General features: G+C 38.5%; 1 protein-coding gene and 1 long non-coding RNA gene across 2 annotated transcripts; one reads left to right on the top strand and one right to left on the bottom strand.

Moving 5' to 3' along the window:
• Positions 1-17,285: 17,285 nt before the first annotated feature.
• Positions 17,286-86,570, bottom strand: HPSE2 (heparanase 2 (inactive)). Its single transcript, XM_039363976.1, is given in 12 exon segments — positions 17,286-21,240; positions 22,443-22,589; positions 24,710-24,855; positions 28,548-28,662; positions 32,804-32,910; positions 35,383-35,476; positions 45,431-45,478; positions 59,643-59,814; positions 60,656-60,829; positions 85,787-86,184; positions 86,186-86,508; positions 86,511-86,570. Coding segments are annotated over 12 exon segments (1,950 nt in total). The 3' UTR covers positions 17,286-21,074.
• On the top strand, positions 38,492-68,251 carry LOC120317393. The gene is made up of 3 exons (XR_005559224.1): positions 38,492-38,595; positions 51,256-51,447; positions 68,004-68,251. It is a non-coding gene; the product is annotated as an uncharacterized LOC120317393 (long non-coding RNA).
• Positions 86,571-137,872: the final 51,302 nt, after the last annotated feature.

The following is a 137,872-nucleotide window of genomic DNA, read 5'->3' as shown; positions in this document are numbered from 1 at the left end:
TGTGAATTCTAGTTCCACCTTGGAAACAAAGCCAATTGCGTGACTTTCGGTCAGTCATTGTTTCTCAGCTGTAGGAAGGCAGTAGCAAACCACTTTCAAGAAAATTGCAGGACACTTATTCTGGCAGTTGCCAGGAATCAACACTGACTTGAAAGGCACACACAAAAGAGAAAAGAAAAGATGCTAGCAACTTGTTATTTCATTATTTAATATAGTTTGAAAGAATTCCCCCCCCCCAAATGTTAGATTAGGCAGGAATATGGGTGGTGTAAAATAGAGGACAGTTTGAGCATCACTTTGCTCTATTTATATCCAAACCGATGCTGCTCTCTCTGCCTTCCTTGGTCCTAATTGCTCCCTTAACCCTACATCTCTGTGTCCTTTTCTTTGGGCTTCTTGATCTTTCTCACCTTCTGTATCAATCCTCTCATTTGACTTCTTTCATGCCCATCTTTTAGATATCTCATTTTACAATTCCCATCACTTCCCATCAGCCTGACTACTCAAGGGTGTAACCGAATATTGTTTTGTACTTGTTATTGTTCCACAAAGTGTCATGTCCACTGATTGTGCTATATAAATAATGTTAATTTTAAGCCTTGCCAGCGAGCTTGCTGCAGTCAGCAAGTTTGCTAATTGCTCTATAAGCAGCATGCTATGGCACAGAGTGAAGGATGTGCAGACAATTACTTTCAGCGAAGAGCTCCAGTTATAGGCTTCAAGAACATGAATTGAAAACAATTCCCCTTTTCTTTTGGGAATCCTTCCCTCCCTTGTCCTGGGAAGCCTTGTGATACTTGCTACATGTTTGAATTTTGACTACAGAACTGTGGACAGAAGATAGACTTGCCTTCCCCAGGTTGAGTGCCTTTCTCCCCAATGGCTAGGCTTCAAGGCAAGATTGCAGCAGCTAGTGAAAAAAATATGATGGCCACTCTTTTGGAGGTGACATAAAAGAGATTAAAGACACTATAAACACTAACTGCTAGATTATCTCCAGCTGAAAATAGAATCTCTAAATGAGAAGACTGTGGGAAGTCTGTGGATATGTCTGGAACTGATTTATTGAAAGCTGATAAAATCCTTCAGGGTAAAACAGTGTTGCTGGAATTCCACTCTCACTGGGCCAATTTATATATGACTGAAATTGCAAAAGAAGATTATTGTATTGGATCAGGAGCTATCTTATTTTTTTTTTGTTATCCTGTTTTATTGTGATACTGGTTTATGTTATAAATGATTTTGCTTTATCTGTTGCATGATGCAGGAGCCAAAGTCTACTGGATGGCACAGTGGCTAGGCTATTGGAGCAGGAGCTTAGAGAGCCAGGTTCTAATGATCCCTTAGGCCAGTGTTTCTCAACCTTGACAATTTTAAGGCATGTGGACTTCAACTCCCACAATGCTGGCTGTGGAATTCTGGGAGTTGAAGTCCACATGCCTTAAAATTGTCAAGGTTGAGAAACACTGCCTTAGGTACAGAAACCAGCTGATTGAGTGTGGGTCAGTTACTGTCTTTCAGACTAAATCAGCATCAAGTTCTGCCCCCCCTCTTGGGGAGGGAGGGGAGATCTTAAAAGTTTTCCATGTTCAACTAATGTGCCTGAGCATTGTTTTTTCAGTCTCATCCTAATTAAAATCTTGTTTAATCATGTCTGCCTACAAGGAAAGGTTAAACTTGAAATTTTATTTGCAGCTCTCCTTTTGTCTTCCTCCTTTACTCTTTTCCAATTCTTTAATAACTATGTATTTCAGCTAATAAATAAAACTTCTTTCTCTTCTTTCCTACTTATTGGTTCATATAATATTAACAATAATTTACTACAATTCTCTTATTACATCTTGTTTTTGTTTTTTTATATTTTATTTTTCCTTTTTCACTTTACAACAAACAAAAATAAAATACATTTTTTCTTAACAGTACTATGTTATATATCTCTTACATATTATTTACAATTATTTACATTAATTTTCATACATTTTTATTTCTCTGTTCTAACCAAACACAGCATTTATTCCATATCTTGTAAAATTCTGTTGTTTCCTTGTCTTTTATTTCTAGAGTAAGCTTGTATATCTCTGTGCATTCTAGTATCCTGTGAATAATCATCTCATTTGTTGGTATATTTTCACTTTTCCAACATTGCGCGTACACAATGCGTGCCGCTGTTATTATGTGTACAATGTTGTATTGGAGTTGTTTTTTTTATCTTTGAGTTAATTATAGCTAATAAAAATAATTCGGGTTTAAGTTCAATTTGTTCATTTGTTATCTCCTGTATCCATCTCCTTATCTGTTCCCAATAAATCCTTGCTTTGGGGCATTGCCACCACATATGGTAGAATGTTCCCTCCTTGTTTTTGCACTTCCAACAATCCAGATTCATATTTTTATACATCTTAGCCAATCTTGCCAGTGTTAAATGCCATCTATAAAACATTTTATATTGATTTTCCTTATATGCGGTTGACAATGTTAATTTACAATTTTTATTCCATACTCTTTCCCATTCTTCTAATTCTATATTTCGGCCCACATTTCATGCCCATGCTATCATTGGGCCTTTTACTATTTCTTCTTACAATTCTACCTCTAGTAAGTATTTATAGGTTTTTGTTAAAAAAATTTCCTTCCTTACCTGTTAATATTTTATCCAATTGCTGTGGTACCCAATTTATTCCATATTCTTCCATGTCTTTAATATATTTTGACTGTATCTGTAGGTATGGCCACCAATCTCTACTTATTCCCTGTTCTTTTAATTCTTCCCTTGATTTGAGATTTCCTTGGTTATCTAATAATTCTTTGTATCTTATCATCTTTTTTTTATCCAATGTATTTGGGTGAATCGTTGCCTCCATCGGTGAGACCCAATTTGGGATTTTCATATAGTGTCTCTTTTTAACCTTTTCCCACGTCCAAATCAGTGCATCTCTTATCTGGTGCCTGTAGAAATATGTATGTGTCTTCTTGTATTGTCCCCATAAGAAGGCATGTCAACCGGCCTGCAAATCATGTCCTTCAATCATTAGAACCCTTTTATTATCTAGGTTTATCCAATCCCTAATCCAAAGTAACCCAGCTGCTTGGTAATAAATTTCCCATTTTGGGAACCCAAAGCCGCCTCTACTTCTACTATCTTGTAATATTTTGATATTTATTCGTGCTTTTTTACCCAACCAAATAAATTTGTTAGTCATTTTGTCTAATTCTTCAAAAAAAATTCTCTAATTTTATTGGGACTGTCTGAAATAAATATAATAATTTTGGTAATATATTGATTTTAATCACAGAGATCCTTCCTAATAATGATAATTGTAATTTTCCCCAAACCTCTAAATCTTTTTTCATTTGTAATATCAATTTTTTGTAGTTGTCCTCTTTTATTGAAGAACATCTTATAGTAAGCCAAATTCCTAAGTATTTAATCTTTTTTACAATTTGCAGTCCCAAATCCTCTTCTAGTTTCCTTTTCTGTTTTCAGTTAGATTTTTTTACTAAGATTTTAGTCTTTTCCCTATTAATTTTTAGTCCTGCCACTGTTGCATATTTTTCTATTTTGTTCATTAGGATATTTCCTCTCTCTAGTGGTTCCTCTATAAAAAACCCATATCATCCGCAAATGCCTGCATCTTATATTCTTCTGTCTTGACCTGTAATCCTTTTATCTCTTTATTAATTCTAATTTGAGATAATAGCACTTCTAAAGTCAAAATAAAAAGTATAGGCAACATTGGACATCCCTGTCTTACTCCTTTATTTATTTCAAAACTCTTTGTATTATCTCCATTAATTATCACTCTAGCCTTTTGTATCTTATATATTGCCTTTATCATTTTCTCGAACTTCCCTCCAAATCTCATATCCTCAATCTGTTGGAACATAAAACTGCCAATTAAGATTGTCGAATGCTTTCTGGGCATCTAAAAATATTAGCGCCACCTGTTTTTCAGGGTGTGCTTCATAATATTCTAAGACATTTAACACTGTTCTTGTATTATTCCTAATTTGTCTTGTGGGTAAAAAACCATTTTGATCTGAATGTATTATATCACTTAATATTAATTTCAATCTTTCTGCAATTATAGTGGTAAAAATTTTGTAGTCCGTGTTCAACAATATTGGCCCATAATTTTTTATCTGTTTGGGGTCTGTATCTTCTTTTGGGATAAGGGATATATTAGCTTCTGTCCAGGAGTCTGATAATTTGGCTTTCTCCAACACGTCATTGTACACTTCTAATAATATCATTTCAAAATCCTCATAAAAAGTCTTATATACCTCCCCTGGAAGTCCATCTGGCTCCGGGGTTTTATTATTTTTTTGTTTTTGCACTGCGGTTCTTAATTCCAAAGCTGTTATTCCCTTATTCAATATTTCTCTCTGTCCTTCTTTTAATTCTGGCAAGCCATTAACCTTTAAGTATTGTTTTATATTCTCCACTTCTATTTCCTCTTTTTTATGTAATAACTCAGAATAATTCTGAATTATTTCTTTTTATATTGCAACTCTCCATTTTCGTCGTGTAGTTCCTGAATGAATCTTTTTTCCTTCTCTTTTTTTAATTTATAAGCGAGCCACCTCCCAGCCTTGTTTGCATGTTCAAAAAAATTTTGTTTTGCTATTTTCAATTCTCTTCCCATTTCCTCTTGATCTATCATGTTTAGTTTATGTTTAGCCAAAACCATTTCCATTTTAATCATTTCATCCTGGGGCTCCCTTTGTAATTTAGATTCTAATTTTTTAATCTCCTCCTGAAGTATGTTTTGCATTTGCCTTTTCACCTTATTCTTTTTTGCTGTATAAGCTATTGCTACCTCTCAAATATGCTTTAGCAGTATCCCAAATAATTTGTAATGATGTTTGTTGTTTTGTATTTTCTTTAAAAAATAATTCCATTTCTTTTCTAATCCTTATTGTTGAGTCCTTGGCGGGAAGCAGACACGAGAAGCAGTTGAAGTTCTCAGTTTCCTTTATTCAGCGTTCAGCTTACAAGTAGATGGCTTCAGCAGCTCCCAAAACCTCCCAGCTTCTTATATAGACGCTTCCCGGGTAAATGTGTTACTTTTCCCGCGCCAGCATCCGCGCATGCGCACGGCGCTGGCGACAGCCTGTCTGGTCCCGGGCAGCTTTGCACCTGCCCGGGACTGCCTGCAAACGCCCGAGCCGTTTGCAAGGCTCGGGACATAACACCCCTTTCCCCCGGGCTAAAACTACTACCAACATATAAACATTTATTTTATGCAGTGTTCTGCTTCTCAGTGCTCCTATCGTTACCTGGCTTTTGTTTAGCCAGCAATGTTATGTAATCCTCTAAGTATTTAGGAGACTTCTTTGCTCTCTGTGACCTTCTCAGCTCTGGGTTACTAGCATGAGTTCCCTGACTGGAGGGAGATGTGAGCCTGTTCTCCTTATTTTGCCTTGGTGCCTTCCAAGGACTGTGCCCCAATGCCTGGCCTGCTTGCTTGCCCACCGGGCTCGTCAGGCCAGGGCTTCTGTCACTTTGTGACCTGGTTGACCTGCCTAGCTGTAGACCCTCGGGCCCCTTGAAGTGATAGCCACTGCTGGGCATCTCTGTTGAACCTCCTAGGTCCGTCCAAGACCTGTCAGGAGGCTGACCATTCCCTGAACCCCGTTCTGTGTCCGGGCTTGTGTGGGTTCCTGTACTTTCCCAAAACTCAGTTACTCCCTGATTTGGGCTAGAGGTGTTGTAGTCGGGACTTGGTTCCTCGACCACCTCCCTGTATGTTTGACCCCCTGTAGAATTTGGGGTAAGGTCAGGCCAACCTTGGGGATTGTGTGCCAGCTCTCTTGCGGGGAATGATTTGTTGGGATGCCCCCGGGTATCCTCCGTGACTGGAGTGCTGTGTGATGTGTGTGGAAGGTGAGTATGCCCCCGGGGTGACTCCCTGGCTGGAGTAGGCGTGAGTGCCTGTTGTGTGGGTAAGCTCCATGAATTCCTTTTTGGAGCAATTGCGGAACCCTGGGATGGGCCGTTTGTGGCTCCATCCGTGGAGATGGGCAGCAGCTCGTGCCCTTCCCTTTGCTCCAAAGGGTCCCCCTCCCCCCCTGGAAAAGACCCAGGAGTCTCATCTGAAAAGTCCCACCTAGGGCGGAGTTGGTCGATGTGCCGACGCAGGATACGACTGTTGTCCAGGGCAACCTCGTAGGAGAGAGGACCTGTGACCCTGGAAATAGAAGCGGGTACCCAGGTATGACCAGGCCCGTAATTGCGAGCCCAAACCGGGGCACCCACAAGTAGTTGTCTAGGTGCCCTAGGATGTGAGGTAGATGAAGGCAGTCTATCCGGATGCAACCGGTCAAGTTTAGTAGTAAGTTGACGCCCCCAGAGAAGTTCAGCTGGGCTTCTCCCTGTAGAAGTGGACGGTGTGGTGCGATAAGAAAGGAGAAAGTCGGCCAACCTGTGATGCCAGTCCCCGTAGGTGAGTCTTTTCAAGGTGTCCTTTGTGATGCGCACCATACGTTCAGCCATACCGTTGGTGGACGGGTGGAAGGGTGCAGACGTGGCATGACGAATCATGTTAGCCTGTAAGAAAGCTTGGAATTCGGAGGAAGTGAATTGAGGGCCGTTGTCAGACACGATGACATCTGGAAGCCCGTGTGCAGCAAAAATCCCCCTCAGTACCTGAATAGTCTTTGCAGTGGTGGTGGAAGAGACAGGTACAACCTCAAGCCATTTTGAATGGCTGTCAACAAGGACCAAGAAGAACTGGCCCTGAAAGGGCCCAGCGTAGTCAATGTGCACCCTAGACCATGGGGACTGCGTTTCCTCCCATTTATGCACGGGAGCTTGGGGCATCTCTGGGCGAGATCGTTGGCACAGGTGGCATGCATGCACCTTAGCCTCAATATCCTTATCTAAAACAGGCCACCACAAGTGGCTGCGTGCAAGAGCCTTCATACGAACAATGCCAGGATGACTCTCGTGGAGGGATTCTAAGACCCTAGTCCTCATTGAGGAGGGAATGACAACTCTGTTTCCCCAAAGCAGACAACCCAGAGAAAGGGACAACTCGTTTCTTTTGGACCAGAAACTCTAAAACTCAGGACTAGGGCAGTGCTCAGGCCAACCGGACAAAACCCAGGAACGGACACGTGAAAGTGTGTGATCTGTACCTGTTTCAGCGGCAACATCCCTGGCACAAAGAGGGAGCTCGGGCAAGGCTTGGATTGATAGAATGTTGACAGCTGGCGCAGGGTCAGCTTCTACTACTGGCAGAGGCAATCTACTGAGGCCATCAGCATGGCCCATTTCTTTCCCAGGCTTGTGGAGTAAAGAAAAATCATATGCAGACAGAAAAATAGACCACCTAAGCATTCTAGGGGAAATGATTTGGGGAGTCTGCTTACGTGTGGTAAACAGTCCCAGCAGAGGCTTATGGTCAGTAAAGACCGTGAAATGCCTGCCATAGAGAAAATCGTGGAATTTTTTAATTCCAGCGACAACAGCCAGAGCCTCCCTGTCTATCTGAGCGTAGTTGCGCTCAGCAGAAGACAATGTTCTGGAGTAATATGCAACAGGAACCTGAGTTCCATCAGACCTGAGGTGGCTCAGGACAGCTCCTACCCCGTAAGGGGACGCATCACATGCGATGCACACAGGAAGAGATTCGTTGAAATGTGCAAGTACACTGTTAGAAGTGAGCAAGGCCTTGACTTTGTTAAAGCAAGCCTCATGTGTTTGTGACCACTGCCACACTGCTTGTTTGTCTAGTAGCCTGTGAAGAGGCTCAGCTACACTAGCTTTATGTGGAAGAAAAGAATTGTAGAAATTCAGGAGGCTCAGGAAGGCCTGAAGTTCGGCCTTGGACTTTGGCCTAGGTGCTTCTAAAATAGCTGTCAGTTTGGATTCAGCAGGGTGAATCCCAGCAGCATCAATTTTGAACCCCAGAAATTCAGTAGAAGGCACCCCAATCTTGCATTTGTCTTTTTGAGCTTGAGGCCTGACTTCCTGAATCTTAACAGAACAGCCCTTAGCCTTTCAGCTAGAATGTGTGTGGAGTCTCCTGCAATTAAGACATCATCAAAGTAGGGGCAAACCCCTGGTATACCCCGTAGTGTGTTTTCCATTACGCTTTGGAAAATCCCAGGAGCGACATTCACTCCAAACTGCAGCCTTTTTACCTTAAAGGCTCCCCTGTGGGTCACAATAGTCTGAGCTATAGCAGCATCATCATCAACAGGCAGCTGTTGATACGCTTGAGCTAGGTCAAGCTTTGCAAAAACGCGCCCCCCCTTGAGGGAGGCCAGAATATGACTGACCACAGGAACAGGATAGGCATGTTGCTGCAATGCCTTATTCAGAGTGCATTTGTAGTCAGCACAAATGCGAATGTCCCCATTTGCCTTTAGAGGCGTGACAATGGGGGTCTCCCAAGGACTGGAATCAACAGGTTCTAGGATTCCCTGTTGAATCAGTTTGTCTAACTCAGTGTCAATTTTACTCTTTAAAGCAAAAGGGACCCTTCTTGCTTTAATTCTAATGGGAGTGACAGTGGGGTCTAGCTTTAAGGACACAGGGGGTCCTTTGAATGTGCCCAGCTGGGGGCTGAAAACATCTGCAAATTCTTTGCAGACTTCCTGTAGGTCGAGTGTTTGTAAGCTGTTGAGTCCTGTGACGTGTATCCCCAGGGCCTCAAACCAATCGAGTCCTATGAGACTCGTTCGTTCACCCCCTACTACTAATAAGTCTAGTGGACCTTCAAAACTCTTGTATTGCACGTTAAGGGTGGCCTCCCCCTTAACACACACTCTTGAATTTTGAAAATCTGTTAACACAATGTCAGAAGGCCTTAACTTGGCCTGAGTTCCACTACCGGAACAAATCTTCCTAAATGTATGCAAGGAGATAATTGAAAAGGCAGACCCTGTGTCTAGTTCCATAGATAATGGAACCCCTTGTAGCTTCACCTTGAGTGACAGCTTTTTCTTAATTGGCTTGTGTGTGCCTGTCCTAAGGATGCTTCTTCGCGAAGCGCAAAACCCTACCCTATTCTGGCTGGGGAATCTGGTACCTTTCAGGCGCGGTTCTTCCTGAGGTTGTACCTTTCGTCGGCCCAGACACACAGCTGCAATGTGTCCTTGTTTGCCGCATGCCCGGCAGGTAGCGGAGCGGAACTTGCAGTCGGTTCTCCTGTGGCGACCTCCACAGCCGATGCACTTGAGTGGAGCTGAAGAGCTTCCCTTCTGTTTTTCTTCCGTCGTGGGGTGGAGACGGTCGACTTCCTCGTCCGGATCCTCCTCGGAGCTCCTTTGGGCGTCTTCCTGGTGCACGGATGCAACCTCTGGACTGTTTCTGATCGGCCGCATGTTCTTGATAGCGCCGCCTGCTGCTTCTCCTGCGGTGACTTCCCTTAAGGCATCTTGGTAGGACAGTTCTTCTTTAGCGAAAAGTCTCTGTTGTAGATCTCGATGCCTTAACCCGCACACGAATCGGTCCCTCAGTCGTTCTTCGAGGTCTTTGAACTCGCAGTGCTTGGCGGCCTTCCGTAATGCGGCGATGAATTCTTTGGCCGACTCGCCGGGCCGTTGATCCCTCTGCTCGAAGGTGTGGCGCCATGCGATGACGGACATCTTGGGGTGGAAGTGCTCTTTCAGTAGCTTCTTCAGATCTGCGTAGCTGACAGACTCTACTGGAACAGGTGCTGCAAGGTTTTCTGCGATGTCGAAGGCGTCTTGACCGCAAACACAAAGCAGGGTGGCAGCCTTCAAGCTCTCTTCCCTCACTTGGTTTGCCTTGAAGTAGTTCTCCACCCTGGCTACGTATGACTCCCACCGCTCTGGATGTGAGACGTCGAATTCCGAAAGCCTTCCGATTTTTGCCATCTTTAGATCTTCAGGAGACGGGTCTATCAGCCAGCCTACCCCCGAATGCGCACCGGATTGGCGGGCAGCTGCCGAGTCGACGCCGTTCCTTTCCGCCGCTCAGGACTCCTTGGGTAAGCTTACACTTCTTCCTTTCCAGGTAGTGCAAGGCATCCCACCTTCGTCGCCAGTGTTGAGTCCTTGGCGGGAAGCAGACACGAGAAGCAGTTGAAGTTCTCAGTTTCCTTTATTCAGCGTTCAGCTTACAAGTAGATGGCTTCAGCAGCTCCCCAAACCTCCCAGCTTCTTATATAGACGCTTCCCGGGTAAATGTGTTACTTTTCCCGCGCCAGCACCCGCGCATGCGCACGGTGCTGGCGACAGCCTGTCTGGTCCCGGGCAGCTTTGCACCTGCCCGGGACTGCCTGCAAACGCCCGAGCCGTTTGCAAGGCTCGGGACATAACACTTATAATGAATTCTTTTTCCCTTAAAATGTGGAAATTCAATGTCTACCTTCTCTTTACTTTTTTCTGCCCTTTCCAAACTATTTTCAGGGGATTATGGTGGGCCCATGTATTTGACATTATTTCTATATCTCGTCCTACCTCTTCATTCATTCATGCCATATCTAACCGAGACCAGGATTTATGTGGATTCGAGAAGAAAGTATATTCCTTTTTTGGGGGGGTTCCATTTCCTCCATTGATCAGATAAATTAAATTCATGTGCCATCTCAAAGAATGTCCTTGGTAATATTTTCCGTTTCTTTTTATTTTTCATATTACTAATATACGGTAGTCTTTTTTCACATTCACTACTGCATTATAATCCCCCACTATACAAACATTTCCCTGTCTGATTTCTATAAGTTTTTCGGGTAATTTATTATAGAATTCTTTTTGATTCTCATTTGGTGCATAAATTGTCACCAACAGCCATGGTTTCTGCTCAATTTGTAATTCTATTATTAGCACTCTTCCATCTGTATCTTGGTATTTCAGTTTAGCTTTAATTTCTTTCCTAATATAGACCACTATTCCCCTCTGTTTTTGTTCCGCTAGTGCTGTATATAATACTCCTAATTTCGGGAATTCCAAGTATTTCCTATGTTGCTCTTTTATGTGTACTTCTTGTAGACAAGCTATATCTATACCTTGTTTTACAAATTTTGTTAATATTTGGTTTCTTTTAGCGGGTGCATTTAATCCATTAACATTAATTGATAGTAGTCTAATCTCCTCTTCCATTATTCTACTTGTGTGTTCTACTTGTGTGTTTGTCTTGTTCTCAGGCCTACTCCTCTTTCTTTCCTTTGTCCTTTTTCTTCCTTACTTTCTATCTCTCGTTCTATTTCTTTTGGCTCCTTTTGTTGGTCTTCCTGGCTTTTGGATTTAGCTCTTCCTTACTACTATTCTCTTCTTCCTCCCCTTCCAACTGTTCATAGAATTACATTTTGTAAGGGATATCAGGGATATTTTATACAACAATTTGACAACTGTGTTCAGTTAATATAGATTTCATTTTTAATTTCATCATTTTATATGCCTCTGTTTTGTTGTATCTATAATATTAATTAAATTAAAGGTACTCACCATTGGAACAAGAGATCGCTGAAGGGCTGAATCCCCCAATTAAACCTACGTAGAATAGTGTTTGCCAAGTTAAAACAGATGTGGACTGAACATGTTTTTCTGCAGGAGGCTCCTAATAGAAGGCTTGAGAAGGAAAGTCTAGGTAACTGATCATTCTGTTTTCCAGTTGTAATTTTGATTGAATTACAATTTCTTAACCTTTTTAAAATCACACTCCCCCTCCCTCAAATTATATCCGTGGTTTTGTAAGATTTTTTTCAGTGTTATGTAAGAATTTTAGTGGATATTTGTAGTTCTGTTAATCCTTCTCAAACTGAATATGCTTCAGTTTTCTCTGTACCTAGAACTTTTTGTGTTGAGTGTAAGCCTATCCTGAAGGTGCATTGCTCCTATTCTAGGACAAAAAGAAAATATACTGATATAAAGACCGCTGCTCTTCTTCAGACTTTTACTATGCATGTCTCAGCAATGAGGCTGGAATGTAGCTGTCTTCACACAATTCAGTGTTGGTAATTTTAAGGTTAGACCTTTTCATCCTACTTCTTGCTGGCAGCTACATCTAGGGTTGCTCCTGCAATGACACTACATAAAGGAAGTGGGAGCAGCAGCAGCAGCAATCGAAGCACATCTCCAGGTACTCAACATACATAGATGCACACTTGAGTCTACACTTGCATCTAAGCACATTCATTTACACACAACATGTGTATGGCTCCTATTTGGATCTTGTAGCCTGCAACAGTAGCAGCACATTTGTTTGTTTGTTTGTTTGTCCATCCATATCTATCTATCTATCTATCTATCTATCTATCTATCTATCTATCTATCTATCTATCTATTTAAATTTTTATGCTACCCATCTCCCCTACAAGGTGGCTCTGGGTGGCTTAGAAATTATAAAAAACATACGAAAAATAGTTAAAGATTAAAAGATTAAAATGAATTGCCACTAAAATATTAAAGTCTCCACTAAAAACCACACCTACAAGAGTCAAGAGATCTGTGATGTGATAAATAGAAATAAGCATCTTTAAGTTTGCCTCTGGCAAAGAAAAATTGCATCAATGCTTCAACTGTTTTTTTGTGCTAGAGATGGCTGTTTGTGTCCCTGTTTGCTCAGGGTCTACATAAGTGTAGTGGTGCTTCAATTCTGCTTTCCTCTTTTGTGTGTGCCTTATGAAATATTTATCGGCAGGGAAAGCTAGAAACAGAAGATGACAAAGCCCAACATCAAAGCACTACAGGCCCATGATCCCTGGGCAAGGAGAAAGAAGGGCCATAAGAACTCCCTCATGGATCACACATAAGCCTATACACGCACAGGGTACAAAAATTGAATGGCAGCTCCTGAGCACAGTACTTGGTGATGCATTTGTACTCTGCAGCTTTTCTCCCCTGTGCCTCCCCCCCCCCAATTGAAAACAAAAATTATCAGATGAGGTGCTGCTGGGAATATTAACCTAATGGAGGACCAACATTCCTTTCCCAAAAGGGTACTATTCCCCTGATCCATACCATTATAACGTCCACTTGGCAGGCCTTCTCCTGCAGGAGTTGGGAAAGCACTGATTTAATGTTGGAATACCTTGAACCTTCAGTAACAGGTTGTCTACAGCCTAGACACTCCCTTCTGAGGCTGTATCTTCAGCAAATGCTATGTGAGGCCTCTTTGCATCATGATAAGCAGATGATGTTCTTAGCTCTTTCCTGCTTCACATTCCTTGGTAAAGTTAAGCCAGGATATATGATTTCAGATATACATCAGATAAAATTGATGTACAATTTCAGATTATGTTTTTGTGAAATTTATAACCTTATTTGACAATAAATTCACAGATCTTTTAAGTGGTCCTTAAGTGTAACTTTGTTAAAGTATTAGGGTTTATCTTAGGTAGAACAGAAGATAGTATATTTTCCCCATAGTAATAGGGACTAGATTACATCACTGTCTCTGATATGGGACATTGCCAAAGCATTTATTTGAACTGAATTACTGCATACTGTTCTTACAAAATTGAGCAACAATTAGTTAAAGTTAAGTCCCCTCAGAAAAAAGTTAAAGAATTATTCATTCTTTATGGATTTCATTCAACCCTGAGTAATGTAAATCCTTGGTGTCTGCTAAATGGGAATCTCACAAGCTTTACGTTTCTAAAACAGATTTTTTATTACATTGAACCAGGCAACAATATTGGGAAAGGAGAAAAATCAATAAGCTAATGGCCTTTAGACAGAAATTAAGCAATGTAGTATTGTAGCATTTATTCACATGGGAAACTATAAGGGTTCTAGATCAATCAACACTTCTAAAAATTATAAATTGTTTTGGTCCAATTCATCAACAAATGATGAAATAGATTTCTTTCAAAAAGCGCACACAATGTAAGATTACTGCAGTTATTATAGGGCCAGGTCATTAATTTTACTTTACCTCTTTTACTTCAGGAAATTGTCACTGCAGTTAAATCTGAAACCAGGAAAAGCTCCTGGCCATTGGCCTTAACTGTTTTCCCATTGACTGATATAAAATATATGAGTTTATATATTTTATTTTCTTGGAGATATATAGTAAAACTTTTTCAAATAAATTCCTGTACTTTTAATGAGTAAAATAATACAGATATTTCCAAGCAGGGAAGTATATACTATGTGTTCTATTTATAGACATATTTTCTTGACGAATGTGGATACTAAATTTTTAACAGCAATTAGTCTTGTAGATTGTTTTTCCAATTGTTATGCATGCAGATTTGATTGGATTTATACCAGATTGTCAAACCTTTGGCAGTTCTGGTGTTTTTCCTCTAACACAAAATGGGCAGATTTGGCTACTGAGAAAAGGAGAGAGGGAAGGTGGGAGATTTTTTGAGACCAATTTTGATTTATCTGGGGTTTCTCAGAGCTATAAAGTTTGGATTCATATGATTTATTAGACCTGTAATTTAACAAAATTTATGAAATGGTACAGATCAAATATGCCTTCTTTCTCATATTCTTTTTAATATGAGTTTTTGTCTGTGTTAATAGAAATTATGGAAATATTAAAAGAATACATACAAAGATGAGGGGCAAATGTACAATTGGGATGGTATGTTTTAAACCAGATATTATTACAATAAATGATATTGAATCCTAAAGTGGCTTTATTATGCCAAAATTTCAGGCTTATAATTTGACCTTTATTTTAGTTTTGGTTATTGTCTAGGACAGACATGTCAAATTCGCAACAACATGTGACGTCGTGTGATGTATTGTGACTTTTTCCTCATTGCTGGCAATGGGGTGGCGCGGTTTCAGTATGATGTATCTGGCCCATGAGCTGGCAGGTTGACATGCCAGGTCTAGGATAAGGAATATCAATTTTCATCTTTTCTTTGGGTTTAAGTTGACAGCTGCTTTTTTACCTAATTAAAATTCTGGCAGGTATTATGATCCTGTTTCATACAAGATCAGTTTCAATACCCACAAAATACCTCTATCTGTCTGTCCATCTGTCTATCTGTTTGTCTATCTCTCAAAATATTGAGTTGCAGATATAATTTTTACCCTTTCAACTATGAAAAGTTTTATGTCAATATTAAATATTGGAAATAACAGATCCTTTTGGATTTACATATCAATAAAAGATCGGTTATGGGAAAAAGAGATATTCCATGTATTCTTACAGGTGAAGAATTACTAAGTTTATACTTGTGATGAAGATCAGAAATCACTTCTTTAAATATGTCTTTTCTCCTTTTTTTGCACTTTTTATTCTGTATTTTTCTTTTAGTTTTATTTTTCACTATTTATTTTTTACTATTTTTGCTGTTTTTTACATTTTTCAATAAAATATTTTTAAAAGGGGATTCTTAGTTAAGTTATCCCAAATTATAAATTAAAATAATGTAATTTTAATTGTATATTGCATTTTATTTATTTTTCATGTGTTATAATTTGTATAACTTGAAATATACATTATTAGCAGTATGAAATAAAGCTGCTGTTATTACAACATGCTGGAATAACTGTTAACAAATAGTAGATAAATCAATTTTTGTGTTACATTGCAACTGCCTAGTTGTTGGATTACAGTTCAGGAACTGAAATGTTGATGTGTATAGTATTGTCTTCTATATATAAGTATATAGCTTTCTGTTGTCACATTTTGGGATGAAATTCACAGAATCGTTGAAACACATCAATCACTATGTATAATTATGCTTTTCTCCTTCTTGGCTATATTCCCAGTTTATTTGGAATTTGTCAAGACATAAGAAATGTCTTTAAACATAGAAAAAGGAAATCTATGCCTGTTCTGAATTAATATTGTGTCAGTATATGCTACTTATCAACATTTGCAAATGAACATGACTTCTGAGCTTGTATTTATTACATTATTTTCAAACTGTTGTTGCTTTCTCTTCATTTCTATTATTACCATATTATTATTACCATCATTTCTGTTATTACCATGTTGTATTTTTTTCTGTTGCTAGCTTAATATGCACACACACCAAGACATATACCTTGTTTCCTCGAAAGAAATCCCCCTCCGAAAGTAAGCTGTAATTTGGGGGCAAGGGTCGAGGTAGGGGGGGTGAAGCTGCCCCACGTGCCCCGCACCTGCTTACCTTACCGGTAGGACCTCCACAGCCAGACCTCCTACGCCTCGACACTTGTCAAGCCATGTGGCTTGTCACACCAGTGCTGCTGCTCGCGGCAGGAGGTTGCACAGTGCTTCAGGCCATTGCTATTGCTCGTGGCAGGATGCCACGTGGTGCTTCACGCCATCGCCATCGCTCAGAAATGGCCCGAAGCGCCATGTGACATCCTGCTGCAAGCGGTGGCAAGTGGCGGCAAGAAGGTGCTGAAGAAGTCAAGCAGGTGTCAGGGCTTGGGAGGCCTGGCTGTGGTGGTCCTAAGGTAATTCACCCCCCCCCAAAATAAGACCCAGTGCCTCTTTTGGTGGCAAAAAATATATAAGACCGGGTCTTATTTTCTGGGAAACATGGTGCCTATGTTATAATCTACCTATCTCCCTCAGGTTGGAGCTGCTATATACTACAGGTGGGGAATCATTTATCCAGAGGTTATTAAATTTCATCTCATCAGATTAGCTAGAATAATCACAGATTAGAAATAGTGGGAGCCGATGTTCAACAAAAATTAGAGGTGCAGAAGTTCTCCACTCTGTATTTAGGTAATGTTCATATACAAGTAACTTCTAGTTCACTATTGTTCCAATAGGACCTCTTGGTTGCAATAATTTGTATGTATAAATGATGCCCATGGGCACTGCTGTATCAAGAGACAACTCCCACTGCCCCTACAGACCATGTCTTTTTCACAGTGGCTAGGAGTGCTTCAGCCTGATGAATTGGCCTGTAGTCACTTGCTATTTTTATACTGGGGAATATCTCCAGGCTTGAAAAGGCTCCAAAATATTCTTATGAACTAAATATTTTGGTAGCTGGAAGCCATATTTTTGCTCTGATATACCTCTCCAATCACACAGACAAGTGGCCAGTATCATTGGTAAAGGGAGTATAATGTATAAGTGTCATCTGATCAATGGGAAGGAGAAGCAGTGCAGAGGGACAAAACTGAGCAAAAAATGAGCAATGAATGAGTGGAACCTAAATGGGATTCAGTTATGTGGGGGTGAGTGGATTATTTATGGGAGAAATAGATTTTGTATTATGAGTACTTAAAAGAGTAAGAAAATCCGAAAGATGTTTTTGAAAAAAATGAAGTTCAAGGAATTGTGTGTTTGTGATTCTGTCTCTTCACTGCCAACATATATAGGCTATGCTCATCACATTAACTATTGGGAATGGCAAATACTTCCAGACCACTACTTTGTGATGACATGTATGACATATTCCTCAGATATGAAATGTATTTAATTATATTTTAGGCCATATCATCTCGCAATTCTGGATGACATACACATTTCTAGATTTTCTTAGGAAAATCTTAGAATTGCTAGGACTGTAAGCAGTTGTGCTTTCTGGTACAAGATAATGGAAGCTTCTGATCAGGAAAATAATGCATCCTCCCAATTACAAACTGGAAAATAGTAAAAAATATTTCTGTTCATATATACTGAACTGGGATAGTCAACGTAAGACTTTTCATCTTTTACTTGGACACTTCTAAACTTTTTATACTCTTCTAGATTGGTTCGCACACACCATGGTTTGTTTAACTATGATTCATTGAATACAGCAAAATGGCTAAGTTCACATAATATTCTTCACTTTATAGAAATTTAGTCAAAATAAAATGCATTTCAACAGTAAGTGATCTGAAATGAAGTGGTAGGAACACTTTGTCTTGGGGAAAGAAACAAGGGTTTCTCCATATGTTAATTTTCTGTCATTGAACAATTTAAGGACACAGTTGTGATATCACAGGTGTGATATTTTACTCACACCTAAACCTTTAGACTGCTCAATCCAATTATATCATATTCAATCTTAAATTGAAATAAAGTGGATTTTTACAATAATTGAATATAAAAAAGTGATGTGGTTACCAAAGACTACTTTGTACTACTTTGGATACAAAACCTATATGGAGGAAGTAGTCCTGTTTATCTTTAGGGGGTACGGATTAACAAGCACATGCTGTCGATGGTTCCCACAGAGCTGAAACCTGGAAATGCCTGTAGAAAAATAATCTCTTGAGCAATGGAGCACAAGTCATGGAATTACTTTGATGCACTACTGCCAGTGCAGAAAAGGACCAAAAGAGCCACAGGAAGAATCCTGTAGAAAATATTGGCCCAACATTCACAAATTGCTATGACTTTATGTGACAAGGAACAGGCCACAACACAGTACTGTTTCATTTTGCTGTTCAACAATTCTATTTTGTTATTTTAGTATTTTTTTTTTAAAAAACTAAATTCTCCACAACTCTTTTTTTATAAAGTTGAATTAGAGAAGGAATATTGTGTACCTCTCATTTTTACTATTTTGGATTAAATATTTGCAGGTTATTTTTCTCAACTGTAAGTGACACTAAATTTTGCTTTTCTGTTTTGTTTCATTCTGAGAGTATTCCAATCCTTCCACACTATCATTTTCTATCCTTTACAAGTTTGTCAGTTTAGAGACAGGACAAGAAGGAGTTGAGTTTAAGTGGAGGATTTCATGTTATTTTGTGTGTAGCAATAGAGAAATGTTTTCTAGTTGCCTTTCTTGTGGAATGCATTTTCTTGTTCCCAGTCTGGCCTTTTTTTGGTGGCCTCACATCTAAATACCAGCCAGGTCCAACCCTACTCAGTAATTCTCAGAGAAGATGCAAAAAGGGAGAATATTTGCATTGATGGTTGGAGGTGGCATCTATTGTTGTTTTACAATTCATTTTTCATATTCCGTACATCTAATTCAGGCTACAATATATTTTACTGCAGAGCAGACAGAACAACAGAGTTGGGTGAGAGGACAGGGAGAAACAAAGTGGGGAATACAGCTTCTGCAATTATGTTCAGAAACTCAAGACTGTTTCACAAGTTATAGGCAAGCATAGCATCCCAGGCAATCCCAGTAAAAGGTACTAGGAGTTTTGGCAAATCAGTCATCAGTTTTTGCAAAAATGTTGTTCAGTTTTACACTGTGATGAGCAATGGTTTTGCTGGAAGCATAGCATTGCACTTGGAATATGTCACAAAGATCATTTAGTTCACCCTGTTAATACAGTAAATCATTACTACAACATTTATAAGCTAATCCATTAATCAAAACATTCGTTGTTCTTGCCTTTGCTGTGTATTTGCTCAGTTTCTTTCAAGGCAGGTTACTGCTTCTTCTATGCCCATCCTTCATTTGTCATATAGAACTAAAAATGCTGATCTATCTTCTACAGTTATTGTAATGAATAATAATAATAATAATAACAATAACAACAACAACAATAATACTATATCTAAAGTAATTGAAAACTCTAAAGCATTACATAAATAATATGATTCGGACTTAGTTTGCTTTATTCCTGGTCTTGCATGCCTAACAACAACAGTGGCACAATTTTTTCTGTAATTGGTTTGCTGTCCTAGAGGAAATTAAATCAATCATGCACATAACAAAATAATTATGAGCAAAAAGGATCAAGAAAACTAGTTTAGAAATTTTCATTCTATAATAAAATAAATCTATGTCAAAACTATTTTTGAACTTGAGAGGCCATTAAATAATTAGGCAAGTCGTTTGGTGAGGCCTCTACTTGATAACAAAACAATAAAGAATTAACTACTCTTATTAGACGGCACTTGTGAAAAGTTCTTTCTTTTGCACCTCTTCTAGTTTCTCATTCTTCTTCTTTTTCTTTTCCTATTGACAAGAAGTATATATTAACATAGTGGAAGTTTCATTTTTATTTTAAATGTCCTTATCGTTTACATTTAATGTCAACCCAAAAAACCCCCAAGACTTTATATATGAATTATCTTCCTCCCAGGCTAACTTAATTTAATCTTGGAGAATACTGTATAAATGCTTTGCTTCTTTTAGTAACATTTGAGTTAGATGAAATGAATAGAGATGAATAATGTGGAGTGGACTGTATCTAAAAGGCTAGATAATTATGCATGAGAGTGAAAAGAATAGGATGGATCCTCAGACTGGAAAAGTGTGCACGGTTATTGGTAACATAATAGATGTCTGGTTGCTCATAATTAGTTGTGACATCTAAATTAATATAAACACCACTTTTAGAAAGTGCAGGGATAGAGCTACTGGCTCTGGTTAGCAAAAAATCTGAAGGACCACCAAATGAAAGCAAAGAGACATAGTAGATTATAGTTCTTTGCTGCCATACAGAGTTTTGCAGCCCAGACTTAGTATGATGCAGAGGCTTCAGAATATTGAAACAGAAATATAATAGCTGTTTTTAAATATGTCATTCACGCACCATCTGATATAATTTATCTGTGCCCCAAGAAGTAGGAAACTTTTTAAAAGCCTCAATTTCTCTGTTCTTACAAGTATTTTTTTCAGCTTTTCAGAAAATATAATTTAATAGTTAACATTTACAGCAAATGCTCCCAGGAGGCAGCACTATTTACAGTGGCCAAGACCAATCCTCTTCTTTTCCATCCCACAATGCCATAGGCTCAAGCAGCTATAGATAATTTCATATCTGGGTTGTCTTTCTTCTGCAGCACCACTGGGTGCTTAATTCTTCAAGATACAATTCTGGCTCCTCTAGATGTGTTTTCCTGGCTACATTGCTTGTTCTGTTGCCACTTGCCAGTAGGGGGCACACCACCCACAGGGATAAAGTTGAAATAGCAGATTCTAAGCCTCTTTCTGCTGATACTGTTTTGGTAGCCTCTGGCTTGATGGATCGATGCATCTTGACTTTGCACTTGCTGAGCAGAGAAAACCAGAAATATTACAGCTTCATATTACAGCTTCTTCGTTGCCCACAAGGTGGCACAAAGTCCCCACTCTATAATAGTCTAAAGGGTTTAAAATACTGCTTATTTGGAAATCACCATAGCAGGTGGGGATGCTAGGACCATAAGAACATGTGAAACAGCTGTGGATAGCCAGTGTTTTCCTGGAGGCACTTCTGTCCTCATTTTCCTGTTTATGTCTGCACACCCCTGCCAAGAAGTGGCCCAAGAGGGTCTCAAGGTCTGCCCTTGGCAGTAGGGTTTGGTAGAGCTACCGGTACCGGCACGCCAGGGCATTAACATTCTTCACCACGTAGAAGCTCATAGTGAGAGGTGGAATAACAAGGGTTCGGCCAGGACGAAGAGGACGAGGCTTCAGATTTGGCAAGGTTCCATCATCCAGCATAGTGAGGAGCTGTCCATTAAGCTGCACAGACCTACACAGACCAGATGCAGTTTCAGTCAAAATATGGAGGAGAGAACTGTCCCTTTCCAGATAAAGGGGGAAAAGGTAGGACTTATAGATAGCATAGATGTTCTTCATGACAATGATAAAAGAAATACAGGAGACTTCAAGATTGATGGACACTAACTTTATATCTTTGCTATGGAACTTAAATATAAGCTTCTATGAAAGAACAAGGCTAGGAAAGTGACTGCATGGTCAGATAAATTATACCAATACTAGAATCACATGGCTGGTGAGAAGGACTGAGAGTGTAGAATTCAGGACAAATAATCTAGAGCCAGGGTCCCCAACCCCTGGGCCATGGCCCACGATCAGGCATTGAGCCATTCAGAACTGGGCCATGGAATTGACGGGCGAGCACGCATGCACATTCCCACTTGCACAGAACCATACCCTCTCCCCCTCACATGCCAGTCTGCAAAACCAGAAAGTTTGGGAAACTCTGATCTAGGGCATGCATGATAGCAAGATGTGGTGATTATCAATAGTCTGGAAGACTTTAAAAGCAGATTGGACAAATTTATAATATACCACTAACTGACACCTAGTTATGACTCAAGAAGACAGCAAGTGACTCAATACTACTTGCTGAGAACATGAGAGAGAGGCCTACTGTGTTTGCATTCCATTTGTGGATTTCCCACAGGCATTTCATTGGCCATTAGGAAAACAGAATGTTAGACCATATAAGCTTTCTTAGATTTGGTACAATATTGTACTTCTTATCTTTTTGATTTTATGTGGGGCACCATAATGGAGAATAAAGTAAGAAGGTATATTGAAATAGTTTACATTATGGGGGATGGAAACCTCTGGTCGGGAGTAGGTGGAATTTTTGGGAAAACAACATTGCTGGGTTCTCCATCAGTATTTTAAAGCTGGATGGAATTATACACAGTGACAAGTTCCAAAAAGGTAGCCTTTTCTGTTTAAAACACAAAAATATGTGCTTTCTTAAAAGTGAACATTATTCACATGATTTATTATAACATAAGTTTTTGGGACAGCAAAAAGATGGAAATTAAGGTATCTGAGTAGTTCATGGCAAGTAGCACATAATATGTATAGATGAATAAATGGAGCACAGTGCTTAATATCAATGCTTGGTCATTAAAATGTTCTTTAATGGGTTCTCATGATAGTAGCCTTGAACTGGACAATAGCACTCACCTTGACTGAAGTCCTTCCTGACCATCGGGTTGCAGCACATACTGATGGACAAGCTTGTCCCGAAGGGTCCCTACCAACTTAATTTTCTTTCGTGACCGATGCAAGTTGATAATGTAAATTGTGATAGAACCACGGACATAATTATGGCTGGGAGAGAGATAAGAGGTTGAAGGTGAACCATTTGAATGCTTTTTAATAACAATGTGTTAGCTCTAGAGTTAAAGATTTTCACCATTATTTTCCAATCGCAACATGAAATTCTAGTGATAGGAACCCCATTTTGGGACAAAGGCTGTGACCCTTTTTATCTAGCTTAACTGCCTAATAACAAGAAGTATTTCCTGCAGTTCAGTCCAGGATGTTCTTCTGTCAAATCAATTTTCCTATGTATCACTTTGCAAAGATACATCCTTTGTTTAAAGCAGTGGTTCTCAACCTTTCTAATGCCACGACCCCATAATACAGTTCCCCATGTTGTGGTGACCCCCAACCATTTATACATCACCGGGTGCCAGGGGCGTGGCCAAAGAAAAGAGGAAAAAATGGCAGACAGCCTTGTTTGGCGACCCCCGTGAAATGGTCGTTCGACCCCAAATGGGATCCAGACCCACAGGTTGAGAACCACTGGTCTAAAGGATACTCCCAACATTTTCTACAATAATTCCATGGTCTTAATGAAGCCACTATGGATTGGTGTTTTCAGAGCAGCTAAGGTCCTATATTTCCACTAAGCTCGGACAAGATAACATTTTTGCTTCAAGATCTAGCCTCGGTCATAGGAAATATCAAACTGAATAGCACAATTTGTTTGGGTTACATGGGAGAAGAACCCTATCATCTAGATGTAGAAGCATCAATATTTTCTCTTGAAAAAAGTTAGCACCTATTGGTGCAGTCAATGTAGCATTTCCTACTCTAGTTAAATGAATAGCCTTCCAATTCTATCATTGTTTATTTGCAAGTGGCTATTAAACTGAGTAGGAAACTGGCATGTGAGACAGGCGCAGTTACTTTATCTGTGATGGATGATTAGAGTAGGCTTCAGGTTTTAATGTATGTTGCAGGCAGCAATAGGATGATGACTAGGCCCTGACAATTTTAAGTAAAATCCTCCTATTTAGCTGTAATTTGCCAGTGAGTACATGTAGAAGAGCTGCCTAAAAAGCAATATTTTATAGGTCAGAAGAAAGCTATACCGTATGCTAAAAAAAAGTCCTTTGGGGGGAATACTTGAAAGCTAATAGAATCGTTAGACACATGTTGGGAGTCCCTGGCTGAAATCTCAGCTAAATCTCAGATGAATTTTTTTAGTGGCCTTTGGCAATCTTTCAATCTACATCTCTTGCCTGAAAGATGATGGTGTGGTTAACAGCACTATTTTATTATAGGATGTTTATACAGATGTGATAATACAAGGCATCTGAAGCCTTATACATATTATTTCCTTAGGTAGCATTTATAAGGTTTTCAATACTCCTGCTTTTGAGGTAAACTTAGGCAAGAGGAGAGAGTTAGCTTCTGCCCCCATTTACAGTATTTGCCCTGGGCATGAAAAGGAGCCAGGGGTCTGCTGGCCTGTGCCTACTTTCCCTTTCCCATCTCTCCCTGTTTCTGCTGCCAGTTACCTGTCAGTCGTTGGCCAAAGCTCCCTCTAGGAGGGGGAGGGGGAGCCTTGCTGAAAGCATCTGGATGATGTGAAGTAGCAACAATAGGGAGCTGTGTCTTTAGGAAAGTCCCAGGTCCTACACTCCTAAGATGCTTTGAAGGCTTATCGTAGAAATTCTAGCTAGGTTAGGCGCCCCAAATGGGAAGTGGGGGGAGAGAAGGAACTGAAACCAAACCATGGGGCCTTTGGGGAACTGTACTCCCTTGATGTCATCCACAAAGGCTCCCACCACAGTCCCAAAGATAGGTGAGCTTCCCTATCAACACCAATTCCCTATTCCTCCCCTCTCCTCAATCTGAAAAAGCCACGTTGCCAAGTTGTGCACAGAGAGGGGAAAAAAAGAGGAGACAAAATCTATGCTTGTATTTATATAAGATTTTTTCCCTAGTGCACTACTGTTCAAATAATGAATCTCATTCTTTAGCAGGTATAATGACACATAGATCTGGGAGCCTGGAACACAAAGATTCATCTGAATTGGATGACATTTTCTTCTTATGTGTGTAGCTCACTCTGATTAATCCCATTTGGATCTGTTGGTCTTCAGTGCCCAATCTCCATTTTTTATTTCAGTAGTTGCACCTGCTCTGAGATAACTCACTTGTAGTAACTGGTGCAGTGAGCATAGATGCGTAACTTATCACGAATCACCCTGCCAGGGCGAGGTTTTCTCTGCAGTCCAGCTACATGAACAGCAAGTACTCTGGGTCCAACAAGTTGCTTGTATAGCAGTGACAGCCAGTAGTCCTGTCAAAAAAGCCAGATTCATTATTCCTAGGATAGAGTTTATGGAGAGGCGGTATAAAGGATTATGAAGCATATTCTAGTTTGCTACAGCCCAAGAGTAATACTAAGCATAAAGAATTATGCTTCTCTATGTTCAGAAAATATAAGACAGAATTTTTCTACTTTTAATAGCTACACATATGGGAGAAGTTGGAATATATGTTTTTCTTCTGCTGAAAAGCAGTATTTTTACAAATTCTTCCTTTCAGAATAACTGTCAAAAACGTTTGAGCTCTAGCCAATACTGAACATGCTGCTATAGAATTTAAGTGTCCTTTTGCACTGAAAGTTTGTGACATGACCCCAGGGGTTTCTTATATAGGTGTGTTTAGAAAAGGAGGTACTGGGGAAAAAAAATAAATTAGATGACCTTTTATACAATCCTACTAAGTAGACACGGCTGTCTCCTAGCAGAGACTTACAGGATACATTCCCAGGGGCCCTGTAGACCTTTGCAACCAGATCTGAGCTCTAAAATTGTGCCCTAACCACATGGTGAAGAAATGCTGCTTGTAACCTGACAAATAATTGCAGTATAATAGACCTTCCACTCCCAGTTCTCTGAGAGTTATTGTTGTAAAAAACAGAACATAAAATGCCACTTGTGGTTCTGTTCTCTCGTCACTTCATGTTCTGTTCCTTCCAGTGACAAATGCACATGCGTTTGTCAAATGAGATGCAGCACAACAATAAGGGTGCCATTTACCACAAGTATGAGAACAATATACCCTTAGGACTCATGTGCAAAGCAGACATTTATTTTTAGCTAAGGTGTAAACACAATTTGGTGCTCCTTTACCACAATATTTTTACAGTACAACTTAGAGCTGTCATAGTCTTAGAGAAAAGGTTATGAAAATCTGAGAATAAGAAATTCTTTCTTAGTTATTTTTTATGAAGTCTCACATTTAGAATATCCTCTACAGCAGCTACTGAGTCTGAAAAATCTGGAAGCATCTCAAGATACACTATTATCATATGGAAGTTTTCTTACATGTTGTTTTGATGTTTGTAATCTCTGTTGGCCTGTGATAAGCAATAGGATTTTGGATAAATCTTTAATTTGCTCCAACTGAGAATTATTTCAAGTAATAGCAAGGACCAAAATTATCATCTAATAAAGTAAATAGCAGTACATGGTGAACTGAATACTCATATATACATATATGAATGATATTCCAGAACAGACAGAAGACATTCACTTTGGCAAATTGAATTAACCTAGACCTCGGAACTGTTTTCATGGGTGTCACAACAGCTCAATTGTCCCTCCTTCAGCAGAGAATCTCTGGAGTTAGGGCTAGATCTGCCATGGCATGGGAAGGAGAGCAATTGAGCTCTTGCAAGGCACCCAGCCAAAGCTTGTCGCCAGCTGATGGGTAGCCAGGCCAAGGCATTGATTGATGTCACGGCTTCTCTCAGCATTGGAGGTTTTGCACAAAAGGAAGATAGCAAGTCTTTGTCAATGAGTTAGTGGGAGGATTCAATTTCATGTCCCAGCAGTCATGCACAGCCCAAACAGCCACTTTCATCTCCCTGATAGCTCCCACGGGAAAAGAACAGGCACCACATCCCAGCCCAGTTTCAGAGTCTGCTGCGGCTGAGCAACGCCATTTTTGCCTGTTCAACAGACTCTACCTCTCCACCCAAAAAATCACCTGTTCTGGATAGGAAGAAAGATATTAGCACTGAGTGAGTTTTGCTCAAAAGAAGATGCATGCATAATATGAGCTTCTTTCTTAGCACTGTATGCTTAATTTAGAATGTTTGAAATCCTAGAGGAAGCTCTGCATAGGATTTTTATTTTTCTGAGTCCTCCAAACTGCCTTTTTGGTATAAATGCTTTGGAGAAAAGTATTTATATGTTGATACTTAGTTAACGGCAGATCCATTTTAATTTGGACTTGTAACACACGTCTGTGTCTCTGCTTGTCTTCTGCCTCTGTCTCTCAGTAGCCTGATAATTATCTGTACCATATTTTCACCCATCCCTACTCCCTCTCCCCTTTCCTCTTCTTATCAGTCTATTTATAAAGCAGTGGTTTTCTTTAAAAAAACTGAATCTTAACTTTATGAAAAAAGAAGCATTCAAGAAATATCATTTTTTCAAACTTTCTGTTTCATAAGAACTACGGACCATGCACGTCCTTTTCTTTTTCTACTATAGAATTATGTAAGTTATTTAAGTGACATTTTGTAAACATTTTTCTGGGGATGTGAGGCACAAGAACCCTGAATCAACAAATTTTTATCTAGGAGAAAATTTCAGCAACCGATGCTCTCCTAAAATTTAATTGCAGAAAATTTCCTCTTCATTATAGGATAATTCAGCTTTTGTGGCTGCTCTTCTGCTTCCCAAATCTTCATGCTGCACTCCAGGGTCTTGCAAACAGTGTGTCTCAGATGTTACCAGGCCTGTACATTCTGGCCATGGAGATTCAGAGCTTTTTGATGCTGCTAAGTTTCACTTATAAGGTGTAAAATTTACTAGACTGAAATGGAAGAAAAGAAAACCTTCTATTTTAAAAGATTAACATATGTTTTTCTTATTAGAACCCTATGCACTTTCAACAGTGAATACTTCTGTCCTTTTGAAGAACTGCAAATAAGAGGGTTTGCATTAAACTGCAAGGAACTAGCCTGCTGTGTGAAATTGTGAACTTCTTTCACCTTCATTCCTATAAATTTAAACTTTGTTCAGCTCCATTTTCCTGCCACTTTGCTCTTTCCCTAAGGACCTAGCTGCCTTGGGTTTGGTTGTTTTTATTGTATGTTTTCAGGAGCTATAACTCCCCTTTTGCCCCTCCTTCCTCCCTGTATTGGTTTAAATGCCCCTCCCATAAGAAATGCCCTGATTCTCTTGGTCTTGTGCAACCCACAAGGGTCCCATTGAGGCTCTCATAGTGGACAAAGTTATAGCTCCAGAGGTAACCCTGCCCCATCTGCTTTCAACATGTTGTACTTGACATTAACTAATGTCTCCTATTAGTACTGAAAGAAACAAATCTGGAAAAATGTATTTTCAAGCCGAGTTCAAACAGGCCACAAAGAGCAGTAGATTTTCAGCTGTATGTGCAAAATCTTTATGTGTGTGTGTGTGTGTGTGTGTATAAGTATATCTGTGTATGAGTGTCTGTCTGTCTGTGAAAGCCAAGAATTTAAGGAACAGGTCAAGGGTACAAAAGTCATGCACAAATCCTGTGATTTACTGACTGGCAACATGAAAAGAGAGAAACTCAGACTGATTCAGCAAAGATAATATAGAGCAAACAAGAAAGGAACAAGCAGAAAACTGAGCTGAGAAATGAATGGAATTACTGTTGAAGTATATACCTAATAAGAATGAAAAGAAGAGAGAATTCTGGCTGGAAATAACAAAAAGAAGTTGATGAAGATACAGCATGTGAATAAGGTTGCTACCATGCTATGTACCTCTGTTAGTAGGTTAAAAATGCTGCCTTGAAGTAACTCCTACAAAATAAGTAATTATGGAGAAACGGGTTGTATATATACAAGAATGTAAAATATGAGAAAGGCCATGTGTTACATTACACATTTAGAGGTGTATATAATATTTAGGACAGAGGACTAGCAAGAATAGAGGGATGTTAGTGCAAGTTCAGAAGATACAGAACACTGTATCATCCACCTACCGGCAATGGGTTGAAGTTCTGGTCCACAAGATGGTTGTGCCCATGATCAAAGAATGAGTGTCTCATTACCACATCAATGCCCTGGTTCGCTAGCATCCCAAGAGAGTTTAGCCACCTAGCAATTTAGAAGACAATCGATTAGCTTTTAACCAAGAATAGCAGGGCAAATTTCCCCAATCTAAGTTGTACCTTAGTTCCATGTATGAGAGCTGTCTTGTCTAACTGGTACCCCACAGTTCACCATAGTGGTCAGTGTCTTGTGATAACTGGAATTATATCCCAAAATATTTGGAGGCCACTAGTTTGGGAGAAGATGTCCCTGGTGCATTCTCTTCTTTTGCCATTCAAGTAAGATATGCTTATGAGTTAATTATTCTGCTACTTCACTGAGAAATAGAGTTAGCTTCAAATTAAGAGGTACTCAAGATCTTTTCCAAAAAAGACATATTTCAGAGGTAACTTATGGGAGCTTTTTGGAGTTGAAACCTAGCATTGTCAGATAATATATACTGCTATTGTGCAGTATGTTTTTAGCTAATTATGATGGGAGAAAAACCTCAGCACTAAAAGTCAAATATATTTTTACAGATTTTTGTTGTCCTCCAACAAGGGCAATGGACAAAATACTCTATATAGATAACTTTGTATATTAGCATGTGTGGGTTTTGAATAAACCAAAACAACAAATTTACTCTCATTCTCTCTCTCTCTCACACACACACACACACACAAACGAATAATAAAAATGTGCTAGCAAGTCTGCTTTCTCCCTCTGCCCAAGTCAATCTATTATTTGTCTATTATGAATAAAACTAAAATCTTTTTGAACTTAGACAGCCAGTTGATTGAAAGTGTGTCTTGGCAGCTCTCCTGCATGAAGGTGGATATGATATTACCAAGATTCTACAGGGAAAAGTTGGAGATTTATGTGAAAATATCCCACGAGAACGTGCATAAATTGTCCATGGAATAATTATAAGAACTAAGTGAAATATTGAGGGGAAATTGAATTTCTATTGTTGAGATATAAAGCACCACTAGACAAGAAAGAGATAGATATGATTCTCCCTTAATTATAATGAGATATTTAAGAGGAATGTGCAGTGATGAGATGAGTCCCCCACCACAACAGTGCATCGATGAGGTTATGAGTAATTTTAATATCTGCTCAATGAGCAGGTAGCAGCTATGGCTAGGAAGGCCTCTATACAGCTTCATCTGCTGCACCAATTGTGTGCCTTCTCCAAAATTGGGAGATCCTTCAAACAGTCATTTATACCCTGATCACTTCACAGCTTGACTACTACAACATGTCCTTGAAGACTACAGAAGCTTCAAACTGATCCAGAACACAGCGGTTTGGGCAATGATGGGCATGTCTTGGCATGCCTATGTAACAGCTCTGCTTTATAAGCCACACTGATTGCCAGTTTGTTTCTGTGATTCTGCTTATTATTTATGAAACTCTGTATGGCACAGACCTAGTTACTGAAAGACACATTCCCCTATAATCTCTTCCCATCTGATTTGATCTGACAGGGTTAATACTCTCTGGATTCTTGAACAATACCATCTATTGGAACAATGATTTCTTTTCTACTTTCTTTTTATCTTTTCTTAGGAATAGCTTCATAAGTATAACACAGCTGTCTTAATGTCCAAAATAAAAGTTGTCCAAATCATTCTTCTATAGTTGAAATCTATACATCCAACTCACTCTTCTGATTTACTATTTGTGTGTACATTTTAGAAATTAAAATATCAGCTGGTTTCATTTTTAAGTTCTGTATAACTTCTTTGTCAATATCACTCTTCTATTCTGTCAATTTTAAATCCATATCTAAAACAGCCTGATTCTTATACAGGTAGTCCTTGACTTATGACTATTTGTTAACAACAGTTCACAATTACTGTGGTGTTAAAAAAAATGACTTACAATGAGTCCTTACATTTACAACCATCACAGTGTTCCTGTGATCACGTGTTTAAAATTCAGGTGCTTGGCAAATGGCATATATTTATGAGGGTTGCAACATCCTGAGGTCATGTGATCATTGCTTGCTATCCCAGGGTACCTCTGACAAGCAAAATCAATGGGGAAGTGGATTTAGTAAAAGTATGTGGCAAAAATGTTCTAAAATCAGGCGTAACTCATTTAATGACCACTTTGCTTAGTGGTGGTAGTTCTGGTCCTAATTGTGCTTGTAAGTTGAAGACTAGTTGTAGTAACTGATAATCTTAAGAGAAAGTTCTGAGAACATTGCTGTCAAATATCCTTGAATTCTTCCAGAGTTAAAATCCTTTTCTCATTTTTCAACTCTTCATCTCCTCTCTAACACTTCTTTGCAAGTTTAGTACTTTCCTTCAACTTTAATACCATAGCCTATCACTTTCTCTAAAACCACAATAAAAGTTAAATATGTACTTGAAATAAATAAATAAACGTGTAGTGATTTGTTTTCACATTTGTGCAAATATGATATAAATTCTCATGGAATAATTTAAAACACAATTTGTAATCAAATAGTAAATGTTTAAGGAATCTTATCAGCAGTCTTCAACCATTAAGCTTACTTTATTTCCATCTGCTTTTTTTCCCCCAAGAAAAGCTTGAGGCTATCTCATTTTCTTTTGGACAGAGATTTTTATCTCCAGTGGGAAGAGGAAGAACCATGGAAGGGAAGTTGCCTAGCACAATTTTTAGCTTGGAATGCTAAGTCAGACAAAACATGTTGATCTCCTGCTGTCAGTGTAATATAAACAATTTCTTTTTTTAAGAAAGTGAACCCCTATACTAATTTCTGTTGATTAACCTAGTTTGACCATGTGGATCTCCATGGAGCACCTTCTATGAACTTAATAACTTGAACTTTCCCATGTGATTTCCTTGTTTTATTTTTATAAATGAGTTGAAAGGTTGCCAGGATTGTTCTTTCCACCACCACCTGGATGACCTATAACCTATGACATCACTTTCCCACACAGTAAGAGGAAAAATACTAATTTTAAAAATGGATTTTAATGACACCTATTACAAAATGATCAAACAGAGCTTCTAAGGGACTTGTGCTAAAATATGAAATTTTTATATTTTCATAACATAAAAATGAAGTAAAAATCATTAACTTAAAGCAAAGATAAATGGAAGATAAAGGGAGGGGAAAGGGGAACTTGAACTAATTAGCAATGTGCACAAGCTGCTGAAAAAGAAAGATGGATATAATAAATAAATCTGCTATAATAATGTGTTAAGGAGTTCTGGGAGGCATAGTATTCTTTTCCATTCTTGTTATTTTAATCAGTCACCTTTCTGGCATCTGAAAATTCAGCAGATACTACTTATTATCTACTGTTACCTATGGACTCATATCCTTTTTTTAAGCAAAGTGTCATGATATTTCCTCATTCTTACTTCCATATAAGAAGAAAATAAAGTTGAAACAAAAAGGAATTATGTTGGTGGACAAATCTTTTGATCTTTTAAAATCAGTTTGGTCTAGTGGTTAAGACACCAGGCTAGAAAGTGGGAGGTTTTAAGTTCAAGTCCCACCATAACCATGAAAGCCTGTTGGGTGATTTAAGGCCAGTTATTCTCCCTCAGCCCAACTCACCTCATAGTATTGTTGTGGGGAAAATAGGAGGAGGAAGATGTGGTGGGTATGTTCATTACCTTGAGTTATTTATAAAAATAATAAAGGCAGAAAATAAATAAATAAAATCTTTTAATCTCTAAGAAATTTGTCAATAACAAGTAAAGCTTAATAAATAATAGGTGAGGACAGAACCAAAAAGTCTTTTGCTAATACAATTTTTGCTCCTTTTCTAATACTTTCCCTTCCCTTCCCTTCCCTTCTCTTTAACAGCCATCACAACAGATTGAGGCACATAATTATTGTAAAAATTTTCCTGTGGCCCTAGGTCTTTTAGTTGGACAGTGGTATGATAAAACATTACAGCTAATCAAAAGTTCCATTTCTAATCAGCTTACAGTATGTTCAGCTTATATATAAATAAAAAATAGCAGTAGCTTTTCTACTTTTATTTATATGTTTTACCTTTACATGTCTTCTCCCATTGAAAAAGAAAAATGGATAAATAAAGTCTAATAATCATTAATCCAATGATGTACAGTATCCTTTATTTTTAGAGTTGAGCTTAGTGTGTCTTATAGAAAATAAAGAAGCCAATTAATCATTTTGTGCACTTACTGGTTTTCTCATAAACATATCACTACTTCCATCCTTAGATTAACTTACAGGAAACTGGCAGCATAGGAATCTGAGAGATTAGTGATGCCTCCTTCAGAAGCAGCCCCGATACCCTCTAACCAAATCCTTTTTCCAGGCATGTGTGCATTGACCACCTGTTGCCAAAAAAAGAAGGGGAAAGCAAAGGTGGTGGTAAGAACATAAGAATAGTCCTGCTATTCAACAATTATCTATAGCTGGTAACTTTAAAACATGTATTATCACAGGTTAGCATAAATAATACTGATTTTTCAGTGACTAGCAGGGCTGAAATAATGAGGAAAACAAAAGTAAGAAGTGGATGGAAAATATGTTAACTTTCTTCTACTTCTTTTATGGGCATTGATCTTGCTTTCCTGGAACATATGACTCTTCGCTGACTTCCTATTTGTTTGTGTGGGTTCTCTTAGTTTTGTTGTAAGTATACTATCCCTGCATGATTCCTTTCAGTTTGTTTGTCGTGTCTCATAGCAGGCAGACAGCAGGCTAATCAATAAAATACTTCACTCCTGCAAAATGAAATTGTCCATGCCTTCAAAGCTTCATTTCTTTATGAAAACAAAAATTACTCATACAACGTAAGATATTTCCATTATCCAGATCAGACCCTTATGTAAGGAAATAAATTTTTTTTTTACTTATAATTTTGCTTTCCAAGACATATATCACAGGCTGCTATACCATATGGCAACACCATTAAGCTTTTCTTATTCCCACTTATTTTGTATAATACCTCATTCTTAGTTTTTAAAATGAGTACAAATTGACATTCTCAGGTTTTAAAAAGTTAATATTTTTAAAATTTCCACAATGGTAATTCCCCCCCACACACATATATACACTTTGTAGTTTGACTATGGTTTGCCACTGCCTAGTTTTGAATAGTTTTATATACAGGTAGTCCTCAACTCATAACTACAATTAAGCCCAAAATTTATGTTAAGCGAGACATTTGTTAAGTGAATTTTGCCCCATTTTACGACCATTCTTGCCACAGTATAGTTAAGTGAATCACTACAGTTGCTAAGTTAGTAACACAGTTGTTAAGTGAATCTACCTTCCTCATTGACTTTGCTTATCAGAAGGTCACAAAAGGTGATCACATGACCCCAGGACACTGCAACCGTCATAAATATGAGTCAGTTACCAAGCGTTTGAATTTTGATCATGTGACCACGTTGCAATGGTCATAAGTGTGTAAAATGGTCATAAATCACTTTTTTCAGTGGCACTGTAACTTTGAACAGTCACTAAATGAAAGTTGAGGACTACTTGTAATTTACTATGTACATTTATAAATACGTATGTTGTTTTAGTAAATACGTCTTTTCATATATGATACAGCTTATGCACTGGGAGCAAAATCAGGTCCTTACTGTGTATATATGTAAGGGTATATAGCCTAATGAGAAACAAGATGCTTGTTAGATTAATATGTAGATTGGATGTCTGACTAATTATGTTCAAACATCTAATCTATATTAATATATAAGCTTAGTTTCTTTATACATTAGAGCAGGCATTAGTAGCAACTACAAAGGTATTTCTTAATTTAACTATATTGGTGCCTTCAATGAGAGTAATCAATGTTTTGGGGCATATGTTACCAAGCCCCCAAGCCCCAGAACCTTGTCAGAAACTCATACTGGCCTTAACTCTTTCCTATGAAAATTCAGTGGTGAAAGAGAAGTATGTACATGGCACTAGAGATCCCATTGTGAGAATGCCCGTTTAACATGAGACAAACCTTACAACAGAGACCTGTCAAGAATATGATGGTGCCAAGAAACAAATACATGTAAGTGAACACAAGGCCCGATGATGTTATTTTACTGTCTGCTACCTCTGGATAAAAATCTGACAAGTGTCTGCAGGTCTTGTCATTCACTAGACTTACTTAAAGGAAACATCTCAAAATTACAAAACAAGGAAGAGGAAAGGAGGTAGGGCATCTGCAAGCTGGTATCTTTGGGTTCTTTAATGAAGTAAATCTTCTGTTAGGATCTGTCTGGCAGTGCAGCTAAAAATTCTATTTCAGTTAGGAGAAAAATGATCCATAATAAAGCTGTTTTTATTGTTTTCTTGATAAGTCAAAACGTTCTGTAAAAATGGACCAAGCATTCTAGTCAATTACCTTACAGGAAATTGAGCTAGGCATAGTGAGTTCATAGGCCTCTTTTCCCTTGATATACATTAACCCAAGGAGAGATTCATCACCCTTGTTCTCCAAAACTAGCATCTCCTCCCCCATTTCTTGTCCTGCATAATGACTTCTGTATTCTTACAAGGGTTCGGAAATTCAATTATTTCAGTCAATAACAGCTTTCCCAATATCTCTATAAAGACAGAGTTTAGGACATTTCAGCTGTCCACACAATCTCTTCCAAATATTCTTATAGTTACTTTGTCTATCTTATTTATCAAGTTTGCTGGAAATTACAGTGGACTTGAGTCTGCTGGAAGTTACAGGGTCTTGAAGTAGCAAAGTAGAAACCTTTGCTAAACCCTTTTGGTACTGAGCACTTGTCAAATCCAGACTCAGCACCCTGAAGTATTTGAAGCTCCCCACCTTTGCAACACTCACTCACTTTCTGGATTTTCCTGATCTGGTCAGAGAGTGTGTCTAACAGGCGTGTTTTCAGGAAGTCCGTCACCTTGGCCACTCGGCCATCAAGGTAGTAACTGGAATGAAAATGAGAAGGCAACAGTCAGAGGGGCTGCAACTATGTGCTCTCCCTCACCTTGACCAAGGACCGCTGCTGTCCACATTTACATTTCCCCCAAATATTCTCTCTGTTCTGCACAAGGTCAGCTGCTATTGGTGACCTTTGCTTCTTACTTCTGTTCTTTTTCTGTGCCTTTGCCACATGCTTTTCCCTGTGTCCCAAACCCCATTCTAGAAGTTTCTCCATGGTGATATTTTTCAGCAGTCTTCTTAAATCACTCTAATTTTTCCTTCTCTTTACTTTCACCTGCAGTAATTTGTAAGTCCTAGATAATTTTATTCAATTTAATGAAGAAAGAGACCTCAAGCCAGGAACACATTTCTACATAATGTCTAGAACTATGATAAGTATAAACAATGAATAATATTAATAATTAATCACAAAATATAGAAGTCACCTGTCAACTTTCCAAACAGATAAATTTACTCAGATCTGTAAATAAATTGACAGACCAAGTATAAAAGAGTTCTAAACACCAGAAGCAATTCACTTGTTGGAGAATAAAAGGAGACAGCTATTTCCTTCATGTTCTATTTGTCCTAGATGTCCTAAGTTTGGTCACTGCAAGCAATTAAGATGATCTAACCAAAGGTTTAGAAGTCCTGTATTGGTATGCTAATTGACATCATAACAGTTCCTACTAATTAGCCACTATGATATTCTCAAATAATGATATGCACTGTATTGTGAATACAAAAAAAATCACATACATGAGATAAAAACTAGGCTAGATTCACTACAGAAGCAACAGTCTCAAGTAAAATAACAATGTCAGCTGAGGATCATAGCTGAAATAATCTTGGGAGGATATTGGTTCTGTTATGTACTTTGGAATCATCTTCCTAAAAGTTACCAACTGATTACAACTTCTATTTTCTTTTCTTTCATCTTACCCTTTGTTCATTATCAATAAATAATTTATTGGATGGTACATATAAGATAGGTAAAAGAGCATTATCCTGTTATAAAGCTGGATCTCAGAGACCTGTGTAAGCTAGAAAGTGCTTATCTGTAGTAGAATACATTGATGGATTGTCTGTATCTAATTTAAAATGAAGGAGTCAATAGTAAAAACGCAAGATTAATAAATTAAAATGATTAAGTTATATATAGTATATTCAGATGTAAAGCAATACAATATCTGTATTGGTATCTGGATGGGGAGATACAAACTTAAAAAAATCAATCCTAGAAAAATGAAATGGCTATGTATAAGGAAACCATCCAAAATGTTCTATGGAAATTCATCAATTGGTTTTGCATCGATTTACTCCATTCCACATTGGTTCATAATCCAGGGCTTCTTTTGATTCTCAGTTCCTGCTTAAAGAGGAAAGGGAAGCTGTGGTAAGAAGGGCCTTTGTGCAACTCCATATTGTACCTTTCTTGGAATGAGACAGCCTGATCATAATCATTCATGGCTTGGTCACTTTTGGTTGAAGTATTGCAATATATTCAGTATGGGATTACTCTTGAAGAGCACTCAAAAATCAAAGCTGGTCCAGAATGCAGCAGCTTGAATAGTTATGGATGCATCTCAATTTGTCCATGTTTTCTGAGCTGTACTGGTTACCACTTTGCTAGTAGGTACAATTAAAAATCCTGGTTGTCACTTTTAAAGCCCTTCATGACTCAGGACCTGGTTGTCCTCATTACTGCCTTCTTCCAATCCAGTGTTTCTCAACCTTGACAATTTTAAGGCATGTGGACTTCAACTCCCAGAATTCCACAGCCAGCATTGCTGGCTGTGGAATTCTGGGAGTTGAAGTCCACATGCCTTAAAATTGTCAAGGTTGAGAAACACTGTTCCAATTGGTCTGTCTGATAGTATCAGATAAAAAGGGCTCCCTCCAGGCTAACGCTTGTTTTTTTTTCAACAGGGCTTGGAGATAGATATCTTATACATTTTGTTTACTCTTCTAGTTTGGGCTTTTATTTATATAGCTCTTGCCTTATTTCTTTATGGGGAACTGTTATTTGATACTGTATATTTTTATCTTTGTTTATGTAACAGAGTATACAAATTATTTAGACTCTGAAGTAACTGGAGCAGTATACAAGCAGTAAACTTAATCTGGTAGCAATATGGAAACTGATAGGATAAATAGGGTAGAAATTAGACCTATGGTATAATCAATGAATATAGTTCTTATGAGGCTTCAAATTAGGAAATTGTAAATAAAGATATTTAAACTTTGCCATATCTCCCAGGGGGCTGTTATCCTTACCAAATTTTCTCTTTAATTAACCTGGAAGAAAAACAAGAAGTCTTTCTGAGAACAATCAGCATGGAAGATTTTCTATTATTTTAAATATAGTACAAATTTATCTTCATTAATGCTAGCCATAAATGCAAGAAAGGCAGGGAAATACTTATTTTATTATTAATGGGTTAGGTTCAGGCTTAGTCAAATTTAGTCAGCTTAGAAAAGATCCAATCAAATCAATACAATAACTGTGATTTCAAGAATATAAGCCAATGTCTGAATGCTTCAAAGTTGCTATTTTAATTCTTTTAGTTCTTTTTTATTGAAATATTTTAATTATATTTTATTCCTTCATTTATAAAAGTCATAGAATTACAACACTACTAATAGAGGGATTTTCCTATATTCTAAAAACACATTATATTGCAATCTAGCAATACTTAGCAGAAAGAGCAAGAGACACATAGGTTAAATTAATGTAGCAAGTTAATTAAAAAACCTTGACCTCAAAAAATTTGGTTTCAAGTAAAATTTGAGTGGGCATTTATAGTTCATAATAGATCCAGCTTTTAATATCTATGTTAGCTGTCTCACAGCAGCATATTCTAAATATAGCTATGCATAAATCTACCATTGGTTTGTCAACCAGATCTATTCTCTTAAACTACAAGGAGATATGCAGCATTGACAAATGAGAGCTCTGGAACATATTATCAGGCACGCCAATATCTAATTGTCAGATAGTAATGGGTGGAGAACCTAACAAGGAACAAACCAGAGTGGGGAGTGGGAGGATGTCATTCAGGATGTAGATAGACCTAATTACAGTAGCTGCTCCAGAGACATATTGTCTAGCAATCCAGGAGAGGTAAGAAAATTTATGCTTGATTTCTTGATCAGTCCCTTCAGAATCTATTCTGTTTATCTTCTCCGAAGACTTTAGCAATTAAGCCTATTGTTCTGTATTGCTAAACTAGGTGTTATATTACTACTCTCAGTATTCTCAAAGACATACTGCTAAGTCTAACAAGATTTTATTATCCCTGAGATAGAAACTTTCCACACAAATCTTGAGAGAATAGGAGGCAATGAATTCAGTGCTTTTGTACAACTCTCATCCAAGCCAACTGGGCACAAACAACAGTAGATCAGATATGTCTGCCTCTCTTGACAGATATGTTTGCTGCTCTTGACAGTACTCTAAATGTTCTACTTTGCCTTGCCACATAGTACAGATGCCTTTGATACAGAAGCATATTTTAGAATTAACACATTTTACTCTCCTATTTATTTCTAGTGTACTATTTCTAGTGCATTTAATTAATTAAATATATATAACAACACATATAAAGACGTGGGGTTTTTGAAATGGAAAATGTGCTGATGTTGGTTTTAGCCAAGGCATATCCATATTGTACCATTTAAGAAAATACATTTGCTTCTGAATACAAGTGAAGTTTGAATGCCTTTCCATTTGAAACAATAACCTGCATTAAAATAAGCTGTCCTTGTTAGTCAGATTAGTTTGCTAAAACCAAACTAACAAGGAAGAGAGAATAAGTTAATCTATATCTGCATACAATTTTTTTTTAACAAGAAAGTATATGCTCCACCAGGAGTAGAATGAAGAGTCAGGATTACAATATGAAATTGATAGAAATATGGTCATGGAATGACTATTTACTCTGAGAGAATTGCATTTACACAACAGTCTGGCCAGGTATTTGTATATTGTTTTTGAAGAGAACTGGAGAAATGAAGTGCTAGACAACTTCCCTGCAAAGGATAAAAAGAAGGATCCAGGGAATTATAGATTGGTCAAATACTTATACTTGGAGAAACTCTAGAACAGATTATAAAAACTACCTTGAAAATAATGAGGTAATTACCAGAAATCAGCATAGATTTGTAAAGAATTCTTGCAAGATTAATCTTATGTCATGCTTTGACCAAGTAGATTGCAGAGATACTGTAGACCACAGGTGTTAAACTCAATCGCATCACATGACGTATCACAATGTTTTTTGCCTTTGTGGAACTGGGGTGGGCATGGCCTGCATGTGATGCATCCAGCCCGCAGGCCGCTAGTTTGACACCACTGCTGTAGACATATCTAGTTTTCAGCAAAAAAATGGGCAGATTGTTGAGAACATACTAAGTAATCAGCTAATTAAAAGTGTTATGGATAGCATCACAATAAAGTGCCTTGACAATCATTCTCAAACTGTGCTCATCAGTGGTCCCTCATATAATTCAAGATAGATGATGAGGTACCACAAGATTTAGTTCTTAATCCTCTCCTCTTCAATATTTTCATTAATGATATGTATGAAGAGATAGAAAGAACGTTTATCAAATTTTCAGACATAACAAAATTAGATAGCTAATAGAAGAGAAAGATAAAATTCAAAACAAGTTTGGTACCTCAGAAAAATAAGCTAAAAGAAGCAAAATTATATCTGTATAATAGAGGTACCAGTATAGGCTATGGGAAAGCTGCTTGGTAATTCTATTTGAAAAAAGATCTTTGGCATAGTAACCAATTGCAAACTGAATATGAGCCAATGATATGATTGGCTACAAAAAAAAGCTATATTAACAAAAGTACAGTTTTCAAATTATGGGAAATAGTACAGATAATCCTTGACTTATGACTACAATTGAGCCCCAAAATTTTGTTCTTAAGTGAGATATTTGTTAAATGAGTTTTGTCCCACTTTACAACCTTTCTTGCCACACTTAAGTGAATCATTGCAGTTAATAAGTTAGTAACACGGTTATTTAGTGAATCTAGCATCCCCATTGATTTTGCTAGTCAAAAGGTTGCAATAGGCGATCACATGACCTTGGGACTCAGCAATGGTCATAAGTATGAATCAGTTGCCAAGCATCTGAATTTTGATCACATTATCACGGGGCGGCTACAAAGGTCTAAGTGTAAAAAATGGTCATGTCACTTTTTTCAATGCCAATGTAGCTCTGAATGGTGACTAAATGAATTGCTGTAAGTTGAGGACTACCTATAATTCCACATTATTCTACTTTGGTCAAAACCTATCTTGAGTATTTTGTCAATTTCTGGGCACCATACAACAGAGAGAGGTAGTTTCCAATAGTGATTAAAGTGATCAGATTAGAAACTGGTAGAGTGAGTTCTAGTTCCTCCTTAGGCAAAAAACAAGCTGGGTGACTTTGGGCCAATTATCCCCTCTCATTCCAGGAAAAAGATAATGGAAAACCACTTCTGGAAATCTTGTGGAGAAAACTGCAGAAATGTGCAGTTGCTGGGAGTACACACAGATTTAAAGGGGGGCGCGCGCGCGCGCACACACACACACACACACACACACACACACACCTTAAGGATTTAGATAAATTGGAACAGATATAGAGAAGGGCAACAAGGACAATCAAGGGAGTAGTAATAAGTCCTATAAGGGCAAATTTAAAGAAGCGGGAGATGTTTAGACTTGAGAAAAGATGACTGAGGAGAGAGAGTGATAGCACACTTCATGCACCACTTGTGACAGAATGAGATCAAGTCTTCTCTCACTGCAGAGTGACTTCCTTATAATAACATGAAATGGTTTAACCTGCAACCCTTTTCTAGTTCATCATTCTTATGCTTTTGGCACCCTCTGGCCTAATTGGCTTAACATGATATGTAACGTTGACAATTTTATCTTTGATCAGGAGACTGGACCAGATAGACTAGATAGTGATCTCACTAATTGTACTCATGAAACTCAATCTAAATTGTTTTGCCCACGTTTCACAGATGTGACTGTGCAACTTTGCTATTGCTGGTGGAGTGCCTTTTCATTTGCAGAAAATGGATTTCTATACCTCAGGAAGTATTGTTACAAAGATCAAATCGATTCTGTGCAATTCAGACGGTTTTCACTGAGCTTGATTGAAAGGACTTTGTCTCCACTTTGAACACCACATTAAGACAGGAAAACAAATTGCATCCTGAACGAAAGAGGGTTTCTGCCTCCCATTTCAACATACAGTATATCACAGTATCATTTTATTTATTTATTTGATTTATATCCCACCTCTATTATTTTTAATAAACAACTTAGGGTGGTAAATATATCTAATATTTTCCTTACAACAACCCTTTGAGGTGAGTTGTCCTGAAAGTGTAACTGGCCCAAGGTCACCCAGATGGCTCATATGCCTGTCCATACCATGCTTATTGTCTAAATGCCTGCACAATAACCAAGTTTAGATAATCATGTAAACCAAGCTGAAAGTTCTTCTGTGGATTTGGTATACTAACCATTTCCTTCACTAAACAGAACTGTTACATCTTCAATACATTTTTCCAGCAATATACACAATTAGTTGCTCAGACCCATTAGTCTCAGACAGGATATAATGAACAAAGTTGGATGGCTTCAGCACAGCTGTTTTTATTTTACTCCAATTTATTGCAGAGGAAACTTTGCTCCATTATCTGACCTTAATTTTTACTTCAGTTAATGGCATTAAGGCCACTTCCCAACATTCACGAATTTCTAGGGAGGTCTGCTTGAAATTAGAACTGTACCACCTTTTCTTTCTCCATTCCACGTTTCCCCAAGCCTGGGTTTTGTGTTTTTGTTTGTATGGTCCACTATCCCTTTCTCAATATAGCTACTGGATCTAATTTATGGGATCAAAAATATGGGATGTTTATACAATCTGTTTGTGTGAACCAGTTGCTAAATTCTCAGACATATTAGACCTAAGCCTAAACCTCGTATTTTGCAATTTGCTTCATCAAGATAACATTTTGGTTATCCAGGCAGAGAGGGAAGGCTAGTATGTGAGCTGATAAGAATTTGCACCATGTAGAAGGCTGATCTGCAAAATAATTGCTGTTTGCATCAAACAACATTCTTCTTCATTATCTGAGATATTCTCCTTTTAGTACAATTGACCACTAATGATAGGCTATGTATCCATCAACTCCCATTGCTCAGTTTCACTTTCTGACTTCTGTTTTTCTTAATAATTTATTATAAAAACATGTGCTGCATCTATACATGCATACACACTTTTCAGATAAAATCCTTCACCACACAGCAACACCAAAAACCACAGCAACAGAAGTTCTGATAGGATATGGATGGGAAGATCATTTCCCAGCAATGGCAAGAGTAGTAATTTCCAGAAAGCAAATGCTCTCCCTCACTCCTGGACCAAATTTTTCCTAAATCTACACATAAATATCATACAAATAGGACTAAATTAAGATTACCATTTGTAGAAAAGTGTAGCAAAGAAGTTCATGTTTATACTTAATCTAAAAACATTCACTGCCTTAATCCAACTTGGGCTCCTGAGAAAAAAATACTGACTGTAACATCTAGATTATTTTGATCTCAGTGATAAGCACCTTAGCTGCAAAGCACCTTGACATACAGACTCACTATACAGAATATTATGTTTTGCTTTTTCTTTATTTCAGTCCATGGAATGGACTCTTTCAAATAATTTTTCTACACTAGATGTTCAAATATTCTCTTACTCCATTGATACAATATAACACCTACAAAATTAATACATATTTTACATATTTCAAGAGCAAATATCTCACAAATTCTCTGCCAGTCACCCTAAAACCATAAAACATGTAATAGTAGCAATAAGTAACAAATCAGGCTGTAGCCAATAATGCCATTCTCATTATAGCCAGACCTATTCTCATTAGATGCTGTGTCTGTTTCTGGGAAAGTAATCTGTATTACCATATTTCTGAAATTTAGAAAGAAAAGTACCATTATGAAAAGAATTCCATAGTGTCTACAAGAGTCTGGTATATGATACTATGAACAATGGACTTACATTATCCTAAGTTACCATAGTTCATCATGAACATAACTATGATATTATTTGGAAAATGCTTGCTTCAGAGGGCAATAATCTTGCATAGCGTCTAAGGCAGGGATCCCCAGCCCATGGCCCACTACTGGGCCTTGAGCCTTTTGGAACTGGGCTGCAGAAGTGGCAGGCAAACGCTCGCATCCCCATTTGCGCTTGCAGCAGGCAAGCATGTGCACGCACATTCCATTTGCATGTGCACTTGCCTGCAGCTCACTCAAATGGAGCTGCACACACATGCATGCTTGCCTGCCACTCAGGTGGAACCATCCCCTCTTCCCCTACTGCCAGGCCACAAAGCTGGAAAGGTTGGGGAACTCTGGTCTAAGGCATTCAAAAATATGAAACAGCATTCTGGCATATGTGCTAGTGATAGTTTAGATGAGATTTGAGAATACCTTCCATTTATCTGATTTTACTATGCTTTATTTTCTGTCAGCCAAAAAAAAATCATCAACAAAACTAGCAAGTAACAAGCAAACATTGCTTGAATAAAAGGATTTTTTTTCTTTGTATAAGACCTGTTGATAACTACTGGGCATCTAGTGAATTTATGATTTAGGGGAGATATTATCAGGAAACATATGTGGAATCCTAGAAGGACATGATTCATTAAAAATGTGCAAGGCAAAGCCTTCTTAGTGCTCATCATTCTGAAAATACCTGCAAATAATGCTAGCAGCCAAATCCCTAGAATAAATGACTGTTGTTAGTTTTCAGTATTCAATTCATAATTGGCACGAAAGCCATTTTGGTAGGCAGAAGAAACACCAAACATTAGTAATCTCAACTATTTTTCAAGGGAGCTACCTATGAATTCAATCTCACCTAATAGGACTGCTACAGCAATATTCCTATAGCCAGGATTTCTAACTACATAGTCCAATCAAACTTCCTTCAGTAACAATAATCCCTTCAGGCTTAGTAAATGCTGCACATGAGAGTTTCCCCAAAAATATCATGTGTTATCACTGGGCAGTGAAACTTGATTGCTCAGATAAACAAGACAAAGAGTAGAAATTACGTCTTTCCATCTGCTTTTTTCTGAAACCCATTGGCTCAGCATTGATTCTGCATTCAGTCAGTTCCCTACAAGCTGTTCCTTACAACAGCAGATACAGCAGGCAGATAAATGTGACCCACCAGCTGGCCTATAAAGCATTAATTACTCAGAAAGCCTAGTGGACTTCCAGTGTGAATTTTCTTCAGAATACCATCCTACCTGAATATGAAGTACTCCAAGGGATTGCTGTATTTGTTAGAATAGGTTGTCAAGTCTCTTTGCTCTATATTCAGAATAAACAGTGTAAGAGAGGTAATATCTGAGTAACAATGCTAGCAACAATGCTAGCAATAGTCCCAGCTAGTAATACTAAAGAAGAAGGATGCTGAAAGTTATTATTCAGCTTAATGACTGCTGATTATCTACACCAGTATTTTTCAACTTTGGCAATTTTAAGGCATGTAGACTTCAACTCCCAGAATTTCTGGGAATTGGTCCACATGTCTTAAAGATGCCAAGGTTGAGAAATACTGATCTACACCTATGGTTTAGATTCTGCTAAACTACAGGTCACCTGCTGAATTGCTGTGGTTACCTTCTGAATTTCTTTGGCTTTACATAATTAAAAGAGTATCTCTTCCTTTTGTGATGCAAAAGAGCTTCATTTTCAGACTAAACTCTGAAGAGCAAAATGAGGATAAATTTCTGAGTTCTCTCGTCTGAAGGTCCTATCAATGTTAGGTTCCCGTTTGTCCTGTACCCAACCTTTTTGTCATGATCATCCTTTTATAAACATTGAAAAAGGAAAAAGAGAGGAAAAAATACCTACTGTTGCCAGGTAACTGCATCTACTATGTTCCCTGCCACCTTCATGAACCTGTGAAATACAGAAAGCAGGTAAGTTTATGGGCCTCAGAAAAAGGCATGCATATGTATACATGTACATGCATGCATATACACATCCTACATAAGCACCTGTCCCTCTATCTTTGAATAAGTCCAAGAATGAGATAGTTCTTCTATCAACTACGCTTTTTGAGAGCCATGCTTCAAAGTAAATGAGCCAAATGCAGATGGTACAAATATTCATGCTTACTCTAGTTCTGAATGCACTTTTTTGATGAAAGAAGAATCTAATCTAAATAAATTTAAGCCAGTGATCCTGTCCCAACTAGTGCTATAGCATTTAAAGATCTGAACCTCTTAAAACAGTTTTCTGAACATGACTTCTTTTGAATATTTTGGAATTGCAACTCCTCAAATTTCTACCAAATATGGTTTAAACAAGCACTATTTTTAGAGAAAGGCAAGAGAGACAATACTCTAGAACCCCCGGTCCATGGACCAGTACCGGGCCGCGCATGCCAGCAACCGGGCCACACAAATAACCAAAGCCCCATCCCTGGGATGCAGGTAGCACACAAAACCACATACTCTCCGGTCCATGAAAAAATCTCTCTCCACGGAACCGGTCTCTGGTGCCCAATAGGTTGGGGATCTCTGCTCTAGAAGTTGGCTGGGAAATGTGTATCAGATTATGAAGTGGGCAAAAGCAATACGATGTATAATACTTAAGTGTACACAAGTGTGTGACACCATGACTAATATAGTACAAAATATGTATTTTAATTTGATAACTAGAAACTTAGCTTTTTCTCTTGCTGATCACAAAACTATAACATCTAATTTTGGAAGGGGAAAGATACAGTTTCAGAAGAAAAGATTTCCAATTCTTTCCTTAGTGCTGCTGTGCGGATTAAACTGGCAGACCCTCCCAATTGCGTTTCATTTAAAAATTGTTGGGAAATCTGCAAAGATTCCAGACAAGCCATTTATTACGCAATCATAACATGTACTTCATGGAATTTTATAGCGAGATCCAGATGTTATTGTCTTCTGTTTATAATCCACCAGTGTTTTTTCACTATAAAGAACCCCTTAAGAAAGAAAAGATGGAGCAATTGCACAACTGATGGATAGAATTACAAATAAGTCTGGAAGCACAGCTAATCATGGGGAATTCTTTCAATTAGTTTAGTCATGTAATACAATCTCAGTAACTGTAAGTACTGAGAGTGACAACGTAAGAAACATGCCATAGCGAGTCACACTCATACTGTGAGTCACTATGTTCCAGTTCCAATGGTGATTTGAACATGACTTGCTAGCTACACACACATTTATTCATTCCAAATGTAATATAAAATTATTATCCTGAATTGGCAATAGCATTGTATTGATAAATTTATTCAGCACAAAAATATTAAGAGTACCAATCCTGCCTTATTTATAGTTTCAGCTTTGCTAATAGATTATTTAGATAATAGATAATTTACTTTTGTAGGATGCCAGTCATTTAACCTATTACTACTGCTTTAAATTCTATTTCGTATTGATGATACTGTGCTGTATGCTATCAACGAATCTCTTCCTGCAGTTTCATCTAGATTTTAAACAAGAATGGGTAGGGTACTGATCCCTGCACAGCAAGGGGAGAAGATTTCATATCTCCCCTCCTCCATCAACACTGACTGGAACCATACCCAGTGTGAAGCTATTCAAGCAGAATATTAAGATAAATTTCATTTGTCTTTTTTCTCATGGCAATGGATCTAGGAGGGAATTTATGAAAGGTGGATTGAGGAGATTGCAATGGTTGTGTGAAAGTTTGGTAGTTTCAAATGTTGGGACAAAAAAGGTGTTTCCCAGTCTTCAACCAACAGTTTCTGCTGGTCTTATTTTTGAGGTCTCTGAATGAGTGATTGGATGATAGGGTTTTTCTCAAATATCTTGCACAGTGGAATGGCTGGAATTGTCTTGGTCCTGGTGTTGGACATTGGAGTGGTAGTCGGATCAACAAAAAGAGGTAACAGAAGCAGCAGTGAAGATGAAGGTGGGCGTAAAGCAGTAGTAGGATTGGAAATGCCATTCAGCTGTTACCAAGTGCCACCACTTAGCTGTTTTGCAGCATGTCCGTCATAGTAGAACTGTAGAAGATATTTCCCTTCTTTACTTTTTTTTCCAGTGTCTAATTAGAGTTCCAGGAGTTTCCACATATTTTCCTGTGCTCATTGGAATTTATTAGACCATATTATTATCATTGGATCATATAATACATAGTACCCCTTTCCAAAGAGTGCTTTTACTCTTTGGAAAGTTCCCTAGTAATAATCCATTTATAAAATTGAGAAGATTCTTTAAAAAAATAATAAGCAGTATTTGGAAGGGGAAAGCCATATCAAATAGTCAACTTGAATTAATTATACCAGCACTGAATCAGGTGATTCAGTCATCAGAGTCTTGGTAATGCAGGTTTATAGGAAAAATAGGGAACACCAATCCAAAAAAGAACACAATCTACCTTGCATATTTTGTATCATTTATTTTCTGGCAAACATACAGAAACAGTGGTATACTCAAACCAATCTGTAAAATTGGGATAACTTATAGGCCAGTTCCACTTGAAATCCTCCCTGATGAGATATAGGTAGTCCTTGACTTACAACTATTTGTTCAGAGACCGTTTGAAGTTAAGGTGGTACTAAACTAAGGAACATTCAGGCCGCCACAAAGAAGAGAGAGTCAAGCTATTTTCCAAAGCGCCTGAAGGCAGGACAAGAAGCAATGGATGGAAACTAACCAAAGAGAGAAGCAACCTAGAACTAAAGAGAAACTTCCTGACAGTTAGAACAATTAACCAGTGGAACAACCTGCCTCCAGAAGCGGTGAATGCTCCAACACTGGAAGTTTTTAAGAAGAGACTGGACAGCCATTTGTCCAAAATGGTATAGGGTTACCTGCCTGAGCAGGGGGTTGGATTTGATGACCTCCAAGGTCCCTTCCAACTTTATTATTATTATTATTATTATTATTATTATTATTATTATTATTATTATTATTATTATTATTACATATAGCCAGTTCTTGCAGTTACAGCCATTGCAGTATTCCTGAAGTCATGTGATCAAAAGTCATGACTGCAGGAACACTTCAACTCCCCCACTCACATATCTTTTGCCCATCTACCATGTTTTCCTGAAAATAAGACCCAAACGGAAAATAAGTTTAGAATGATTTTTCAGGACACTCGTAATAATAAGCCCCAGTTAAGATCATCAGCCAGATGGATACATTTAGTACCGTATTTTCCCCAAAACAAGACCTAACTGGTCTGGAAAATAAGCTCTAATGCGTCTTTTGGAGCAAAGATTAATATAAGACCTGGTCTGATTTTCGGGGAAACCCGGTATGCTCTTTTGGCACCCTGCATTCTGCAGCCCCTAACTGACTTTCGCAGTCTTCTTGCTTCTGCTACTGATCAAGCAGGCCTGGCCCAGCCCTTTGCAAGGAAGCTTCTGGCTACACAAGGGTTTCTTCTTTGTAAGGCCTAGGAAAGATGGTCTCGCTTGGTCAGCAGCTGCCTCGTGAAGGGTTAGGGCGAGCAGGCCTTGCCAATAGCTGGGGAGGCCGAGTGCAGGGTGATGAAAGAGACTGAGGCTGGGACTGTGCTGAGGTGGCTGTGGTTTTGAGCCATATTGCTAGGGCAGCTGGGGCTTCCAGTAGTAACTGAAACTTTTTGTTGTGCTGCGGTTCAGGGATTTCTTCCATGTAAAAGAGTGTAGCCAATTGATTTAATTTCATTTGACTTATCTATAATCTTTGGCACCCAAACATAAATGTGCAGTACTTTGTAAATCTTCATGTGCTGATTTCAGTTTTTAGTTTTAGTTAAGCACAGATAATCTCAAAACAGCAGACAAACTTAAGAAAAGATGTCAAATAGGGAAGTTAAACAGTTCTTAAATACTGGTAGAGAGACAAAAACCACCGAATCTCTACCAATAATTGAGATTACTTCACCAATAAAAGAGTTTTTAAGAATTATTCCATATGTGCAAACATCAATTCTAACTTCAGAAAAGAGAAGGGCAGTAACAAGAAGTCAGCTTAGCCTGTGCAAGATATGGGTTACTCACAGAGTATTGAGAAGGGTTTATAGCCAATTAGAACCTTCAAAGGCTTGATTATAATTAAGAAGATACTGTATATATTACATCAGTGCTGTGCAAACTGCATTGGTTAACAATTTGTTTCCAATACCAATTCAAGGCATTGGTGTTGATCTTTAAAGCTCTACGTGGCATGAAACCAGGTTATCTGAGAGACAGTGTCTGTCTGATTTCATCTGCCTGTCTCACAAGATCCAACAGAGTGGTCATTTTATGGGGTTTTTTGTCTAGGAAGCTCCAGTTGATGAGTCTTAGATGGCAGTCCATTTTTGCTATTATACCTACATTGCAGAATTTTCTGCCATCTGAGCTGAGGATGGCCTCATTGCTTCTAAGCTTCTGAAGGTCCTCAAGACTTGGTTATTCCCCATGAACAGGTGAATTAATGAGGTGGCTTCATATTATTAACATTCCTTCTTCTATTTATTTCTTTGTTTTAACTTTGTTCCATTTTTTTCTAATTTTTTAAAATATAATTATTAATGATAATTGTTTTTAGATATTTACTTTTTAGTCTTATATGCTGCATAGAGTCACTTAATTTATGAGATGAGTGGCTGTATAACCTAGACAAACAAACAGAAAAATAAAATTCTTCCAATTTTTATTTTGTTTTACTTGCTTTTCCATGATCCATGTGTAAAATGATGTTTACAGTTAAGGTGTATTACATCTATGACATTGGCCACATATACTTGAAGTATTCCCTGCCAAAAGTCTGCTAGATTGGTTATACCCATTGTCATTTTCATAAATCTATGCCACCTACTAGTAATTACTCTGTTTTCCCACAGGCGCTTAAAAAGATTGATTTATTGCTCATCCTAATAACTTCCAGGGTATAAAAGTCAAACTAACTAGTCTATAACTCCTCAACTTCTCCTTCTTAAATATAGATGTTACGTATTTGTCCTTCTCTAGCCTTTTGAGATTTTTTCTTCTTCTGCAGGAATAAGAAATAATTGCTCAGGCTCCAAGATATCTCTCCAGCATTTGATAGTTATTCTTTGATGTGTGCTTTTCTTTCCCGATCCACATCTGGTTTTCCTTCCATGTTTGTCATATATCAACATTCTGCAGCATGCTGCATATAAAAAAATGGGCTCTGAATTAGCAAATGGTCAGAGAACTGTCTCAGAACATATCTGAATGTCTGCAGTGTCAATCAAATCTTGGGAAAGAAATTAATGGCAACCTCTAATAGCAATGTTAATTGTAAAAAAACAACAACCCAGCAATGTTTATATGGTATAATGTTTATTCATATGAAGGACAGGCAGAGCCAATTTTATGTAACAAGAAGATAAAAGAGTGAATATCACATCTTATAGGAATAATAAAGATGCACAGATGACAGCATTCATCTATCGTTTTCTATTAAGTTTAACTGTTCGTGAAAAGGACTTTCCTAGAGAAAATACTTCATAGCTTTAGAACATATATTTTAGGCAGGTTCAAAAGTAGCACATTTTTATCTCTCTCTATCTGGTTTATATCATGCTGCTCTTTTGGTGGCCCACAATAACACACAGAATATAATAATATTAAAAAATATACAATATAAGTACAGTACAATAAGTACAGTTCCTGGCATCAGACCCTATAGGCCCTCTGGGATAACTCTGTTTTCAACTTTTTCCAAAAGGCAGATGGGAAGCCATTCCAGAGAGCCTGTCCATCACAGAAAAATGTTTCCAGGCTTCAGCCTCTCCAACCTCCCAAAACTGGGACAATCAGCAGCTTCTGCCTGCTCAGCCGAAGTGGCCAGACTGACTCTAGTGGGAAAATGCAGCCCTGCAGATAATTTGGCACTAAGCCATAATACAGGTTAAAACAGGTATCTCTATTCATTTTTCATATCTGGAATTAATAAAAACAGAAGTCTACAGTAGACTGCCATAGGATTATTTCTGTGTGACCGAAGGAAAAGTGTGGGCTATAAACTGGTCTGTGTTTCAAATTAATTTCTCTTTCGTTATAGGTGCTTCCAGTTACTGTTATTATTCTGCAACTGCCCTATTGTGTTAATGGAATTTTATAGGGGGCTTATATGACATTATTTTTATTTGTAACCTCTCATGATTCCAACTACTTCCTCCATATTTTTTTTTTCTTAAAAGATCAAGTAGTTGCACTTTATCTTTTAATTGGTAATACTAGGGTAGTAGTCTTTCATCTGACAATACCCAATGAAGATTAAGATGGAAGGGGCTTAAAAATAAGCTTTATGACTTATAATTTTTTCCTATGTTTATCCAGCAAGGAGAAAATGGTTTCTTCTGCAGATTTTCAAAAAGTGTGTATATTGAAACCCCCAAGAACATGTATAATCTACAATGCTTTTATTTTTGTTGATGATGTTGTGGCTTTTTAGGGGAGAGTCCTGACATAACCAATTCCACCAGAGAGACTTAAAATCATAACTAACAGCTATAAGTCAATTATAGCTGTTCCAGAATTTTTAAAAAAATATTTTTACTCTTCCAATTCAATTTTTGCCATTGAAATGATTTAGCACACTTTATCAATGATGTAGTTGATGACTCAACCAGAGGTTGGGACCTGTCCTACAAGCATGGCCCTATCCCTCCAATTGCTACATGGTGCTATTTTAGTTTGATTTACAGGGCAGACTGAAATCTTGTCTTCTGTAGAAGTGCTTGTCTATTATTCCAGCTCCTTAAGTAAGTTTTTAAACTATGAAAGTTTTAAAAACTTTTGAAAGAGCACTAGTCCTGTGATGCAGAGACAGTTGAATTAACTCAAGAAAGAGAACCAGATTTTACCATTGTGTGTTGCTTATTTTGTCACTAATGTGTGCATTACAGTTTTTCTGATGTTTTTACCAACATGGAGTTTCATGTAGCCATCTTTTGGAGTGTTTTTATTATTTTAGAGATAAGAGGATTCATTTTTACCTACTCCCTGGCTCTGAGTGCTGACACCAGCCTTAATGCACAATGGAAGTCTATAATGCAGATAGTAAAATGTATGCTATCACACTTTTTCTAGACTGAAGTATAGCACTTTGATGCAGCAATCTGTCTGTGCCCTAATTCTCTGCATTAATGCATTCTCAAAATCCACTTTTGGCTGGAGAAGGAAAACTGAAATATCACTTCCCCATAAAGCAGTCTTCCCCAACTTCTGCATCAAACTATTGGACTATAATGTACAGAATATTGCTCAAGAATTCTGGAAGTATTCATCTGGAGGACATAAGGTTGGAAAAATGTGTCTTAGATATACTTATTAATGCAGATATATTTGTGACAATATACGATATAATATGAATTATTTGATGAATATTAAAAATGGCATAATACTGCTGAAATGCACACCTGCACAACTGAATTTATAAGGTATCTGTTAAATATTCTAAATATGGTGACTTTTAGAGGAATTCAACTATAAGAAATCCAGTCAGTATGATAATGGCTGCAGCTTAAGAGAGGTTGGGACTGCAGTTTTAAAACAGGCAAAAGAAAAAAAGATCATAAACATGTAAGGCTGAACATTCCCCTCAAAGGAGGCAACTTAAATCAAATAAACTGTCACGGTATTCTGCATACCTATCTGACAGCACTAACTATAAAGATGATACACTTATTTCAGGGATGCATAATGTTTTTTCCTCATACAAAATTCATTTTTTATTGTGTTCATCTTTATTATATGGTCAAATCAATAACACAAGAACATTAGCAATGTACTTCACCCTGTTTTCACACTTCTAAAGTTTTTTTTATTACTTTCACTTCCATTGGTAGGAAAGCCCACTGTCTGATGCAGATACTTCAAAGGAATTTTGGGTTATAAGGTCAGACACGTAAGTTAGGAAGTGGGTAGACAGTGTGACAGCGAACTGAATATTTTGCTTCATTACGTTACAAATTTTACCAAAAGTCCATTTACTAAAAAGCTGACTGAAGAGCCTTTCTCATTATATATGACCACACACACACACACACACACACACACACACACACACTGTGTTTGTGTGTGCGTATGTGTGTGTGTGTGTGTAATTTGTGTATTTGTATACAGTGTACAGATACACCCACATACACACAAAAAAACTTTTTAATCATTAAGGAAATGGGTACCATCTAACCACAATAACAAAAACAAGACAAAAACCAGAACAACAACAAGAAAGTAAGGAGAAAAATCTGGAACACATCTCATCTCAAAGAGTGTATGAGTGTTCTGCTTCTAATGTAAAATTGTATAAAAATAATTATGATAAGTTGTGGATGGAGGTACAGAAGGATTTAAAAAACTGGAATAATTTACAGTTATCCCTTATGGGCAGAATTGCAGTTATTAAAATGAATGTCCTGCCAAAGTTTATTTTTTTGTTTCAAATGTTACCTATCTTAAAGAACGAACGTAATTTAGATGAATGGCAAAAAGGTATTAATAAATTTGTTTGGGCAGGGAAAAAACCAAGGGTGAAACTTAAAATAATGCAAGATTTTCGTGAGAGAGGTGGACTCAAGGTACCAAATATGAAATTGTATTATGATGCTGTAGTATTGACATTGATTAGCGACTGGGTGAATTTAACAAATACAGAAATACTTCATTTGGAAGGTTGGGACCTATTTTTTGGATGGCATGCCTATTTAATATTTAATAAAAAAGTGGATTGGGTTTTTAAGTCTCATATTATAAGAAACTCTTTGCTAAGAGTGTGGAGAAAGTATTATAAAAGTGACTTCAAAATACCATTATGGGCTATACCTCGGCATGCCATAGAAGGTATAAGGAAAGGGGTAAATATGGACAAGGTCTCTTACGTACAGTTATTAAGATGGGATGGCCAAGACTGGCAGTTAAAATCTTTGGAAGAATTAACACATGAAAACTTAACTTATTCATGGTTCCAATATAGACAAATAGTGGATAGATGGAAGATGGATTGTAAAATGGGCTGGCTTAGAGAAGATGAAATTTTTTTAAAACAAGTAAGAGATCAAAGGCCAACCCATATTAAGAGAGTTTATGGGGTTTTAGTGGAATTAGATTCAGAACTTGAACTAGTTAAAGATTGTATGATTAAATGGGCACAGAATATTGGTGAAACGATTTCAATGGATACTTGGGAACTTATTTGGATAAGAAATGTTAAATTCACACAAGCGCAAAATTTAAGAGAGAATTTTTATAAGATGTTTTATAGATGGCACCTTGACCCAAAGAAAATGTCCATTATGTACCCTAATCTACAGCCGAAATGCTGGAGATGTGGATATTTGGATGCTACCTATTACCATATTTGGTGGACGTGTAAGCATATAAAAGCTTTTTGGATTAAGATATGGTGGAATATTCAAAGAATTTTTAAAAGGAGGGTAAAATTTACTCCGCAATTATTTTTACTAGGTATTGTTATTGACTGTGATGCTAAGGAGGTTATATTGATGTTAAATTTGATTACAGCCGCTAGGTTGTTAATAGGACAATATTGGAAGAAGGAATCTTTGCCTACTTTACAAGAATGGTTTCATAAAGTTTCGTATTTGGCAGAAATGGCAAAGATTTCGGCTTTCTTAAAGGAGCAATCTCAAGAAAATTTTTTTGCGGTATGGGAAAAATGGATAAATTTTATACAACATAATTTGGATATGGAAAAATATTATCTAGCCTTTTTATAATTTGTAATGATTGTTTTTTCTTTCTTTCTTTCTTCTTTTTCTTTTTTATATATATACATTTTTTATGTATTATTATTCATATATTTTTTTTATATATATATATATGCTTTATTTTTCGTCTACTTTCTTCTTTCTTCTTTCTCTCTCTCTTTTCTCTTTTTATTTTTTTTTTTTTTTCTTTTTTAGTATATATTATTCATTTTAAAGTTTATGTTATCTATATTATTATTATATATATTATTATTGTGATTTTTATTATTATTATTAATTATTTTATAAATTGCAAATGTTATTTTTAAAATATTTGTTAAATAATCCTATATTCAGTTCTGGGAAGTCGGGGGGGGGTGGGGTGGTTGGGGAGGGGGGGGTGGATTTTTATTTGTAAAACTTTTGAAAAATTTCAATAAAAAAAAAAAAAAAAAAAAAAAGAGTGTATGAGTGTTGTGATGATGGGAAGGTTTATGGACCCAAAATCTTCCATTGCCTTCTAAAATGTGGAACCTGTTCATGTTTAAAATTCTCAGCCACAAAACCTAGTTTATATTTTTTATTTAAGTGTAAATGTTCCAACTGAAACCAAGAATAAAGCAGGATAGTTAAAGAAATTATCTAGATACAATGAAATTTGACCCAGTAAAAAATTACATACACAAATGCAACTTTAATAGGCCTCCTTATTGGGTTTACACCCACACCCACCTACATCCACCTACAGATACATTTGTACTTTACAAGCATACTTTCCAGCACTGTCAGATTTGAGCTATATGAAACCATTTTTGTTAGCATGCAACTGAATCCAAAGTTGTGTTGTACTGATTGGTTATTATCTTCTACTATTGTATATACTACGTTGGCTCTTTGAAGCATCTTAGCAGTTTTTCAAATTTTGAAATCCCCCCCCCCCCAAAAAAAAGGATATGCAGGAATTACTAGTTATTCAGTTGCACAAACTTTACTTTGCAAATCAAAGTGAACAAACTGCTTAGAAGTGAAAATACAGTGTTCAATTCATTGATATTTTTATGATAAAAAATACATAGTTGAAGCCAGTGTCACTCTAATAAGGCACGGAGCATAGCCAGTCCTTTTTAGAGTATACCTTTACTCACCATCATTCAGACACTTCAGGTTTTTAACCTAGACTGCCTGTTGGGTATGTTTAGACATAAAAAAGATACATATTCACTAGATCTCTTTTTTTAAATGAAGTACACTAATGTACTTTTTCTGTGGCATGTAACCTTCCTTCTTCTCTTTTTTCATAATCTTTGAGATGAAATAAACGGATTCCTTTCATGGTTTAGATACGTATCAATATAATGGGCAAGAAAACTAACTGCATCAGTTAGTCTTTATTAGTATAAATTGAAATATAACTACAATTCTTCAAGAAATCAGAATTATTAGTGGTTGGAAACAGTCATTTCTGGAGCATATTTTCACAAACTCTGTGCCCAATTTTTCTTATCTTGACCTCTGGTTGCTGTTTCCCTAAAATGCCCTAATAGTGGAAAACAATGTATATTTCAAAGTCTGGAGACAAACAAAGCAAAATAAAAGAAAAACATTCTGTCCATCAAGCAGAAGATATTGTGGAGGGAAAAAACTAATTATGTGTAGTTCTCTTTTAGTGACCATAATTAGGAATGGCAACTTGGTGATTAGTGAAGTGTTCACTGTGAAACTGCAATTATGCTTATGATCTTGCTTCAATTTTCCTTTGCTTTACAGACCTGCAAATGTAAATGTGAGAATTGGTGGTAAAGTTACTCTGTTATCACCATTGTAACTGTGAACCATCACTAAAAAGAGGACTGCCTATACTTTTTTTTTTTTTTTTTTTTACTTTTCTTGGTTGCATGTCAGAGAGTTGGCTTTTTATACTGTATTTGCTTTGGCTGTAAAGGAAGACATGTCTCCTGTAATTTTTCTCTCCTACATAAGTTATTGACAATATGAGAACTCTTATTTTCTTCTGCATTTTGTCACCGCAGCTAGGAATAATTATTGAAACAGCAAGAATGTCAAGATTACATTAAGCTAATCTAAGTGTTAAAAAGTTACCCTTTGTTATTTTATAATAAATGTGAGATCTGCCTTTACCATTCTGGTTTTCAGAAGGGTCTTAAAACCTGGCTCGGCCAGTTGGCCTGGGGTTCTGATAGAGGTGGTTGCTGCAGTGATAGAGAAGGACGCATCACCCTCACTCTACTGGAGCTCTTGGTTTTGTTAGCCCATATGAACTCTTGGAACTTTAAATTGTTTTTATATTTGTAACTGTTTTTGTATTTTTACTGCACTGTAAGCCGCCCAGAGTCACCTTGGATAGCAAGATGGGTACACATGTATTTAATAATAAATAAAAGATAAAATCTTGTTCTCACAGTCATAATTTAGCCATGCTCAACACAAGAGTTTAGTTTTTAAAATATGTATCTATTTGAAAAAAAATCCTAAATTCAGACAGCTAAGTACTTATAATTTTATGGGAAAACCTTACTTTAATAATTTATAACAGCAGATAGCAAAAAAAGTTTTTTAGGCTGTAGAATTTAACCAAACTATATGGAAAGGAACACTATGGCCAAGAAGCAATATGAGACAGGATTAAAAACAAAGAGCAGGAAAAGTAATAGTATTGATTATAGCAGGTATAAGACCTTTAACCATAGTCCAGAAAATTTTTACAGGGAGTGTAATGTCTTACACATATGCCAAATCAATCAGAAAGTGAGAGAGGTAATAGCAATAGCACATAGAGTTATACACCACTTCATAGTGCTTTACAGCCCTCTCTAAATGGTTTACAGAGTCAGCATATTGCCCCCAACAATCTGGGCCCTCATTTTACCAACCTCGGAAGGATGGAAGGCTGAGTCAACCTTGAGCTATTCAGAATCGAACTACCAAACTGCAGTCAGCCGGCAGTCAGCAAAAGTAGCCTGCAGTACTGCATTCTAACCACTGTGCCACTAGGGCTCATTGAATGCTCAATTATCCCATAATTCCTTCCTTCAGCTCTGTGATATGGTACAGTACACAGGATCAGCTTTGATTCAGAAACTAGCAGTTCTCCTTTCTTTTAGATCTAGTTGTTAAAACATACATCATATATTTGTCCATATATGACTGGACAACCATTTGTCTGAAATGATATACGGTTTCCTATTATTATTATTATATTATTATTATTATTATTATTATACTAGAAGGGACATAATGAATCATTTACTCCTATTACAAGAAAAGATATCATATTCCGATTTAGATACTATTAGGAAACCCTAGTTCAGGTGTTTGCTGTCATCTTAACATGTGGTTTATAAGCAGATATGGCAAAAATAGCAATGCCCAAGGGATCACAAAATATCAATTTAAAATTTCTAATGCTAAAAGGATAATACTAAAAGACTACTTTAGATTTAACAGGCCTGATGAATTCTCTTTGGGGCCAAAGTCATAGAATAAATGGTGATATCATAGCACCCTGAGTTTCTTGAGGAATGATTACTGAACTTATTTCAACTCTCAAATTGGTAGTGAGATTGGTCATTCAGAACAACCACAGAAGTTAATGAGTACATCCCTTTTAGTTCCGTAGGACCTTTTTAGCAGTAGTTATCTTTCAATATGGCATTGTCTAGTGTCCCCTGGAGAGAATAGATCAGTGGGGCATAGCCTGTAATAGTTCAGATCAGCATGTACAAGGATGTAACAGTTTGTGAGGCCTGCTTTCTCCTGCTTCACCACATAGTAGCAAAGGAGAGATTAGTCAGTCACTTATCAAAATTCAGAATTTTCCTATCCTTGCCCCAAATTATATCAGTGTTTTGACTGGTGAATTATTTCCTGTCACCTGCAATGTTCAGAAAGACACAGGACATCAAAGCCAGAAAAATTAAGCAATCACTATGCTTAACATGACTCAACATGAGAAAGCTTTAACAGAAGTAATAGATGCAGGATAGGAACTGGCAATAAGATCACCAAATGTTATGTCAATGTAGTTTCCTACTTCAGGATGGACGAGAAATAGTTGGCCAATGGGGAAAAGCATGACTGGTTGCCAGTCCCCTCACATTTGGCAATAAGATGTCTTGGAACGGTTCTGATCTCTTGTATCTGATGGTCGTGGAGCTCTTAACTAGGCTGTGCATTATTCTCTTAGCTTACAATAAGAAATTCATGGGTTCTCTATTATATGGAATAAGGGATTATATAGTAATTCTGAAGATAGGTATGGCTTCCCAAGCTGGGTGGAACCAATATAGATTATATCTCACAATACAAAGAGGATCATAATAAGCTGAATAGATATTTAATAGTTATTTTCTAGCCTTCTGCATTGTTTGCCATGATCACTTACCCATCCAAGAGGGTGACAACATTTTTCCTAGGTCTCCCAATATTGGGCCCATACAGACTGGCTCGGGAGTAGGTGCGGATTAATTGTAGCAGTCTCTTCAGCTGCATATAGTCCTTGCCCAACTGAGTGCCATTCACTGCTCGTCCTGTGAGGGTTCGGTAATTATTTGGTTCTGTAAGAAAACAGAAAAAAAAACATTAACCAACCTTGACAATATCCTGACAATTCACCTGATAAACCGTCACTAGTCTGGAGGCATTACATGTAGTCCTTGACTTAACAGTGGTTTGAAGTTACAACATCCTTAGAAAAAGTGACTTATACTCATTCTCAAAGTTATGATTCTTGCACTACCTGTATGGTCACATGACCTCAATTTAGATACCTGGCAACTGGTATACATTTAGAAATGGTTGAAGTATCTTGCAGTCACATTATCATTGTTTGCAATCTTCTCAGCTAGTTTCTGATAAGCAAAGTCAATTGGGGAAGCTGGATTCACTTATTGGCAGGGGTGATTCACTTAACAACCACAGCAAAAATGGTTGTAAAACCAGGTTTCATCACATGATGTCTCACTTTATGATCTCACTGACTTATGACGGAAATTCCAGTCCCCATTGTGATTGTAAGTTGAGGACGATCTGTATGCATAAGGGAATGATGTCATATTTCTTTACAAGGCATATCTCTTAGTCATCTATCTATTGGAATGAATTTAATTGACTCAATTCTGGATACAGTGATGTAAGATCGCACTGTAAATATATTTATCCCCAGGTACTTGTAAATGTTCTCACTTATGCGTATATACTTGGCCTCACATTTATTGCACTAACAGATGCCTATCTTTATTCAACTCATTTGTTCTATTTGGATCCCTGTAGGGATGAGTTGCACTAACATTCCATACAGCAATGCTTTATTGAGAAAAGTTCTGAAATAGTGCTTCTTTGATCCTCCCATTCCCTTCTCTTCTCTTCTCCAAATCCCCATCCTTAAAGTTCACTTACCGTTGCCCAGCTCCCAGGAGATATTGTACTTCTTGCTGGCACTGTACTTGAGCAGGCTGAGAGCATTGGAGCTGTTCCAGGAATTGTTGGGATTCCGGCGCAAAGCATTTAGTGCAAAGATGAGATGCAGGCCAGAGCAGTCAGCAAAATTATAAAGTTTGTCTAGAGACCTGGCTGGGAAAAAAACAAATCCAACCTGAAACTCAAATGCAAAGAGGATCCCTCTTGGTTACATTGGAAGATGCCTAGGGTAGGACTATATCAAAATACAGCCCTCATATTTTTAAAAATCTAGCTATTCTAGAGTTTCATTATTATCCAACCCTTCAATACAATGGTATGATCTGTCATAAAAGGACATATTCAGGAACACGCCTAATGATTGTTTTATTATAGCTGTTGGGTGGGAAACACACGGATACATAGAGTTTACCTTACTATTGTAAACCTTTCTTGCATCTCTGCTTTTCTAGTGGAATAGCACTCTCCTTCAGTTTGCCAAAGAGTTGTGATTAACTATTAGAAAGGGAAAGCCAAAATAATAGTGGTACAATTTTAAAGGGGAGGTAAACTTGTTGAAAAAAGACCAGTAAATGCTAATATAATTTTTATGGTTGACTAGCCAGATGTTTAGGCTAGATTTGGCATTTTTGTCTATTTATCTGGTCCTTCCAAGGACCTGGGATAAGCAGATGTTGTTTGATAATAGTAACGGCATTGTTGCAGAATATAAACTATTCCAAGTACTGTAAAGTTATCTTTTGCAATTGACTCGTGGTAATTTTGCCAATGCCAGTGGAAATCAAGTTTTACATGTTTTGGAATTGCACCCAAGATGCCTTTTACTATTGGTACTATCATTGCTTTTTTGTCATAGTCATTCTACTTCTATTTGCAGGTCTTTATATTTTATGATGATGATGATTGGTTGCATACACATAGTTGTTTAGACTAGATTTGGTATTTTTATCAACCTTTTGAGCTCTTCCCAAGGGATAAGCAGATGTTGTTTAATAATATTAAAGGTACTGTCATAAAACATAATTGTTGTCTCATCAATGTTGTTGTTCACAACATAAGTACTGTTGAAATATGTAAGCTGTTTCAAGTAAAGCTGCCTTTCGCAATTGATAGATGGTGATTTTGTCAATGCTGATGATGTTCAAGTGATAATCCAGTTTTTCTGAGATTGCACTCGAGGCGCCTATAACTATTGACACTACCTTTGCTTTCTATTATTATTAAGATCTTGAAATAGTGACAGACTATTTCCCTAGGCCCCCAAAATTCACAGAATAGTAACTACAAGCAGAAACTGAGAAATCTAGTTATAGTACAGAGACATCACTCTTTTGTTTTCTGAACTGTAACGTGATTGTGAAATCTGAATTATCAGAAATATTCATGCCTTTGATTTATGGTGCTGACAAAAGTGATTGAAAACATTTTGGATTGCAAGAACATAATATTCAATGCTAGATGAAATAAAACCAAGCTAACCACAGGAAGCGCAAATGATGAAGCTAAAGCTTAGAGATTTTAGACATATAACATGAAGGCAGAAGAAATCCAATTGACAGGAGCATGTAACATGAGGGCAAAAGACTCTGATATCTGGACAAAGAGAAGGCAAACCAGAGGCCAACAGAAGACAGAGTGGCTGGATACTATCAGTGTAACACAAACTTATGATACATGCATAAACTTATAAGATGTCAAAGAAACGACTATTGACAAGTGATCCTGGCAAAATGATGTCTGCTGGGTTGTAAGCAATTGGAAGTGACAATGAAGTCAGATTCATCATTATTTATTAGTTAGTGGTTGTGAATTCTCTCATGCTGATTGGCACATTTTGTACCAAACATATATGTTTTATTATGCAAGCTTCCATACTCAGTCCAGATGCATTTGTACACAGAGAAATGTTTTCTATGAAGACTTTTTATCATACTTTGAATATGCCCTCCTCCTCTTCACTTTTTAAAAGCTTTATTATTTCTATTACAATTAAATGATATTATTAATTTACTTGGTATAAAACCATATTGAAAAATATCTACCTGCAAAAATATATATATTAAATTAAATAGCAGTAAGGATATCCCTTCCTGTAAATGTATCCTATTCATTATGCTTCTGATGTTAGATTGGCTATTACACTATTATAAAATGTGAGAGATCTAACTGTATGTGAAAGTCTTTTATACTTGAGTGCTTCCTAAAGAAATCTATGACTCTCAATAAAACAATGACATAGTCTATTTCTTCTCAGTAGAGCTTTCTTTCTTTGTAGGCTCTCATCTGAAATACCAAATACCAAGAGAAGAGAATATACATAACTCCAGTTTGAACTGTAGATAGTTAAGTCACTATTCTATGTTGCAGATGAGGACCTGAGACTAAAACATTATAGGAAAATGACAATAATTCTTGCCTTGCTAACTTTCTACTTTTTCTATTTATTCAAACCATGAGGGATGAAAGTAAGGATGAGCACAACTATCTGTATCACTTGCCATTAGTATGACTCAGTTGGAGGTGCAAAGCAAGAAGAAAGTTTCTCTAAGCACATTAAGACAGTTCTAAAACTTGAATTTTAAGGATTAATTGCCAAAACAATTCCTTGCTTTAAAGGTTATTCTTCCAGTTTGAAGATTATGATTGGCATGGAACTAGTCAGTGGTGGGATTCAGCCGGTTCGCACCAGTTCAGCAGTACCTGTAACTAATTTTTTGTTGCCCAGGCCCAGAATGGACTTCCGGAAGTGGCATCCACACAGAGAACTGGTTGTTCACATATTTTAATCCCACCACTGGAACTAGTATGCTGCTTCCCCTACTGTGTTGATTAAACCAAGAAAATAAAATAAAACACCTAAATGGAATTTAGATCTAACCAGTGAATCTTGTGGAACTTCTTTTTCTTAAAAAAAATAATGGTAGGTGAAACTTACTAATTATTTAGTGAATACTGAAGAGACTGTACTATAATGTTTATCAGAAATCCTCCTACCACTCTCCCAAAAATAATTCCAGCAGAGAGAAACATGTTCATATAGTCATTCTTCGATGAATTTGCAGATATTAATGGAGCTAAACTGATATAAGAAGCAGCCATAAGAGTCTTTCTGTGCTGAAAAGCAAGTTTGTGCACAGCAGGCAGTCGTTGGGGGGGGGGATCTCTAAGGTGAAAGGTCATGGATGCTAAATAGGCCCAGACGGCTCGTGGTTTGTTTTTTATGGGGCCAAAGACTGGGTCCTCTCCCGTGGGGAAAATCTGTTGTCTCTCAGGTCTCAGTCACTCCTTGTTACACTAGCCCCCATTCTGTTTAGGTCATGCAATTTCTGAGGAAACCTTGACTTTTGTAAGCATCTTGGGGCCTTCTGTTTGCATATGCTCGTTTTTTAGCACAGTCAGAGCCAGCTCCAGCTTTTGATAAAAAATCCTAAGATTTTTCCCAGCCCAAAGACATTATTTTTCTCGGAAAGTTCCATATTTTCTGGTGCGAGATGTGGGAGTAAGGAGAGATGCTGCAAGCTTTAAGTGGAATCAGGTGCTGTTTTCCTGCAGGGACATCTGGAAAATGTCAAGATCCTTGGTGTAACAGGTACTGGCAGATGAGCCCAATGCTTCCCACACAAAGCAACCTCTTTCCTTCTGGAATCTTACATCCTGTCCTTTGTCCCTGGAACAGAGATCCTTGAGCTGGGTTAAATTACCAGCCACATGCTGAAAAATCAGCATCCATTGGCAGTGCTTAATAGGAACAAAAGATGGCATTTCTAAGAAACATGCAGGCTCAAAATGAGTCATCCCAAGTACTTCTGTCTAAGAACAACTGTATCACTTTAGGTCCAGGCTCCACCTGCTGGGGCCAAGAATCATTTCCAAAGCTCAGAGGATTCCACCTGTGAACATGTAAGTGTTGGGGGAATACGCATTGCCATAGTGATTTCTATTATACAGTATTTCTTAAGAAAGAAATAGTGAAAGAAAAAAGCAGTGGTTGCAAGTAGAAGCTGTATGTATCCAGCATGGAGCGTCTTTACTTGCTCCTTTCTTATGCTGATGAGGTATATAGTGTAGAGAAATATAGTTGAATGCAGCTTAGAGAGGGTTATTTTTCCGTTGGATGTTATGCTGCTGCTTTCTGGAGATAGCATTAGTAAAGCAATGACATAAAAGAAAGAGACCAGGCTCTTCTAGAACAGGATTATCTGTCACATCTAATCATACTCCACTGGTTTCCTTACTTCTCAGGGCTTGCATCAGAATAGTCTTGGTGACTCAATAAAGTTAAAAGATGTAGATACAGCTTTCAGAGAAGGGGTCTAGGACAATTCGCCATGGCCGACTCAGCACGGCAGTCTCAGTGCAGCCAACTCGCCGCAGGACAATTCAACGCAGGATAATACTATTTTATATTGCACTAGTAAGGCCACACTTGGAACACTACATTTAGTTCTGGTCACCACAATACAAAAAATATGCTGAGGCCTTAAAAAAAAGAGCAACAAAGATGAAAAGGGGTCTGGAGGCTAAACCGTATGAACATCTTAAGGGAACTAGATATTTATGTTTAGCCTGATGAAGAGAAACATGATAGCTGTTTTCCAATACTTGAAAGGAAGAGGGGGTTGATTTATTCACCATAGCACCTGAAGGCAGGACAAGAAGCAATGGGTGGAGGCTCTTCAGAGGGAGACCCAACCTGGAACTAGGGAGAAATTTCCTGACAATGAGAACAATTATTCAATAGAACAGTTTGCCTCCCAGATGTCCATCACTGGAGGTTTTCAAGAGAAGTTTGGACAATTATTTTTCCTAGATGGAAGAAGGATTCCTGCCTTGAACAGGGAGTTGAACTAGGAGACCTGCAAGGTCCCTTCCAGCTCTATGATTCTATGATTCATACTCCACAGGTATTATGAATACACACTATAGTAGTAGTGTTCTAGTAGGCATTTGGCCCATAGATTAACTGAATGACACCTTTAAAGCACTAATTTTTATTACTGTTTTTAAATTATTTCATAGAGAAACTTTATGTGGTTACTAAGGGTAGACAATGAATTGATGGAACATAATGAAATCAAATCCAATTTTAAATTATTTATATTTTATATACTTTTTTACTTTGTTATTTCTTGCTCAAAGTTGTTAGGATTAGAGCTGTCTATAAATATTGTAAAATATTTTTCTTAAAAAATATTTATATTGAATGCCAAAAGAATATTGTGTTTGGTTAGTTTTTTCTGGAAGTCTTATGTCTTTAATACTGACTGAGAGAAAATGCTTTTCTATCACTATGTTCTTGTGTTCTGAAAACCTGCCTCTCCCATTTTTCTGCCTGTTATGCAGCTCCTGAAGGCAATGAAATTCTATATCCTCCTTTTCCTAGTGCACTCCAGACACTGGGACTACAACATATGTGCAGTAGGCTGGGTTGGGAAAAAATGTTGTATCCAAATAAATGCTAACATCCACATGTAGGTCACTTAGAAATTGGATTTTATCCATTCTTCTTCTGTAGTTTAAAGATGCAGCTTAACCTGAATTGTTCTCTTGTTTTGTTCCCTCTTTTCCTTTTAAATAAATTTTAGTTTTTGTATTTTTTTTTAATAAACTTGCCCATATTTTCATGAAATAAGAGGACTGATGGCCATTTGCACTATTTTGAATTTCAATATTCTACATCATGTCATCATGACGTAAAAAAGATATTGAAACTCTGGAAAGAGTACAGAGAAGAACAACAAATTAAGGGACTGGAGGATAAAACATATAAAGAACGGTTGCTGGAATTGGGAATGTCTAGTTTAATGAAGAGAAGGACTAAGGGTGACATGATAGCAGTGTTCCAATATCTCAGGGGTTGCCACAGAGAAGAGGGAGTCAAGCTATTCTCCAAAGCACCTGGATGGATGCAATGGATGGAAACTAACCAAAGAGAGAAGCAATCTAGAACTAAGAAGAAATTTCCTGAACAATTATGCAGTAGAATAACCTGTGTCCAGAAGCTGTGAATGCTCCAACATTGGAAGTTTTTAAGAAGAGACTGGACAACCATTTGTCTGAAATGGTATAGGGTTTCCTGCCTGAGCAGGGTTTGGTCTAATGATGTACAAGGTCCCTTCCAACTTTATTATTATTACTATTATTATTATTATTATTTCATACTTTTAGGATATAGGATATATCTAATAACTCTCTTGATAATAAGATGCTGTAAGTAGAGGAAATAGGATGGCCTATAAAATATGACATAGTCATTTCCGAATACATATATTTTGTATGTTAGCTGAGAAATTATTGAAAGAGCCATAGGTTCCACATCTAAGGCTATTATGGCTATTACAAAAGCAGCTGTATTTTTATGCCTTTAGGGCAAGGGTCCCCAACCCTTGGGCTGCAGCCCACTCTCAGGCCATGGCCTATTAGTAATTGAGCTGCGTGAGTGGCTGGCTGGAGCATGCGCGTGGCTCAACTTGCATGAGTGGCAAGCCGACAGGTGTGCAAGCACATGTGCATACTGGCCTGCCACTTGCGCAACGGCCATTTACATAGCCCAGTTCCCCTGTCCCTCCCCCCCAGCCGGGCCACCAAACCACAAAGGTTGTGGACTACTGCTTTAGAAAATTCTTGCTTTGCTTTCTTTAAAGGCAGTACCTCTCAGTAGGAAGATCTATCCATTGCTATCCAGGCCAAAGCATTTTTTAAAAAAAATATTAAGCTTTATTTTAAAAGTCATTGCCCTCCAGATATCCTGGGATGCTTCATACAATATTTTTTGCTCAACCAAAAAATATTTTGCTTGCAATGATATGTCAAAACAGAATCTGTTGTGTTTTATCTGATGACTGTTTCACACAGGAAAGTTTTTACTCTGATGTTTCCTTTTTATCCCCAAGTGAAAAATATGAACATGTGAATCAATCCAGCCCTAAGGCTCTGTAGGAAATGGAAAAATAGCTTAGAAGCAAAAGAAGCCACCTCTCCCTTTATATCTGGATGCAAAATGCTAAATGGTATACTTTGAACCCACTTCTTAGTAGGAGGTATTTAGTACAGAATGGATTCTAACACAAAAGGGCAAGTTATATTTCTTTCACTTTCTCAAGGACCTGATATGCAGATGAATAGGATATGAATGTACCAAATATTTTTCACCATTAAGAAGCTGAACTGGCAAATGTAATAGTGAACACTTTCACATTTTTTATATTGATTCAGAGGGAGCTCTGGATGCCAGGATTCTTAGAACACTGTTGTATTTGAAATCAAAACTTTTATTTTCTGGTTCCAAATTATCTGAATTTGAGCAAAACTGTCCTTTCCTTTGCAGCAATACAGACTGCTTTTTCACTAATGGGAACTCTTCACTCACCAGCATCCTGGCTCTGAACCTCAGCATCTGTTCCTGCTCCTGTCTGCAAGCACAGGATCTACACATTTGGAAGTGCTTCAGAAACAAACATGAGCATAACACCTCTCCGCTCTTTATTAAAGCATGCATGTCTTTTTTCAAACTATGTGTAAGTCTGAAAAAAGACGGTCTGCTTTTAGAATCACATTAAAGATGCAGTGATTTAATTATTAGCTTAAATTAGTTCTTTCATTAAATTTGCCTTCAGGATGTCTGAAGCATTCCTGTGGAATCATTTTGGAAGACTGTATGTTTTGATTCAGTTCCTTTAGTGGTTGTTATACATGTACAGAGATGGTTTAAGCCCCTTTGGATTGGCTTTGCTTTGACACTTCGTGAGCAGAGATGCATCATTTTGACATTCAACATGAAGACTGAGACAGATTGCACTGCTTTGCACAGACCTAACAGGAGCGCAGATAAACAGTTGTTTCAAATGAACAACTGGAAATCATTGTGGCAATGGAGAAGTGTCACACAGAAACTTTAAAAATGAAAATTAGAAAATAACATACATAAATAAGTAAATAATTTTGCTTATGTTAATTACATCATAATTCCAGTAGTTTGATTTCACCACTCACTATTATTCATCACTCCTAATTATTTAGAACTACAAAAGAAAAGGTTCACCAAAAGCAATTAAATTACCATAATGTGCTAATTCCAGGATTAATATTACTGTTGTGCGCTGCCGTTTTAAAGACAGAGGCAAGGCAAACTCGCCAAGGCCGACGCCAACGCCGCCATTGCTGCGCCGGAACTGAGGACAGGCGAGGTCTAGAGCCGGGCTAGCGGTGGCGTTCGGTGGCGTTCGGGCCTGTTGGCGAGTTCGGAGAGGAGGCCGGGCTCGGGCGGGGCAAGCGGCGGGGCTACCAGGTGGCTTCCCAGGCGGAGGAAGACTTTTCGGCCTTTGCCGGGGAGAAGGGCGGGGCGCACCTCGTCTGGGGTTCTTCCAGCTGCCACTGCCCCGCCTTACCCTGCCCAGCCCAGCCCAGCTCAGCCCAGCGTTTTTTTACCCTCATGGCTTCCTTCCCATTGAAGCTTGATCTGGTTAGCCAGTTTTCTAACTGGGTTTGTGCAGGACTTTTGTCTGCCGCCTCGGCTGCTTCGCTGTGCCTGGAGGCCGCCACTGCCTCATCCCCGCTGCCCGGCATATCCCGTGTCCCGCGTGGCGGCGACCCACAGCCCGACTTTCTGCTGCTGGAGAGTGCTGTCCTGCTTCACCAGCAGCCACAGCCTCCCCCGTGGCGGCAGGCTTCGCCGCAGCAGCCCGCCTGGGCAATTTGGCCTGGCGTTCAGCCAACTCTCGCTGCCCCGTATGTGGCTTTCTTTTCCTTCTCTGCTATCATCGCCGCCGCCTCCTCGTTGTTTTCTTCAGGCTCCACGGCGGGGCCTTCTCCAGTGACCTGGGTTCCCCGTGTGACTTTGCCCGTTGCCTTGGCGGCAATTGCCGCCGTTGCGGTGACGGCCAGCAACAACTTGGAGAAGTTGACCCAGCTCTTCAAGGAGCATAAGGCCAAGTACGGTTTGCCCCAAGACAAGTACCTAATGATTACCTAGCCGGCCACATTGGACCAGCCTGGGACACAGAGGGGCAATACTAATTTTTAGAGAATGTTTGTTGTGGGTGTGAGTATGCATGTAGATGAATGATGGCCCTGTTATGTGTAAATTTTATTATTGTATTTAGGGCGTATGAATGTGAACATTTTTATTTTCTATGTATATAAATTGAGTGTGAATGTGTATTGAGTGTTTGGGGTATGAGAATGGTGGAGTCGGGGGTGGAGCCTGGTACCCCCTCTGCTGAGTGCAATAGCAAAATTAGGGGGGGCAGGACTTACCCTTGGGCTTGGTCTGTATGGAAAGCGAGTCCGGTCAGGAAGGGAGAAGGCTGGTGAGGGTGGGGGTACTCCGGGGAGGGGAGAAGGTCGGAGCATCCCGGTCATGACTGGGATGGGCAGATATGGCGGGAGCCCAGGAGCAGGCCATCTTTGGGGAACGAGGACTCGCTATGTTAGAGCGATTCCTTGTTCCGGCCCCTCAAAAGGCTCATCCTGTAGTACTGGTGACGGGGGAGTAATTGTAGGCTGCTGTTCCTTAATGCCAGGTCCGTTGTCAGCAAAGCCCCCCTTGTCCGTGATTTAATATTGGACAACGGGGCGGACCTGGCATGTATAACCGAAACCTGGCTGGGCCCTGAGGGGGGTGTTTCCCTCTCGGAGATGTGCCCGGACGGGTTTGTGGTGCTTCATCAGCCTCGACATCAGGGCAGGGGTGGGGGAGTGGCAGTCATCGCTCGGAAGTCCTTGAGTCCTCGTGGGATTCCTGCCCCGGAGGTTGTTGGGTGTGAGTCCCTCCTATTGAAGTTGGGTTCACGGGTTCAGTTGGGCTTGCTGCTGACATACTTACCTCCCAGCTGCGTTGCAACAGCCCTGCCTGCGTTGCTGGAGTCAGTAGCCGGGTTGGTGGTGGAGTTCCCCAGACTTATAGTACTGGGGGACTTTAACCTACCATCACTCGGCGATCGCTCAGAGGCAGCGCAGGAGTTCATGGCTTCCATGGCAACCATGGACCTGACCCAGGTAATTCAGGATCCGACCCATAGGGGTGGTCACACACTCGACCTTGGGTTTCTCTCGGGGCAATGGAGACATGATCTGGAATTAAGGGGAATAGAGATCTCGCCCTTGTCATGGACAGATCATTTCCTATTGAGGCTGGACTTCAGAGCATCACTCCCCCACTGCAGGGAGATGGAACCGATTAGGTGGTTCCGCCCCAGGCGCCTAATGGACCCAGATCGGTTCCAGGAGGAGCTTGGGGAAATACCTGACTCCCTTGTCCACAACTCGTCCGGGTCCCTGGTTGCGGCCTGGACTGAGGCAGCGTCCGGGGCCCTGGATCGAATTGCGCCTTTGCGACCTCTCTGTGGTGGTGGTCCCCGGAGGGCGCCTTGGTTTACTGAGGAGCTCCGGGAGATGAAGCTCCACAAGAGACGTCTAGAGCGACGTTGGAGGGCCAGTAACTCTGAATCTGACCGATCACTATTAAGAGCCTATCTTAGGACTTATTTAGTGGCGATAAGAGCGGCAAAGCGTGTTCACTTTTCCGCACTTATTGCGTCCGCAGAATCTCGCCCGGCCGCCTTGTTTAGGTTGACCCGCTCCCTTCTTAAAGTGGAGGAGGCGGAGGAACCCTTGCAGGGGAGAGCTGAGGAGTTTGTTCAGTTTCTTTCGGACAAAATCGCTCAGATTCAGAGGGACCTGGACTCTGACTGGGCAGTGCCAGCCGAGTTGCCAGGGGCTGGTCTTAGTCATATTATCTGGAGCGAGTTTGAGCCTGTGACCCCTGATGAAGTGGACAAGGCCGTGATGGCAATGAATGCCGCCACCTGTTTATTGGACCCGTGCCCCTCCTGGCTGGTTTCTGCCAGTAGGGAGGTGACACGAGGCTGGCTCCAGGCGATAATCAATGCTTCCTTGATGGAGGGGTCTTTCCCACAACCTTTAAAGGAAGCCTTCCCTGGACCCAGCTGTTTTGAAGAACTTTCGTCCCGTCTCCAACCTCCCCTTTGTGGGGAAGGTTGTAGAGAAGGTGGTGGCGTCTCAACTCTTGCGGTCCTTGGAGGAAACCAATTATCTGGACCCTTTTCAATCTGGTTTCAGGCCCGGCTACAGCACTGAGACTGCTTTGGTCGCACTGACCGATGACCTCTGGCGAGCCCGGGATAGGGGTCATTCCTCTATCCTGGTGCTTCTTGACCTCTCAGCAGCTTTTGATACCATCGACCATGGTATCCTTCTGCGTCGTCTCGGAGAGGTGGGGGTGGGCAGCACCGTATTGCGGTGGTTCTCCTCCTACCTCTCTGACAGGTCGCAGTCGGTGTTGGCGGGCGGACAGAGATCGACCCCTAGGCGCCTCGATTATGGGGTGCCTCAGGGCTCGGTCCTGTCCCCCTCCTTTTTAACATCTACATGAAACCACTGGGTGAGATCATTCGGCGACACGGGGTGAGGTATCATCAGTACGCGGATGATACCCAATTATATATCTCCACCCCGTGTCCTTTCAGTGAAGCAGTCGACGTGATGTGCCGGTGCCTGGAAGATGTGAGGGTCTGGATGGGGGTGAACAGGCTTAGACTCAACCCTGACAAGACCGAGTGGCTCTGGGTCTTGCCTCCCAAAGACCAACTGGATGGTCCATCTTTAGTCCTGGGGGGGGGGGGCAAATTTACCTCCCTCAGTGCAGGCACGCAACTTGGGTGTCCTCCTGGACTCACAGCTAAATCTGGAACAACATCTATCGGCTGTGGCCAGGGGGACCTTTGCACAGGTTCGCCTAGTGCACCAGTTGCGGCCTTATTTGGACCGGGAGGCTTTACTCACAGTCACTCATGCCCTTGTCACCTCAAGACTGGATTACTGTAACGCGCTCTACATGGGGCTACCCTTGAAGGGCGTTCGGAGGCTGCAGTTGGTTCAGAACGCAGCCGCGAGAGCGATTGTGGGCGCGCCAAGGTACGCCCACGTGTCACCTATCCTCCGCGAGCTGCACTGGCTTCCTGTGGGTCTCCGGACGCAATTCAAGGTGTTGGTTATCACCTTTAAAGCCCTTCATGGCATAGGGCCAGGTTACTTACCGGACCGCATTCTGCTGCACAGCTCCCAGAGACCGGTGAGGTCCCATAGATTGGGCCTCCTTCAGGTCCCGTCGGCCAGACAATGTCGGCTGGTGGGCCCTCGGGGAAGGGCCTTTTCTGTGGTGGCTCCGACCTGGTGGAATCAACTTCCCCCCAAGGTTCGAACTACTCCCACCCTGCCGGCCTTTAAGAAGGCCGTTAAAACCCTCCTGTTCCGGCAGGCCTGGGGCTGATGTCCCCGGGGGGCCGGGATATGATCGGACTCGCGGTATGACTGCTTTATTCTATTGTTTTATCATTGTTTTAACTTTGTACGCCGCCCTGAGTCCTTTGGGATTGGCCGGCATATAAACACTGAAAATAAAATAAATAAATAAAATAAATAAGATTCTTATCCTATTTAAATATAGAATTATAACAAAATTCTGATTTTAGCATGTATCTAGTATTTTCAACTAGACCCAACCACCATTAACTAGAGAAAGCTATGAAACATTTGATTAAGAGGTTCTATACACAACTCTTTCAAAACCATCTCCCTATATTTTTCCTCTGTACTGAGGCCAGACTAGGAAATAACGTGTTGCGAAGCTACCACTGTCTGCCTCTACACTCACAACTGTTCTAGATATGCAGTTACTAAACAATATATCTAAGCTGTCAGGGCTTGCTTACTTGCTCTCTTGCAGAATGACTGGTTTATGTGGCTGTAAGATCCGCTGTCTGCAAAGCAGCAAAATCTATTAAGTGTTTCTAAGCAATGACAGCTGGCACTGCTGTGCTATAGTTTATGCTGGCTCTCCCATAGCTTAGATCAGCCGCTCTTCTTTGAGCACCTTGGTATTTCAGAAAACATGGTTTTTGGAATGGTTTAAAAGCATTCCCAAATACACAAGAATTATTGTATCTGCATTTGGAAACAAAGAATAAATGCACAATTTGAAGATAACAGCCTTCTCTTGACCAAGCTTCTCTTGATCAAGACTCACACAGCCCAGAGCCCCTGTAATAAATAAAGATTAGTCCTGGATCAAAAATCAAACTAAACAATGGACGATGCTACTGAACCAGGAACAGGTGAGTTTACAAATGTAGTTAATGGGTTTCCCCTAGCCAATAGTTTTCATTTAGAATTGTTTCTAAGTTCAGAATTACAATAAATAAAATTACAATATGGCTTCCATGTTGTATAAATGATCAATAACCAAAATTATGCAGTCATATTTTTAATTTTACGCTAACCAGCAGGGTACACTATAGTAAATTAACCACATATTACAAAATGACAAGATAAATATATAAATGAATAAATAAAAAAACCATCCATTCATCCATTCAAGATACATTTCAGGACAGCATACACTATGATAAGCAACAAATAACACCTTTAAATATAATATACTAAAACATATTGTGCTGCAAATGATTTAAGCAACCAAAACAATTAAACCAAGTTTACAAACTACCTTACCTAGTGTCCGAAGAAAAGCCAGGGCTTTAGATCCTTTCACAAAGCAAGCAGGAGCGTCCATCTTATATGTTGTGCTCCACATGGGGCTATCCTTGAAGAGTATTTGGAAGCTGCAACTTGTGCAGAATACATTGGCGCAGGCAGTTCTTGGGATCCCTACAGTGGCCCATGTTACACTGCTGTTCCTCAAGCTGCATTTGCTGCTGGTTTGCTTCTAGGTGCAATTCAAGGTGTTGGGTATCACCTTTAAAGCCCTTCATGGCCTAGGTTATCTGAAGACTGACTCACCCCAATGGGATTGGCCTGCTCCATCCATGCTAGCAAAAGAGGAATGCTGCGGACCCCATCGGTCAAGGAATTTTGACTAGTGGAGGTCCAGGAGAAGAGCCTTTTCTGTCATGGCTCCTGCCCTTTGGAATATCATTCTCCCCAAGGTGAAATCTGCATCCATCTTACTGACTTACCTTCCCATAAGGGCCCGAAGACTTGGCTCTGCCACTTGACCTAGGGCCCCAGCAGGGGTGCACCATTCTGGAGGTGGCTATTGGGTTAAGAAAAACTCCCACCTTTCCTTATATATTTCATGCTTCCCTTCTCTCCCTCTTTTAACTGCACATATTTCATTATTGTTATTTATTGTTTTAGCATTTTAATGTCTACCAGTTTTAATGTTTGTAAGCCACCCAGAGTGGCCTCTAAATGAGACTGGCAACACAAATCTAATAAACAAATCATACCAAACTACTTAATAATTTGCAAAGAGTCCTTATCAATATCAATTCTTCAAAGTCATTACTAAATTCAGGATTTGCTAAATTCTATGATATATGGAAAAACTTTTTATTGTAATTTGGATCTTAGCAATGACAGTGAAACACTTGCTGTCTTCTGAATATAAAGTCAATAATATTTAGTGAATCACATTCAAAGAGTGACATTTATGCAAATTGGCCACTTAATTTTTACTTTTCTTTATCTTCCTACCAGAATGAATGACATAGCCTTCTGATTCTAATACAGATTTTCCACAGCAATCTGAATCACAACTCATGCAATAAGATTCTAGTATAAGGTTAAATTCGAAAAGAAAGTATCTTATCAGCAATTGATAACATAGTAGCAACAAACAGGTCCTCACTGATTCTTCCATGTAATTATAAAATTAATATGTATCATTAAATAAGGGATGCAACTGTTTTCAATTCATTCTGTTTCAGGTGTTTCAGAAGCATTTTGTATGTATTTAATTCTATGTAACTTCTACGTAACAATAGCATCTTAAAAAGTTCAAAATAAGCAAAACATTGTTCAATCCTTCAACAACAGTTTTGAAGAAGGATCTGTAACTTACAGTGTTGCAAGATATGAAATGCCTGCAGAATTTTATCAATCATATAAATGCTGAGCATATTTCCAATGTAGTTTGTTTATTCATACTAAAATACTCACCAGCCTTCATAAATTAGCACATCCAATTGGCCATTTCTCTTCCAGTCTTATTGCCCACAGGGGAATAATTACAGAATAGATTGCAACTGAAATACATAACAGAAATAAACACAAATACACACCCACCACACACATACACACCCACCACACACATACACACACACACACACACAAGCCAAGTGATATTGTTGCCACTCTTCGTGGAGGCTATAGGATCTGCATGAGAACAACAGGCTACAGCAGAACCCTGGCAAGACTGGACGGCTTTTGGTGCATGGAGCTTCAAGATCCAGGACTTTACCCAACTTAGTTCAGGATGGGGTAGCATAACTCCAGACAGACCCAGTTTGCAGTTGGGAGTCTCCTGGATCTCCATCTCCTGCTTGAAGAGCAGGTGGCAGTCATGGTTGATGTGCCAGGTGCGAACTTTCCTGGATCAAGAGTTCCTGTCCTGTCATTCAATAGCAATAGCACTTAGACTTTCATACCACTCCATAGTGCTTTACAGCACTCTCGGAGGTTTACAACATCAGCATATTGCCCTCAATAATCTGGGTTCTCATTTTACGGGCCTCGGAAGGATGGAAGGCTGAGTCAATCTTGACTCAGGCTCGAACTCCTAGTTGTGAGCAGAGTTAGCCTGCAATAGTGCATTCTAACCACTGCACAACCATTGTTGTCTCACATCTGGACTATTGCAATGCACTCTACATGGGGCTATCCTTGAAGAGCATTCAAAAGTTTTAACTAGTGCAGAGTGTGGCAGTGCAGACAGTTCTTAAGGTCTCTAAGATGACCCATGTTATACCACTGCTCTGCGAGCTGCACGGGCTGCTGTTCTGCTTCAGAGTGCAATTCAAGGTGTTGGCTATTACCTTTAAAGCCCTGCATGGCATGGGTCTAAGCTACTTGAGGAACCCCACTGGGATTGGACCGCTCTACCCGCGCTGGCAGGCCAGGCATCCTGAGCATGCAGTCCCTCTCATTCAAGGAATTCCGACCAGCAGGGTCCAGGAGAAGGGTCTTCTGTGCTGTGCAGCAGCTTCAAGACCTGGCTCTGCCAAATGGGCTGAGGCCCTAACAGGAGAACATCACGTTGGAGGTAGTTGTTGAATTAAGAGGCAATCCCACCTCTCTCCTGATTTCAATTTTTATTCTTTTACAGAAATTTATTTGTTAGGTTTTTTATCTTAATGCTGGAAGCTGCCCAGAGTTGTTTGCTACAAGATGGGTGGCAAATAAATTCAATAAATAAATAAAAGCAGAGTTCACAAGATTACGCCTGGAATAAGGAACGCATTATGATCCTCATATAGTACAGTACATTTCTGGCATGGCTCAAAGCACAGTGCTTCAAGGCAACTTGGTCTCACATTCATTTTGAGACTCAAAAAAATCTATGACTTCCATTGGACTGGACATATACTTGGTTCACATATATGCCAGAGTATGGAAACTGTCAGGAAGGAAAAAATCCTTTCCTCAGATAAGGTTATTTGTTTACTATTTATTTATCATTAGAATATATTAACATTAAAGATATAGATGGTTGAGCCCATGTTTGATGTGTTTCTTGTTTATATTTTTTGTTTGGAGAAGTCAGCTGATGTGTTGGCCAGGTAAAGAGGGAACACAGTTCTGTTGCAAGCCAGCATGCACAACCCAGGCTCATACAGCTAAAATCAAATTGCTATCAAAACTAGCTCCCAGGACTCAGGCTGTTCTATGACAACTTTTGCACCATCATGGCTCCTGCCACAGCCCCATCTATTTTCAGTGCTGCCCAAAGCAACCCAGTCAAAATCGAGGTGCGCTTTTCTAATCTTACTATTAATTGATTCTCTGAAATTGCAACAGTGTATTACTCACAGATTCTAAGGGAGATCTTCTAGTAGGGGATACCTTTACAACTAGTACTTGCAAACTATTTAATCAGATCATGTGTTAAATCTGCAATATATATATGAAATAAGCATATTTCTCAGCTTCTGCAACTCAGATATCAAAAGTCCATTACATTTTAATCCATTTGTTTTCTAGGTAAGATTGTCTTGATCTGAGAAACCCTATAGTGCTCCATAGGCAAACTTTATTGGATATTTCAAAGACCAAAATCTGTTATTATTATTCTATTCTTCCTTTATATTTGATCAACTCAAAGTGGCACACATAACTAACATTCCTGTCTCCTATTTTCCCCATAACAACTCTATAAGGTGGGTTGTGCTGAGAGAAATGACTGGTCCAAAATCCCACCTTCAAATTTTCATTCCTAAGGGAGCACCAAAACTTCTGGTTTTCTAGTTTCTAATCCAACACCTTAACTCAACACCAAACTGGCTCACAATTTACAGCTAGCTATTTTAAAATTTTGATATTCAGGAAATAAATTGAAAATATTTGCTTGTCCCAAATAATTTTAAAAATTCTCCTTTGCAACTGGATACCAGAAAATGTAACAAACTAAACTGGGGCCAATATGAGCTAACTATTGTTCCCATTTAAGTCATTCTCAGTCAGATTCTGACAATATTATACACGTGGTTTTATCGAAGAATCAACACAGAATGTTGCTGCAGGTTTTTTACATTTCTTTTGCAACCTTTGGAAATGGGGCATCTGGTATTTTTCAAAACCTTAAAACATTTTAACTGGAAACTGTCCTTAGGAAAAACACACACATACATACATAAAACCGGAAATGTTTCGATCCGAAATCCTTAATTAAAAACATGTTCTAAATACTTAGCATTTAAAGAAAAAAAAGTTAAAGAAGAAATGTCTTTTTGCACATCCTAGGCAGTGTTTGAAGAGTCATGCCAAGAAAATGCCATCCTAGAGTTAAAGCGATGGCCTCTGACACATAAATGTGAGGCTTCTGTGCTGACCTGCCCCAGCTGTCTTAAAACTTAAGAAATGGTGCATACCCAAATCACCTTGTTTTGATAATCATTCCATCAACTTTTCTTATATTTTGATCATGAATAAAGAACTAAAATGAAGTATTCTAGATTCTTCTGGCTTTTTAAATGTTGTATTCCAAATATGCATTCATACCATAGACACACAATGCTATTTACTGTTGGGCAAACAATGTTATACAGAGCACAGAAAAACAATAAGTAGTAGTATAAGTAAAAGAAATTAAAGGCATAAGAGGGAAAAAAGGAAATAAAAATCTAGTTTACATAAACATCATCAAGCATACCACTCGTCCCTGTTTATTCTCATTTCCACTATATCCACACACTGATTCATACATTGCCTTTTATTCTTCTGATTTCTCACTTCTCTTTCTGAGGTTTTCATCAATTCAACAGAACCTTCACTAGTTTTCCCCTTCATCTCTACCAGTCATTCTTTTTTCATGTATTTTGCATTTCAATCTTTATTCATTCTCTCTATATCACTAAAGCACCTCAATATACTTCCTTCACACTGCTCATTTTTGTGAGCAATCAAAAATCATCATCCATTCTTTCTGGCACTCATCTCTTCTTTTGTAATATACACTTCTTAAGTAATTGATTACCACTGTATTCAACTTATTTTTATGTTTCCTCTGACATACTAACTCTCATTTTTATGTAAGAAAGTAGACAGAAGCTTGTATTTATACACAGCCATTTTCTCTTCTTTCAACATTAATTCATTCTGTGCTGTATATTATTTGCTAAATTAATTTTCAGATCTCTCATCATATAGTCTTTGAAAATCATCATGCTTCTCAGCTAAAACCATTCCCTTGTCCCATACAGAATACAACAGTAGTGGGCCTTATTCAAGGTGACAATGAGGGTGCTTATTGCAAGGAGGTTGGAGGTTTGGTGAACTGGTGTTAAGAAAAACAGCCTAGTTTTAAACTTTAGAAAAGCCAAAGAGATTATTGTCTATTTCAAAAAAGGCAGGCACAGCCACATTCCTCTGTGCATTAATGATTCACCTGTGGAGATGGTTACCAGCATCAAATTCCTGGGTTTGCAGTTAACAAGTAGGCTGGCTTGGTCACTCAACAGCAAGACACTGCATGCAGTGCCTGCATTTTCTGCATTGCACGATAAAAGTACATCATCCTTCTGTCCTTACCACTTTCTACAGAGGGACGATCATCCTGTCATACAACATTACAGTCTGCTTTGGAAGCATCACTGCTTCATACAAGAAGATGATGCAGAGAGTGGTGAGGATGGCAGAAAAGATTATTAGCAGTTCCCTCCTTCCATCCAGGGCATAGCATATAAGTGTTGCTTGAGCAGGATCCGCAAGATTGTCTGGGTCACTACACATCCTCTTCACAACCTTGTTCTCCTTGTTTCCTTCTGGGAGGAGGCTTCATGGTATCCAAAGCAGAACATCCAGATTTAGTCATATTTTTGTTCCATACAGTATTAACCTTGTGAACTCTAAAGCTTCCTCTTTATTCAAGATGGACAGTGATTAATATTTATATGTTATTTATATGTAAGGGTGTAGGTTTATACATATGTTGTATATAGCATGTTTAAATATGTGTTATATATGTGTAGGGAAAGTCAAGGTGTCTACAAGAGGAAAGGAAATTGACAAGTCTGTGATAATTATAGAGGAATATCACTTCTCTCCGTTGCAGGCAAGAACTTTGCATGAGTGTTGCTAAATCGCCTGATTGACCATCTGGAACAGGGTATACTACTTGAGACACAGTGTGGTTTCCGCAAAGAGCATGGCACAGTGAACATGATCTTTGCAACTTGACAGCTCCAGGATAAATGTGAGGAGCAGAATCGTGAACTATACACCACCTTTGTGGATCTCACCAAGGCTTTCGACACAGTTAGTTGTGAAGGATTATGGCGCATTATGTCGAAGTTTGGGTGCCCTGACAGATTTATTCTGATGGTACGGCAGTTCCATGATGGCATGGCAGCTCGTGTTCTGAGTAACGGTGGAGCCTCAGAGGCCTTCCCTGTCACTAACGGCATTAAGCAAGGCTGCGTGCTGGCACCAACCCTGTTCAGCATGATGTTTTCAGCCATGCTGTCAGACGCCTTTCAGAACAGCGCAGTGGGAGTTAATCTGAGGTACAGAACCAATGGGAAATTGTTCAACCTGCAAAGACTTCAGGCTGTCACCAAGATAAAGGAGACTGTGCTACGAGATCTCCTCTTTGCTGATGACTGCGCTCTTAATGCAGGATCGGAGCAGGAAATGCAAGCCAGCATGGACAAATTCGCAACCGCTTGTGACAACTTTGGCCTCTTCATCAACATGAAGAAAACTGAAGTGATGTACCAGCCAGTTCCAAAAGTCCAATATCAAGAGCCTACCATCACAGTAAAGGGACAAAAGCTCCAAGCAGTGGATCAATTTATGTATCTTGGAAGTACCTTCTCCCGTGCAGTGACAATTGACAACGAGGTCAACTGTAGAATTGCCAAGGCAAGTTCTGCATTTGGCAGATTGTGGACTCACGTGTGGGACCGCCATGGAATAAGCCTTGCTACTAAGCTTAAAGTTTACCAGGCAGCAGCGCTAACTACCCTGATGTATGCTAGTGAGACCTGGACAGTGTACAGGAGGTACGTTAGGCAACTGAACTACTTCCACATGACTTGCCTTCGTAGAATTCTGAGGATCCGGTGGCAGGATAAGATACCAGACACAGATATCCTCTCCAGAGCAGGTTTATCATCAATTTATACTCTGTTGATGAAAGCCCAGATGCGCTGGGCAGGCCATGTTGTAAGGATGCCAGATCATCGCATCCTTAAACAGCTCTTCTATGGTGAGCTGTCTCAAGGAAAAAGATCGCACGGGGGACAAAAGAAGCGATACAAAGACACGCTGAAAGCCTCTCTCAAGTCCCTGGATATTAACACCATCTCTTGGGAACTTCTGGCGCATGATCGACCGACATGGCGTACCTTGGTGTACCAGAGTTGCCAGACATATGAACACAGAAGGACAATCTTGGCACAAGAGAAGCGAGCACTCCGCAAAGCGAGAGCTGTCAATGCTGAAGTAACAGTGTCTACATTTCTTTGTTCAGTATGTGGTAGAACATTCCGTGCTAACATCAGTCTTATCAGCCACCTAGGGACACATCGTTGATGGCCCATAATCTACAAGATGTCAAGGTCCTCATCAAAATCAATGGACGAACAACATATATGTGTACACTTTGAGAGCAAGCAACTAAATTTCATTTTTAATGAAATTAAAAATTTTTTAGTATTTTAATGTGCCTGCAGTAAAAAATGACAATAAAGGTTATGTCTATTTATCTATCTAGAAGTACAGACATGATTCCTGAACCATACAATTAACCAGGTTCTTATTATAAATGTTTTGAGGATGAACTTTTACAACCGTTACAAAATATGATGAATTCTATTTTATAGGGAAAAAAGATGACAGAGCGCTGGAAAGAGGCCACTATAGTATTAATACTTAAATACCTAAATAGGAACAAAATTTGACTTTAACAAGAAACTGTAGGCTAATATTGTTATTGAATAATGATCACAAATTGTTTACAAGATTTTGGTTGACAGGCTGAAAATAATTTTGCAAGAATTTATTCATAAGGACCAATGTTTGTTTGCTTTTTACTTAAAAGAGAGTTAAAGGTCAATATTAGAAATGAGTTAGACATTTTGGAATATTTGGAGCAATGTAATGAAAAACAAGCCACACTGATTTTCCTAGATGCAGAGAAGGCCTTTGACAATTTGAATTGGGCCCTCTTGTTCAAAGTTTTGGAAGACATAAGCTTTGGAAAGAGCTTTATAAAATGGATAAGATCAGTTTATACTTCACAAAAGCACAAATAATTGTTAATGGAGATTTAGCAAAGCCCTGTGAGATACAAAAGGAACAAGACAGGGATGCTGACCGTCTCCTCTTTTGTTTATTTCGGTTCTTGAAATACTGAACAGAGATAGAAGGCAAGATGAGAAGATTATGGAATAAAGATTAAAAAGGAGACTTTTTTAAGCTAAGAGCTTTTGCAGATGACCTAGTGTTAGTTTTGGAAGATCCTTTAAGGGAATTGAAATATTAATGGGAAAACTAAAAGAATTTGGTACATTAGCATGTTTTATGATCAACCAAGATATTAAGATATTAAGAAAAAACATGAAAATAGATGCTCAAACAGAACTGATGAAGAAACACAGGTTTTAAGATTGAGAAGAAAATATAATTTGTGTGTATCACCATGACAAATATGAATTCCATCTCCCATCTCAGCTGCAGATTCCACCACAGATAAAATGATATCATCAAAGGATATAAGACTGAGGATTTGAAGGTAGTTTTCTACAGAAATCAATTATATCTGGGCTAGATGACTTTCCAATAGAATGGTGGAAAATATACAGTAAAGAAAACCTGGCCCTTATATTATTAGAAATAAATAATGATGTTTTGAAAATGGAGTTCTTCTCTTATTTTACTAGGCCTATATAGTGGTAATTTTGAAACTGGGCTAGCACTATAGATTGTTTGAGTTATCATCCAATATCATTGTTACATATAGCAAACAATTGCAATTCTAATTGCAAATTTAGCACATAGGTTGAATAACCTGCTACCAAAAATAATACAGCCTGCACAATCTGATTTCATTAAAGAATTTTGACTTCTGATAGTATTAGATTGCTAGTGAATATTTCAGAACTCAGTCGGAGAATCTTGAAATTGCTATAGTAGCTCTGCTTGGGTGATGACAACTCCGATTATTTCCTCATGAATTATGATGCAATATGGAATGCATCAAGAAATTGTATATAGGGAAGAATAAATGTAAAAATGAATACAACCTAATGAGTAATACATATTTTAAAGGAATGCATATGTTAATTCCATTTAGATGTTTTAGACAACTATATACAGTAATAATTACATTTCTGTAGAACACCACAATTGTGGATGCCGCTAAATTATGGGAGTTGGGATCTTTAAAATCCTAGCATTTATTTCATTCTAATTATAGCTAATTAGAATTGAAATTTATTTCCAGCGTTAAAAGGAGCTAGAGAAGCTACTGGTGAAAAAAAATATAAGGTTGATTTTTGTCCTCATAAACTATAGACTCTCTAAACTAAAATATTGAGGAGGAAGAGGAGGAGGAGGAGGAGGAGGAGGAGGAGGAGGAGGAGGAGGAGGAGGAGAGCTAATAGAAGAATAACTGTGGCAAAAGAAAGCAAAGGTAGTACCAATATTAATAGGCTCCTTGGGTCCAATTCCAAAAAACATCTGGACCACTTGAACACCATTAGCATTAACAAAATCACCATCAGGCAGCTTTACTTGGAACAGCTTACATCCTGTGACAATATCTTTAACATCATCAGACATCTCCTATTCCAGGTCTTTGGAAAGGACTTGATAGGTGGATTAAAATGCCAAATCCTTTCTAAACATCTGTCTGACTGGGTAACTAACCATAATAATAATAATTTTTTTTATTAAATGTATATGCCACCCACACCAACAACTCTGGGTGCCTCACAACAATTTTAAAAATGTAATAAAATCAATAAAAGATAAACATAAAAGATTTCATGAATAATGAAGCAGGATTTGTTTATTAATTATTTTTTCATGACTTTTGATCCATTAAAAATGAATACAATCTACAAAAAATTGCTTTAACATACAACATGTACATGAAACTGCTAGGAGATGTCATCCACCAGTAGGGCAGTGCCTGAAAGCTGTAAGGATCTGGATGGAGAGGAACTGGCTTCAACGCAACCCTGGTAAGGCAGAATAGCTATGAGTATTTTGTGTCCCCCCCCCAGGCTGAGATGATACTTCACTCTGGACTGGGGGGCACTTTCTCAGACTGAGCTGGTACCCAATTTGGGGGTCCTCTTGGACTCCTGCTTGAGGGGCAGGTGGTAGCCATGGCTGGGGGAGGGCTTTGCAAAGATTCATCTAGTACAGGGTTGTCAAACTCAATTTCATTGAGGGCCGCATCACCATTATGGTCGCCCTAAAAGGGTTAGTTGCGTGTAAGACTATGTATCATATTACTTCAAGAGTGTATTATGTATAAGACGTGGGCCAAACAGGATTAACATTTCAAATATGAACAAATATTTCAAATAAATCTGCAAAAACAATTTAAAACAAAGAAAACACATAAGCTAGTTAGTTCTCTCTCTCTCTCTTGCTCTCATGCCATTTTGTCTGAGCCGGATGGTTGGCATCTTTTCTTGCCAAAAGTTCATTCATTTTTGAAGTAAGGTTCAGAGAGTGGAAACTCTCAGGATAGAGTAGAGGTGTGCATCAATGAGAAGACTTCTGTGTGCGTTTTTGTTCACCTTCATCATAGAGAAAAGTTGCTCACACAGGCATGTACTACTAAATATGCAGAGCATTCGAGCAGCTTGTAGGTGGAGTTGGGGCATTGTTTTGGGAATGAACCTGGGGAATTGTGCGGGCCCTACAGAATCATACTTTGCCTTAAGTGTGCTGTTACATTGGAGTTCTGTCAGCTCCATCTGGATGCTTACAGATGCTTTCTCCATGTCGACTGCAAATGGATTACTGAGCAGTCCAAAATTGAATTTCTGTGCTTCAAAGTTAACAAAGCAACGTGTAAACTCCATGTGAAATATGCTCAGTTTATTAGCAAAATGAACATCTGAGAGCACAGTGGTGGAGACTTGGTTTATGATTGTTTGGCAACAGGGAAAGTGATTCAAGTTTCCTTGCTGCATCTGAGTCTCTCACAGTTGCAGCTTAACTTGAAAGGCTTTCATTGCATCATACACGTTTCTGTCCCTGAAGCTGAAGGTTTAGCGCAGTGAGATGTTTAGTTATGTCGCACAGAAAAGCTAACTCACACAGCCACTTTTCATCCTGCAATACTGTGGAGCCTTTTTCATGAACTGACAGATTTCCTTACACAACTCTAAAAAAATCTATTCACTTTTTCTCAACTTAGCCATCACACTTCTGTGTGACAGAGCAGACCACCAAGTTCAGAATGTATTTCCTCCAGAAAAAAACTTAAATTGATGGTGATTTAAAACTTTGGCTCTTATAAAGTCTATGTTACAGTGCTCATTACACATTCCATCTTCAGGGTTTTGCTGCATAGTGTTTCCTGGTGTATGATGCAGTGATATGCTGTTAGCTTACCTGTGCAATTCTTGCTCTTCATCTTCTCTTGCATCCTTCCCATTAATGCACTCTTTTCCCTGCACATCGAAGGTCTTCCATCTGTTGTCAGTCCTGTAAGTTTGTCCCAGGGCAGTTTCATGTCATTTACACATGTGATAGTGCCATGCATTGATTTCATATCCAAAAGTTCCTCTGTAATGTGTAAACTTGAGTCGACTCCACGGATAAAGATTACCAGCTGTGCCATGCCAGTGATGTCAGTGCTCTCATCCACAGCAAGAGAATATGCAGTGAAATCTTTTCCCTTTTCAATCAATTGTACTTGTAAATCAGTAGCAAGCTCACATATCTGATCAGCCATAGTATTTCTACTTAGGCTTACATTAAAAAATGCTTGCTTTTGGTCTGGACACAAGACTGCACATTTTAATCATGCAGAAATTCAGAAACTCCCCCTCTGTAAATGGCTGGGCTGATTTAGCTAGCTCTTCTGCCACTATAAAACTAGCCTTCACAGCAGCTTCACTTTGTGATTTTGCTTTTCTGAACAAATGCTGCCGTGACATCAGACTCTTTTAAAACTCTTCCACCTTCTTTAGCTTCTGCTGTATGGGCAGGTTTTTGTACTTGTCCTGACGTTTCGTCTCATAGTGCCGTCTCATGTTATATTCTTTAAGTACAATCACATTAGCTCCACAAACAAGGCACAGGGCCTTATCTTCAATGTCAGTAAACAGACACACTCTGCCTCCCACCTCTTTTGAAAGCACCTGTTTTCAAAGTCCACTTTCTGTTTGGCCATTTTTTGAGGTTTAAACATCAGTACAGGTACGGAGGTCCTCTTCATGGCAGATGTTGTGTATATGGACTATGAGACTGCACAGAAAGCTCAAAGTCCCAGGTGCCATAAATACTGCAAGCAACAGAAGGAAAATCAGTGAAGATTCTAACTAAACTATGCCAGCAAATCTGGAGAATGACACAGAAGCAAAGAGATTGGAAGACCCTGATCCACATTTCAATGCCAAAAAAAGGAGACCTAACAGAGTGTGTAAACTATGGTACAATATCATTAATCTCACATGCTAACAAAATAATGCTTAGGATCATCTAATGCAGATTAGAAACCTCATGAGAGACGAGATACCAGATGTTCAAAAAGGCTTTAGAAAAGGCTGAGGAACACAAGACATTATTGCTGGTGCATGCTGAATAATTGGGAGAGCCAAAGAATAACTATGAGCTTCATTAATTAGAAAAAAAGCCCTCAATTGTATTGATCACATCAAGCCATAGAATACACTTAGAAAAATAGAATATCTCATTGTCCTCACGTGAAAACTATGTAGAGGTCAGGAAATCTCAGTATGGACAGAACATGGTAAAACACTGACTACCAGGTTGGCAAAGTAGTAATTGGGCAGGACCCCACCTTTTAACCTTCTGAAAAGCACTAAGACCTGGCTTAATAATAACTTATCACCAAGTGCTGGGATAGGATGAGACTGATGAGATGAACATCTAAGCTGCATGTGAAAGTTTAGCTATGGTACTGTACCAGGTTTTGGAAGTTTTTTTTGGCTTTATACTTGTGGTTTTAATATTTGTATTATTTTTTAGTTACAAGCCACCCAGAGTTTGGTGCAAGATGAGTGTCTATATAAAAGTTTTAAATAAACAAATATGCATTGACAAAGCAAAAAATCAGATAGCTTTAATATGTTCCAAAAAGGGAGATTAGTACTTCATATTTAGGATTCATGAAGGTAGTCCTAGACTTACAACAGTTCTTTTAGTGACTGTTCAAAGTTACAACGACATTGAAAAAAGTGACTTATGACCGTTTTTCACACTTACAACCATTGCAACATCCCCCTGGTCACATGATAAAAATCTGGATGCTTGGCAACTGGCTCATATTTATGACAGTTGCAGTATCCTGGGGTCATGTGATCTCCTTTTTTGTGATCTTCTGACAAGCAGTGTCAATTAGGAAGCCAGATTCACTCAACAACTGTGTTACAAACCTAACAACTGCAATGATTCATTTAACAACTGTGGCAAGAAAGGTTGTAAAATGGGGCAAAACTCACTTAAATGTTACCTTAGCAACATAAATTTTGGGCTCAATTGTGGTCATAACTTGAGGACTACCTGTATTGCTTCAGATAATTCCAAATTTTCAGAACAATAGCCAGTTTTTTTGTCATAGTTTATTCTTTTATTCTTTTATAATTGTCAGATTTCATTCTGGTTTCCAAATGCAAAAAACATAAAATGGAAAGTCTTCATTCTCTTCTGTTGTTGACACAGAAAACATTTAGCCAGTCAAAGAAAAACAAAACTGGAGAAACTTCGCGGAATAAGAAGGAATGGGGAAGAGAAGTCTAGCAAGGATACCTAACAAACACAGCATTACCCTCTATAAAGAATACATGAATGGATACATGAAGTTCCCAAAACATTGTCAGTCAAGAACCAGGACATAGCTACCAGATAATTGTGTTTTGGTTTTTGAATTGAGGAAAAGTGTCAGTTCCACACTCTTCCTACTTCTCAGCTATATTATTCAACACAGAAAAGTTGAAGCCCATTCCATTGACATCTGCCATTTATTTCTCAATCAGTCTGAAAGGAAGATCTCACAATTGTTCAACAATGGCTAGGAAATATGGGATTGCAGAAGAACCAGATAAATATTGAATAAAAAGAAAGAAGAAAATTTTTTCAATAGAATTCTTATTAAATAATAGTGGGTAAGAGCAAACTAAAGGCAATAAGATGAGGAGCAAAGGCAGGTGGGAGTGTTCTTTTTTCCCACACAGAATTCACAATGTTCTTTTGAAAATTCAGTTTAACCGTCCTGTTCTCATTTGCTAATCAGAACCAATTTATTTTTAAATCGACACACACAGACTAAAAATGGGATGGGGTGCAGTGGGAGAAGAGCAGAGAGAATATATTGCCATCTCTCTTAGCTCCCAGTTCAAAGGCAAAGTGCAACAGCTTTGGATCCTGCTATAATAATTTTCCCATCTTCTTCAAATCCAGGGCAGATATTCTTTTCTCTATTCAGGTCTAGAGAAAATAATTGGTCTGAATCATTGCAAAATAATTCTACATAGTTTATGCAAAATAAACCAAGGAAGGATCTGCTTTTTTAAGAGCCATCTAACCTGTCTGCAAATTATATGAAATGTAAATCTAAAGAAGCCATTTTCTATGGTCAGTGCTGATTCTCATCATGTCCACACCTATAGCTACCCCACAGTATGAGACCACGTTCAATAGCTTCAGAGAAATGTGGCTGATTATTTCATCTACTTCATGGCAGGAAGCCAACTAAGCCATGTTTCCATCACTGCCCACTTTCAGGAACATATTGCCAATATGAGCTTGTAGAAGGGTTCCTTGGTTTCATGCCTTGTTGTGACAGTTTAGTAAACAATTTGATAAAATCAAGCACTTTTCAAAGGAAAAGTCATTGCATTCATACTCACTGACTCGTCTGGTTCTGCTTACCATCTGCATGGGCTTATTTGGAACAACAAAACAAATTTCATTTCCTGGTCTCCTTCAATGTAAATAGGTCCATTAAGCTATAAGGGTGTTTACATTCTGGAAGATAGTTTCAGCTTTTCTTCTGATTACCCACAGCCCATAGCTAGTATTTCAGCTGCTTCTCTGCAGTCAACTTTCTCTGTTACCTCATCCTGGAAAAGATGGAGCCTTGTGGATCTACAAGCATATACATAACAGAACCAAAAGATGGGCTATACATATTTAGAAAAATTAGTACACACAAACACACATATACAAACACTATCTCCACTACATGATACATCAGCAGCAAATTGTTTCAGCAAGTCACAACTCATTCTGATAAAAATATTCTACTAAATACCTTTCCATAATAATTGTATATTCAAAGATATTATTATTTTGGAAAATATCACACCTCGAAGAAGTAAAGCACAAAGTAGAACTAGCTAGGAAAAACTGAAATGGCCAGGCCACATAGAATAACAATCGACAATTTTCTAAAATGCATAGCAATTTAGAAAAAAAGAACAAAGTAACTTACTATGGTGCTCACAGTTTGTAATTATATAGGATGAAACTCAATCCAAAAGTTGCTTTAGAAATGCCACAAGGATTAATTTATTTGCCACTCCCCATCTCTAAAAGAAAGGGACAGAGCCAAAACCAAGTGATTTTTGTGTGTGTGTGGTAGGCCATTTTGCCTACAATTGGCAAAAGAACTTAGAAGATATCTTTGCTACAAAGATCTTTTAATATATGCCAAGTCTACACATAGCAATGTTATTTTCCTTGTTGAACTCTTATTTAAATGCTGAAGTTTTCCTACAATTAACATTCATTTTGAATTTATTTTTGTCTAGAAGAGTAAGAATTCCTGAGTTTCCCTTTTGGAAACAATAATAAATGGATAGGGCTGGGCAACTAATTGTTCAAGCCAGGTCACACTCATTCCTATTTTACAAGACACACAGACCTTTGGAAAGCATTTTCTCAGAATTAAATTTATCCTGGTTGGAAAGCAAATGTTTTAAAAAGACATTCTGTCTCACAAAATGGAGGAACGTATTAGTAGAAAACTGACACAATGTCCATCTTATTCACCTCAGGCTTTTGCATTCACTTTATATAATTAGGTTGGCTTGGAAATCTTGCCTTGACCTTTCCTTCTCCTCAACACAACAAGGATTCTATCATGTAAATGTTTCTGCTTCATGGACACCATTTTATTGCCAATTTTAGTAGAAGAAACAAATATTACGACTTTTCTGGTTATGTCTTCTGTTTTTGTTTAACTAAGGAAAGATTTTTAAATGCTTTCACACAGAATGTACACTGTAGTATATTGGATTTCAATCCCATGAATCCTGGAAGCCTCTGCAGACAAGTATTCAAAAGAGAATTTTACATACACCCAGACTAGAAGAATGTAACATAGCCCAATGGATTCTAAAAGAAACAAAAAAATAATGGGACCCAAAACCCATTATAGTTATCTTCCTAATGTCATGGTTCTGATAGATGAAACTCTTCCAAAGAACTTTGAGGCATTGTTTACCTTAAAGAATCTTTTATTCAAGAAACAAAGTATCGGCACTACATAGTTGAAACCAGAAACTAAATTCCCCTCCCCTTGATACAAAGTAACAAAGTGCAATTCCCTCCTCCAATAAACAGTCATAAATCACATTCCCCAATTGGCTTGAAGCGCAGGCTTTCTCCCCAGCTCTCCAGCCCGCCAAAACACTATCAGCTCTGGGCCCAATGTCCTTGGGTTCCCATGATTAAGTTATTATTGTTATGACTAGCTGGACTCTCATCCCTATTCTCCCTCCCAGCAGCAACTAATTATAAAAGCAATAGAGAAAATGGCTGCATTTCCATCTGTTGTCAAAGCAAGAACATCCAATATTAGCAGCGTTGACATCCACCACCCCCCCACCTTATAAAAAGGACAAATCCTGTAATGCAAACAAAATCAAATCTAAGTTTATAACGGTGTTTCTTATAGAATCTATTAATGAGTCTGTCAGCTTTTACATTGCTAGATTTCACCCAGGTGGCTTCAAATGGATACCCCTTCCATTGCACTAAGTACTGCAATTTCCCTTTAAATATTCTTGAATCAAGAATATGCTTCACTTCATAGTGAGTCTGTCCTGCTACTACGAGATTCCAAGTGCCTTCTTAGGGAGAGGTCTTAAGGTAGAATCCCAAAAAGGTTTCAGTAGGCTACAATGAAATACAGGGTGAACTTTCTCTAAGAGTCTGGGAAGTTTTAGTTCTACCGTGACTAGGTTAATAATCTTTACAATGGAGAAGGGTCCTAAGTACTTTGGTCCTAGCTTCTTACTAGGAAACTTAAGCCATAAACATTTTCTGGACAAATAAACCTTTTCTCCAATTGGAATGTCCTTTGAGGAGCCCTTTTTTATCTGCCTGTTTTTTTAATATGTCTCAGAAGCCTTTTTCAAAGCAGTTTTAGTGGTTTTCCAGACTTCTTCCCACCCCTCACCCATTGATCAAAAGTTTGGGACGGGTCTCTAAGGACCCTTGTGGCCACTTTAAAAGGCGTGAAGCCGGTGCTGCTGTGAACAGAGTTATTGTAAGCCACCTCTGCGAAAGGGAGGAGGTCAGTCCAGTTTGTTTGTTGATAATCCACATAGCATTGGAGATATTGTTCCACCATTGAGTTCACAGATTCAGCTGCTCCATTGGTAGATGGGTGAAAGGCCGATGATAGTCCTTGAGATGAGCCGATTAGTTTAAGAAAACTCCTCCAAAACGTAGCTGTAAACTGCACCCCCCTGTCAGAGATTATTCATTTTGGTGTGCCATGTAGTCTGTAGATGTGTTTCAGGAACATCTTGGTTAGTCACTGGGTGGACGGGAGTCCTTTGCAGGCAATAACGTAAGCTTGCTTTAAAAACAGATCTTTCACAGTCCAGATGACCATATTTCTCCTACTTTCAGGTAGGTCTACTATAAAATCCATAGCAATTTCTTCCCATGGTTGGGAAGGGTCTGCCACCAGTTGTAATAACCCAGGGGGTTTCTCCGGAATTCTTTTCATGGTGGCATATACAGCACAACTCCATACATAATTTTTCACAACCACAAATAGCCTTTTTAAATTCTCAAAAGCAGTTTGACAGTTCATAGTCCATGCTAGAGGTTGGCTTGGACATGGTTTTCTTCCCTCTTTGCCTGTTTTCAGTAATTCCATAAGGGGTAAGGCAATTTCAGCAAAGGAGGGGATGAACTGATGGTAGAAGTTGGCAAATCCCAGAAAGCTCTGGAACTGTTTGCGAGTCTTTGGGGGCTGCCATTCAATTATGGCTTTCAATTTGGTCGGGTCTATTTCAATGCCCTCACTGGAAATTTTGATAGTTTAACATAAAGTTTGGCATTCAAGAGTTTCTTTATCACTTCTCTCAGTAGTTTTACATGGTCAGCCATATTCAGGCTGTATATCAGGATGTCATCAAGATACACCAAAACCCCTTTGTATAAGTGGTCATGTAATACCTGATTAATCAGCTGCATGAAGATAGCTGGAATCCCCTGTAGTCCAAATGGCATGACTTTAAATTGGTAGCTCCCCATGGGACAGCTAAAAGCAGTCTTCCACTCATCTCCATCCTTTATCCTCACCCGGTAATATGCCTCTCTCAAGTCCAACTTAGTGAAGACACTCCCCTTTGCCAGGTGGATTAGTAAGTCCTTCAGGAGGAGGAGAGAGTATTTGTTTTCCACACTCACAGCGGTCAGACCTTTATAGTCCACATAGAGATGAAGCGATCCATCTTTTTTTTTCTTTGAATAACACCGGGGCTCCCATGGCAGACTTGGCCCATTTGATAAATCCTCTCGTTAGGTTCTTGTCCATATACTGCTGCATCTCCTCCATTTCAAGGGGGGACATAGTGTACATTCTTGGTCATGGGATTTTGGCTCCCGGTAACAGTTTGATAGAGCAATCATTAGGTCAACAGGGAGGCAGGGTGTTGCATTCTTTCTCACTAAACGCTTCCGCTAGATCCCGTTACTCGCTGGGAATGAGTGGCTCACCTGGTTGAGACAGGGCAGCTATTTGTGCTAGCTCATTAGGTGGGCTGAGCACTCCTGTAACATCCTTCAAGTTAAGGGGGGGGCTTGGGTCCTATAGGTAATCTCACAGTCCTCATTCCCTTCTCCCACCAAATAAACAGCTTCCATTTGTCTAACCAGGTTAGCCCTAGGATCACAGCCTAAGTCATTTTCAGAGCCACCATGAAATGAATGAAGTCCCAGTGCTCACCTATTTCTAAGCATAGGAGTTCAGTTAATTGTGAGATTAAAGTTCCTCCTATTAGGGAGCCATCGGCTTGCTCAAACCTCACGGTTTTGGAGAGCAGCCTTGCTCATATGCCCATTTTCAGGGCAAGTGGCAAACTAATAACGCACCGGGAGTAATCTGAGTCCACTAGCACTTTCAGATCTACCTGTGCCCCTGTTTTAGGGATTATGAGTTTGGTAGGTAGAGAAAAAGGCCGATTGGGTCAATTCACCATCGGGTCATTCTCTCCTTCGTCGTTGCTGTCGTAGAAGGGTAGAGCAGCAGCAGGTCCGGCTTAAGCCTCGGCACTCTCCTGTGTGGGGGATGTGACTTGGGCAATAGGTTCCTGTGTGATCCAGTTGGATTTCTCTTTCGCTGGCTGCTGGGCTGGTTTCTTCCTCGCTGGTGGTCCCGGTCTATTCTGCTGTTGAGGGTAAGGGACTGGGCAACTCGCTGCTCAATGTTCCTGTTGTCCACATCTGAAGCATTTAATCGGTGGGCCTATAGGTGGTTTGGGGTTTTCAGTAGCCACGGCGGTTGGAGGCTTTCGGGGGGTGGCCATTTGGGTTGATCTGGCCTTGGCCTGTTGCAGTGGGGGCTTCTTATAATGGACAAGCTGGCTGCATTTCCAAGAGTTGCTGACCTTCCCATGATGGCGGCTGCATCCCCGGTTGCTGCAAGGCCCCCATCTGCTGCTGCACATTTGGGGGCTGCGGCCACCCCCTTGGCTGTTGCTGTACCTCCAGAGGCTGCTGGCCTCCCAGCTGTATGGGCCTTAGGCTGGGTGGCCGGCAGGCACATCGATCCAGTCTTCGGCTGTCCTGATGACAGCTCGGGCTCTTGTCTCGCCGGTGGCAGACTGGGCTTTTGGAGGGGCGACAACTGGAGCTGTCCCTCCCCGCGTGGCTGGAGGCTATGGTAAGTGGCTTCCTGGATGGGGAAGCCACTTGACCTATGCAGGTGGGCCTGGGGCTTCCCTTTGGCATTAGTTGGTGGCTTCTTCACCGATCATCATGATCGCTCACATATGGAGAACGGAAATCTTTCCACCAATTTCTCCACTGACTGACTATGGACTGCATACAGGTACTTCCACTCACCAGAGTCCTCGGCAGTAGTCGATTTGTGGTTCTCCATTGGTCCGGGGAATACGACTTGCAGAAAGCCCCTCTTTGCAGCTTGACCTCGTCCGCCTTTGAAGCACTTGATTGTGGCAAGGCCATCTCAAGGTGTCTGGAGTCTCCTCTGGGCAAGGTCCATTCCGACGACCAGATCAGCTGTCCTCATGGTTTGAGCCTTGCTCCCATCTGGGAGACCTGAAAAGTCTTCTCCACTGGCGCACTGGCCTGCGCTCCCTCCCCTGAGGTAGCAGCCACTGCCGGGATGCTGGTTTCAGGCGTCCCTTCCTTTTCCATGTTGGGATCTTCCCCAATCTTTGTCGGTCTATCCCTCAACTCCAGGGACAGCAACTGGGGCTCGGGACCCCAAGATAAATAGGTAAAATTTGTAGTTTCTGGTTTAATGTCATGGTTCCGATAGATGAAACTCTTCCAAAGAACTTTGAGGCATTGTATACCTTAATGAATCTTTTATTCCAGAAACAAAGTATCAGCAAAACAAGTTATTATTGTTATGACTAGCTGGACTCTCAACCCTATTCCCCCTCCCAGCAGGAACTAATTATAAAAGTAATAGAGAAAATGGCTGCATTTCCATCTGTTGTCAAAGCAAGAACATCTGATCTTAGCAGCACTGACAACTATCATAATTTGAATTCAAATGGATATTATTCTTCAAAAAAAGAATTTAGTTCTTTACCAAAATTCATCTCTTCTAGCCTACTACTGAACAGCTAAATATTACTACATTTAGTGGAGACTAATTTGGGAAATGAATTAGATCAATTATTGTGAAGACCTACAAAAGAGAATGAAGTAATAATTGAAAGTTACCCCCCCAATAAAATTATCTCTTTGCTGAGCCCAAGAAGCTAAAAAAATTGAAATAAAAAGAAAGTCTAGAGCAGAATTCAGAATATTTCATCAAGATATCTTAAGTATGAAAACATTTCCCAAAGACAAGCATGCTTATGTAATTGCTGAGATGAGGGGACTATAAGGCTAGAAATATTTTATTAGGAAGTATACAGCTAGGACCCAGGGCCCTATACAGCCCTCCTCATAAAAACATGGGTGTAGTCTCTATAGGTTCTGCAAATATTACCTCAAATTAATGTGACAAAATATATAAAAACAAGAGGAATAACCATATATTTAATTAATTTAAACTAATTTCATCCCTGCCCCCCCCCCCAACAATTGGGAATTTATAGCTTGGCCAAAAACTGTGCTTGCTCTAAAATATACAACAGACAGATTTGGATGAGAACAAAGCGAGAATATCTGGGGCTAGTCTAGAAAAAATATTGCTAGTATATGAAAGTAACAACAGCTTCATTTTCTAATGGGCAAAACACTACAGTAAGCTACAGAAATCACATCAATTTGGCCTGGTGTGTTAGATCTCAAAAAAGAAAATTTAATATTGGTAATTTACAAAAAAAAAATAGTCATTTTCAGATTACTAATCTGATTGTAATAAGAATGCAATTATCATCAGCCTAGAAATAATTGTCTGTAGTACTCTGAAAAGCTTCCAGAGAATAATTTATCAAACTAGGATAATATGTTGCAGGCATTTTGGAAGTACACCTTGTCCCTCACTTTTTTATATAGAAAACAGTTTGGGACATTTTTTTACTGTTTTGTTGAATGAGGTAGATAGATAGAAAACCTTCCTTTAGTCTTCTGTATGGTATGTAATTTTATCTATCTTAGAATATCCAAGAATTGTGTGCTTAGGATGTCCTCTTCTGAAAAGCTTTTTCATGTTTTCTTTGTATTTTTTTCCAGTTTTTGTTCACTTGTTTGTTGAAATGAGCTAGAAAACAATTAAAAATGTGACTGTTTTCTATTTATTGATGTATAATACAAGAACATGTCATTACTGGCTCATCTTTTCTACTACCAATCCACAATTTTACTTTCACCCTTTTTGTCACTGAAATCTCTGTATTATAATCTTAGGAAAATTACCCAACGTTCCTTTAGTGTGTTTTTTCCACTGCACAGAGTATTTATACCAGTTTTTCCCAATCTGCCAGTCCCCCAATGTACTATAGGTATACTTAGCATGAGGCTATTTCCCTACTACAGTAACTGCTTACAGCATCTTCTAGCATTACCCAACCACTGCTGAGGTGATGTAAAGCCTGTTTACAGATACATCAATGGCTAGATGACTCCAAATGATGCTATAATTGACTAGTGGAAATGGTCTAATCCTCTAAAGATCAACATGTCTGCAAAAACTACAATGTTCAGTGTAATTCCTGTCTCCTCTTTTTTTCTCATCAAGATAATGAGCTACTTATTTTCTGTTTCTTTTCTATCATAATAGAGAATATTTTCATTTCCTTATTGTCTTCTACCTCCATTACTACCCCGATATATTTTCTGCATATGCCCCATCTTCAAGTATTTTTAGCATGGAGATATTACACTTATTTGTTGAGGCTGAATGAAATTTCTTATCAGGACATGTATTGATATGTGTACATATGTTTAAATATAATTTATCAAGGTAGGTCACACAATTTTAATTTGAAAGAACATAATAAAACAATGCAGTATGTGAAAGAGAAATAAAAGTAGCCTAAAACAAAATCAATTTTTGACCTAAATGTTTAAAAGCTTTCTCAAAATGTTCACTTGGTACAATAGTAACAACAACAACAATGACAATAGTGAGGATAAATTTAAAAATGGGATGTTATCATTGAGAAAATTATCTTCCTGGCTACCTCCCCCCACATACAATCATTTGAAAATTTGTTCAGAAAGGATCCCCTGGAAATGATTTAGAGGTATAATCTAGTATATTTAGAAGAAGGTACAAGTATGGGTTTAGGATATATTTAGGATTTAAATATCAACATTTTGAATTGTGTTCAGAAACAGGCTCAGCAAAAATACTATAATTTAATGATTCAGGTAATAAAATACACTTGCAACACCCAATTCCAATTAGTTTCTCAGAATTATGATTTGAATAAATAATCATTTTTAGCCCATCTTGAAATGCAGTATAGCATTCTAATGTAATACAGAGAGACCAGACCATCTATAAGCATGGCTAGGCTATATGCTATTTTTCAGAGTAGCTTTAGTTATTGTGGAATTTATAGGTCGCTTATGAACTCCATCTGGATTCTTTTAGAAAAGGTGCAAATCCTTTAAATTTCTTGCTGATGTACTTGTAATTGTTCGCAATTTTGGCCAGATCAAATTTCCTTCTGTCAAAAATTGCTTTTACATTTTCTTATCATATACTCTATAAGCAAATTACGTGCATCTTCATATCATCAAGATATTTTTTCATTTGTCTTTTTATGCTAGCTACAACTTTCTTCTGTTTTCTTTTTCTTTTCCTGTTCCTTTGTAGAATTTAGCCCTTCTCCAGGTTTGATAAACTTTTGTGTCCTGGATTCTTCAGTAGATTCAAGAAGTGAATATGTTTTACTCCACTCTCAAACTTTGTTCTAATTTTAAATTAATATAGTGATTTATATTGTCAACATACTGCTCCTAATCCTCATTTTCTGGATCCAATTTCCATAGATTATCTTTGCTTTTTTTATCAGCAATTTACATGGAAAATCTTTTTTTATATATACAGCCAAACAATGCTCCTATTCACTTTATTTGAAGGCTAAGAAAACAAGCAGCTTATTCCTGGCCAAACATGGAACAGAATTGAAAAAAAAAAAGAATCTTGCTCCAAGATTTAATATCATATTTAATTCTACTATGGTCAAAGTAGTAAGTTTTGGTTAGAACTATTATTCCAGTAGAATGGAAATAGTAGCGATACAGGAATACTCTTACAGTAAGTTCCAGTTTCTGCAGCCCTAATGGGTATGGATTTTGTTTAGAATTTATCATTCTCTATCCCAAATCTTAGCTGCCTTTGCAAACTGGTTAAAGGCTTTGGAAAAATGTCTTGTTGAAGAACGGATAATATGATGGCATCTTCAGAACTTCCACTTGAAGATGGCACTCACTGAATTACTTTTGCAGTCTCCTATTGGTTGCTAGAGGGAGAGAACTGTTTCCTTTAGCATATTTGCAGTACCTCAGCTGGAGTAAAGATAATCAGTAAATCTCCTTCAAATTGCTTTGGAGGGACTGGGGAATGGAAATAGAGCCATTTGGAAGTGTCTTAAATTGGCTTCAGGTAATTAAACTCATTCTGTGGAATGCATTGCTCTGACAGCTCAGCAAAACACATTTTAGTTTCATATTTTCATAGTGTGTGATAAATGTTATTAATACTAATAACATTTACAGCTGAGCAGACAACTCATGAACTGAATAAGCAAAACAGATGTAGAGCATAAGATTATAACATAAAGTGGAGCATAAGCAACATCACAAAGTAAACAAGCACACTCCCCAAAATTCAATTTCCTCTGCATCCAGAAATTGCCACCAAATGTTATCAATGGATTAAGGTTGTAGGCTTTATGAGAAGGAAATTTAAGCTATGTAGAGTTTCAACTGTATGAGATGCATATGCATATTGCTCTCTTTGAGATTATTTTGGGCAGAGGTGTCCATATTATTATATGCAAAAGTCTGAAGCAGCATCACTCCCAACATGACACTAGTTCCATTTCTTTTATATGTGCATTATTATGACGTCTCTCACACACACATACAAAAGGAGCACAGCTTAATAAAAGTAGTGGATCCGGCAGATACCTGTTATTTACTTAATACATTGACATACAAATATTTGGAATTGCCTCTTTAGATTAAAAAAGTATATATCAGAAATATTTGGACAGAATACTGATAATATTCTGGTGCTAGAATAATATATTTACAACACACTCTTTCACTGAACAATAAGGATTGCACGGTCCCATTAACTTGTGTGGTTCACTTCCCCTTTTGTCCCATAGTTAATAACAGGATAATTATTTCTAACAATTTTCTGAAGTAGATTCTGACAAAAAGCAATTATTATATGAAATCCCTGAGCATGCCTAGTATTCTGATTGAATAGTCTCATGTTGATCCTAATAAGATTTGAGGCAGCATTTGGGGATTCTAATTTTGCATGCTGATGTTCTTTCAAGCTCATTGAGGGAACATTCTCACATCCCCCTAACTGTGGCACAAATCAAGCAATCTGTTATGCCTTGTACTCATAATGTTGCCCTTATTCATAGCTGAAGCAGCCTAAAGTTGATTTTTGATTTTTAAAGATAGTGTTTTCCCTCATCTACTAATACAGGGTTTACTGTGAATATGACCTAGCATTGTTTTATTAATATGTTTGTGGTCAGGGGCTGGAACTTGCCCAGTTCCTACTGATTACTTTAGGTTGTTATGGTTACACCTCTTCCCCTATAAATTGTTTGGCACTCCCTCCATGGACATTTAGGGTTGGAGTGCAGGAAAGGCTAGACACCTAGTTTACAAAAGGCTTTTCCTTGTGTAATGCTTCACTGGCACGTTTCATAGTTAGATCTGTCTCAAATGCTATTATGGAATAATGCTCTTTTGAAAGAGCATTAGATCAAATTTTTAATAGAAAATACAAGTCCCATGCTGAATGCAAGGTCAATTTAAATAAGGAAAGAGATGAGTTTTGCCATCTCTGTGTTTTTGGTTCTGCCACTATTATTTATATTGTGTGCAGCTATGTTCAAATAAACCTCAGCAAAAGGAAAAGTGATAACCTAAGGTAAACAAATGGATAGCTAGGGAACACCTCACTATCAAGAATAAATTTAGATCTCCAGGAACAGATCAATTACAATCTTGACCAAGAAATCATCTTAATCGATTTGAAAATTCATGGAGTATATGTGTAATGTCAGAAGATTGGAAGAGAGCAAATATTGCTCATTTCTTCAAAATGGGGAAAAAAGAAGTCCTGAATAACTGCAGACTGATCAGTTTGATGATGATATTGGACTAAACTATGGAATAGATTAAGTAGCTATTGTGGATGCTGCAGTAGTGAGCCTTGAATAAAATACATTAAAAGATGGAATAAAAATCTAATTATTATTATGATTGTGTGGGAGGACAGCACCCTCCCAGAGAAAGAAATATTTTGGGGAATATTAAAAAACAGAATATTATATTTCCCAAAGGAATACAATAATAGAGAAAGAAAATCTTAAAAGACAGAAACCAACCCCCAGAAACTAGCCCCAGCCCCTCTCCCCCAGGCAGAGGCAGGTCTCTAGAAATGCAGATTTGATAATCCTATTCAGAAAGGTTGGAGCTAGGAAGCTAGAAGTTGATGAGATTAGGAAGACAAAGACCCCTAAAATCTATGTACCCCATCCAAATTTTAAAGACATGACCTTTAGGGCATAATAGGATTAATTCACCAATACCAAAAATGACACACTCAAAAGCTCAGGTCAAAGTTCATGCCACAGGAACAGGAAACAATCTCAAACACAAAAGCCCAAGAAGATATAAAAAATCACCACTCTCTGCTCCATGTGGTCAGCTTTCCCAGAGTCACATTTCTGTCTGGCTCTGCTCTTCAAAAAACTACAATCTTCTTTCTAAAGCAGTCTCCATTTTGTTTATTCCTGGCTTGGACTGGACCCTGATGAAGATTTTTCTTTCCTCAGTTGGTTGCACAGTTAGATGACTAGAAAAGAATTGTTCACCTAGCAAGTCCTTCCCAAGGATAGGGGATAGGCAGATATTGTTTCATGGCATTACAGGTATTGTAGTATGTAAGCTGTTTGAAGTAAAGAGACCTTTGGCAATTGACTGATGGTGATTTTGTCAATGGTGACAGTGTCCAAATGTCCAAGTGGTACTCCAGATGTTTTGCACCCAAGGTGCCTCTTACTATTGGTACTATCTTTGCTTTCTTTTGCCAGTTGTTCTATTTTTACTTGCAGGTCTTTGTATTTTGTGATTTTCTCCAGTTCTTCTATTTTGCTGTCTCCAAGCTCTGCAACATCCAGTATTCAGATTTTTTGCTTTTCTTATTAACAATGGTTAAGTCTGATATGTTATATGACAGGCATTTGTTTGAATTCTAAAATCCAGAGCATTTTACTTTCTTCGTTTTCTATTATTTTGTCTATTTTGTGATCTCATCAGTTCTTGCTTGCAAACAAATGGTATTTTGTGCAGGTATTCTAATGCACCATTGTTGCTGCTTTGCCATATTATTATATGCACAATGTGAAATCACAGCTGCCAGTTCTTTAGTTGGTCTTAGCCTTCATATCATCCAAGTTCTTCCCAAGCACCTAGGATGTCATAATGTACCTGTGTAATATGCTTGTGGATCCAAATCGTGTGGCTTTCATAATTCACAGATGGAAATTTAGGCAAAGTTCAGATTTTCTGGTACTTGACACCATGGCTGGTTTATGCCATAATCTTTTAATTTTCAGTTCTTGATATTATCTTCTCGAGTTTGTCATCTTCTATTCTGCATCCCCTCTTAGTGCCATATTAATTATCCACACTTTCTTCTTTTCAATCAGTTAAATTTGGTATGTTATGAGCCAAGAATTTGGACAAACATGTAAGAATTTTAAGTACAGATATAGCAATGGAATTTGGCCTAGAGTAATATGTTGCATTAGCAATAAATTGGGGCTAAATCAAAACAGGAATTTTGTACAACATTATCCTGTACAAAAACACTTATCCTGTACATTCAGTCCTCTGTGATGTCATCCTGGCTACATGACCGTGGAAATGTCTTCAGATACCACTGGCTCAATGGCCCTTGAAATAGATGAACACTGCTCCTTATAGTCTGCAATGACTAGCAGAATAAAATCTGCAGGGACCCCTTTACTTACATTCAATAAGTTTTAATTTTTAACTTGTACCAAAACTTCTTCTTCCCTGTCTTTTTTTTTATATATATAATCAGGCAATGTATGCTTTTCTTGTTTCATGTGAAGTAAATCTCAGTCACCATTTCTGCAAGGCAGGCACAATCTATCAATATCACTACAGAGTTGTTAATACATAGTAAATAGTCATCAGCTTTGTCTTTTGGTCCAAACTGTCCAATTCAGCTTGAGACCAGTTAATCATTCCAGCAATGTATTGTATCATAGAGATAGTCCAGGTGTAATTGACTTTTATGGTGTTTCCACCGTTCATTTTTTATTTTAGTACTTTTCTCTCTTTGGATATATTCTTTACTAACCACATATATAACACATCAGTGCTTGATGTTACCCAACTGTAAAATGTCTGGGTACTTATAGGCTTCATCCTGATTGTTTGGCCATTCAGCATTTTAATTCCATTACTGTTCTTGATTGTGCCCTGATTTATTGCTACTGTAGCTCATTTCTCAGGGCCAAATTCTATTGCTATATCTGTGCTTAAAATTCTTACAGTGTTTGTCAATTACTGGATTTCAATTTCTGAATTTCCATAAAGCTTCAGATGATCCTTATAAAGCAAATGCCAAATTTTGTTAGCATTTTTTGCTGTTTGATAGCCAAGAGGTTTTCTTCACTGAAAGTGGGATCATAGCAATGCCAAATAATAAGGGTGATAATAAGTCATCCTCATAGATGCCTTTCCTAATGTTGACAAGTCCATGTTTTTCATTTCCAGCCACCAATTTTGTCTTCCACTGCTTCATTATTTCTTCTATAAAAATTTTAATGTGTTCACTGATATTAGTTTATTCCAAACATTAGATGATCCAACTATGTGATAATGAATCAATAACTTTTTATAATGAATGCAGACCATGTTTTTGACAGATTTACAAATTATAGGATTTATCTTTTATAATGCAGGACATTCACAACTCTTAATACTGTACACTTAGTAGAATTCTGTGATTTCTAGAAGTCTGTGAAAGAAAAAATAATAACAAATAGAATATTATCCATCTAATATAGATATGAGTAGATAGGTTAATTTAAAGACTGGAATAATATTTGTGGGTTTCTTCTACATGGCTTAGTACTTGGATTTTGCCTACAACTGTGAAAATAGACAACATGGTTCCAGCTGACAGTGTTTAAAACACCGTACAACAGACATAACTGACATAAGACAGTACTCTATACCAGTGATGGCGAACCTTTTAGAGACTGAGTGCCCCAAAACTAGCCCCGCTCCTGCTCCACCCCCTACATCGCCCCTGCTCCACCCCCCCATCCCCTGCCCTGCCCTGCCTGCCCACAGGGCCACTCACCTCCTCCAGGGTCCACTACAGATCGCCCAGGCAGCTCAGCAGCGCCAATGGAGGCCACGCCCTCTACCTGCACCCCACAGCATCAGCTGTGCATAATGGGGTGTGAGGCAGAGTCTTATCCATGCTGCCTGGCTGCCATGTCCTTAGCTGCTCTACTCCACGTGGGCCATGCTTGGGGGCAACTCTCCTCCAGGGGCGCTGCTGGTGAGGGGGTCATGGAGGGAGGCGAGACTGGGGCAACAGCACATGTGCCCACAGAGAGGGCTCCGAGTGCCATCTCTGGCACACGTGCCATCAGTTCACCACCACTGCTCTATACAATGTGCATACACTTAAATTTTATAGAAAGTCCTTCAGATTTAAATTTTGCATTTTGATTTATTCTTGGAAATAAATCTCTGCTAATAGTGTTAACAGACATAAGAAATGATAAACACCTCACAAATTTCTGTGCTACCTTACTTTTTAGAACATAAACATAGAGTCAGTTATCTCAAAATTAACCTGTAGTACTGTTATAAAGTAGATGTATCTCAAGATTGAGAGGTGGGTTTGGTCTACCTAATTGGGAATTGTACTATCAGGCTGCAGCATTATCATGGATGAGAGAATGGATCTTACTGAGGAATACAAGATTATTGACATTAGAGGGACATGATTTACAGTTGGGATGGCATGCTTTCATATGGTATGGAAAAAACAGAATACATAACTATTTCCAGAGACACTATATAAGGAATTCTTTATTTGTTGTCTGGGAGAAAGTAAAGAGAAATTATTATTTGAAGATTCCAAATTGGCTCTCAACTATGGAGGCACTAATATACCCCAATATGTTTAACATGGGAAACATTATAAGATATAAAGACTTATTAACAGATATGAGGGAGTTGAAAACCAAACAACAATTAGAGGAACAAGGAATAAAGATGGATTGGTACATGAGAATGCAAATACAATCTAGATATGAAAAAGATGTTAAAATAGATGGTGTTAATTTGGGGACAACAGAGTTAGATGAAATACTCACAGGAACGGAAGAAAAATGGATTAAAAAATGTACAGTTATCTACTACATATGGAGTTAGAGAAGGAACAAGTGAAAGAGACAATGATAAAATGGACAAGGAATTTTGGATACACAATTGAATTAGATAGATGGCAGCAATTATGGGAAAGAAACTATAAATTGACAATGGCGACTGTGTATAAAGAAAATATGTACAAAATGTTTTACAGATGGCATATGTCTCCTGAAAGATTAGCTAAAATGTTTGAGGACAGGTCTATGAAATGTTGGAAATGTCATCAGATATCAGGTTCCTTCTACCATATGTGGTGGACGTGTGTAGAAGCTAAAACTTATTGGAATATAATTAGAACATGGATAGAAAAGATGATACAACAACGTATAGAACTAAGACCAGAAATATTCCTGTTGAGTATTCTACCAGAGAAATACAATAAAGAAAAAACATATTTAATTATTCATGTAATTACGGCAGCCAGGATTGTGTTTGCACAAAATTGGAAAGCACTGAAAGCCCCCCCCAGAGGGAGAGGTGATTGGGAAAATACTGGAATGTGCAGAAATGAATAGACTAACAATGACAATTAAAGATAAGACAGAGTCAGACTACTATGAAATTTGGGGAATTTTTTATGATTGGCTGAAAAGAGAATACAGTTAAAAGATAGTTAACATCAATTTAGATGGAAGAAGAAGGAGACCCAGGCGACACAGTATTGAATAACTGGAGGTTGTATAAATGTTTATAGAAGTATATACCGAGAAGGTTAGATAAATAGAAGTATTAATCTTATTGTATATAATACAGATAGGGAAATTTGGAGAGAGGAGTTGCTCGGACATTACCCCTGAATTGTATCTGAAGAGGGATGAGAGGGAAGAAAGGAGAGGAGAAAGAAAAGAGTAAAGGAGGGGAGAAGGAAGTAGGAAGGTTGGAGGAAGAGGAAAGGGGAGGAGAGGAGAGTGGTGAAGGAGAGGAGAGGAAGAAGAGGGAAGTAGGGAAGAGAAGAAAGGGAGAAAGAAGGTAAAGAAGAAGGGGTGTGGATACGGTGAAAGGGGAAATGGGCGAGCAACACCAAAGTTATGTGTATGTATTTATTTCATTTTGTTAAAAGTATCTGTATGTGAGTGTGGAGGGAATGTATGTTAATATCTGATAAGTATTACGGTATATGTATGGGGGAGAGTTTGGAAAAATAAAAAATTATTAAACAAAAAAAAGTAGATGTATCTGCTGACATTAAATTTTGGTACTGGAAAGAAGCAGGTTGTGTCCCCAAAAGTATGCCACCATTGAATAAGAGAGTGTTTGGTATTCTGCAGTAGTATTTGCCACTCAGGTAACTGTTTTATTCAGTAGCATCAATTATTTATCTTTAATAATAATAATAATCATGATAAAGTTGGAAGGGACCTTGGAGGTCATCTAGTCCAACCCCCTGCTCAGGCAGGAAACCCTATACCATTTCGGACAAATGGCTGTACAGTTTCTTCTTAAAAACTTCCAGTGTTGGAGCATTCACCGCTTCTGGAGGCAGGTTGTTCCACTGGTTAATTGTTCTAACTGTCAGGAAGTTTCTTCTTAGTTCTAGGTTGCTTCTCTCTTTGGTCTGTTGCTTCTTGTCCTGCCTTCAGGCGCTTTGGAAAATAGCTTGACTCCCTCTTCTTTGTGGCAGCCCCTGAGATATTGGAACAATGCTATCATGTCCCCCCTCGTCCTTCTCTTCGTTAAACTAGACATACCCAATTCCAGCAACCGTTCCTTATATGTTTTAGCCTCCAGTCCCCTAATCATCTTTGTTGCTCTTCTCTGTATTCTTTGTAGAGTCTCAACATCTTTTTTACATCATGGTGACCAAAACTGGATGTAGTATTCCAAGTGTGGCCTTACCAAGGCATTATAAAGTGGTATTAATACTTCACGTGATGTTGATTCTATCCCTCTATTAATGCAGCCTAGCACTGTGTTGGCTTTTTTGGCAGCTGCAGCACACTGCTGGCTCATATTTAAATGATTGTCCACTAGGACTCCGAGATCCCTCTCACAGTTACTACTATTGAGCAAGGTACCCCTTATACCATACCTGTACATTTGGTTCTTCTTGCCTAAATGTAGAACCTTGCTTTTTTCACCATTGAATGTCATTTTGTTAGATAGCACCCAGTATTCAGGTCTGTCCGGATCCTCCTGTATCCTAAGCCTGTCTTCTGGAGTGTTGGCTATTCCTGCCAGCTTGATGTCGTCTGCAAATTTGATGAGTTCCCCATCTATCCCCTCGTCCAAATCATTGATGAAAATGTTGAAGAGCAATGGGCCCAGAACAGAGCCCTGGGGCACCCCACTACACACTTCCCTCCATGTAGATGCGGTTCCATTGAGGACCACACGCTGAGTATCGCTGGTCAGCCAGTTACGGATCCATCTGGTGGTGATGCTGTCTAACCCACATTTTTCTATCTTATCAAGTAGTAGGTTGTGATCTACTTTGTCAAATGCCTTACTGAAGTCCAAGTAAATTATATCCACAGCATTCCTCTGGTCCACTAATTTTGTCACTTGGTCAAAGAATGCAATAAGATTTGTCTGGCATGATCTGTTTTTGACAAACCTGTGTTGGCTTTTAGTAATGACTTTGTTTGCCTATAGGTGTTCGTTGATTTGTTGTTTGATTATCTTTTCCAGAATCTTTCCAGGTATTGAGGTCAGGCTGATAGGTCTGTAATTTCCTGGATCCTTTTTTTTTTCCTTTTTTGAAGATGGGAACTACATCAGCTCTTTTCCAGTCCTCTGGTAATTCCCCAGTGTTCCAGGATCTTTGAAAAATATAGTTCAGTGGTTCTGAGATCACATCTGCCAGTTCCTTGAGAACCTTGGGGTGTAATCCATCTGGTCCTGGTGATTTGAATTCGTCTAGGCTGCACAGGTGTTCACTTACCATTTTCTTGCCTATCTTAACTTGTATTTCTATTTTGTTTTTTATGGCACTATTTTTGATAGGTTGGTCTGTTTTTTCCCTTTGTGTAAAGACAGATGCGAAAAATGAGTTAAATAGTTCTGATTTCTCCCTATTGCTTGTCACCTTCTTGCTACTTTCACCCACTAATGGACCAATCGTTTCCTTCACTTTTTTCTTGTTTTTTACATGTTGAAAGAATTTTTTTTGTTATTATTTTTGACTTTGGTTGCAAGCCTTAGTTCATTTTGAGCCTTAGCTTTCCTCACTTCGTCTTTGCAGGCTCGGGCTATTTGCTGATATTCTTACCTAGTTATGCGTCCCTCTTTCCACTTTCTACACTTGTCCTCTTTATCTTTCAATTGATTAGAGAGTTCTTTATGCAGTCATGCTGGTTTCTTTTGAGAGCTGTTATTTTTCCTCTTTGTTGGTATTGTGCTAGACTGGGCCTTTATTATCTCACTTTTCAAAATTTCCCAAGCCTCTGGAGTTGTTTTCCCCTGGAGGATTCTTATCCATGGAATCTTTCCCAAACCCTCTCTAAGTTTATTGAAATTAGCTCTCTTGAAGTCCAAGACTCTAGTTTGACTGTGTTCTATTGCTTGTGCTTCTATAATGTTGAATTCCAATATTGCACGATCACTTTCTCCCAAGGTTCCTATGGCTTCAACGCCTTCTATCATTTCATCTCTGTTAGTGAGAATTAGGTCCAAATAATAGTCCCTGTTATATCAGCCCTAAATTCTATTCTTAAAGGGGTGAGGGCTAGTGCTCTCATTTTTGGCTCACTTTTGGATAAGGTTACATTGTGATTTTTAATCCAGGATCAATTTATCCAGACTTCTCAAACAGTAAGCGGGGTTATCAAATGTACTTTAATTCTCCTATTCATCTTTCGTTAGCTGTATGATAAATCACGAAAATCTTGTCTTTCTTGCAGAAAAATTTATACCTGCCTACAGAAAGAACCTGGGAAAAGACAAGGGGGAGGATGAATAATCCTAAATGACTTTGAAACCACAAAGGAAAAACAATCCTATCTCAATATACTTCATTTACTCAACAAAACCTTTCCTGAACCATCTTGCAAGAATATTTTTAGACAGAGAAGTAAACCTGCATAAAACTATGCCATCTTATCTCTATCACCTTGTCCTTATAGCAGTGCCAAACATTCTACCCAGAACTGGTGAAAGGAAAACTATTTGCCAAGTTTTCTGTAATTGTTCTTGTTTATATAGATTTGTCTGAAATCACATTTTGGCAGAATAAGAGAAAATAATCCTTTTAAGTCCTCAATAAAATCTGTGCCACAGTATGAGCCTTTGTTTGCTTTTTTTTAATATTGCCTGGGAAGAACCTTCTGGTTTTAATAACTAATACTGCTGAGTTAAATAAAAAACACTTAATTCAATTTAAAGTAAACTTTGATTAATGCCAGCTTCCTCAGGAATTTTATCTTTGCTTTAATTTGAGTTACCATGAAAAGAAGACGGGGGGGGGGGGAGAAGGAGACAGCAAAGGACAGGATTCAATTAATTTCTGTGCTCATTTCTGGGCAAGAGACTGATTGACAGGTAAATGGCAAGAGTCAATTCCTTGTCCCTCTGAGCAGTTCACTCACAGAGTATCTAATGTCTTCCTTAGTTTGGAAGAAGAAGAAAATAACACGGGACAGTTCATAGTTCAATTTAGAAAATAAAATATTCCAAGACCAATTAAGATTAGGTTTCATTTATGAAAATATATCACGTTTAACATGTTAATATTTCAGAGATAAGCTACTGTATAATTGAATACAGAGAACTCTTTAACAACTGAATATTTAAACAGATAGACTTGTTTATAGTCCTGTAAATAGTTAGTTAATATAGTTAACATAAAAATATCTTAAGGCCCTTTCCCCACTACCTGTCACTAGTGCCATCCACCCATGCATAAATCAGCAAAAAAAATAATAAAAATCATATGGTTGAGATTTGCTGATCCCATTGCTATTTCCTTGTCTGTCTCTATTACCTATCATTCCCTATTTCCTGACTTCTGACCAAGCTTATGGATGCATGGACCTCTGACCAAGCTTTTTTTCATTTCTATTTAATCCTGGTCTAAGCATGGCTAGCAACATGCGCTTCATCCTCAGCCTAGTTGTATCGGTGTTAAATCAGCAGTTTTACACTGCAGCAGTAGTAAAGCAGTACAGCTTATTTAAGTGGGGACAGAAAAGGGGGATCAGCCAGGGATCAGATAAGAGAGTCTACTTCTTTTAAACTTATATACTGCACAGTATATAAGCACTGTCTGGCCAATTTATAATGTCACCATATTGCCTCCAATAATCTGGCTCCTCATTTTAATGACCTCAGAAAGATGGAAGGCTGAGTCAACCTTGAGCCCTGTCAGAATAGAACTCCTGGCTGTGGGCAGAGTTTGCCTGAAATACTGCATTCTAACCACTGTGCTATCAGGGTTCCTAATGCTTCCTATCTTGCTTCAAAACACTTCTTCATTTAGATGTTTCTCTTTCCAATATGAATCACATATAACATCAAATACAATATTTTCAAAAGCACTATTTTCCTGTTTTAAAAACTATACCTTAATATAAACAAGCATGATTTCTTATATCTATTTTGGGCTTCATTAGTTTTTTTATATGTATGAAGTTGTTTAAAAGAGGAATATTTTTAAAAAATAACTTTATCTGTCTGCCGTTTAAAACAGTATGTGTCATCAATTTATTCTCCCACATGTGGAAAACAGACCAAGTAATAGATGAAAAAATAGGAAGTTACCTATGATACTATCAAAACTTCAAAATTTCCCTCTGTGGTATCTCCTTAAAGTGAGAGTGGACAGACATTGCACTATTTGCCACAGCACTCTTTGGTGACAATCCCCCCCCCCAGCACCTTTTGAAGGAGCAAGCTAGAAAATACATGTGTGCTAAGAGGAAATTTTGAGATTTAAGAGACAAAATGTGTGACTTGTTTAAGCCACATTGCAGAGCTTACAAACCCATTTCAGTCTTACACCTCCCCCCCCCCAGAAAAGCCCAATGTTGTTATTTTTCTCATGGTAGGTTTAAGTGCTTTTTTTCCTGTTAAAAATCACCATCCCACCAAAAATAGTCTTACTTATTCAATGTAAATAATAATGTGACTTTAACATCCAAGCCCTTCCATACAAAAGTTGTTTTTTAAAAAAGGGAAATGCAAAAAATGTTGCCCTGTTTTATAGATTGTCTAAAATATACAAGCATGTTATGAAGATGTCATACTTCATTTTCCATTTTGATCCTTCAATATATTCACTTACCTTTCATACAGATTGCAAAGTTTTAGAAATCATGAATGCCAGTTCATTTTCTAATTGGTAAATTCTGAATTTTTCTATTTTTGTCTATTCTACTTTAACACTAGAGCTGTTTGTGTATATAAATATAACGAACAGGGAAGTAGTCCAAAATGATTCAGAAATTTTTGATATATAAAGTTGTATCTTCTTTTGAAGACCAAACTATTTGTTTTCCTTCTTTCATAAAAACAGCTGGTTCTTGCTTAAATGAATGTTTGTAGCCTACTATCATCTGAAGTCAAAGAATATGTCTGAATCATATGTCTTCACCACAAACATTTTATCCAAGTCAGAGTTTGCAAGCATTTGAACCTAGAGCAGTATTGTCTAATGGCTCCAAATCCCATCTGGCATTTTTCAGCTTAGAAAAATCTATCACACAAATCCTTTTTTCATACATTAGTGATAGGGGATATCAAAACATTAAAGTCTTTGATAAAGCTTCCCCAGTACTTTGCCAGTTCAATAAAGGATTGAACTTCTTTTTTTGTCTTTGTCTTCCTTCCAACCTAGTGTCATTTGTAGGGGGCCCAAACCATTCCCATTTGGACACTTTGGCAGACTGCCATTTTTTTTAGAATAGTATCAAGTGTACTACTCTCATAAATTGCTAAATATAGCATTCTATCTCAAATGTTCATGCATGACTCTAATAAAGCCACTTTTTTTAGGAATAATATTCTTACAAATATTCTTTGGGAATACAGCTGCATGCTATTTCTGTATTTTGAATTCTAGTGAGGTTTGAGAAAAGATTCAGATGAACAAAAGATGGATCTGAATATATTTTCCACCCTTATGTATTAACAATTGCACAAATCTTTAACATGAGGATGAGATATATTCGGAGCTCCTTTATTTTTCCTCATAGAAGTTTAGTTTCTTCAAACCTTTTCCCATCAACAAGCAAGTTATTTGCCATGTTATTGACACTACATGACAATTAAGCAAGTACATTTTCATAACAATAATGAACATTCAATCCACATATAGGAATGGGCAGAGAATAGCCTAGATACAAAGAAATGAGTAGTATTACATTGAAAACAGTGGTAGTGGAAAAGTAATTAAATGATAAATATATAAAAATATGGAAGCGAAGTGGCTTACTATCCTTATCACAAAGAATGTTCTTTAGAATCTATGATGCTTTAAAAAACAGAGTAATAATTTGAAAACTAATTAGTTGGAAAAATTACTATATGTCAAAGCACAACATTTGGTGCTATTTTACATTACACTGAATAGTTAAAAATGCTACTTTCTGCAACAGAAGCACATTTTGTGTAAGGGGAAATGACAAATGAGAAACAAATGTACATTTATTTCACAACATACTGATTGTGTAAAAAGCCCTTAGAAGCCAGTACTGCCATGGGCTATCCAACTATCTTATTACTTTAAGCCTGATCATATAGCATAGAGATTGTTGTTGTAATTGCTGTTTTCATGTGCGTGGTTCTTGAAATATTGTTTTTCATGGTACTATCCCTTCTGCCAAACATGTCCTTTTTACATTAAACCATAATGGAATGAGCCTAAACAGCCCTAAAAGTTATTATGTTTGTGCCAATTACACCAGCTATCTAACTGATTTTTAGTTAATAGATACAATACAGAATAGCTTATATTTGCTAGATTGTATATTACTGTATATACACAAGTATACTCCAAAAGAGAGAAACCCTGTCCAGAAATAAGTACTGCTGATTTCTTAAGATTCTTTAGAAAAGTATATTTAACTTGCCATTTTAATTTTTATATTGGCATCTAGAGTTTTATTTATCAGAGCATTTTAAAAATGTGTCATAGAACCATAATGAATTATATTAGCTGTTTGTTTATTTGTGTCAGAAGCATCACAATTAAAATAAGTCTTACTATATGACATAAAAATAAGCCTTATTTTAATTGTGATGCTTCTGACATGAATAAATAAACAACTAATATAATTTACTGTGGTTCTATGACACATAGTAAAAATATTTTTAAAAACCTAATATTTAAAATATTAGTTGCAACACATCAAACATGTCCTAAAAATTTGAACATGCATATGGCAGTTTTATATTTGTTGAGTTTACACTTTAAATTTTGGGCCTCGTGTACACTAATATATGAACCACCCATTATAACTTCAAGATGTGCAGTCAAACCATTATAATTTGCATATCAAGACATAGTTTAAAATGTCATTTAGCACATACGTGTAAAAGTGAATGTGGATGCCAATGAAAATAACACAAGCATGACTTCCCTTTCTGATTAAATTTTCTTTAACCCTTAGAACTGATATAGATCCTTTAAAAAAAACTTCATTACTTTTAATCAAACATATATAAATTTAAAACCAACATCTTGGTGTGAGGGCTGTGGTAGAACTAACTATATACTTCTTTTCTGACCATGCCTCACTTTTGGAGTGTGAGTGACATGACACGAGCCAGTCCAACAACTCATGAATCAGGATGAATAAGTGAACACAGTAGACTAAAAATCTATGTCTGGCTTTATTTACTGTAGTGAATATGGTTACACTCCTTCTGTCACACTGAACACATATTCAGAGGTGACTTTCAGAAGGCTCATGAAGCTTGCAACCCCACACAGAAAGTACCCATATGGTCAGTAGATAACTTGGATATACCCATACATTGGAGGTCCATCTCTGTGTCCCTTCATTGTCATAATTACTATTAGATGGGATGAGAAATAGAAGTTTGACAACTGTGCCATTTAGTTATGTTGAAAAGTGAAGCTAATTTGACAAAATATTTGCTTATATTTTAGGAAAGGAATGGTATTTCAATTAGTGAAAATGTTTAGTATGGAAATACCTTACATATAACTTGTAGAAGCTCACAAGTTTAGCTATACACTTTTCCAGAGGGGAAAAAAAAGATAAGTGCCTGTTAATTTTTCCATGCTCCTGAATTCAATTAAAGGTTTTTCTAAGGATATACACAGGACTGATCAGTTGCTTCTCAGATTCCTAATCAGAACGTGGCATTTTCATACATTTGCATCCTATTAAATTAGAAATTATTTCCATAAGCAGCTGTATATTACAGGACAATAATTTTCAGCTTTTTCAGACACAACAACACTTATCTTTAAGTTCATTATATATCATGGGACTCCTTTATACTTTTTTGCCATGTTGATTTTTTACCCTTTCTTTTTTCTTTCTTCTTCTCTCTCATATTATCTCTGTAAGCTTAAACAATGAATTGAAGTGGAAGCAGAAAAATATTAAAAATAGTGACATTATACCACATGATTCTTTTATCAAACATTATCAATAAAATATGAAAGTAAGATGATTTGAATCAGCAGCAAGCAAATATACAGTATGATCTGAGTGAAGCCTAGATTCTCAAGAAATTTCTGTGACTACATAGTGCTCCATATAGATACTTCCAGGTTGTGAGTAGACTACCTCTATTCACAACCTGGTACACAATCTAATCCAAATATTCTTACACCCCCTGGAAAAAGCATGGAAATATTTCCAATATATGTCTTAAGACCATAGAGAAAATATATCGCCTAAAGCTATAGGGAAACTTTGTCCAAAACGCATTAAGCAAATAATATAATAAATCATTTTATTTTGAAAGAAGTCAATTAGATGTTAACAGTGATCTTTAGGTCCTAAAAGCATATTCAGTTACATCCCTATAAAGTTTCCAAATGCATCATACTGTTTTCAATAGGTCAGAGATGCCAAAAATTAAGGGCCAAATTACCAATCTGGTTGAAATAAAATTTTGGAAAAGTTAAACGTATCAGAAAAATTAGATGACAGGTGTTGGAATGCCCTAAACTGGGGAAGATGTTTACATCTCTATCACAGCACAAAAAAAGAGGAGTAGTGATATATATCAGAGAGTCAATCTTAGCCAAGCAAATTTATAAAGATACAGAAGGCAGGATTTTGATAGTGGAGATGACAATTAACTAAAAACGGATAATATTAGTAGATATCTATGCCCCAAATGGGGGGCAAGAACAATTCTATAGGAAACTATATAATACACTACGGGTGATAGATAGTGAGAACATCTGTATTATGGGCGATTTTAACGCAATAATAGATAGGAAGCTAGACTATAAAAGCAAGGAAGGAAGGAAGGGACCTAGAAGAATATTGCCAAAAGTTTTCTTTAAAATGGTGGACGAATTAGATATTTGGAGAGAAAGGAATGCGAGATATTCAGAGAGAAAGGAACCAAGGGGGAAGCCAATACACGTACTATTTGAGTAGATATAAGACATGGTCCAGGATAGATATGGTTTGGGTAACGTCAGAACTATTGCAGGAAATGGGGGAAGTGGAAACAGAAACGAACCTTTGGGCGGACCACAACCCGGTGAGAATCAGGTGGAGAGGGGAAAAAAATTGGTAGATGGACACTAAAAAGAGCTATTATAAAACACAAAGAATTTAAAATAAAGCTGGAGGAACAGCTAAAGTTGTTCTTCCAGGAAAATAAAAAAGAGGATACGAACATACAAAATTTATGGGATACAACGAAGGTGTATGTGAGAGGATTGGCTATAGCTTATATGGCAAGAGAAAATAAAAAGAAGAAACAAAAGGGGAAAAACTTAGAAGAGGAATTCCAAAGATTAGAAATAGAACTACAACATAACCCCCAAAATGAAAGCCTGAAACAACAAATGGAAGTGATTAAACATAAGCTGTCCATTCTTGAGAAAGAAGAACTAGCACAACAAATTAAAAGGAGTGGCCAGAATTTCTTTGAGAATGCGAACAAGCCAGGGAGATGGCTATCGTATAAGCTAAAGAAGCAGAGAGAAAGAAGCTGGATTAATAAATTACAGGACAAAGAGGGAAATATACAATATCAAAGTGAAGAGAAGAAAAAGATAATTCAAAATTACTATACGAAACTATATGATGAGAATAAATGGGCTACGGATGAAAAAATACTTCAATGTTTTAAAAAAGCTGATCTAGTAAAAATCCCGGCTAAATCAAAGTGTATGTTGAATGCGGAGATAACAATGATTGAATTAACTGAGGCATTGAAAAAACAGAAGAGCAACAAAGCACCGGGCCCAGACGGACTGCCAGTAGAAATATACAAAAAATCTCAAGATTCATTTGGCAAAATATTACTGGAGACGTTCAATGCAGTCCTAAAGGAAGCAAAAACGCCAGCATCCTGGATAGAAGCAAACATTGTGCTGATCCCAAAAGAAAATTCGGACTTAACAAAAATCAATAATTATAGGCCAATATCTCTTTTAAATTGGGATTACAAAATATTTATGGCAATAATTGCGGGAAGGCTAAAAAGATACCTAAACGAATTTATACATGTAGATCAAAACCTAAACGAATTTATATATAGATCAAAATGGTTTCCTACCACAAAGGCAAATTCGAAACAATATGAAGATGATTTTGAATATTTTGGAGTACTACGAGATTCACAGTGAAAAACAAGTAGCTCTGATAGTTTTGGATGCACAAAAAGCCTTGACAATGTAAATTGGAACTTCATGTTGAGGCAGTTAGGCTATATGGACTTTGGTGAAAATTTTATAAACATATTCAGAACTATATACGATAAACAAGAGGTGAGAGTTATAATCAATGGAGAAGCGACACAAAGTTTCCAAATTACAAGACAAGGGTGTCCGCTCTCGCCGTTAATGTTTATATTAACTCTTGAAGTACTAACTAGAATGATTCGAAAGGAAAGCCAAATTAGAGGCTTAAATATTAAGAAAGAAACCTACAAACTGCAAGCATTCGCAGATGACCTCATATTTATCTTAGAGAAACCATTACATTCAGGTACAAGACTGGTGGAAATATTAGAAGAATATGGAGAGGTAGCAGGACTGAAAATCAACGAAGATAAAACGAAAATGATAATTAAAAATATGACTAGTACACAGAAAATTGATCTGGTGGAGAAAGTAAATATCCAAATAGTGAAGAAAATTAAATACTTGGGAGTACAGCTAACAGCAAGGTGTATTACAATCAAAGAAGATAACTATGTTAATTTAAACAATCAGATAAAGAAAGATTTAGAAAGATGGAAAAATTTTCAACTCTCCTTTATGGGGAGAATTGCAGCAGTAAAGATTAACATTTTACCTGAATTACTCTTTTTATTTCAGAATGTCCCCATAAAATTAGAGAAAAAATATTTTGTAAATTTGAATAAAATAATATTGAAATTTATTTGGCAGGGGAAGAAATCTAGAATCAAATTAAAACTACTACAAGAAGCCAAAGAGAGAGGGGGATTCGGACTACCTGACTGGGAGCTGCAATACTCACCTGAGTGCAGGATTGGATAAATTTAAAAAATAGAAAGCCATTAACTCTAGAGGGTCATGATTTACAATCTGGATGGCACACATTTTTGTGGGATGAGAGATATAACGTTCATCAATACTTCCAGAGACACCATATTAGAGCAGCATTACTCAATGTGTGGATTAAAATTAAACAACAGAACTATATAGAAACACTGGTATGGCTCTCAACTCTGGAATGAACTTGGGAAAAGTAGCTACGTACAGATATATTCTAAATCAATAATGGCGAACCTTTTAGAGACTGAGTGCCCAAACTGCAACCTAAAACCCACTTATGTATTGTTGGGTGCCGGGTGGGCGTGGCCAATTGGGTGGGTGTGGCTAATTGGTGGGGTGTGGCCAATTAGGTGGGCATGGTCCATTGTGTGGGCATGGCTGCAGTGGTAACGGCAGAACTGGGTGGGACTAAAAAGTTCAATTAATCAATTCCAACTTTGTGAGTTCTTTTTTTGTCCTAAGTAGAAATTGATTGAACTTTTTTTTTTGCACACGGCGGCGGAGGCCTAAAGCAAAAAGGTTTTATAAAACCCAGCTGAAGGCCTAGAATTGGGGCAACGGCAGACGTGCCCACAGAGAGGGCTCTGAGTGTCGCCTCTGGCACCTGTGCCATAGGTTCGCCACCACTGTTCTAAATGAACAAGGGGAACTTAAATCTAGACAAGAATTAAAAGAAAATGGGGTACAATTGGAATGGTGGACATACCTGCAAATTCAGTCACATTATAAGAAAGACAAAAAGGAATAGGGTATACGAAGGAATCTGACAACACTAGATAAAATATTATTAGGAATGGAGGAGAAAGCAATCAAAAGAACAAATAAATATTTATTGGAATATAAAATGGAAGAGGAGCAGGTAAAAGAAGTGATGATAACATGGGCCCAAAATTTCGGATATAATATTGATTTAGACAAATGGCAAATGTTATGGGAAAGAAATAGAAAGTTAACCCTAGCTACCTCATATAAAGAGAATCTGTACAAAATGTTTCTCAGGTGGCACTTCTCCCCAACAAGACTGGCAAAGATGAGAAAAGATATATCACCACAGTGTTAGAAGTGCAAGAAAGTGTTAGGACTTATTATCATATGTGGTGGACCAGTTCCAAAGCCAAAGAATTTTGGCGGCTAATAAAGACTTGGTTGGAGGAAATATTGGGACTGAAGATAGATTCCAGACCAGAATTGTTTTTACTGGGAATGATAGATGGGAAGTTTAATAAAGGAGAGATATATCTAGTGTTGCATATCATAACAGCAGCAAGATTGGTGTATGCCCAGAACTGGAAAAACGGAAATTCCCCGATGGAGAGTGAACTAATTAAAAAAAAATTGTTATATGCAGAGATGGATAGATTATTCTTAGAAATTAAAGACAAGGATGAAACAGAGTATTACGAAGTTTGGGATAAGATATACTATTGGTTAGACTCGAAGAGAAAAAGTCAGAACAGAGAAAGCTTGTCTAGAAGAGAGAAGGTATAGATTTCCAACCTCAAAGTGAGCATAAGATAGAGATCAGAAAGAATATGAAATAAGAATGGAAATGGAAGTTATGTTATAAATAGACGTAAATATGTATGTAAATATATAAATATGTATATAGTATAAAATGCAATATGTAAATGGTATAAAAGATCAGTGACTAGGAAGAAATATGCTTTATGGTATATGATATAGTATGTTTGGCAAAATAACAGCCAGAAAAGTCACACTGTGTTCAATCTGTTTTTAAATGTTTACTTAATAAAAAATTATAAAAAAGAAAAGAAAAAGAAAAAAAATTAGATGACAAATAATTTCATTAAAATCCAACTATTAAAATTAGAGAGATAGTGTCAGCTGACAGACTGTTTAATCAGTATCAGTCTAGCATACTGGACAACAAAGATTTTATTTCCTGAATGCTTTGGGGTGTATCGTATAGATTTTTGGCTGCTGATCATGAAAATAACCTGTAATTTAACCTATCATGTACCATTTTATAGAAATCTCCTATTTTTACACAATGGCAATTTACACCCTTCAGTACCTGTTGGCCATGGTGCACACATGAAAGAAATATAGGAAAACATGGAACTGTTGTTGAAGCACATCCAGTACATCAAATACAACTGGAGTATCTGTGGAGATGGTGGCTCTATTGTTTGGAATGCAGTTCAGATATACCAAATATTCTTATTACATATGTGAATGGAACAGCCACGCATGAGAATTGCATTAAATTAAAAAGAAATGGCCACTCCGAATGAATTTGGTTCCAGGACATAAAACATGGCACATGAACTACTTGTTGACCCAAATATTTTTGCTCCCACTTCATATAAAACTTTGACTGATGAAAGATTTTGTGGAAGCAATGAACAAGGAAGGTGAAGGTTTTAATAATTTGAGACAGATGTTTTCAAGAATATCTGATGCCAAGATTAAGGAAGGAATTGGTCCACAGATTAGATATATCATCAATGATAAGCGGTTTGAAGATCTTTTATTGGACCAGAGAAAATCGCCTGAAAGCATTCCAGGATGTCATTGGAAATTTTCTTGGCAACTACAGAACACCAAACTACATTCAGCTACTTGACAAACTTTTTACAGCATACAAGATTATGAAGTGCAACATGTCACTAAAGATTCATTTCCTGCATTTGTAACTGGACTTTTTTCCTGAAATCTAGGTGCAGTCGGGGCAATTGAAACTGATCAGTGCTTGTGTTCAATTTGAAGGTGTCAATTATAAGTACCAAAGTTTTTTCAGGAAGCAAAATTTTTGAAAAATTTGTTGTCCAATGATCAGAAAATTTTAAGCAGTGATGGACTGAAGACAGTTCCAAGAGGGTGGAGTCAATGCAGCTGAAGGAGTAGCTGGCAAATAAATTGGCTCTCCAGACTCCTCTTTGGATTAAGGGGAGGATCTGTGATAACCCATAATGGTCCATATAGATACTCCCAGCGATGACACTGTAAAACACAGCCTCTGCTGGGTTTTAGAACTCTGGGACCCGGAAATGTTTGCCCACTTCCTCTTTTAATCACTTTTACTTATTGTACCTTGTACCTTGATTTTTGGAAACTAAGAATCTTCAGAAGGACATGTTTTATTACAGTGGGTGATTTCCCTTTAATCCTCAGCAAAATAAGTTTTATGTAAGTTTAAGAACTTAAAGAAAAACTTTTTTGTTTGGAAATAAGTGACAAAAGGGTGATTAGACTGTTAGTTTTAGAATATTTTAAATGGATTAAGGAGCCAGATTGACTGGAAATAAGATTCTGAAATAATTATAAGAATATTTCATGTAACTTGTTTAAAATCCTATTACATATATGAAAAATTTGAATTCAAGTGTAAGAAAACTTTTATTGGGAAAATGTTGTGGATTAGAAAAAAACATGGTAAGGAGATCTTGAAGGCTCGTTACTATATGCAACTAGAAAATATTAAAGTTTATAATTAAAGGAGGAGACCCATCAGTACAGAATGGAAAAAATGTATTTTAACTCTGAAAGAATTCAAGGATATTTGCAACAATATACTCAGGATTGTTTGTTAGCTATAAAAAATAGGTTCAAAAAAGGAGATAGAAAGGATACAGCTGAGAATCAGGCTGTATTGGATATGGATTTAAAATTCATAGGAGACAAGAATGATATTGAAAAATATGTTGTATAGGACTTACAAATGAAACCAGCTGACGCTTTTGCAGCTAATGGGACAAACAAAATAATAAATCAGAAGAATGACTCAGATGTGTGGATTTCTATTCAGAAGGGCAGCTTGAACAACTTTCTTATTTTGGACTTACAAAAGAGATGTGTTATACTTATGACAGAGTTTCTGACAAAAGATAAAGAAAGAATGAAAAGAAATCAGCTTTGGGGACATTATAGATAGTATTCGACTTATGACCACAATTGAGCTCAAAATTCTTTTGCTAAGTGAGACAGTTAAGTGAGTTTTGCCCCATTTTACAATCTTTCTTGCCACAGCTGTTAAGTGAATCCTTCCAATTGTTAAATTACTAAGTTGTTAAGTGAATCTTGTTTCCCATTGATTTCACTTCTCTGAAGGTCACAAAAAGTCACAAAAGATGACCCCAGATACTGCACCTGTAACAAATACATGCCAGTTACCAAACATCTGAATTTTGATCACATGACCATGCAGATGCCACAATAGCCATAAGTGTGAAAATGGCCATAAGTCACTTTTTTCAGTGTTGTTGTAACTTTGAATGGTCATTAAACAAACTGTTCTAAGTCAAGGACTGCCTATCTCTAAACCTTGCTGTCTTTTGCTCCTCTGGGATGCATTCTCTCCCTCATGAAAATCTGAATTACATTCCACTATATAAGATATTGGAAGATGAGATTTTCTTTGTATTTCTAGAGAAAAGGGGCATTGTCTTACCTGAACGCCTTTTCTCAGCATGATGATGTAGAATCCACCGGTGGGTAATCTCAGCCTTCCTGCTCAGAAAAGACTAAGTCAGAACTTTAGCCACGCCTCCCTTTGGGAATGTCCTCCAGTTTTTGACGAGGCGAAGCTTCCATGACGAAGTCTGACGCAATGGCTCCAATTAACATGACACCTGCCTAGACTGCCTTAAGGGAGGGTGTGGATTCTACATCATCATGCTGAGAAAAGATGTTCAGGTCAGACAACGCCCCTTCTCCAGCATGATGAATGTAGAATCCACCAGTGGGACATACCAAGCCCCTTCATGTCCCTACGGGGAGGGAAAGTCTAGACTTGTGTGTCCTGAGAAGAAACTACTTGCTGCAGAACTCTCCTACCAAATGAGGCATCCGCTGCAGCAAACCTATCAATCTTGTAAAGTTTCACAAAGGAAGAAGGGGAGGACCAGGTCGCTGCCCTACAAATCTGTTTGACCGATGCCTGAGTGGACTAGGCCACAGATGCAGCTGCACTGCGCGTCGAGTGAGCAGTTATATGCGTAGGAACTGGAAATGACTGAGAAAGATAGGCCCGAGCAATACATGCCCTGATCCATCTACCAATGGTCGAAGAGGATACCTTCTGACCCATGGCAGAGGGCTGAAAAGACATGCACAAGGCCTCTGGTTTATGGAAGGCCGAGGTCCACTTAACATAATGACACAGAGCCCTGCACACGTCTAACTTATGCCATTGTCTCTCCAGATGATGTGACAGATTAGGACAAAAATCTGGAAGAACTAGGTCCTGTGACCTATAAAAACCAAGTATTAACCTTTGGAACAAAGGAAGGGTCCAAACGAAGGACCACCCTATCCTCAAAAAAGGTACACAAGTCACTCCGAACTGAGAGTGCGGGCAATTCCGAAATCCGTCTGGCCAATGTGATAGCCACCAAGAATGCTACCTTTAAGGAAAGGAAATGAAGTGAGCAAGACCTGAGGGGCTCGAACGGTGATAGCCCCTTATTCATATCTTCCAAAAGATACTCCAATATGTTAGGAATGGTGACTGATAATGGCCTGAGCTGCTGTTTAGTGCACCACGGGCAGAAGTTCTTCCACGTGGCATCATAAATCCTATTGGTTGAGGAGCGTCTTGAGGCTTGGATCATCGAGATCACCCCGGACGAATAGAACTGCCTAGCTAAACTTTCCCGCTCAAGTGCCAGGCGGCCAATGGAACCACTGTGGATCTGGATGCTGAAGATTCCCTTGGCTGAGAGCCACTCAGTCTGGGGGAATCCTCCACGGTGGCGAGAGCGATAGATCCAAAGGTCTGCAAACCACGGACGCCTTGGCCAATGTAGAGCAATTAATATTATCTCCGCCCCTTCCTGAATCAGTTTGCGAATGGTTGCCTGCAACAATGGGAGGGGAGGAAAGGCATAGAGCAGGCCCCCCGGCCACTTGCACCGGAGGGCGTCCGTTCCCTCCGCCCCCCTTGTTGGAAACCTGGAGAAGAACCTGGGAAGTTGGGCGTTCATCGGGGAGGCAAAGAGATCCAGATGTGGATGGCCAAACCTGGCTGAGATTTTCCTGGTCCAGTTGCCACTCTGAGTGGTCTACTGTGACCCTGCTCAGGGAATCTGCTTGCCGATTTGCTCCCCCGATATGTGTTCCGCCCTGATAGAACCCAGAGTGGACTCTGCCCATAGACACAGCTCCAAGGCCTGCTGCATGAGTGACCAGGACCGGGTCCCTCCCTGTTTGTTGACGTGAGCCTTGCCTTCCACATTGTCTGTCAGGACTAGGACGTGTTGTCCCGTCACTAGGGAGGAAAACCGACGGAGAGCTAAATGTATGGCTCTAAGTTCGAGCCAATTTATGTTGTGGACTAGATCCGATCAGGACCACTGTCCCTGAGCAAGATGAGTCTGAAGATGGGAACCCCAACTGAACAGACTGGTGTCTATAGTCAAGGTGAGCCTGAGAGGCTCCTTGAAAATGGTCCCCTTGGATGTTGCGGATGAAGCCCACCATAGGAGAGACAACAGAGTGTGATAAGGAACCCTGACCTTTCTGGTGGATGAACTGAGGTTCCTTTTCTGGAAGGGAAGGAGGAACCATTGAAGGCTTCTGGAGTGAAGTTTGGCCCACGGAACGATCCCCATGCAAGAAACCATCTTTCCCAGGAGCTGAGACAGCTGGACCAAAGGCACTGTTCTCTCTCTCCAAACCTGGTGCACGAGCTTTCAGATGCTGATCCGACGCTCCTGTGAAAGATAAACCTTGCAAAGATCTGAATCTATAATTGCCCAAAGATGAAGGAGGCGCTTTGTGGGGATCATGTGGCTCTTTTTGAAGTTCATGGAGAACCCGTGAACCTGAAGGGTATGTATCATGATTTCCAGGTCTGACAGAGCCGACTGGAAGGAATTGGACTGTACTAAGATATCGTCCAGGTAGCATTGCACGCACACCGGCATCATCCTGAGGTGGGCCGCCAATACTGCCAAAACTTTTGTGAAGACCCTTGGAGCTGAAGAGAGACCAAAGGGAAGGGCCCTGTATTGGTAATGCCAGTGCGCGTAACAAAACCGAAGGAACCTGCGATGGTCCAGAAGTATCGGAATGTGTAAGTATGACTCTGTCAGGTCTATGGAGGAGAGAAAGTCCCCTTTCCTGATGCTGGCCAGAATGGACTTTAGGGACTGCATCTTGAACCTGTTGTAGGTCAAGAAGTAATTTAGACCCTTTAAGTCCAGTATCGCCCTCCATCCCCCTGAGGCTTTGGGAACCACAAACAGGATGAAGTAAAACTCCTCTCCTTCCTGTTCCTGTGGTACAGGCTCTATTGCCTTGATTTCTACCAAATGGGAGATGGATGTGGCTACTAATTTTGCTTGGTTGTGTTTCGTGATACTGGGCACTGGATAAAACGATCTGGAGGAGGTGAATAAAACTCTAGAGCGAGCCCGTGTTTTATGGTCTCTCTGACCCAAGAGTTGGTGGTGGTGACCTCCCAAATGTCGCTGAACAGTGCCAAGCGACCCCCTATGGGAGAGTCCTCCTTGGCATCACTTGGACCGCCTATAGGGGTGGCCCCCAGAGCCTCTGAAGGGACACTTAGACTGGAACTCGCCCTTGGCTGCAATGTTCTGGCGGTCCTGTTGGCGATCCTGCCTGGGGGGGAAAGATCGCGAGCCTCTGGGCCAATCCCAGGACTGCCTGGTCCAAAAGGGCTGCCTCCACTCCCAGGAACCACTGGGACGGAAGGCCTGCCTACGAAACTCCTGCTGGGGCCGCCTATCCGACCTTTTGGATGGGTGTGCCAGGATCTTACATTTGTCCTTGCCCTCAATTATGTGTGGTTTGAGGATTGAACCGAATAGGTGTGTACCACTGTACTTGGATGTCGACAGATGCCACTTTGACCTTAAGTCAGTCCGCCACTGTTTCAGCCACAGTAGTCTGCAAGAAGCGACAGTAGCTGCAATGGATCTTGCAGAATACCTGGCCAAATGAAGAGAAGCGTCTGCCATGTACTCTGACACTGCCACTAGTTTCCCTAGTGTCTGATGTGTCCTAACCTGATCAGGGAGAACGAGTGCCTGATGTTCGCGGAGCCACATGATTGATGCTCTTGCGAAAAAGAAAGATGAAGTCGCAGCCCTGATCACCCAGGTTGAGGATTGGTGAGCTCGACGAAGAGAGAACTCAAACTTCTTGTCCTCTGCCTTCAGGGCCTCAGCCATATCCCCTGGAGTAGCAGAGGTGGAAAACAAAGGAGTGTCCAAAGAAGGCACATCTAAGAGAGAAGCGAATGAGGAAGAAACATTGAACAGTTTCTTCTCTGTACTACTGGGAGAAGGCAAAGTAGCCAGAGATGACCACTGTTTCTCCACTGTAGTATGAAAGACATGCGGACAAGGAATCTGTTTCTCCTCCACAACCTGTTCTGCAAACAAAGGTTTAGACTCTTGGCTAGTGGAGGTGGAAGGTTTGTCTTACTGTGCCGAAGTGAGGTTGGCCATGGTACAGGCCTTGATAAGTAGAGACCTGAAAAGAAATGGATCAAAAAGACCCGAAGTTGGCGCCTGCTCAGGCGCTGCCTCCTCATCCTCAGATATAGGCATGTCGGCTATCTCTAGGTCAGTGGTTCTCAACCTTTCTAATGCTGCGACCCCATAATACAGTTCCCCATGTTGTCGTGACCCCCAATCACTTATACATTACCATGTGCCAGGGGCGTGGCCAAAGAAAAGGGGGAAAAATGGCGGACAGCCTTGTTTGGCGACCCCCGTGAAATGGTCGTTCGACCCCAAATGGGTCCCGACCCACAGGTTGAGAACTACTGCTCTAGGTCCACTGAGCCCTCCTCTCCTAACTGGGAGGAAGTCTCAGAGATGTCAGAACCAGGGACTGTGGCACGTCCCACTTGAGAAGGTGGTATGGATGGAGGCAATGGAGGTTGCAAAGGTGATTGATTCCTAGAGGAGGACATAAACTGAGTAAATGCATGTTGCATAAATGCCTGAAATTGTGCCGACCACACATTCTGTTGGTCCCTAGAACTGACCCCAGCCTCAGTTGAGGCATACGTGACTTCAGGACCCTATTGTGTAGGTGAGGATAATGAGCGAGGAGGACCAACCTATTCAGTTTCCCCCTGAGGAGACCATGCCCTAGGGGCATCATGGGAAGGCACAAATGGAGGCTCAGATGGAGAAGTGTTCAATGGAACGGGGGGAACCACTTCAGCTTCACTGACATGAGCCTCAGGGCTTTGGAGAATCCCCTCTCCAGTGCCTGGTGTCTCCTCGTGGCCTTTCGCTCGGCTGCCTTGGAGGGCTCCTTGGTAGATAAATGCTTTGTCTTGGCCTTTTTCTTCCCCCACCCCAGCGTCCAAATCAGTTGATCTGCGCTTTGTCTGTGTGGGGGGGATACCAGAGCCTTGTGATGCCTGGGGTGAGGAACTGTCTTCCACTGCAATCTAGATAATCCGGGCAAGACATATCTAGAAATGGGGGGAACCCAAACACGCAGATCTAGTAGTCAGAGATGGGAAACCGACCCTCGCTCTGAACCACAGCAATGGCAAAAACAGCCAGACAGTTCACTAGAACTGCCTGTCAAGGCCTTGTGGCACAAGCCACAGACTAAACAGAAACAGGTGGATTCTAAAATAAATTCCCCTTCGCTCAACACACACTAGTAAAGAAGTTATACAACCTTAATTTCAATGAGTAGTCAGAATAATAATGCAGGTGCAACGAGGCGATCACTGGTGTGATTCTCTTAATAATACACCGAATTATCTAGAAAAAATCCTCAAATGCTACCCCCCGGTGAAGGCCTGACACAGCAGGCCAGGGCAATCAATCAAGCAGGCCCCAATAAATCACAAAGGTCCCTACAAAATGGCGTCTGCGCCTAAATCTGTTCCAAAATGGCGACCGCGCCCTGAGCACATGCTCAAAATGGCGGCCACGTCTTTTAGTGCCTCTGAACAATGGCGAACACGCCAAAAAAACAGAAGAAATTGGAGCTACAAGTCCCCTTGGAGAGAAGAGCCTTAAGAATCAGCAGTCTAAATAGGCTCCCTTCCCCCATTCTGAAAAAGGCACTTGCAGTTTGGTCGCGCATCTCTGCTGCGATCCAAAGTCGCCTGCTTCCAACAGAGAAAACTCCTGCGTCGGCAACAGCAAGGAAAGGAAGCCCTCCGATCTGTGCAAGCTCCGAGGAACTCTGAAAAGCCGCAAACCAGCTGTCCAGCTGATCAGTAGTCCCGCTGATCAGTTCAATGGGAGCAAGAAACTCCACTAGTGATCAGCTTGTAGCCTGCCCTGTAGGAGCCTATTAGGCTCTTGAGGCCCAAAGGCCTGAGTAATATCCAGGAGGATTACTGCCAAATTCTTGCCAATTTGAGTCCAAATATCAAGTAAGAATAAAACAAATAAATTTAGAGATCTTTTGAATAAGTTGAAATGCAATTAGGAATGAACCAAATTAATTAACCTAATCTAACTGAGGAGCCAAAGTAATTGCGTCCTACTGAGTGAGACTAAGTCAAAAAACTGGAGGACACTCCCAGAGGGAGGCATGGCTAAAGTTCTGACTTAGTCTCTTCTGAGTAGGAAGGCTGAGATTATCCACAGGTGGATTCTACATTCATCATGCTGGAGAATGCTAATTTACTATGTAAAGGGAAGGAACAAAATATGAAATTGATTTATTTGTTTAAGATTAAGATAGTCCTAGACTTACAACAGTTCCTTTAATGAACATCCAAAACTACAACAGCACTGAAAAAATTGCCTTATGATCATTTTTCACACCTACGACCATTCCTGCATCCCCTTGGTTACCTGATCAAAATTTGGACGCCTGGCAACTGGCATGTATTTATGACAGTTGCAGTCAGGCAGGTCATGTGATCACCTTTTGTGACCTTCTGACAAGCAAAGTCAATGGGGAAGTTAGATTCACTTAATAACCATATTATTAACTTAACTGCAGTGATTCACTTAACAACTGTAGCAAGAACAGTCGTAAAATGGGAAAAAATATCAGTTACAAATATCTCACTTAACAACAGAAATAGGGGGCTCAATTGTGGTCGTACATTGAGGATTAGCTGTATATTGTTATTTCTGATACCTCATAAAGGACCTTTGTTAATTAAGAATGAATGATGTGGGTTTCTTATTTGCTAATAGATAAAAAAATCATTTATGGGATGAACAGATTCCTAGTTGAAATGTTAGAGAAGATGATAAGTTACTGAAATTGTAAGTACTGATCAAGGAGGAAATCATTTCTTTATATGTTTTTCTTTTTTTTTTCTTTTTATATATATTTTCTCTCCCTCCCCTTCTTTTGCTCTGCACTTTTTACTTTTACTTTTTTGTATTTTTCTTAGTTTATATAAAATAATTGGAATGTAAAAGCTGTTCTTTAAATAAAATTTTAAAATATTGGTGGAATGTACCTTTGTAAAAAGCATTATAATGCAATATTTACAAAGATGTTTCTACTAAACTAGATTATGCCACTAGCATATAAGTATGCACAGAGGAGTGGTGAATTGGCACAATTACAACATAAGGAGACTTCCTATTGTCTGTCTTCCTGACCTCAAGGTTACAGGAAATGGATTAAAACAATCTTAAAGTAATCGGTCAGTTTGCTGCTCAGAAATGCTAAGTTTGAAGGCAATGTGTTAAATGCTTGCTGAGCCCTGTGCTTCAGTATGACACATGAAAGAGGAGGTCAGATTTACTAAGTGCTGAGGAGGTGTCATCGAGACATACATATTATTTCAAGATGTGCTTCTATCAGCAGTGGGACTATATTATACCTTATAGAATAAGCCTGCTCCAATTGTAGGCTGCTTTATCTACTAGGAATTTTTAAATCTTAGAACTGCTGGAAGAACACCTCCAGCTGGTATGGAACTGAGTTCAGAGACTATCTATATGTTACACTACCAGTGAAAAGCAATTACATTTTGTGTGCTGCTATGCATATATTGTTGCCTTGAGAGATGAACAGAAAAAGTGGCAGTTAAAAGGAACAGGGATGATTCCAAAAGATATTAATATGAACCATGTGCTTTCCCCCATTCACCCCCCCTCCAGCTGATTGGGACTTCACAGACAATATAGTCAGAATGTGTTGAACAATTTTTCTACCCTTTGAACTCCCATGAGTCATGGCATCAAAGTATGGCAGCAAAACATTGAAGAGAGGTGAATTTTCAATAGAGCCATTGAGGACTACTCATTGAGTACGGTTTGCCAACCAGCTACAGATCCATCAGGTGGTGATGTTGTCTATTCCATCTTTTTCTAGCTTACCAAGGAATAGGTTGTGGTCTACTTTATCAAATGCCTTACTGCAATTTAAGTATACTACATCCACACATTTTGCTGGTTTAATAGTTTAGTCACTTTATCAAAGAATAAAATAAGATTGATTTGGCATGATCTGTTTTTAACAAACTTGTGCTGGCTATTAGTTATAACTTTGATTGCTTCTAGTTGTTTGCAGATCTGTTTCTGATTATCTTTTCTAGGATCTTCCCAGGTATTGATGTTAAACTGATTGGTCTGTAGTTTCCTCAGTCTGTTTTTTTCCCTTTCTTGAAGATGGTAACCACATTAGCCATTTTCCAACCCTCAGGTACTTCCCTGGTGCTCCAGGATTTATGAAAGATATGGTGCAATGGTTCTGAGATAACATCTGCCAGCTCCTTCAGAACTCTGGGATGTAATCTGTCGGGTCCCCATGATTTATATTCGTCAAGGTTGGATAGATGCTCTCTTACCATTTTATTGCTTATTTTAATTTTTGTTTGTAGTTTGTCTTTTGCAGTGGGTTTTTTTTGGTATGTTGGGCTATAGTTTCTTTTTGTGTGAAGACTGATGCAAAGTATGAGTTAAGCAGCTCTACTTTCTCCCTGTTGCCTGTTATTACCTTGCTATCTTCTCTCTTTAGTGGACCTACAGTTTCCTTGACTTTTTTCTTGTTAATATGTTGGAAGAAACCTTTTTTATTATCCTTGATTTCTGTTGCAAGTCTTTGTTCATTCTGAGCCTTTGCTTTCCTGACTTCCTCTTTGCATGTTGTGGTTGTCTGCTGATAATTGGCCTTAGTTATGTACCCCCCTTTCCATTTTTTGTATTTGTCCTTTTTGTCTTTCAGTTTGTCAGAGAGATCTTTGTGCAGCCATGTTGGTTTCTTCTTGAATTTCTTGTTTTTCTTTTTCAGTGGTATTGTGCTGGTCTGGGCTTTTATCATCACATTTTTCAGAATTTCCCATGCTTCTTGGGTTGTTTTTCCCTTTAGGATTTTCATCCATGGGATCTTTTCTAGGTTCTCTCTAAGTTTGTTAAAGTCAGCTCTTTTGAATCTTAAGACACTGGTTGGGTTGGGTTATTTTCTATTACTAGTATTTGCATTATATTAAATTTCAGTATGATGTGGTCACTTTCACCCAAGGTTCTGGCAACTTCAACTCCCTCTATCACTTCTTCTCTATTAGTAAGAATTAAGTCCAGTATAGCTTTATGTCTAGTTCACTCCTCTACCTTTTGGGTGACAAAGTTGTCAGCTAGGTTGGTTAGGAATCTGTTTGATCTCCCAGTCGCTGCAGAGTTTGTCTCCCAGTTGATATCTGGATAGTTGAAGTCTCCCATTACTACTGTGATATGCTTCCTACATGCATTTGTTAACTGGTTGGCAAAGAGTTCGTCTATTTCTTCTGATTGGTTGGGTGGCCTGTAATATACACCTATGGCAATGTCACTTCTTTACTCTTTTATATTGACCCATATACATTCTGGAGAGATTTTATCTTTGATCATGTGCATTTTTGTAGATATGTAGTGTTCTCTTACATATAGTGCAGCTCCCCCTCCTTTTGTAGACCTGTTTCTTTTGAACAATTTGTATCCACCCATCAGTCCATTCCAATTCATGGGTTTCGTCCCACCAGGTTTCTGTAATGCCAAGTATGTCATACCCTCTCTCGTGTACTATTGCTTCTAGTTCACCTGTTTGTTCCCCAACTATGAGCATTTGTATATAAGCATTTAAGACTTTTATGCCTGTCTGTAGGTATGTTTCCTGCATCTCCTGATAGTTATTTGAGTGTTTCTTTTTTCTCATCACTGTCTACCTCATTGTTTGATTTGTTTTCTTGGGATTTATGGTTTGTTTTGGGTTCTAGAGATTCTAAAGATTGGTGACCCTTCCCCCTCAATTTTAGTTTAAAGCCCTCCTGATGAATTGGGCCAATCTTTTTCCAAGTACTTTTTCCCCTGTTTTTGTGAGATGCAGCCCATCCCTTGCCAAGAGTCCTTCGTGTAGGAAATGCAGTCCATGATCCAGGAAACCAAAGTTTTCTTGGTGACACCAACCCTTTAGCCAATGGTTTATTTCTAAAATTCTTTTTTTCCTCAATGGGTGTTAGCCTTTTGTTGGGAGTACTGATGAGAACACTATTTGTGCTCAAAAATGTGTTTTGTTTATTTTGGGGCCAAAAGGGTATGTGAATAACCCGTTATATCCTAGGGCAGTGATGGCGAACCTTTTAGAGACTAAGTGCCCAAACTGCAATCCAAAACCCCTTATTTATCACTGGGTGCTAGGTGGGCGTGGCCCACTAGGTGGGCATGGTTGTGGCAGTCATGGCAGACTGGGTGGGTGTGGCCAAGGTGGGCATTGTCACCTTGATGTTGCTCATGGGGAGGGATGCCTGTGGGGGGCGGGCAGGGTTGGGGGAGATACAGGGGGTCTCTGGCAGATGGAGCGGTGGGCAGGAGGCTTGTCCTGCAGGGTGAGGTGAGTCAACATTATAACCAAACCAAGTCCCACTCCTCATGGTTTGCATTATCTGTGATTAGATATTTTAAGATTTATTTTCTGCACAGAGATTATTTGAAGTAAACACCATAGGAAGTCTATAGAAAATTGAGAATAATTTTATGTATTCTCACTTTTTGTGTCATCATAAAAGTAATGGGAAGTCTAAACAGAAGCACATTTAACCAAAATTGGATTACTGTAAGGAACAGGTTGTTAACGGAACAAGTTTTGAAATCTTTGGTTTTAATACATTTGAAAAAATAACAAAATGAGCCTAGCATGATTTTAGCTCAAGGGTGAAGTTGAGGTCACTTGATACAATAAGAACTTCTCCATGCTATTGTTCATGGTATCAGCCATAAAAGGTAGTCCTTCAGTTTTTAAAAAAGACAGAATGGAGGACAAGCAGAAAATCTTTTTTTTAATTAACTACCAAAGAATTACACAACTCTGAGCAAAGCTATGAGGTATTTCACCACTAGTTTCCTCACAAACATCTAGAAAAGATATGTATTAAGTTTTTCAGAGCAAGAATCAGATCACAATAAAGTGAGGCATAGTGAAACAATGTAATGCTAACAGTCTAAGCATTTGCTGTAATCTTACGTTATGAAGTTAATGGCCCTTATTCTTTCCTTTAGGATAGAGTTCCTAAAGAAATGATTTGTGAAAATCCTTGACAAGAACACTAAAGGTCATCCAAAAGGCTGAACACTTGAACAGATTGTCCACATTTCCTATATTGTAGGCCTATTCCAGACTTTAGAGCACGTTCTTTGTTGGTAAAAGTAATTTATGAAGCAGATCTGACTACCAGAATCTTTTTTGGCAGGGTACTGTATATAGACTTTATGGACTCCCCAGATAAGCAGCAGACAGAAATAAACAAGAGGTCAAAGAAAAGGAAAGGAAAGGAAAACTGGAAAATTGCCTAAGACCAAGGGATAAACAAAACACACTTGTATTATGAATAACAGTAGTTCTAGATATAAATCCAGCTTGGACAGCCTTGGATTTGGATTTGAATTTACAGATTCTCTCTGTTTCATCACAAGTGCGATCACATAAAATCCCCAAGAAACTTTATTTATTAGGAGAGCTACACTAACAGAAAAAAAGGAAAGCCGCCCAACATATGCAAAAGTCTAGCTGACAACCCCGACTTAGAGGAGGAAGTAATACCATATAAACATTTGAGAAGATCCATAACCAAATTCACCTCACTCCCATATTAGGTAGTATGGGTGACTTAAACAGACTTGTCCCAAGTCGAGTCATGGCCTTACTTCATACAGTTCCTATCTGGTCATGTCGTATATTAAAAGTATATCAGAAATAGGATCTGGAGAATGGAACATTCTGAAACTAGGACACTGTCAGTTTTTTCTGCTATAAACAGGAATAATCGTATAATAGTGGCAAATTTGTTTTAGTTAATTGATTCATAAATTCATTTGAATATTAGCTTTCATAAAGTGTTTTCTCATACAGTGTACCTGGTGTGTGACAGCTGCTTCTTTGTAACTTTAGGGAACTGTGGTTTTCCATTTGTGAAAATTCAAATAAATCTATCATTGTTTGGAAAGCTACTATGTCCTGTGGTTCTCAAATATCTTTATAGGTTAAACACTTGGAAAGAATTCAAGGCTCCAATCTATGGTAGAATATGGGGAAGTGTTTAACAGTATATAAAGTAAGGTATGTCTGTGCTTGATGATTATTTCAGGATTGACTAATGACTTGTCCTGCTGCCAGACACCTCCAAGATGGCTCAGGAGGCTTATTTTTAAAGCTTATATCCATGGCATTCCATCAAATGGAGACTCTCTTTTTTTTCTGCAAAAGCTCTGGACTTGGGAATTCAGAGCCAGAAGAAGCATAAATGAACTGCTGGATACTAAGACTAAACACTCCTAGATGTGATCATGCAATTAAATCATATAGCATTTCCATATACAACAGCCAACAGTGGGAGAAACAACTTTTTAAAAGGAAGTAAAATGGGGCCATGATGTCAGTTGCAGCTTTCCTTAGTGATTCTTGAATATATGCCAAATTGTAGTTAGCTTTTTCATTCCACAAACCATTCTTTGCTAAGTAAAAATTTCAGAACCCTTAAAGTTTAATATTACATGCCCACAATTGCTGGGAGTCAGGCCACATATACTTATATATATTTATTTATTATTTATATGTATATATACTTATTGTTATTACTATTATTACAGCCAAAGGTTGTATGTTTTCCTAAAAGAACAAGCATATTTGCATGCACTGAAAACAATGAACCTAAGAAGTACAGTATATTTAAAAATACTAGATAATCTATAATTACTTTATAATTATTTTAATTTCTATTTAGAACCTATAAGTGTATCGATAGATGACAGATGGAATTATGCTTCAAGTGGCAGTGGCATATAGTTTAATCCAAAAAAGCTATTATTTAGAAGGAGGGAGTGAAACTTTCAGGGAAAAAACCAGATCTCTCTCACCAGCTCCTAACTTCTGAAAAGAGCATGGAAAAAAAAAATAGAGAGTTATAGCAGTGAAAAGAAAAATCAATGTGGGGGGGGGAGGACGGTGTTTAAAAAAAGGGCAGTTTCTACAGATCCTTGAGGGTCATGTACAAAATATATAAATTAATACAAACTGTAGAGGAATATATCACAAAGGTTTCTCACAAAATATGCTAAAAATAGAGATACAGAAGATTGAAATATTTCATACACTATTCTACTATCATTTAGGATATACACACTAAGTTAATTCATGTGTTTTCGTTTCACTACTGTTGTAAGATTGGATACTCTGAGATCAATAATTTTTAAATGCCAGTTTCAAGGAAAGAGACATATTGTTCTGAATCATAAAGATAGCAAGTAATGTAGCTACTTTCTACATGTGCCCAATGTTAAATGGAAAAACAGAATTAAGTGATCTGTAAATCATATAATAGGGAAATAACTAAATAAATAAACAAACTGGGCATTTCACAGACACAGAAAGAGACGTCCATAGCTATTAAATATATGGAGAATAAATGAATGAACTTTTCTAACAGTGAAAAAGTTATATTGTGTTTTTATTGTTAGCCGCCCGGAGTCCTGCGGGAGTGGGGCAGTCTATAAATTTTAATAAATAAATAAATAAAAACATTGGTACAATGTCAATATTATTGCCATCACAAGGTTCAAACCACAGGTGTTCACAGTAGGCAAATGATGTAACGTGTTAAGATGTCATGATACAAACTCCATTCTTTTGTTATAATATACTCATGTTGTGTAGTTATATGCAAGTGCATATGTGCTAGAGCTTGCTTTCTGACATTATGTTACATGTTTTGTCATTCTAGTAAAACCTTCTACAGTATTACTGCAGATGCCCAAGTTCAAAACTCAAAATCCTCTTTGTCCTAGCAGATTGATAAATGGTTTTTTATATATATATTTGAGTCTAATGCTAATAGACAGTAATAGACCCGTGAGCTTTTATGCCGAAGGAAATACTAGAATTCACTGTTCATAACTATTCTTTATAATTATCCCACCAAACTAACTGGTAGGTTGACTGGCCAGCTAGCTAACTAGCTAGTTATGATGTAAGGAAGAAAGAAAAAAAAAGGCAGTTACCTGCCTTACTATACAGGCAGTCCTTACTTGCAACCATTTGTTTAGTTACAACAGCACTGAAAAATGTGACTTAGGACCATTTTTCACATTTGCTATTGTTGCCTCATCCCCGTGGTCACATGATCATTTGGAAGCTTGGCAACTGGCATATATTTATGACAGTTGCAGTATCCAGGGGTCATGTGCTCACCTTTTGTGACTTTTTAACAAGCAAAGTCAATAGGGAAACCAGATTCACTTAACAACCATGTTACTAACTTAACAAACTGCAGTGATTCACTTAATAACTGTGGCAAGAAAGGTTGTAAAAACTCACTTAACAATTGCCTTCCTTAGCAATGGCTCAATTGTGGTCATATTGTTTTCATGATATTAGCAGAATTGCTCTGAGGAAGATGAGCGGCCTCCAAATTTAATATATAAATGAATAAATACAAAATTTAAAAGTGAATCATAGGAATTCATTTCAGGATTTGACACCATAATACACCATATCTCCAAAAAATATAAAAATAACATTTAATGTTTTAAAAATTTTTTAAAAATGACCAAAATCTAAAATCTATATCTCATAAAATCTGTATTCTCAGCTGAGATTACATAAATTTTTATCGTTTGTATTCTTTTTTAAAAACATTCAATTTTTATTTTTTTAAAAACTGGCACCCATAATTTTGTTGAAACCATACAACAATCCTCATAACCTAAAAATGCTACTGATCCTACTCTATATTTCTGAGTTCTGTCTCTCTCAATAAGCTCATTGAGATAATACTCTCCTTTCCTAAAAAAAATATCGTAATACTGCAACATACAAAATTTTGCAACTGATTCCCTATTCTTGAATCCTGTCAGAGAACACAGAATGGGAGATTTTTTTAAAAAAAAAAAAGTTTTATCTATATATATATTAATTTCTCACTAACCTTTCTCATCAGTGATGCTTTAGATCAGGGGCGTCAAACTCAAAACGTCACGTGACATGTTGCAATGTATCACGACTTTTTTTCCATTGCCGGCAATGGGGTGGGCGCGGTTTCGGCATGATGCATCCGGCCTGTAGGCCGGTAGTTTGACACCCTTGCTTTAGATATATCCCATTAAGTATTTCCTCACCAAATATATGGTTCCAAGACTGTTTGGAGGAAAGACAGCTTAGACCACCCAATACTGTATCTTGGATACTGAACTTGTACAATTTCTTTGTTAGGAAAAGTTCTGCATTCCAAAATATCTTTTCTACATCTACATGAAAACTTTTTATTCTGCTTCGCCTCCTTTCTGCTTGCCAGTTGCTTCTTTCAAATTACCCAATTGGGCTGGCTCAAATGTATCAACTTTTCTTTTTTAACACGTGCACAAATAGTGACACTGTCATACAAGACAAGTGAAGATTGAATCTAAGGGCTAAAAACCAGATGTTTCCAAATATTCCTCTGTAAGTCATATTTTATCTATAGCTTGTCTCTAATTTATAGCCAATGAAAAGATGTTACTAGATTAGCTCATGGAGGGGGTGGATGATAAAACAAGGGAGGAAGAGACAGACAAGACCAAAAGAAGCTATCCAGAGCACTGCAATAGGAGAAGCATGACGAATGGGCAGTGTGGCTGCTGCAGGCTTCAGCAGAAAGGCAGATTGCCAGGCTAGGAGTGATTGGCCACAGCTGGAAGCAGCATTGCAGGCACCATCTGGAGTCCCTTAAAGAAACTTCCCCAGGTAGTCCAGTTTAAGGGGTGTCCAACAGAATGAAGAAAAGGAGCAATTGAGGCAAATTGAGCTCCAGTGTCCTCTATTTATTTAATGGAATATGTTTCCTCAGATCTACTGCTCTTGCTTCTTTG

Source organism: Crotalus tigris, unplaced genomic scaffold (genome assembly GCF_016545835.1).
Source record: "Crotalus tigris isolate CLP2741 ecotype Arizona unplaced genomic scaffold, ASM1654583v1 scf7180000019640.300790, whole genome shotgun sequence".
NCBI classification, from domain to species: Eukaryota; Metazoa; Chordata; class Lepidosauria; order Squamata; family Viperidae; genus Crotalus; species Crotalus tigris.
The sequence above is the reverse complement of the archived record's forward strand: the minus strand, read 5'-3'. Positions and strand labels throughout refer to the sequence as shown.